This window comes from Salarias fasciatus, chromosome 20 (genome assembly GCF_902148845.1).
Source record: "Salarias fasciatus chromosome 20, fSalaFa1.1, whole genome shotgun sequence".
NCBI lineage: Eukaryota > Metazoa > Chordata > Actinopteri > Blenniiformes > Blenniidae > Salarias > Salarias fasciatus.
The window spans coordinates 28,533,503-28,660,300 of NC_043764.1; the positions used below are offsets into that span (position 1 = coordinate 28,533,503).

At 42.8% G+C, this 126,798-nt stretch overlaps 4 protein-coding genes and 1 pseudogene across 8 annotated transcripts; 1 reads left to right on the plus strand and 4 right to left on the minus strand.

Annotated features, from left to right (window-relative positions):
- Positions 1 to 24,714: 24,714 nt before the first annotated feature.
- On the minus strand, positions 24,715 to 26,578 carry LOC115408274 (zinc finger protein 568-like). The gene is made up of 2 exons (XM_030118927.1): positions 26,018 to 26,578; positions 24,715 to 25,933 (listed from the first exon to the last, which is right to left on the minus strand). Exons 1-2 carry the CDS (start codon positions 26,043 to 26,045, stop codon positions 25,068 to 25,070), a joined length of 894 nt encoding a protein of 297 aa, XP_029974787.1. The 5' UTR covers positions 26,046 to 26,578; the 3' UTR covers positions 24,715 to 25,067.
- Positions 26,579 to 38,691: 12,113 nt separating this feature from the next.
- LOC115408245 (zinc finger protein 2-like) lies at positions 38,692 to 42,173 on the plus strand. 3 transcript variants are annotated; one of them, XM_030118886.1, is made up of 4 exons: positions 38,692 to 38,869; positions 39,446 to 39,742; positions 39,960 to 41,105; positions 41,190 to 42,173. In XM_030118886.1, exons 1-4 carry the CDS (start codon positions 38,698 to 38,700, stop codon positions 41,696 to 41,698), a joined length of 2,124 nt encoding a protein of 707 aa, XP_029974746.1. In that variant the 5' UTR covers positions 38,692 to 38,697; the 3' UTR covers positions 41,699 to 42,173. The 3 variants fall into 3 exon arrangements, with proteins under 3 accessions (XP_029974746.1, XP_029974747.1, XP_029974744.1); XM_030118887.1 differs by having other exon boundaries at positions 39,960 to 40,663; positions 41,000 to 42,173; XM_030118884.1 differs by having other exon boundaries at positions 39,960 to 42,173.
- Positions 42,174 to 61,309: 19,136 nt separating this feature from the next.
- Positions 61,310 to 63,181, minus strand: LOC115407462 (zinc finger protein OZF-like; annotated as a pseudogene).
- An 18,152-nt stretch (positions 63,182 to 81,333) lies between these two features.
- LOC115408246 (uncharacterized) lies at positions 81,334 to 92,250 on the minus strand. Of its 3 annotated transcripts, none has more exons than XM_030118890.1 (3): positions 91,774 to 92,250; positions 82,203 to 83,793; positions 81,334 to 81,924 (listed from the first exon to the last, which is right to left on the minus strand). In XM_030118890.1, exons 2-3 carry the CDS (start codon positions 83,557 to 83,559, stop codon positions 81,839 to 81,841), a joined length of 1,443 nt encoding a protein of 480 aa, XP_029974750.1. In that variant the 5' UTR covers positions 83,560 to 83,793; positions 91,774 to 92,250; the 3' UTR covers positions 81,334 to 81,838. The 3 variants fall into 3 exon arrangements, with proteins under 3 accessions (XP_029974750.1, XP_029974749.1, XP_029974748.1); XM_030118889.1 differs by having other exon boundaries at positions 82,018 to 83,793; XM_030118888.1 differs by having other exon boundaries at positions 81,334 to 83,793.
- A 13,321-nt stretch (positions 92,251 to 105,571) lies between these two features.
- On the minus strand, positions 105,572 to 118,519 carry LOC115407463 (5-hydroxytryptamine receptor 3E-like). The gene is given in 16 exon segments (XM_030117809.1): positions 105,572 to 106,221; positions 106,357 to 106,566; positions 107,186 to 107,396; positions 108,221 to 108,296; positions 112,431 to 112,668; positions 112,874 to 112,993; positions 112,996 to 113,043; positions 113,197 to 113,407; positions 113,539 to 113,696; positions 113,811 to 113,975; positions 114,658 to 114,763; positions 117,198 to 117,242; positions 117,815 to 117,977; positions 118,158 to 118,212; positions 118,301 to 118,394; positions 118,508 to 118,519. Coding segments are annotated over 11 exon segments (1,737 nt in total). The 5' UTR covers positions 114,665 to 114,763; positions 117,198 to 117,242; positions 117,815 to 117,977; positions 118,158 to 118,212; positions 118,301 to 118,394; positions 118,508 to 118,519; the 3' UTR covers positions 105,572 to 105,928.
- Positions 118,520 to 126,798: the final 8,279 nt, after the last annotated feature.

Here is a 126,798-nt window from a genome sequence, read left to right on the forward strand (position 1 = left end):
CTGGTTTTCTGTGCTGTCTTCCCCCCTTCCCTTCTGTTTGCAGGTGAAAGACAAAGGTGAAAGACAAAGAAAAGGCAGACGGAGACGCAGCTCTTGTGTCTGCAGTATTTAGTCGAAGAAGAGGAAAAAACAAGCGTCAATACAGTTTCGGTGGCGGTACTTGGTAAACACTGTGGCTGGCCCGCATGAGGAACGTGCAACCACAGCTTATCAGCTGATTGAAGCCGCTTCCGCCTACATGCACTGAGACACGCCCACCCGAGGACAACAGAAAGGGAGCGGGGAAATAAACTGAACTGGGACGCAGGAGAAGACAGGCTAATAATAATTCGGAGCAGCCCTACTGGTCACACAGTCAATTGTTCATGAAGCCGCCTAGGATAATGTTGCAAAGAGCCAACAGGAAGTGGCAAAACTAGTCCAGGGAGGGTGATGACCACTTTGAAGTTGGGGACCTTGTTCTGAAGAAAAATGTCAAGGAGCAGGAACGTAAGGGTGGAAAATTACAAATTACACACGATATACTTGGACCTTTCACAATAACGGAGATTATACATAATAACGGAAATTCTTTCAAGAATTTTTCGTGACAATTTCCATGTTTTGTCACAGCTACCAGCTGTGGCTTGAGCGAAACCGCAACACCGCCATTTTTAAGACAACGCCGGCTACCTCTGGAGACTACAGAAAGAAAGAACAGAAGATACCAAAATGACAACCACAGGCCGAAAAGCCACGCCGTGGTCCATCAGCGAGATCCAGACTTTCCTATGTTTGGTCGGAGACGAAAGGATCCAGCGGGAGCTAGACAGGGCTACGAGGAATGAAAAGATTTTTCAAGAGCTTTCGCAAACAATGGCGGAGCACGGACACAACCGGACCTCTACTCAGTGCAGAGAAACGCTGAAAAATGTTGAGAAGTGACTCAAAAGAAAATAAAGACTAAAATTCAAAGAGCGGTGCGAACAAAAAACCTTGAAGTGGTGCAATGATTGGACTTTTCTACAAGTCTGAGGTCGTCATCAATATGAGATTCAGGTGCGCTGTAGCAGGGAGAGAGCAAAAACTTGCAGGGTGCCTTTTAAAACCTCCAACTTTGTGCACCCTCCACACTCGTCTGTGCAGAAAATGCCACCCAAGATGCACTCTTCATCAATAACTAGTAGTGGCCATGGAAATGCAATGGACCACAGTGAAGAGAGTGTGGAAGGAGACAATGTGGAACCAATGCCGCGCTTCCAAGTCCCAGCCGTTGTTGAGGAGTCATCCATCATGGATCTGTCATGATGCTGTCAAAACTTTGGCTACCATATCAAGACTTGTACAATAATTTGGTTGCATGTGTGTGTTTTGGTGACATAAAATAGTTCAATGGCGTGTCAAATCTTGCATGTGTGTGTTTTGGTGACATAAAATAGTTCAATGGTGTGTCAAATCTGTGTCGTGGATTTGTTGTGTGTTGAGCCCTTTCCTGTATGTACTTCACACCAACGACTGAAGCAGCATCTCACCCACCACAACATACCTAAAATACTCAGACGATACAGCCATCCTTGCACTTCTCTCTGATAATCAATCTACTTTGGACTACCACAACTCAGTCACCCACTTCACCAAGCTATGCACAGACAGCTATCTGGAGATTAATGTCAACAAAACTAAGGAACTACGGTTGAACCCCCCCTCACCCCAGGATCCCATTATCATAAACACCCAAACAGTTGAGTCAGTTGACACCTTCAAATATCTAGGAATAACTCTGGACAATAAACTCACTTTCGATCAGCACACCACGGACATTCAAAAAAGAAGCCAACAAAGACTGTCAGCCAGCCGCAAACTTAAAGGATTACAAATTGCACCCCACCTCCTGTTGTTACTCTATAAGAGTATCATCCAACCCATCCTCCTGTACAACCCATCCTCCTCCACATGTTTCTACACCATGCTCTCTGTCACTAACCGGGCCAAATTTACACGCATCACAAATACAGCGGCTAAAATCATTGGCCTCCCCACACCCAACCTTACAGAGCTAAATAACAGATCCATCACCCGAATGGCAAATACAATAGTCCAGGACATCACACACCCATTACACCGCTACTTCATCCGACTACCTTGAGGGCGCAGGTACAGAACACTAAAATTCAGGAGGGCCCGCCTTGGGAAAAGCCAGATTCCTGCAGCTATGGGGATGGCTAGTAGCTACATCATCGAAGCTGAATACGTCACTTCCGTGTCCAAAGGTGCGATGGTGCAGTGCTGTGTCCCGTGTTGTAACAACAGGAACGATGTCAACAAAACCATATCCTACTACTGCTTTCCTCTGATATTACATCATTATATTATTTTTACTGATATTACAAATAATGAGGCAGACTCACGTTATATAGATCAGATTTTTATTGTTTCATTTAATTATGTCTCAGAGCCAGACAGCAGCGGCACCGCAGCCTGGTCTCCTCCCCACAGCGGGACGGTCCCACCGAGACACACACACCCAGCACCGGACCCGGTCCTGAGCAGGACCCCGGACCGAGCAGGACACAGGACGGAGCGGACCGGGACTCAGTCCACGAGGGCGGCGCGTGCCCCCCGCTCCCGGTGCTGCTTAAATTAATTAAAGACAATTTATAGAAGTCTAAATAAAAATTTTGGCTAAACGTCCTCTGTCTGTATTTAATCTCCCTTTAGCTAATATTATTTTCTAGGCTGCTGGCATCACATCACTGATTAAATAAATAATTTGCTAAACTTTAGAGTTTATTTACATGTCAGTCGCGGTTCTTCAGGTCCGTGCTGGTTCCCACATCAGCTCCTCTCACGGTGCTGGCGCATCAAAACTAACTCTATCGGCCAGAACAATATGGTGTAAAACAGCACAGGACAAAATAAAGTCCCACATCTTTTCAGGGCTGAACAGCAGCGTTTCCCCCGCTGGATCTGAAGCTGCTCTGCAGCAGCTGTGTGTCTTCTCTCACTGTTAAAACTGCGCTCCTCTCCGGCAGGATGGACCAGCGGAGTTATCCAAAGTTAATAATCCTTTATTAATCCCACAAGGGGGGATATTATTAGATATTCTGTAAGGGCTTTTTTATATTATTATTATTGTTATTATTTTACTTTTTAACCTGTACTGAATGTGTGCTGCTTCTGCTTTATGGCGTGTTTGAGGTTTGGGTTAAAATTATTTCCCTGGATGAATAAACTGTAAGTTGTCCACAAACCGCAGACAGACAGTACCCGATTCTAACATAGATAATTAATAGTTAAGTTACACAGCATGATGCGACGACTGACACCCTCGTGTTAATGCTAGCAAGCCCCTTAATCACTCACCTCAACCTCGTAAATGTTTTTCATTGAAGCCTGTACTTTCCATTTCAGACTTCCACCTGTCCCCACAGAAACAATTACAACTCGGTTTGAGTTGTAAGGATTTAAACCCCTCTTCACTGACTTTGGAAAGTCAGCAAAATTCACTGTTACCATGAAAAAAGTGACCGGTTCTTTGGCAACAGCCATTGTGTTTACATTGCGCGCTAGAAGCCTTGGACCCGGAAGTGACTTGTGACGTCACACTAGCCATTCCCATAGCCGCCCTAAACACCAGGCCCCGCTGACAGGCTGACCAGCTCGTTAACATTGTCTGTTGTCATCAATGTCCCCATACTGTTATGTCTGCCCCCACTGTAGTTGCTCTTGTCTGATGTATAATGTGTGTTGTTGTCTCGGTCGGTGAAGACAAATTTCCCCACAGGGACGAATAAATTAATCTGAATCTGTTTTAAATTCTTCTTTTTTTTTGGCCGTTTTTACTTCTTCTGGTCGAATACAGAACAAACAACGTGATGTAGTCATTATACGCATTAGGAGAATGAACGGTTTTGTACTTTGTCGCTGCAGGAAAGTCAAACAACACCAAAATGACACAAAACAGCCAAAACCACCGTGTGACTGAACTGACCTACAAGCTTCCATCACACAAGTATCCAGTGAGAGAAGTTTCTCAACAGCAAAAATCTTTAAAAACAGACTCAGGAGCCCTTTGACCCAGAAACAACTTGAGGCATCTGTGTTCATGTGCACTGAGAATGAGATGCTTTGTCTTTGGACGATAATCTTCTCATAAACAAAGGGGCAGAGGCCAGAGCACGGCTCAGGTGCTTATGTTTAAGGGTTGGCCATGTTTGTTGAAAAACAGATGACAGTGTTATGAGAAAACACATTCTCTTAATTTATTTCGTAAATCTAATATTTTATGTTTTTATTTCATTTTTAAGGTTTGGACATCTGTTAACATATTTGATATATAGATTCTGAAATGATTAAAAAAAGATACGTAGCATAATATGCTGATGCACTTGTGTTGAAATAAATTAGCATTATAAAGCAACCTTTACTTGCAATGAATTTGAAATGTTTTAGAAAAGCTTTACAGAACATTGGTATTGTAGATTTCATTTGTAAGAATATATTTACATGATTTCAGTAGGTGGGGATCTAAATTGGGCCGGTCTGAGGTCTGAAACTCCAGTCTCTAATGCTATTACCCGCCAAGCGCTGCGCACTCGGTTCAGACGGAACGTCAAACATGAAGCTCCAGGTACATTATCCACCATCGTGATTAAAGAAAAAAAAAAAAAAAAAAAAAAAAAAAAAAAAAAAAAAAAAGAGGCTTTTGGCCGAGTTGGTAAGCAGCTTACAGTCAAGTCGGCACCGACCAACTCGGCCACTCGAGAGCCCCCCCGCGAGGCTGACTTGATGACAAGAGTCAGCTTGATGCCGACTTGACTGTATCCCGGGGCGGTGCCGAGTTGGCCAGGGCCGACTTGGACTGGTGCCGACCTGACTGTAATCCGGCCCACTGGCGGGTGTATAACTCGGTACAACACCGGGATGCCAGGAGGCAGAGCGGTGCCCGGAAGGCCAGGTAACAACACACTGCTAGGTGCTGAGGACTGCTGACAGTAAAGCTAAAGATCAGAACCTGAAAATTTAGTGAGAGACCTTATGCGAATGTCACAGGTAGGTCATCCATTTTGGAGGATGCAAAATAATCCACTTCAGCCAGTGGCCTTGTGTACGAGGATTGAACGTGGATCACTACTGCGTTTAACCTGATTGTTCTCAATCTGACAGCAAAAAAAAAAAAAGAACTTGGAAACTGTGCCGCTGAGGCCCGACAAAGCAACTCCATGCAGCAGCTGTGCACCAGTTCCAGCTCTGCAAGACATCCTCTGCTCTGGACGGTCCAACACATCTGGAATCGCGGATCACGTTCAGTGTCTTTCTTCCTCTACAACAAAACTTGCAACTCCAGCCTGACTGTTTCCTGAAGCAGAGGTACAGATACTAGTGTGATGACAATTCACTGTTCAATCATCAAAAGTGCATTTGAATTTTCATCTTTCATTTGCACATTTATCACAACTAAAACAAAAAAGCAAAAGAGGGATTGTTTTTTTTCTCTTTTCATGTACGCCCGCAAAAAGTAATAAAATTCAATCTGACTTCAAAAACGAGCAGCACAGGAGAGAGACGTCACGTCGACCCATATTTGCTTCCAATTTTTAGTTAACAGTTATGTAAATGCATTTATTTTGAAGAGCTCCAATTTCTTCTGCTGAGGTTTTTCTGTTTGTGTGTGTCAAACGTCTTGTTGCGGCGTCTTCTCAAACGTGCCCGATGTCAACCAGGAATGGTTGCCAGAGAGCTCCGTGAAGCACCCGAGGGGATTCTTTTACAGAAACAAGGCATTGTTTTGGACAGCATGAGGGCCATATAACCGACTCCATGAAAGATGCCATCAAGAGGACAAACTCAATCCCAGCTGTGATTCCCAGAGAAACAACCAAGTATTTGCAGCCAGTCTACATCAGAGCAAATCGTGCATTTCAAGTGGCGCTCCGTGTTAAGTGGGAGGCTTGGATGACAAGTGGCGAGAAATCATTCGCCAAAACTGGCCACAAGCGAAAGTCAAACCAGCCAGTGGACGCTGAGAGTGTGGAGCAGTGTCAAGAAATCCACCATCACCAACTGGTTTCCAAAGGCTGGACTGCTGCATGCCGAAGAGGAAAGTGAGATTGACAGCGACGAAGAAAAAGACGCTGAGATGAAACACTTCAGAGTTCGTTTGACTCCAACACCGAAATGGACTTCCGTGGTTTCAGTGTGCAGGAGCAGGATGACCACAACGATTAACGCCTTTTCTTGTAGGCTGCAGTTTTTTGCAATTATTTTTCTACTGGCACAGTCTTGTTTAAAGGGACTGTATCTTGCTTTTTTAGCTAGTCCAAGCCCTAGAAATGGCATTAACATGGTAATAGTTTATTTTTGGCGCAAAGGAAAAGTCATTTTGTGTGAAATAAAAGATTTTCTGGGGCTAATTCTGAAACCCGGAAGAGAAAACGCTCTGTTCCACTGAAAATCCCGCCTCTCCCCCTGTGGACTTTGACTGACAGCTACTTCAACCAATCAGCGCTTCAAAACAAATATGCTGGCTAGCTTTAGCTCTTTAGCTCTAGCTTCTCTACACACAAAGACACGCGAAAACATCTTTTCCTGTGAGAAACTCACCATCGCAGACCCTTCAGACTCCTGCTCCTGCTTGATTGTTGCTTTCAGAGGATGGTTAAAGTTTATCTCCGTAATCGGAGTTACAAAAAGCAGCAACGCTGATTGCCGAGGGCCTGTGGGAGGGGGGCTCAGGGGAGCCATCTTCTCCGTGTGACGTCAACATGGGAAACAGAGCGTTTTCACAGGTGCGGGAGGGGCTGCCTCTCTGAGCAGCAGAAACACGAGGAAAGCTCAAACGCACACGCATGAAGGAAAAAAAACGCTTTGGGGGTGTTTTTGGCGAGTACATAACTATATAACAAGGTTTAAATGTATAAAAAGTGAATTTTGCATGATACAGCCCCTTTAAGTCCTGAAATTCCACAAGGGCCTGGACACCTGCACCTTACACACACGTGTGGCCAACTTTTTTTTTTTTTTTTTTTCCCATTAGAGAGAATGTCTTCCATCCCGGTGCTAAAGAAGCACTTTGTTTTTCTTTTGTTCAAGTGTGTAGTTTTGAACAGCGTTCAGAGAAATAAATCCACACCCATTTGAAACTCAGTCTTGATTACTAAACATCCGCTACAGTTAAACAGCGATTTTAGACAATGTGATCTCAAAATCCGCAGCTTTTTCACAGCAAGCTGAAGAAACCATTGTTCAGGGAACAGCAGTAACAACAAACTAGTCTGGTGTCTAATAAAAAAATGGCCTCAGCAGAACCAGAGTTAAAGGGTTTTATCCCAGAGAAATGCAGCACGGCCAGAAACAGGTGTTACGCAGAAGCCTGTCAAGCAAAAGTTGCATCAACCGGTGGCAACGCCACCATTTATACTCGAACTCAAAAACAAATCACCACAAGCATTTCCATGACGAGTGCATAAAAGAAAAGTCCAGCGAATGTGATTCTTCTCAACATGTTCTGAAAGTCCTCGACTAAACCCCACATGGCCCCGAGGTAACCTCCCCTAATCACACATACTGAAGACAGACTGAAGAAAGACGAGTTGTTAAACATGTCGGTATCCGATGTTCTCCTAAAATACTGTTCAGGGGACTCACGCTCCAGGTACTGCAGAGAAACGGGGCGTTTCGCAGGACCCATGGTGCTGATCACAATCCCACTGAAAATAAAAAACAGCGGTGTCCACTGAACAAAGCTGATTGTAAAGCAGTTTAATCATAACATATTGCTAAAGCCATTAAAAATAAATAGTAAATCAGGTTCATAAAATTCACCTTTGTCGTGAATCTTTTTTTTTCTTCCAGCAAAAGCATCAGCCGTCTTTCCATCTTGGACCGTTTCAGAAAGAGAGAATAAACTGGAATAAAGGAAAGAATAAAACAAAGATATTGATTTTATTCACAGGTAATGCAACAATTTCAAAGGGTTTGTAAACACTGGCGGCTGAACAAATTTTAAAGAGGTTGCTTCCCAATCATGAAGCTAAAAATGACAACAGTGATTCATCTGACCATTGAATACAGCAAAGACTATTTCAAAATAATTTTTTTCTCCCCCAATTGGTTCAATACTAACTATAAATATGAATCATATTTTCAAGTAATTTTCAGTGGAAATGTCCATTCTTTAGTTGTCTGGGATTTCTTTGTTTCTTTATTTAGTAATTCTTTAGAGCCTGAAGTTTCTTTAGGTTCCCTTAATTTTCTTTCAGCTTTCTTTAGAATTCTTTAGTCAGTTTCTTTCTTCGGGGAAAAACCTTTCAGAAAACACTAAATATAGCCAATTACCTATTAGTACTTTTTTACTTTTTATTTATTTTTTTTTTTTTAACAATGGTTGCACTAAAAGTAATATGACAACTGATGATCTGGCCACAGAGCATCAAGTATTTTTAACAAAGATAGAATTTAAATAATTAACTTATTTTACACATAGGTAGCAAACAAATGCAGTAATAAATCGAATGCTTTCCCACATAACATGTTCCAAAAGTTCCTTTTCAGTGAATTTTTAACTTAAACTTCATCAGCATCCTAAATAATTATTAATTCGTGTTTCAATCTAGTGATCAACAAACTTTGCACTTTAATTGAAAAAAAAAAAAACACATTAAACTTTGAAGGTTCGCATTTGAAACTGGAACGTTTCTCCCTGCGAACTGGAGGAAATATTAACACAACCATCGATATCTCAGCGCTTACCAGCTGTCCGTCCGCAGTTGTGAAGAGTTCTTCGCTCAGGTTAACCCCAGAGAGGAAAATGTTTCTGTTCCATCACCAGTTTGTGTGAGCTCTGTCCTGCTCCACGCGCATCAGGGCTGCAACACAGGTGTCTCCTGCACACCCAGCCGGCCGGGGACATCAATCAGGTGATCAGTTCCACCTGGTTTTTCTCCTCCGTGGCGGGGGATGGGAGGCGGAGCAGCTCACAGGCAGATCTGGCAGAACAGTCACAGCAACAGCCAGCGAAGAAGCCTTTAACGGAAAATAATTTCCATGTTTCAACTCTGTGCGTTTCACAATTAGGGTTCAATGTAGGGATGCAACTAGGCCACTGCTGGACCCATACAAACTATCTCTCTCCAAGTGATATTTTGGCAAAACATAATTTACATACAGTTTACATAATTTACAGTCTGCCTTTTTTCTGTCATTGTCATTATTAAAAAAAAATCACCATCGTTTGATACTTACCAGGCAGTAGTTGGGATGCTGTGGGACTGCCTTTGCAGTACCAACATCCAAGACAGGTATCGGTGGATCCCTGTTCCGATCACCTTTTCCCTACAGTTAAAATTGTGGCATAAATAATGCAATCCTTTATTTGGCGAAAATAAATATACAATTACAGAAACACTGTTTTCAAAAGCTTGCATGCCTTTTCTGATTATTTATCTATACCTACTGATTAAATGGAGGTTTTACTTTGAATAAAGACTTGTTACCATAGAGCACTGCAGTAGAGACAGAGGCTCATGTAAATGAGGATACCAGTAAAACAAATATAAAACCCATTTGTATGTACATTTCATCCTACTAACAGTTTAAGCGTTAAAAAAATCATAATAATTAAGAGAGAATGACTGTGTTGATAAATGGGCTGGACTTTACACATTGTGGTGGCTTCAAAATAGTTGTTATACTTAAATATAATTGTTAATTGACATGGTGAAAACTGTCTGGAACTAGACCTTTCCGAATATTTGGGGAATTCCGAGGTTACCAACAACGCAACGCGCTTTCCTCGGTGTAAACAAGCCTTAGCAGTAGCTTTGTGACAGCTGTAAACGTTTTCTAGAAATCATGCCAAAAAGTTGAGCGGTTAGATGTTCCAACCACAACATGAAGGAGAAGACATTGTCTTTCCACATCTTTCCCATGGACCCTGATCGTCGGAGAAAGTGTGTAAACACCGTGAAGAGAATGGAAAATGATAAAACATTTCTGAGAATGATAAAACCTCTTATTTTGTTCCCAACATGTTTTTGACTTAGCACCAGCGCTCTGTTGTCGGTTTACAAAGTTATTTATACCGTAACGTCGTCAAAGTTTGCCAGTTTAGAGAAATGCCAGTGGTGTTGGAGGACTGAAAACTGGCGAACAAGTGGTGTGTTTTTTTTTTTTTTCAAACGAATAACTAGGTGGGTGTATTTTTTTATCTGCGTTTTACAACACACATTCTATTATGGCATTGATATTGGGAACCCCCTTCATAAGGGGTAAACTAAACGGCGAGTACGAGACACATCACTCTGATCTTCAAATTCTCAGATGCAAATTACGTCGAAACTGCACACATAGATACACATAGTTTGTGTGATCCACCATATTTAAATACAGCTCCCAACAGATTTTCACCTTCTTTTCTTCGTTGTGCTGCTGTAACCCTGCAATTTCCCCCTGCGGGACAAATAAAGGACTTTCAATTTCACTTCAATTCAATTCAATTCAATGTCAAGGTATGAATAACACAATAGTCTGACTGTAGGAACTATGTATTATTATCTAGCCTTCATTATTCATTTTCTTTCTGTTTTCAGGGAGACCCAGCAAAGATCGTACACATCACTTCATTCCCTCCATCTTCAAGCATACCCAAAGTGACCCCATCAGAGTCAAAATTCCAGAGATTTGCTGCTGCCAAAAAGAGAAAACATCTCATCCCAACACAAAGTCTGTCCAAAGAGAGGGTACTCCAAGACGAGCTTCATTTACCACCATGGCAGCACGGTGGATGAGTGAAGCTAACATTTTCATTAGCGGATTAGCTGTTCAGCTAACTTTGAAAAACATTAGCGGACTAATTAGCTTCTGCTAAATTTACATGTTAGCAACTCTGGTTTCCGAGGGTACTTGAACGCCTCTCGTACGTGCTTCCGTTACTGTGCAAAGTAATGAAAAGTCTCTTCTCAGCGGTTAAAAACCGCTGAAAATTGTTTAGAAAAAACATGGATTTTGTAATGCATATTACTCCCGATCCGTTTGTCCGATTGAAACGATTCAAAAACTGTTAGAAAGCCCCGGAACTCAAGAGTTCATGGATATTTGAATGACTCGCGTACGTGCTTGCGTCATGGCGCGACGTCAACAAATAATCCCCTATGCGCTCTCGGCGCTCGGGGCTCGTGGAGAAAATAGAGAGGAGCTGAGCGGGCACGCTGCAGAGCGCGAGCTGCTGCGCTCATGGCGCTACCCCGCGCCTATCAACCGTCAGATAGGAGCTTGATCCGAAACTCGTCGTGCGGCGCTACTGCTTCCGCGCTCGGCGCGTCCAATGTGAACCAGGCGTTAGTGGTTAGCGGTTATTGTTAGCTTCAGCTAAATCTTTTAGCAGTTTATTGGTTTAGCCTTATCGAAGCTAACTTTTCAGTTAGCGGAAGAACGGTTATCGAAGCTAACTTTTTGGTTAGCTGTGCCCACCACTGCATAACAGTGGTTTTATTCAACTAAATATTTATTGTAGCAAATAAGAGATAGCAAATAACCTAACATCAACTTACATAGTCAAAATTATATAGTGGAACCTCGAGATCCAGGTTCACAAAGTTTACTATATGCATAGATGCATGTGTACATATTAACATACATGTAATTAGCATCTGTGATCTCTCTTGTCCCAACACATGGTTCTACTATATACACTCCCCACCACATAGAGCTGTGCACTGGAGTGCAGCCTTGGCACACTTGCACTGTTCTCTATATCCCTTTTTGCAGCCACACCTTAGTAGTTGCCGATGCGCCTCAGTTGCCTCTGGGAGGGTTGTCCAGTGTATGTCCCAGCCATTATCAGTGTGAACCCACCCCAATCACTGGGCAATGGGAGCTCTGGTGTGGACACCATCATCTGGCCCCAACAGTAGCCGGCTTGGTAAGCAGGTCTCTTGATGTGCTGTTTCAGGGCTTCTCGAGTCGGTGGGAGAGCATCTATTAATTTGCCAGTCTGGGTGAACAGGTATTTGCCACACTCATTGACATGTTCCTGACTGCTGGTGTGATCATAGAGCAAAACAACAAAACGTTCCTGTGCATCCATGTGGTCATCTATGGCTGAAGGAGTTGGTGAGGCAGCCAAGGCCCAGAATGCTGCAGGGACATCAGTGGCCTCATCACAGGCTTTCCAGGTTTCCCATGCTTTTTTCTTCACCCTGCCTCCGAAGCTTGAAATGGTGTCACATTTATTTATTTATTTATTTAGAGATTAGATCCCCATTAGTTGTCACCTAGGTGACAACTAGTCTTCCTGGGGTCCATAACAAAAGCAAACATCACATATCAAAGTACACAAGATTAAAACACAGAAATAGTGAACAGAATACACAAGATAAAATAATCATAAGAAGCAGTGCAGAAACCCGTTATTAATATAGAAAAGGGTGAAAAGAATGTATATTCACAAATGATATAGAGTGAAACAAGACCCTAATACAATTAAAACATAACCAACATTAAAAATGCACCAACAATTAAATCAAGATTTAAAAATTTCCGCGATCACAGATTTAAACCTTTTTATGTTGTTCTCTTTCCTTACTGCTGCAGGTAAATTATTCCACCGATTAGCTGCCCTGTACATCACTGTACTCTGCATAGCACCTGTCCGAGCCTTAGGGAGAGAAATGTAATCCTCTGCATGACACCTGGTGAAATGGTTATGGCGTTGATGAATGTACATGATTCTCTCAAAAAGAGGCCTAGGTTTCATTTTTATCTGTATATTCTGAAGGAAAATGACGAGATTCTTCTGTAGCCTCCGCTCTACAGGTAGCCATGAGAGACAGCGATGCATATATCCAATGTGTGTTCGGAGTGGGCAACGAAGAACCAGCCGTGCAGCTTTATTCTGTAGCACTTGTAGCTTTTCAATATCTTTTTTAGTGGTTCCCGACCATAAGACTGAGCAGTAATCTAAATGAGATAAAACTAATGACTGGGTGACATATTTGACAGATGAGTCTGTCATGAAATAGGCGCATCGTCTGATAGCCGAAAGAGCTCTTCCCATTTTTGTCGCAATTTTATTAACATGACTAGTCCAGCTCAAATTGTCATCTATGGTTAAGCCCAAGAGATCAACCTTATGCACCTGCTCCAGGTGTATATTATTTAAGGTGAGGGACAAAAGATTACTATTCATTGATTGCCTTCTATAATTTAGAGTCATGCACTTTGTTTTACTTATATTTAATGCTAACTTGTTAGATACCACCCATTCAAATACCTGGTCTAGCTCACTTTGAAGCGTATTATTTAGGATCCGCATGTTCTCCGACCCGTAATATATAGTAGAATCATCAGCATACATGGCAACAGAGGATTTCTTTAAGATAAAGGAAGATCATTTGTAAATATCGAGAAACACAGAGGACCAAGGCAGCTACCCTGTGGAACTCCACAGTCTAGCCCCAGTACAGAAGAAAAGCTACCATTGAAGTATACTGACTGAGATCGATTTGATAAATAACTCTTAAACCACTTAAGAGAGCAACCAGAAAAACCATATGCGGATAGTTTGTCCAACAACAAGTTGTGATCGATCATATCAAAGGCTGCACTAAAATCTAAGAAGACCGCCCCAACATAATTTCTTGCATCAAGTTTACACAGCCAGTCATCAGTCATATGAACAAGTGCAGTGGAAGTAGAGTGACAATCTTTAAAAGCATGCTGAGAATCAGAGGCAAGATTAAAATTCATAAAATATTGTGAAATCTGTGCAAATATAAGCTTTTCCATAATCTTACTCAGAACAGGCAATATACTAATGGGTCTGCTGTTAGTGCCATTGAGAGCAAGCTTATTATCTTTTCGTAGAGGGATGACTTTAGCCAGTTTCCAAGTATTAGGGAAGAGACATTCTTTTAAACTCAGATTAAATATATGACAAACCGGCTTGGCAATATATTCTGCCATTATTGAAATCATTTTTCCATCTAAATAATCCAGCCCAAATTGTTTGCTATTTTTGACAGTTTTCAACAGTATTTCCACCTCATCCTGATCTATAGGATCAAAAGAAAATGTACAATTTTTGCCTTTCATGATTACATTTTTGATTACTTCAACAGATATGCCACCACATAGATTACTGGATATGTTTAGGTTCTGAGTCCGTATTTGCTTTACTTTATTAATAAAATAATTATTAAAATAATTTGCAATCTCAGTTGGTTTAGTTATATACTTTCCTTCCGTTTCAATAATAGCAGAGTCAACATTTTTTGGTCTACCCGGTAAGTTGTTAAGAACATTCCAAAGTTGCTTGCCATCATGTTTTGCATTATTAATTTTGGTAATATAATATGCCTTTTTCAATTGTTTGTTCATTTTAGTTACAGAGTTTCTGATTTTGCGATATTTATTCCATATGCTAGGATCATTACTTTCAACAGCCGCACGTTTTAACTCATCCCTATGGGCCATGCAGGTTTTTAAATCTTTATTTAGCCATGGTGCCGGTGTCTTTTTAATATTTATTTTCCTAAGAGGTGCATGTTTATCAGCAACTTCCTGGATCAAATCATTAAAAATTTCAAGTGCAGCATTAGTATTATTTTCAGAGTATATAGCCTGCCAATTTAGTTCCTTTATATCTGAAATGAAATTTTCTGGAATCCAAGATTTATATGACCTTTGTAACAAAACCCGGGGGCCACTCTTTGGTACCTTAACTTTCCTACAAAAGGCAATAATGTTGTGATCACTGAAACCAATCGGGAGGGAAGCGAAATCGGTACAAAGTTCACCAACATTAGTATAGATATGATCAATGCATGAATTGGATTTCTCACCGGAAGATCTAGTAAAAATTCTGGTTGGCACATTGACAATTTGAGACAGGTTACAGGTTATATGGGTGGTCATTAATCTGTCTTTCAGAGCAGATGGAGTAAACCAGTCAATGTTGAAATCACCAAGCAAATTTCACCTGGTTTGTCAGTAACATCCATAAGCTCTTGACATATATCATCGGTATACTGAACAACAGCACTCGGAGGTCGATAACAACAGCCAATCAGCATAGGTTTATGATAAGGAAGTTGAACCTGTAACCACAGTATTTCAAGAGAAGAAGGCATCAAATCGTGTCGAAGTTTAGCAGCGATGTTATTTTGGACATAGATGGCAACACCACCTCCTCTTCTATTTCTATCTTTCCTAAAGATGCTATACCCAGATATATCTATTTCAGAATCATCAATTGTACCATCCAAATGTGTCTCAGATAGTGCAATAATATTAAAATGGTGTAAATAGATCAATCTGGTCAACTCAGAAACCTTAGAAGTTAAACTACAAATGTTTAAATGAGCGATTAATAAACCTTTTTTAGGTAAAACCATGAGGTGTTAAAAGATAATAATAATAATAAGCAATACAATGATAAAACCAAGGATAAAAACTTAATATCAGCCATTAAAAGAAGATATTCACATAGATCCACATATCAGGTGTCACTGGGGAACTTCGGAGTGCTGGTTCGAGGATGGATGATTAGTTGATCATGTTTCAGGAAGGCAATGTCACCACGCTCACGTGCAGCACGCATTTTTGGCAGCAACTCTTTCCTTCTCTGACGGACAGCCTCCGTAAAGTCCTCGTTGATAAATATTTTAGTTCCTTTAAGGCACTTGGCTTTCAGTAGGACATCTACTTTGTCTTTGTATTTCTGGAACTTCACCAAGATAGATCTTGGTCTGTCCTTCGCATCCCTCAGTTTCCCAGTTCTGAACACACGTTCGATCTCAGGGTTCCCCTGGATATTGAGCTTTTCAGCTATGATATTCTTAACTTTCCTTTCAGAGTCAGCCCCTGATTCACCAGGTGTTTCCTCAATCCCATCAAACAATAAGTTGTTTTGTTTAGACAGGCCCTCCAGATATTCCATCTTGTCAGTTAACGTTAGTAGGCTATCACATACTTTCATAAAGTCACTCTGCAAGGAGTTATGATTTTCAGATGTCTTAGCTACGGCAACTTTAATATCATCAACTTCTTTCTGGGTGAACTGGAGACTCGTTTTAATCTCTTGTAGCTCTCTGGACAAACCATCCAATCTTGTGTTGGAGGTTTCCAGTATTAATTTCACAAAGCCTTTGAAATTCTCCTGTTGTTGCTGCAGTAATGAAGTGAACATGTCTCTTTGTTGTTGGAGAAGGTCCGTTACCTGGGTAAGTGACACATAGTCATCCTCCTGTTTAGTATCATGTTTAGACTTAGGAGGCATCCTGGCGCTGCCACTTAATCACAGTGGTTAAAATAGTTTAGGACTCAAGTTGCTAGCCTCTGAGCCGCAGGCACGTCCCCGTGTCGTTAGCTTCCCCCACATTAGCTTACCCGACGCCAGCAGATGGTTACAGGGACATTTGCAGTCGTCAGTCACCGCTAGCTTCTCCACCGCCAGCAGGTGGAATCGGGGCCAGCAGATCTTGCCGTTAGCAGCCGCTAGCTTCGTCTTCGCTGGCGGGGGGTAGCGGGGACCCGCCGATCTCGCTATTAGCCGCCGCTAGCTTCGTCTTCGCTAGCGGGGGGTAGCTCAGGTCTTGTCATCCACCGCCGGGCACGCCGGTCTACTGTCAACCGCCGCTGGCTTCGCCTTCGCAAGCAATCAATAGCGGGGCCCGCCGATCTTGCTATTAGCCGCCGCTAGCTTCGTCTTCGTGAGCGTGGGGTAGCGGGGACCCGCCGATCTCGCTGTTAGCCGCCGCTAGCTTCGTCTTCGCGAGCGTGGGGTAGCGGGGACCCGCCGATCTCGCTGTTAGCCCCCGCTGTTTCACCTGGTTCAGTCTGCTGTCAGGACGCTCACATGTTGAGGAAGTCCAGCGGAGACGAAGTGGGTCATCAAGGTGGAGGTTTGAACACAGCAGACTGCTGCTCACTCTGGTTTCTTTCAGCCACTGTCCACCACTTCACTCAGGACATGCTGGTATTTGGCAGGCCTGATTGAACTTTTGAAGTCACTTCAGATGAGATTACAGGCGCAGACCCTTCAGACTCTTGCTCTTGCTTGACTGTTGCTTTCAGACGATGGTTAAAGTTTATATCCGTAATCGGAGTTACAAAAAGCAGCAACGCTGATCGCCGAGGGCCTGCAGGAGGGGGGCTCAGGGGAGCCGTCTTCTCCGTGCGAGGGCATGGAAGAATGGCAACCCTCGATACTTGTTAGGTCCCAGTGCCACAGCCATCTCGTGAGCGGCCAAGAACCTGCAGTTCTTTCCTATGCCAAAGGCAACCCAGAGCTCATTATCAATCAATCAATCAATCAATTTATTTTTGTATAGCCCAGTATCACAACAACAGTTGCCTCAGAGGGCTTCAAGATGTTACATTGGTCGGTAAAAGTAAAAACAGTGAATAAGCATAATGGTAATCTGTCAATATTTACAGTAACGAGACAGAACGAAGCAACCACCGCCTTCGACCCTCACATCCGGCAAGAAAAAACTCCAAAAACCCAGTGGGAAAAGAAGAAATCTTGGGGAGAACCACAGTATGGAGGGATCCCTCTCCCAGGAACGGACAGCTTTGGCAACAGTTAGCATGAGACAATAAGAAGTAAAGCCTAGGACAATGTTGAGGACAGTCCGTTGGACGGTCCAGCACAAGAACCACGGATCCCAGCAGTAGAACCGAAGCCAGTCCACGGGCAGGACCGACAGGAGTGACCTCCCGGTCCGGACGGAGCTTGTTCATAGGTCCTCGTAATAGTGGAGTCAGCAACTGAAACTGGAGAAGACTCCCCCTCGAAGGGGGGGACAACAGGTGAAAAGCAATGAACGGACTAAAGGGAAGAACATTCAGACATTAGAGGACAGGGCTCAGTGCACCGTACTTCCCACAGCATTCTAGCTCCTGGGGCAGCTTTGTGGATACTTAACTGTTTAAACTAGTATTTAGTTAGTATAGTTTAGTTTAGTTTAATTTAGTTTGGCTTAGTTTAATTTTGTTTAGTGTAATTTGGTTTGGTTTAGTTTAGTTTAGTTTGGTTTAGTTTGGTTTAGTTTGGTTTACTGTAGTTTGGTTTGGTTTACTTTAGTTTGGTTTGTTTTAGTTTAGTTTAGTTTAGTTTAGTTTAGTTTAGTTTAGTTTAGTTTAGTTTAGTTTAGTTTAGTTTAATTTAGTTTAGTTTAGTTTGGTTTACTGTAGTTTGGTTTGTTTTAGTTTGGTTTAGTTTAGTTTAGTTTAGTTTGGTTTAGAGTCCCTAGCTGACCTGATCATAGGCTGCATCGAAGAGAAACGTCTTGAGCCTCACCTTAAATGTGGAGACTGTGTCTGCCTCTTTGACACCACTTGGAAGCTGGTTCCATAAAAATGGTGCCTGATAGCTAAAGGCTCTTCCACCTAGTGTCCATTTAGAGACTCTAGGAGTCACCAGTAACCCTGCATTTTGAGAGCGAAGTGCTCTGATTGGTTGATAAGGCGTTAAAGCATCTTGGAGATAGGTTGGAGCCATCCCATTTAGGATTTTGTAAGTGAGGAGAAGGATTTTAAATCTAACTCTAAACTCGACTGGAAGCCAGTGAAGAGATTTTAGAACGGGAGTAATGTGTTCACGTCTTCTAGTTCCAGTTAATAATCTGGCGGCCACATTTTGAACCAACTGAAAGTTTTTTAATACACTTTTTGGGCAGGCTGCGAGAAGGGAGTTGCAGTAGTCCAATCTCGCAGAAACAAATGCATGGATGAGTTTTTCTGCATCGCTTCTAGGTAGAATGTTTCTTATTTTAGCTATGTTGCGCAGGTGGAAATATGCTGTTTTACAAGCCAGGTTGATGTGTGCTTTAAATGAGATATCCTGATCAAATAAGACCCCGAGGTTCCTCACAGTAGAGGAGGAGGATACACTGACGTTATCTAAGGTGATAATCTGTTTGGATAGACACTCTCTCAGTTCATTAATATCCAGACATCCAGCTGCTGTCACTGCTGTCACTGCAAGAACCACGACAGTCAGTGTCTACTGTGTAGATCGACACTTTGCTGTATCCCTGCCTCACAGCGTCTTCAACATGGAGTAGCATTCTTGTATCAGCCTCCTCATGGCTACAAGAGGCAAGGCCAGCAACATCTCGGGCCTGTGTACAAACCACATCTTTGTAGTGGGATGCCGATGACTTGTTTATCTGTGTGTGTTGTTGCTATCATGGTAGCTAGGAAGTCAAACAGCTCCATCTTGTGCTCATCTGTGCGAAGAAAGGTCTGCCAGTTTCCAGGAATCCAATCCAATCCACTTTATTTATAAAGCACATTTTAAAACAGACAAAAGTTTCCAAAGTGCTGCACAAGAACAACAAAATAAAAACAAATACAAACAATAGGACCATAAAATGAATAAAACATAAAATAAAAGACTTGAAATAAAATAATAAATAAGATAAAAATAAATTAAAAGACACAGAGGACCACACAACTCACGCGGCGTTAAAAGCCAAAGAATAAAAGTGTGCCTTAAGACGAGACTTAAAACAGTCCACAGTGGGGGCTGTTCGGACATGGACGGGCAAAGCATTCCAGAGTTTAGGGCCAACCACAGCAAAGGCCCTGTCCCCTCTAGTTTTAAGTCTCGTCTTAGGCAGCACGAGCTGGGACTGGCCCTCGGACCTCAGAGCGCGTGCTGGAGTGTAAATTTGGAGTCAGTCAGTGATGTGTTGAGGGGCCGGTCCATTCAAAGCTTTTCAAAACAAACAAAAGGATTTAAAAATCAATCCTAAAATGAACAGGGAGCCGGTGCAAAGAAGCTAAAATTGGGGTAATATGTTTGTGCTTTCTGGCCCCTGTTAAAAGTCGTGCCGCAGAGTTCTGGACTAACTGCAACCATGACAGTGCGTTTTTGCCTATACCCGTGTAAAGCGCGTTGCAGTAGTCCAGATGAGAAGAAATAAACACATGGACGACCTGTTCAAAGATATTAAAAGATAAAAAAAAGGTTTTACCTTAGATAAAAGACGAAGGTGATAAAAGCTCGATTTTAAAACCGCACTGACTTGTTTATCAAGTTTAAAATCGCTGTCAATGGTGACACCAAGGCTGGTGACTATGGGATACAAATGATTTTGGAGAGGTCCCAAGTCAATGAGGGAGTCGCCGAATAAAATGATCTCAGTTTTTCCCTTGTTCAGTTGTAAAAAATTTTGGGCTAACCAAGCCTTGACGTCACCAAGACAGTCGAGGAGGGGTGTCAGGGGGCAGTGGCAGGTTTTGGTGATGGGCATATAAATTTGGCAGTCATCGGCGTAAAAATGGTAGGCCATGCCATGCTTTCTGAAGATCTCCCTGAGTGGGAGGAGGTACAGGGCAAAAAGAATTGGGCCTAAAATAGAACCTTGGGGGACTCCACAGTGCAGAAGAGCAGAAGAAGAGCTGGAGTCCCCAAGCCTGACAGAGAAGGACCTCCCACTCAGGTAAGATTCAAACCACTTTAAAGCAGTCCCCCTGACACCCACACAGTTTTCCAAGCGAAATGAAAGAGTTGCATGGTGTACTGTGTCAAAACCAGCAGTCAGGTCTAAAAGCACTAAAATGGCAGAGTTGCCAGCATCAGTCATTAAAAACCTTAAGAAGTGCAACTCTGTACAATGAAATGCTTTGTATCCTGACTGGAAAGGGTCTAAAATGTCACTTGCATCTAAAAACGGTTGCAGTTGGGCAAGCGCACATTTCTCCAATATCTTTGAAACCAGAGGGAGTTTGGAAATTGGATGATAATTTGCTAAAACCAAAGGGTCTAGGCCAGGCTTTTTAAGCAGTGGTTCAACAACAGCACTCTTGCAAAAGGTGGGGACAGTACCAGAAACCAAACTGCTATTAATTATCTTCCGAACAAAGGAGCCAATGGTGTCCCATACCTCTTTAAAAAAGCGAGGTGGGACAGGGTCTGTAGGGCTAGAAGAGGCTTTAAGTTTGTTTACTATCCCTGAAAGAACCGACAGTGGGCTTAAAATGGCTGAACACAGCAGGGCACTCAGAGGCCTCAGAAACACAAAATGACGGAGGAGATATATTGGCCCTTATAGCAGCAACCTCCTCAATAAAGAAGGAAAGGAACTCTTCACATGTTGCTTTCGTCATTTCCAATACAGTGGAGCGATTCGGATTGACAACTGACTTAATGGTATTAAAAAGCACACGAGGTTTGCTGACACTGTTGGCGATCAACTCTGAAAAGTATTTAGTTTTCTCAGTTTTAACCACAAGGTGGTACTTTCTCCAGCTTTCTTTGGAGGTTTCAAACCAAATTCTTAAATGGTCTTTTTTCCACCTACGCTCCGCCCTTCAACATTCACGTCGCACAGCGCGCGTTGTGTCATTGAGCCAAGGCTCCTTTTTAGACTGCGAGCGCAAGATTTTAAGTGGAGCTACACTGTTCAGCACATTGCAACAAATGAAAAGAAAAGATATCATGAGTTCATCCGTATTCATGGTTGGATTGGAGGCCAAACGGCTGTGCGCAGCAGAAGTAAAGCGAGGGTTAAAATCAGTTGCAGTGCCAGACTTTTATAATGCGGCCATGACGCACTACCGGCAGCCTCGTGTCAGCACTTAGGCATATAACAAGCATGACAGGACAGTGGTCAGAAAACAAGGCATCTTCAACATTAATATTATCCACCGAGAAACGATAAGACAACACAATGTCTAAAGTGTGTCCATGTACTTGTGTCAGGCCAGTGACATGTTGTGTCAGATTAAAAGCTTCAATCAAGTCCAAAAAATCTTTGGCCATTGGTTTAGACGGACAACATACATGCACGTTAAAACCACCTACAATTAAAATCCTGTCATAACATGTAAGAACAAAAGCAACTAATTCATAAAAGTCATTCAGAAAATCCTTATCGTGTTTCGGTGGTCTGTAAATGACAGCGCACAGCACTGGATCAGTCTGTCGCCCTTTTAACTCGAAGCAACTCAGTTCAAAGGAGGCGAAGGTCCACTCCGATGTCACTTTGTGATAAATGCAGTTTTATATAACAGTAGCTAATCCTCCACCACGACCAGTGGCTCTTGGTGCGTTGATGAAAGTACAATCAGGAGGTAAAAGCTCTGAAAAAGGAGAGGACTCACCAATGTTGACTCACGTCTCAGTTAAAAACAATATATCCAGTGATCGTGATGAGAAGAAATCTTGCAAGATGAATGTCTTATTCAGTATGGATCTTGCAATCACGAGCGCGCACCTCGTAGCATATGCTGACACGTTAGCCGCTAGAGCTACCCGGCCCAGCAGCCTGAGGTTACCCAAGGACACACCACTCCAACCCGGAAGATGAGGGCGGCGAGGGCGCAGCGCGCAGAGATCCTCCCGCTGTCCGATAATGGGCACCAGCTGAGCGCCAACTGGAGCGATTGTGCGCTGCAAAACATACCGGTGAAAACAGTCTCTGAGATCCGGTGGAAGTGAGGAGAAGTGCACCACACCCGGAGAAAGAGCCAGGAGGGCTTTCAGTTTCACAAGCCGGCCGGATCGTTTCCCACGGCATTTACGCTTCCTGGCCAGTGACGCATTCACCTGGAGGAGCTGCTCCGGGAGGTCAGCCAGGTAACAAGAACCCGCCTTGCTTGCATTGAAGATCACACATGATTGCACTGCTTCCTTGATTTTTAGTAATTCATGGCGGTTATACACCAGCAGAGAGATCACGGTCCAAGTGACAGACGTTAAAATCAACATAAAACAGAGAAGACTCAGCAGAGCAAAGCGGCGACACAGACACCCCGGCGCCGACCCCTCTTGCTCGGTTTGAGAGCCCAGTTTGAGAGCAGGAATGGAACGAGATGGCTCGACTTGTCTCCTGATGCCTTTGCCTTGTTTCTTCCTAGTGCCTGCCTTCAAACTGTCTGTGAGGTATTCATCCCAGACAATGTCCACCCTGCTCGTATGCTGCAGCTGAGATGTGATGTATGGCAAGAATATTTGTGATGCATAGTTGTTTAAGGTCTTTGCTGGGCCAGGTGGCAGCATATTGATGATCACTGCACCGTCAAGTATGATGACTTCAGCTGCTGGATAAGCAGCAGCAGCGGCAGCAGCAGCTGTAGCAGCATTCACCTGTGGACTGACCAGATGTTCTAAGCAGCCAACCAGATCAGATTTTGTTCCAAGTCTCATCTTGCCCATGTTTGACAGTGCAGGGGGACATGCTTGGTTCTCGTGTGCGAAGAACTCATCGAGATCTCCATCAGGTATCTGGGACGCAATGAACAACCTAGAGAGCAGGGAGCAGTCGTTCTTCAGAGATGACACCTGCAGCTGTGTTCTTGACTTATCTCTGACTTATGAGGCAGCACGGTGGCTGAGTGGTTAGCGCTCTTGCCTCACAGCAAGAAGGTCCCGGGTTCATTCCCCGGACCGTGCGGGCCTTTCTGTGTGGAGTTTGCATGTTCCTCCCCGTGTCTGGATGGGTTTCCTCCGGGATCTCCGGTTTCCCCCGTCAACCAATAACATGCACCATAGGTCAATCCTCCAGTCAGGTGATTCTGACCATTAACCTGACCCCACATCTGGAGATGGGTCCCCGGGCGCTCCCCGCAGCTGCCCACTGCTCCATACGGAATGCCTCAGTGGCATCGATGGATGGGTTAAATGCAGAGAAACAAATTTCGTTGTACATTCACTGTATAATGACCAATAAAGTACCTTACCTTACCTTTGACTGGACGTCAAAATATTGAACCCCAGCCCAGAGGAGATGCATTGTATACACAATCGAGATTTGGGTGACTGGCACTTGGTGTCCCCAATAGGCCACCATACATTATTTCTTTGCACTGTTCAGGACCATATTAAAACCAAATCAATAGGAACACACCATTGTAATAGTACAGCAATATCGATTTTGCAAATTTGTGCATTTAATCACGACATTGCTAGCTACTGGTTTGTAATTATTAATGGAGATATTCATGGGGTCTAAGTTCCTTTCACCAAGTTTGATTTTTTTTGATCCATTTATATTTCCAGGGACAATATTCAGGTGTCATTCAGATGTATGATTTTGTTTCAGAGCTCTTTTTCCAGCCATGCATTATTGCGATGGTAAACTGTTATCTATGCCTTTCATAGGCCACCATATATGCATATTTTTAGTCAAATATGAAATAGATAATAAAGCATGTGCATACTAGTTGATAAAAATCATATTATACTCAATACATTGTGTTTTGCACCAAGCACATATGACTTTGCTGATCTTTTAGGCAGAGTTTAGTTATTCATGGCAGCCATTTTGTAAAATGGCCACCATTTTGACCCTTGGGGTGCTCTGGAATGTCCCTATATCCAAAATGATTCCAAAGGGTATTCTATAACTGTGTACCAAATTTCATGCTTGTATCATCAAAGCCACAAAACTACCAGAATATTTCTGGACTACAACAAAAATGTGGCTTTCAAACATTCTCTTCTCAGTGTATTCATTTGATGAATCAGGCACTACAATTCTATCACGTCCCTAAATTCGAATTCTTCACTTGGGGACCGAAAGCAGATATGAGATTAAAATGCAATTAATTAGATTAATTACAAATCCTGTAATTAATTACATTAATTGTTTTGATCACATGAATGCACTAGTTAAAATACAACTCTGTCATGTCAATTAGAAAAGAAACAGGAAAGAATAAAACCCACTGGATTCACAACAGCATTTTAATATTTCTTGAAAGTTCATATTTATTGTGACAGACCACAAACTGATATTTTCCTGAAGTACAGTCCAAACAGTGTCTGAATCAGTAATATTTCCTTCAAACTGGATGATTTCTTGTGATTTTGGGTTCAAGCTGGACTTCCTGAATGACATCTCTCATAATCTTTCATGATTTCATCCATTTGTGAGTATTCCGGTGGTGAAGCAATGAATTACAATTAAGAAATCTTTTCACAAGAATATGGCTTCTCACCTGTGTGAGTTTCAATGTGGGCCAAGAAATCACTTTGTTGACTGAAACTTTCCTACATGTTTCAAAAGAATACCGTTTCTCATCTGTATGAATCTTTACGTGGCGCAACAAACTACTTGTGTCGACTGAAACTTTTTTCACGTTTCACAAGAATGAGGCTTCTCACCTGTGTGAGTCCTCATGTGAGACAACAAAGTACTCTGTTGACTGAAACTTTTGCAACACGTTTCACAAGAATGAGGCTTCTCACCTGTGTGAATTCTCATGTGAACTTTTAAATTATTCTGTCGACGGAAACTTTTGCCACATGTTTCACAAGGATATGGCTTCTCCCCTGTGTGAATTCTGATGTGAACCTTCAAATGACTCTGTCGACTGAAACTTTTGCCACATGTTTCACAAGAATGAGGCTTCTCAACTGTGTGAGTTATCATGTGGACCTTCATCTTACTCTCTTGGCTGAAACGTTTGCCACATGTTTCACAAGAAAACTCCTCACCTGTATGAGTTCCCATGTGAATCTTCAAATAACTCTGTCGATTATAACTTTTGCCACAAGTTTCACAAGAATAAGGCTTCTCACCTGTGTGAATTCTCATGTGGCGCAACAAATTACTCCGGTGCCTGAAACTGTTTCCACATGTTACACAAGAATGAGGCTTCTCACCTCGGTGAGTTCTCATGTGGCGCAACAAATTCTTCTGGTGCCCGAAACTGTTTCCACATGTTTCACAAGAATATGGGTTCACACCTGTGTGAATTCTCATGTGGCGGAACAAATGACTCCGTTGCCTGAAACTGTTTCCACATGTTTCACAAGAATGAGGCTTCTCACCTGTGTGAGTTCCCAAGTGGCGCAACAAATTACTCCGTTTACTGAAACCATTTCCACATGTTTCACAAGAATATGGCTTCTCACCAGTGTGAAATCTCATGTGAACCTTCAAATAACTTTGTCGAGCAAAACTTTTGCCACATATTTTACAAGAATATGGCTTCTCGCCTGTGTGGGTTTTCTTGTGGGCCAGCAAATTACCTGATTTCCTGAAACGTTTCCCACATGTTTCACAAGAATGAGGCTTCTCACCTGTGTGAGTTCCCATGTGGATCAACATATGAGTCTGCTGATTAACACTTTTACCACGTGTTCGGCAAATCGTCTTCTTATCAGTGACCTTTTTGGCTTTCTGACGTAATTGATGTTTTTTATGGTCAGTTTTCTCACACGTTTCTTCACAAAGAAGCTTTTCACATTCAGCCTGCTTCTCTGAAACATGAAAGTTGTTCACACTGTTTCTATGAAACACGTTGAATTTTTTCAGCTTTGCATTTCCAGTTGATTCTGAGTCGGTGTGTCTTTTCACATGGTGGACTTCAGAGTCCTGAGAGAGGAACTGCTCAGTCTCTGGTACTCCTGGTTCACTCAGGTCACTTTGATCCTCAACAGAAGGAACCTTAAAGGTTTCACTTTCAACCTTCAGAATAAATGGTTCTCCCTTCTGGCTGGTACTGAGTTCCTTGTGTTCCTCAATCTGTGAAGATTCTGGTTCCTCCTGCTCCTCCTTAAACTGATGAAGTCCTGGTTCTTCCACTTTAATGTGTGGAGGTTCTTCTTCTTCTTTGATGTGTGGATGTTCTAGTTCTTCTTCTCTGATCTGTGGAGGTTCTGGTTCTTCTTCTTTGATTTGTGGAGGTTCTGGTTCGTCCTGTTCTAGATACCAGTTTTTTTCCTGTTTAAAGAGCTGCTCCTCTCTGCAGTCATGGTCCTGTTGGAGCTCTGCAAGGAAACAAAACCACAAGATAAAAGATTATCTTACTTTCACAAGAATTTGGCTTCTCAAACAAGTAAATGACAAGAGTCCTGCTTTTAAATGTCAGGAAATGCCTCTTTAAACAACATCAACCTGCACAACTTCACTGGGCAGACCAGTGAGGGGGAAAGTCGTCATATTTCCATCAACCACATCCGATCACAGCGCCATAATGATCCAGAACCTTCAGCAGTCACATTCATGTGTTCATTCACACGTTTCTATACCTGTTCTGTGTAACTTGATTTGAGGATTCCAGTTGATTTCCAGCATTCTGCGTTGACGACCAATCTCCTCCTCGTACTGAACCACAGTTTGTTGAAACAGGGTGAATATCTCCTCAGCAGCAGCAGTTAGTCTCTGGGTGGTCAAGTCTCTCACAGAGTGGTGGGAATCGTCTCCTTCACCATCAGTAACAGTCACCTCAACAACATCCTCCTCCTCTTTAATGTGTGGAGCTTCATGTTCCTCCTGCTCCAGACTGGAGCTCGTCTTCTGGTTACCAATGTGTTGCTGTGGACTCTCTGGAGGGAAACAAGACACAAGTCACTGATGTGATGGATGTGAAGGTTTTACAGTGATGGATGGAAGAAACAGGACAGGATACACTGAAATCAGAAAGAAAGAAAACAAAAACAAAAAATAATCTGCTCATTTCAGTAAAACTGACAATACCTGTGGGGTTTAAAGGATAAATGAAAAGAAATGTCTGGACTAAGGGTGGGACTCGATTAAAAAAATTAATCTAATTAATTAGGGCCTTTGTAATTAATTAATCTCAATTAATCGCATATCGATATTTGACCCGAGATCAGTGAGAACCTTTCTTTTTCAAATGGATTTTGGTATAGTGAATCAATATAGTGATACATGAGCTTAAGCAACAAAACACTGTTCATTTTTTCAGCAAGGAAGGAGGAATTTAACCAAGACAAATAAACCAATACACACTGATTAGTGCAACTTTTGTTGGGCTGGGCGAGGGTCCTTGAAGTAGTCGGAGTGACGTCCTCTTCAACTCTAGCTGTATGCCAGGCTTGCGTGTTGGTCGCTGCTGCGACATGCTTAGCATTCAGATGATATAGCAGGCTCGATGTGCTGCGATGGTATGCAAATTCTTTGCTGCACAATGTGCATACAGCTTTGGTTTTATCCACGCTGCCATCCGCTGGCTTTTTAAATCTAAATTTTCTGTGCATGAGACCAAGTAGTGCGCTGTCGTCAGGAGCAGTGTTGCCAACTCCCCAGTAAGGAAAGTCACTATTGGCTGTCCTAAAAGTCGCCAGAAGTCGCTAGATGAGGTTCGTTACCTAATTTGCAATTTGCATGTAATTGTAATGGACGCTGTAGGAGAGGAATAACGTTATGGGAGAAGCAAAATGTGAGTTTAAAAAAAACCCTAAATATGTTTAGAACTGCAAATGAATTTTCTTCTGTTTATTCTTGGTTTGTCAGCAAGTGAGCAGTGGCGTATTTGTGCACACGCGATTCATTTGAAGTGTGGAAGAGTGGTGTGGGTCTCCTCTCTGCTCTGACTGCAGCAGGGAGCGCTGTGTGAGACTGGCCGCCTGTGAGTGCTTTGGGACGGGGGAGGGGCTCACGCAGCACCCGCAGCTCATTAAGGACAGCAGCTGCAGAACGAGACGTCCTGTCACGTCTCCAGAGCACCAGAAAAAGTCGCTAAATTTGTTGCTAGTCGCTTTTGACAAAAAAAGTCGCCAGGAGGCTTTGGAAAGTCGCCAGATTTAAGGAGAAACTCACCAAGTCGGGAGCTGTTCCGTTGTTGTGTCACAGCGAAATATGTCCGGGTGAAACTCGTCCGGTGACAAACGTTCCGCGACAATTTGCGATAATTTTTTTATCGCGTTAAAATTTCTGTAATTAATTAATCGTAACTAACGCGTTAAAGTCACAGCCTTAGTCTGGACATAACATTACTTCATCTGAGCTCTGAAACCTTTGTGGGAAGTTTCCAATATGGTTCTAAACGTTTTTTTCCGAGCAACACTTGAACGCATCATTACTCTAAACCAGGGGTGGGGAATCCGGGTCCTGGAGGGCCGCAGCCCTGCATGTTTTCCATGTCTCCCTGCTTCAACACAGCTGATTGCAATGGGGCTCGTTATCTGGCTTTCTGCTGGACTTGGTCATGAATCTTGATTTGATTCAGGTGTGTTTAAGCAGGGAAACATGGAAAACATGCAGGTCTGCGGCCCTCTAGGACCAGGATTCCCCACCCCTGCTCTAAACAATTTTCTGAAACGTCTGTATTATAAAGGTGAACCGTAAAATCTGCACAAACACGTGTTTGCTCAGATTGAGTGTAAATAAATCACTTCCTCAGTTTGCAAACAGCTCAAACACCGTTTCCTCTGTTTCTGATACCGATGCTGTTTAATACTGAAGGTTTCTGTTTCTTCACTGTGAACAAGAACTGCAGCTGCAGCCTCGTTTCTGTCTGCCAGCTTGGAAATAAATGTAACGATCCTCCAGGAGTCACATTCATGTGTTCATTCTGGGAGCGTACCTATGTTCCCCGGGTCCTATGTTCCCCGCTTTGTATGGACCGGGGAACATAGGACCTTGTTCCACATAAGGGTCCTATGTTCCCCGCTTTTCTCCAAAAGGGTCCTGTGTTCCCCGCTTTGTATGGGACCGGGGAACATAGGACCCTTTTTCTAAATAAGGGTCCTGTGCTCCACTGCGGTCAAGTGAGCCTACACTTCTTAGCCCGCAGTCAAATGAGCCGCACGTTCACTAGCTGTGCGCAAATACACCGAGCATTACGGTAACACCGTTCCGAAACCCATTTCAAAATAAAAGTGGAGCAGTATGGAACACAGCTCACTGCATGTATTACATTATATATTACTGCACTTCACAAATTATATATTACTTTCATAAATACTATAAAGTATGATTACAGTGTACTTTTCCCCGAATTTGTTGCCAAAGTTCATTAGACATAGTAACACAAGCCATTGTTATCTGACTTTGAAGTCTAGTAAAATACTTTTTTCAATAAGTAGTCCACAATATTAGTACTGCTGTTCTTAATACATTACAAATTACTCCCACAAGTACTATGGAGTTTTTTTACTGCGTACTTTTCCTGTAATTCATCGACAAAGTTCCCATTTGATGTGAATAAAAGCCATTGTCGCCTGAATTTGAAGTGCAATAAAATCCTTTTTTTCAATAAGTAGTTCACAAAATCAGTACTGCTGGACTTAACACATTACATATTACTTGCACAAGTACTATGATTGCGTTGTGCAATGATGGACCTCAAAATTGAGGCATGTTCAACTTCTCGCGTTTTTTCCATTTTTTGATGCAAAATCGCGTTCGGTCTGAACGCGGCTGATCAGCGCTATTTTAAACACGGTGATATTTTGGTTTTAGCTCAAGCCACGGCTCAAAATAACTTACCAATCAGCGACCAGTGTATGTTTGACGTCACATTCCAAGCCCGACTCAGCCCGACTCACCGGCATGGTGGAGCAGGGCCGAAAAACCTACCGGAGATGGGCTAAACTGGGCTGATGTAAACGCCCAGAAGTGGGGTAGAGCGGAGTCGAGTCGAGTTGGTGTTGGGGAGGTGGAAATACGCCAAAAAACGTTACAGTACTTCATAGCATTTTGGCAAGAAATATATGACATGAGTCCAGCAGTACTGATTTCGTGGACTACTGATTGAAAAACAGGATTTCATTGCATTTCAGTCAGGCGAAATTGGCTTTCATTTACAACAACAGGGAAATTTGGCGACAAATTACAGGAAAAGTACACAGTAAAAGTACTTCATAGTACTTGTTCAAGTAATATGTAATGTACTAAGTCCAGCAGTACTGATTTCGTGGACTACTTATTGAAAAAAAGGATTTTATTGCACTTCAAAGTCAGGCAAAATTAGCTTTTATTCACAACAACAGGGAACTTTGGCAATGAATTACAGGAAAAGTACACAGTAATAGTACTTCATAGTACTTGTGCAAGTAATATGTAATGTATTAAGTCCAGCAGTACTGATTTTGTGAACTACATATTGAAAAAAAGGATTTTAATGCACTTCAAAGTCAGGCGAAATTGGCTTTTATTTACAACAACAGGGAACTTTGGCAACAAATTGCAGGAAAAGTACACAGTAGAAGTACTTCACAGTACTTCTGGAAGTAATTTGTAATGTATTAAGTCCAGCAGTACTGATTTTGTGGACTACTTATAGAAAAAATGGATTTTATTGCACTTCAAAGTCAGGCGAAAACGGCTTTTATTCACACCAACAGGGAACTTTGGTGACAAATTACAGGAAATGTACACAGTAAAAGTACTTCATAGTCCTTTTGCAAGTAATATGTAATGTGTTAAGTCCAGCAGTACTGATTTTGTGAACTACTTATTGAAAAAAAGGATTTTATTGCACTTCAAAGTCAGGCAAAATTAGCTTTTAATCACAACAACAGGGAACTTTGGCAATGAATTACAGTAAAAGTACACAGTAATAGTACTTCATAGTACTTGTGCAAGTAATATGTAATGTATTAAGTCCAGCAGTACTGATTTTGTGAACTACTTATTGAAAAAAAGGATTTTAATGCACTTCAAAGTCAGGCGAAATTGGCTTTTATTTACAACAACAGGGAACTTTGGCAATGAATTACAGGAAAAGTACACAGTAAAAGTACTTCATAGTCATTGCACAAGTAATATGTAATGTATTGAGTGCAATAGTATTAATATTTTTGACTACTTATTGAAAAAAAGGATTTTATTGCACTTCAAATTCAGGCGTCAATGGCTTTTATTCACATCAAATGGGGACTTCGGCTATGAATTACAGGAAAAGTACACAGTAAAAGTACTTCATAGTCATTGCACAAGTAATATGTAATGTATTGAGTGCAATACTATTAATATTTTTGAACTACTTATTGAAAAAAAGGATTTTATTGCACTTCAAATTCAGGCAACAATGGCTTTTATTCACATCAAATGGGAACTTTGTCGATGAATTACAGGAAAAGTACACAGTAAAAGTACTTCATAGTACTTGTGGAAGTAATTTGTAATGTGTTAAGTACAGCAGTGCTGATTTCGTGAACTACTTATTGAAAGAAAGGATTTTATGGCAATTCAAAATCAGCTGAAATTGACTTTAATTTACATCAACAGGAAACTTTGGCAATGAATTCAAGGAAAACTACACAGTAATAGTACTCCATAGTACTTGTGCAAGTAATTTGTAATGTATTAAGTACAGCAGTACTAATATAGTGGACTACTTATTGAAAAAAAATATTTTACTAGACTTCAAAGTCAGATAACAATGGCTTGTGTTACTATGTCTAATGAACTTTGGCAACAAATTAGAGGAAAAGTACACATTAATCATACTTCATAGTATTTATGAAAGTAATATATAATTTGTGAAGTGCAGTAATATATAATGTAATACATGCAGTGAGCTGTGTTCCATACTGCTCCACTTTTATTTTGAAATGGGTTTCGGAACGGCGTTACCATAATGCTCGGTGTATTTGCGCACAGCTAGTGAACGTGCGGCTCATTTGACTGCGGGCTAAGAAGTGTAGGCTCACTTGACCGCAGTTATGCTCCCCGCCGTGCACTGAATGTGTGCTTAAAGCGTGTGTGTGTGCGTGCCCGTGTACATGCTTCCCGTGAGTGGTGGTCAGCAAACGCGTAAATGTATTCATAATTATCATAAAAATATGTAGATTATTTTGATGCTTAAAAAGCTATTATTATAAAGTTATTTTTTTCATTTTGAGAAATTAATATAATGGGTTAGAACCAGGAAAAGTGCTTGCGAATTAAAAGTCACATCCATAACACCGGACATCCGAAAACTGGTAACGGAGGGTGTGGTGTTATTGTTGTGAACTACGTTACCCAGCATGCCATGGGGTACAGGAATCAGAGCCGCATAGCAGGGCCAGTGTGGAGGCGTTTCTCATGTAAACAATACATGCAGATAGCGTTCACGCCTCGTCTGATTATTATAAGAATAAATGAAGACAAAACAGAGGGGAGATACCAGTTTTCCCATTAAGTGAGTACTGTCTGTCATGCATTAACTAGCCATATTGTGTTTTCAGTTTAATTTTATCTATTAGGAAAAGTTTCATTATACATCCGCTCTGCCCGCTCTGAAGGCACAGACTCCTCGATTTTTTTTATTTTTTCTTCCGAGATGGTTAATAATGGAGATGAATTAATACATTTGGATCTCTCACAGTTACTTGCGGAGATGCAGAGGAATACAAAGATTTGGCTGTTCTGGCGGTATCTCTGCGCTCTCGCCGCAGCAAAAAACAAACGACAACAAAAAAAATCGACATCGGAGTGCGCTATGACACCTTCTTACCAGACAGCGGGGAACATAGGACCCGGGGAACATAGGGATGACCCTCACGTTTCAATACCTGTTCTGTGAAACTTGACTTGATGTTTCCACTTGATTTCCAGACGTTTTCTCTGTCGATAAATCTCCTCCTCGAACTGGACGATAGTTTGTTGAAACACGGTGAATATTTCTCCAGCAGCAGCAGTTAGTCGCTGGTTGATAAACTCTCTCAAAGCCTGAACTGAACTCATTGTTGCTGCAGGAGATGAAATATTTCCTCTGAGAGACACAGCAACACAACCGCCACGACTTCTTCTTCTCTCACTAACTTGGAGGATCACAAACAACGTTCATCTTCATACTGACTCCTGCTGGACACAGAGGGAACTGCAGGTTATCAGCTGTCCTGAAATCATTGGAGCTCTTCATGAATTGAACAAGTCATTCATTTTCTCTTTTTAATATTTTTAACAGCTGTCAATTTAATGATCATAATCTGTCAGACATCAACAAGTGATTAAAATGACAGACAAAGCCCAGAATTTATCATCGGTTGTACATTTTACAGACACTCAGAATAATTTTAGGAATCATTACCACTTGTTTACAGAGTTTTAAATAGATAAAGAATGTAAAGCTTATCCCCCCCAAAAAAACGTTGATCTTATGGCTATGCTTGCACTTGCCGAGCGCCAGCGTGTGGCTCTGCCAGTTTGAGCCTGTGGAGCCACAGTGGCGCAAGAGGTGCCAAAATAAGTGAAAGGCCGCCGGTGCGGAATCTATTATGGCGGCGTTACAGAAGCCTGTCAGTAGCCGATCCGTACACAGAACACGATCCGTCCGAGACGCTTCTGCACAGTAAAAAATGTAGTGTCAATATTTCAGAGTCAACCTATTTTAACCTAGATAGAGTAATTACAACTCTATGGAGAGTAAACCAGGTCCATCACCAGAGTTAAAAGTCAGTGTAAAGTTCTGTGCAGTGAAAATTCAACTCTACACAGTGTTGATTAGTGTCAGTGAGTCTGCACAAGGTCGTGGAAGCTCTTCTACATATGGAAACATTCCATTGCTGGTAAGATTGTTTTTAAAAAAAAGTTCAACTCAACACAACTTTATAGTTTCACTGATGTCGACTGAGTACATGTTGGCAACATGCACTCACTGGTTAGACGACATCAAATTGCTGACTTTCTCAGAATCACGCCGGGAACGCACTGGACGTGCTACAGCGCAGCGCACGGCGCTTCTGATCGCCTTCCATGTTAACCACACAACGTGCAGGGGAGCGCACGCTTCGTTCTATTTTTCACGCCAGCCGCGAGCGGCGAGAGCGGCAGTTGTCAAGCTGGATCAAGCAGATCGGACCAGACAGGAAGTCATAAACAGAAAAGGCAAGAGAATCTGGTCAATTTTCAAAATAAAATAAATTAAAGGACAATTAGTTACGGACGGTGTTGCTCGTCCGTCTATAATTTGTCACTTGGGTCTAATCACAAGAGAGATGGACACACAAACAGACATACGCACGTACGCAACCCAATCAAACACAGACACACACACACACACACACACACACACACACACACACACACACACACACACACACAACACAGTGACAGAGATTCACGTGATGCAGAAAAAAAGAGGACAGGAGGAGAAAAAGTCTCTCCACAGGTCACCAAAACACACACATCCATCCTGGCAGAGCGAGACAGAGGGAACAAACGTGAAAACCGAGAGCAGACAGATCCAGCCGAGTGCAGTCGATGTGTGACCAGCACTGAGAGCGCAGGCAGCAGATACGCCTCCAGTGCGAACAGCCAAGCGCCGGCGCGGAGACGTTTGCGGCGGCTCCGCTACGCTTCCGCGTCCAGTGCGTTCCCGGCGTAGAAATGGGGAATATTCTTCGCTAGCAGCTAATATGTTACTGTCTTCATACTGGAGCAGCTCAGTAATAATAACTTTGAAATGATGTTTCTGTTTCATATAAAAAACACCAATTCTAAAGCACATTAATAGATAAGTCTCTTTAACGTTTACTTGATTATCTTGTTTTTTTCTCTCTGTTTATTTGAACAGAATATGCTGCTACTTGTTGTGTTTGGTGGGGAGCAAAAGTATGTTTGGCTGTCCGGCCCTAAAATTTGATGCCTTTTTGAAAGAAGGTTAGTTAGAACATCAGGATGAAACAATATTCAAATTTTTACTTGGTCAGTGCACCTAATTCATCATAAAAACACTCCGTCTGAACTACCTAAGTCAATAACTGTTTCTGCTGTGCCTTCCAATGAATGAGCTTCATCTCTTGACTTCAGCTTTGTCTCAACATTTTGTGAAGATATAGTCTGACTCTAATGAGTTGACTCTATGATTTTCATTCAGAGGAAATGCGTGCCTTCAATTTTTTTTCTTTTTTTTACAATGTCTGTCATTTTTTTTTTTTGTTTCCTTCCTGTTGGGTCACTGTGTCTGAAATTTAACATACCTGAAGGCAGAGAGCTAGATATGAAGGTGTATGACCAGTCTGACACAGAAGTTGACGCTGAGGTTATTGAAGAAATAGTGAAGGAGTCACCTGCTGGAACCAAGGGCGTCACTTTGTTTTGAAAAGTGTGTGTGTGTGTGTGTGTGTGTGTGGGGGGGGGGGGGGGGGGGGGGGGGGGGGGCAACTCCTGGCAAAAAGTGAGGTGAGAGGTGGCCCACCAATCTCAAAGCAAAAGTTTTAAAGAAAAGCTATGGACTGGTACTTCTCACAGAGCTCCTGGAGTAAATGTGTTTATGTGGGGGATAACATTTGCATTTTTAAATCTGTTTAAACTCTGTAAACAAAATAATACATTTTATTTTTAATGCACTTTCCATTTCAAAAAGAGATCTCAAAGTGGCACATACAGATAAATCAATAATAAAAACATGACACAATTAGCACAGCATAATAAAACAATAGTATTAACAGGTAAAAAATGAGAAATTTAAGTGGTCAATTAAAGAGTTTAGGCAAGTGGTGATGATTCTCAAAATTATTCCAAGCATCTGGAAAATACGGAGCCCCAGATATGACATGGTGAAAAAAAATTTAATTGTGGCCATGTGTAGAAATATGTTGCCAACTTTACTGGACTGTTTAGTGTATGAATGATATACCTACTTCGTGGCCACGATTTAGTACTTTAATACTAATTTGTGGCCACAAATTAGTATTTTGTGCACATGATTTAGTATTCCTTAAATTTGTGCGAACGTTATAGCTATATTGTGGCCACAATTTAATTTATTTTTTTTCCCCATGTCATGTCTGGAGCACCATAGGTAAATGTACAACCGATGACAAATTCTGGGCTTTCAGATTCAGAAACGGATTTATTGCCAAGTACAGCTGTAAGCGCCATTTCTTATGTATAAGATTAAGAAGATTTAAGTTCATCCACTTGTGGATCTTAAGTTAAAAAGGAGAGTCTCATACGTTAAAAGGTTTACACATTGTGCAATTAAGTTTGTTTGGACCATTGCAGTGTGTGTGTGTGTGTGTGTGTGTGTGTGTGTGTGTGTGTGTGTTCTGTTAGAGGGTGCACCTTTTGTGTGAACCCACAAGGAGGAAGCTTTTTTTGCTCAGCTGTTTGAGATGAGTAAATGAAATGATCGCGGACGGAGCACACGGCTTTTTTCACCATGCTGCGACAGAGACGTTGTCACACGCGTGAAAAAGGCTCTTTGTCTGTTATTGTGCAGAAGACGATCAAAGAAACCACCGATGCAAAAGATTAACCTCTACAGTAGCCTGTATGAGGAATTTGTTTTGGTGGAGGTGCAAACATAGACAAAGAAAGGAAACAGATTTATTGAGGCACAGGTAGAAAATATAAATAGGTGAGACGAACAGCCTGTGCACTGCACTTTGCACAGAGACACTTTTTCTCTCACTCACGTAGCACTTAAATGCACGCAGCACTTTTAAGAAGGCTAATTTGCACACAAAAATAATTTGCACAACGATTGTCATTTTAAATTATTTATTTATTGGAGGCTGTTGGTCTGTGGCTCCGGTTGTGTGCGGTGATGGCGGCGGACCTGCAAGACAAACATGACAAATCACATTGGGAACGTGCAATATATGTGCCTGTTTTTAATTGGCCTTTCTTTTCGGTGTTGGTGTGCATGCAGTGAGTGTGAGAAGGTTTCGGGTGTGTGAGTGGGGCAAGTGTGTGTGATTTGTACTCACCTGTTGCTCTTGTGTCCAGGAGTGGTGTGCAGCCAAAAGATTCCTCAGGGGACAGGAGTCACTAAAGAAGGCTCTGGGCTGGACCAAGAGTGGAAATGGGTGGGGGGTGGTTTCACGGATTTTAGATATGGTTTAGGATTTCATGTATTTATTTGGGTAGTTTGGTTTATTCTTAAGTATTGGTTTTGTTTTCTTTAGATTAATATTATGAGTTTTGTAGTGGAGGATTTTAACATAGTTTCAGTGACCTAATATACACCTCTTGGAGTTCTATGGTTTTACCCTGTTAAGCTGAATGTATTTAAGGGCCCAAAGACAGTCAGTCACTCAGTACTGGTTGTTATGGTGGTGGCAGCTGACAGCAATGCTGCTGCTGGGGAAGTCTAGCTCCTTCAAAAATCCTCCTATGCACTTTTTTTTGGCACTTTATCTTTGTTTTTGCACAAGAAAATAAAAAGTGGAACACTCAACCTTCAACTCATCTCCTCTTAGTGCTTTTCCGCTGCTCATGTCACACTGCTTACAGGAGGAATTAAGACATCAACAATAACACAAGAGCAATAACAACAACAATAAATATGGCGACGATTAACAGAATTAACATAATTTACAAAAACTATCAAATTACAAAGATCAGAGGTATTTACAGTGATGTTTATGGGGACTGAAGATTGTCCGTAGTGCATAGTCGCCTAACTGTGCATGCGTGCATGCATTTGTGTGTGTGGGGAGAGCTTGGAAGAGAGGGTGACCTTGGTGCAAGGGGCCGGCCACCATCTTGCCTGCACGCCTCAGGGTCCTGGAGGTGTACAGGTCATGTAGGGCAGGCAGACTGCAGCCAATGATCTTTTCTCTAAAGCAGATGACTCTGCAGTCTGTCCTTGTCTCTGGCCGTGGCTGCAGCGAACCAGACGGTGATGGAAGGAGTGAGGCTGGACTCCATGATGCAGAAACAGAACTGCACCATCATCGTCGTTGGCAGGCTGAACTTCTTGAGGAAGTACATCCTCCACTGGGCTTTTTTGATGAGGGAGCTGATGTTCAGCTCCCACATGAGGTCCAGGGTGATGATTTCTCTATCATTTGAATTATTTGATGATGTCTGAAAGATGATGATCATTAAATTGACAGTTGTTTAAAAATTAAAAAACAAAAAAAAGAGGGAAAAAGAATAACTTGTTTAATCCGTAAAGAGCTCCAATGATTACAGGGAACAGCTGATAACCTGCAGTTCCCCCTGTGTCCAGCAGGAGTCAGTGTGAAGATGAACGTTGTTTGTGATCCTCCAAGTTAGTGAGAGAAGAAGAAGTCATGGCGGCTGTGTTGCTGTGTCTCTCAGAGGAAATCTTTCATCTCCTGCAGCAACAATGAGTTCAGTTCAGGCTTTGAGAGAGTTTATCAACCAGCGACTAACTGCTGCTGCTGGAGAAATATTCACCGTGTTTCAACAAACTATCGTCCAGTTCGAGGAGGAGATTTATCGACAGAGAAAACGTCTGGAAATCAAGTGGAAACATCAAGTCAGGTTACACAGAGCAGGTATTGAAACGTGAGAATGAACACATGAATGTGGCTCCTGGAGGATCGTTACATTTATTTTAAAGCTGGCAGACAGAAACGAGGCTGCAGCTGCAGTTCTTGTTCACAGTGAAGAAACAGAAACCTTCAGTATTAAACAGCATCTGGATCAGAAACAGAGGAAACGGTGTTTGAGCTGTTTGCAAACTGAGGAGGTGATTTATGAACACTCTAGTCTGAGCTAACACACGTTTGTGCAGATTTTACGGTTCACGTTTATAATACAGACATTTCAGTAAATCGTTTAGAGTAATGATGCGTTCAAGTGTTGCTCGGAAAAAAATATTTTGAACCACATCATATTGGAAACTTCCCACAAAGGTTTCAGAGCTCAGAGAAAGTAATGTTATGTCCAGACATTTTTGCCATTTATACTTTAAACCCACCAGGTATTGTCAGTTTTACTGAAATGAGAAGATTCTTTTTTGTTTTCTTTCTTTCTGATTTCAGTGCATTCTGTCCTGTTTCATCCATCCATTCAACCTTCAGAACCTTCAGATCCGTCACCTCAGTGACTTTTGTCTTGATTCCCTCCAGAGAGTCCACAGCAACACATTGGTAACCAGAAGACGAGCTCCAGTCTGGAGCAGGAGGAACATGAAGCTCCACACATTAAAGAGGAGGAGGATGTTGTTGAGGTGACTGTTACTGATGGTGAAGGAGACGATTCCCACCACTCTGTGAGAGACTTGACCACCCAGAGACTAACTGCTGCTGCTGAGGAGATATTCACCCTGTTTCAACAAGCTGTGGTTCAGTACGAGGAGGAGATTGGTCGTCAACGCAGAATGCTGGAAATCAACTGGAATCCTCAAATCAAATTAACCGGAACAGGTATGGAAACGCTGTGAGCAGACGTGCTTGATGGAACTATGACTAGTTTTCCCCTCACTGGTTTGCCCAGTAAAGTTGTGGAGGTTGATGTTGTTTGAAGAGGCATTTCCTAACAACATTTAAAAGCAGGATGTCTTATTATCCCTTACTTGCATGAGAAGCCAAATTCTTGTGAAAATAAGATAATCTTTTATCTTCTGCTTTTGTTTCCTTGCAGAGCTCCAACAGGACCTTGACTGCAGAGAGGAGCAGCTCTTTAAACAGGAAACAAACCACTGTCTGGAAGAGGACGAATCAGAACCTCCACAGATCAAAGAAGAAAATGAACCAGAACCTTCACAGATCAGAGACGACAAAGAAGAACCAGGACTTCATCAGTTTAAGGAGGAGCAGGAGGAGCCAAAATCCTCACAGTTTGAGGAACACGAGGAACTCAGTACCAGCCAGAAGGGAGAATCATTTATTGTGAAGGTTGAAAGTGAAACCTTTAAGGTTCCTTCTGTTGAGGATCAAAGTGACCTGAGTGAACCAGGAGTACCAGAGACTGAGCAGTTCCTCTCTCAGGACTCTGAAGTCCACCATGTGAAAAGACACATTGACTCAGAATCAACTCAAAATGCAAAGCTGAAAAAACTCAACGTGTTTCATAGAAACAGCGTGAACAACTTTCGTGTTTCAGAGAAGCAGGCTGAATGTGAAAAGCTTCTTTGTGAAGAAACGTGTGAGAAAACTGACCATAAAAAACATCAGTTATGTGAGAAAGACAAAAAGGTCACTGATAAGAAGACACTTTGTCAAACATGTGGGAAAAGTTTCAGAAAATGGTATGAGTTGAAGGTTCACATCAGAATGCACACAGGTGAGAAGCCGTATTCATGTGAAACATGTGGCAAAAGTTTCAGTCGACAGAGTCATTTGAAGGTTCACATGAGAATACATACAGGTGAGAAGCCTCTTTCTTGTGAAACATGTGGCAAAAGGTTCAATCAATGGCGTGATTTGAAGGTCCACTTGAGACATCACACAGGTGAGAAGCCGTATTCTTGTGAAACATGTGGCAAAAGTTTCAGTCGACAGAGTAGTTTGTTGCACCACATAAACATTCAGACAGGTGAGAAGCCGTATTCTTGTGAAACATGTCGGAAAAGTTTCAGAAAACGGTGTGAGTTGAAGGTTCACATGAGAATTCACACAGGTGAGAAGCCGTATTCTTGTGAAACATGTCGGAAAAGTTTCAGAAAACGGTGTGAGTTGAAGGTTCACATGAGAATTCACACAGGTGAGAAGCCGTATTCTTGTGAAACATGTAGCAAAAGGTTCAGTCGACAGAGTCATTTGAAGATTCACATGAGAATTCACACAGGTGAGAAGCCGTATTCTTGTGAAACTTGTGGCAAAAGGTTCAGCCAACACAGTAAGATGATGATCCACATGAGAACTCACACAGGTGAGAAGCCTCATTCTTGTGAAATATGTGGCAAAAGGTTCAGTCAACTGCGTGATTTGAAGTTCCACTTGAGAACTCACACAGGTGAGAAGCCTGAGAAGCGTTATTCTTGTGAAACATGTGGCAAAAGTTTCAGTCGACAGAGTTCTTTGAGGGTTCACATGAGATTTCACACAGGTGAGAAGCCTCATTCGTGTGAAACATGTGGCAGAAGTTTCAGTCGACAGAGTCATTTGAAGGTTCATATGAGAATTCATACAGGCGAAAAGCCGTTTCCTTGTGAAACATGTGGCAAAAGTTTCAGTAGTCACAGTTCTTGGTTGCGCCACATGAGAATTCACACAGGTGAGAAGCTTCATTCTTGTGAATTATGTGGCAGAAGTTTCAGTCAAAGGCGTGATTTGAAGGTTCACATGAGAAGTCACACAGGTGAGATCAGTCAGCAGAGTGATTTGTTGGACCACACGGGAACTCAAAAAGATGAGAAGCCTCATCCTTGTGAAAGGTGACAAAAGTTTCAGTTGACAGAGTAGTTTGTCACACCACATAAACATTCTGACAGGTGAGAAACCGTATTCTTGTGAAACATGTAGGAAACGTTTCAGTCAACAGAGTCATTTGAAGGTTCACATGGGAGCTCACAAAGGTGAGAAGCCCAATTCTTGTGAAACGTGGGAGAAGTTTCATTCAACAGAGTGATTTGTTGTTCCACATTGAAAGTCACACAGGTGAGAAACGATATTCATGTGAAATATGTGGGGAAAGATTAATTTATTGTAATTCATTGCTGCACCACCGGAATACTCACGAATGGATGAAATCGTGAAAGTGAGAGGTGTCATTCAGGAAGTCCAGCTTGAACCCAAAATCACAAGAAATCCAGTTTGAAGGAAATACTGCTGATTCAGATACTGTTTACACTGTGCTTCAGGAAAGTTTGTGGTCTGTCACAATAACTGAACTTTCAAGAAATGGAAATAAAATGTTGACGTGAATCCAGCGGGTTTTTGCTGTTTCTTTTCTAGTTGACATGACTGAGTTGCAATGTAACTTTTCACTCTAAAAAACTGCTGATATATGAAGTATGCGTATATGTGATAATTAGAAAAAAATATCTCAACTCGATTTTTGATTTTCATGACTTTCAAAAATTACAACAGAATTACTGAAAAGCAGTGTTGGGCAAGCTACTTGGAAAGTGTCGTGAGCTGAGTTATAAACTCTAACAAGTTGGCATTACTAAAAAACATCGTGGAAACCGATTGCCTCAACAAAGGTAAATAGATATGATTAATAGTCTTAGATTACTATAAAATTTAAATTCACTTGTTCTGTGTACTCAGAACCTTGTTGTATGTGCTTAATTCTTTTTATTTTAATTTGAATTAAGACATTTCTTTTAACTTAGAAATATCAAGTCAAAGCGACTCAGCTACACCAAGTCTTTCTCACTTACACGAACAGTACTATTTAATTAGTGGAATCTAGGAAACCGATTGCCTTAGATAAATAAAGTAAGCCCAACAAAGGATAGTTCGTGAACAAGGAACGATCCTTTATTTTTTACCAAATCAAATGAAAGCCTTAGTATGGTATGGTAAAAACATTGTTTTATAGGCTTCACCAGTTACAGTTTGTCAAAACAAATACACAAATGAGGAAGATGCTGTATGGCACAGATGTAAATAACACATAAACCTTGATTCTGATTCAACTCAAAGACATTGAGTTCATATGACTTAAATGTGTCAAAACTGTGACACCATGCAAAAACCCGCCAGAAATCTAGTTTGTACCAGTTCTCAGAACACTGTGAGCCAGAAAGAGAAGCCACAGCAGACCCATCTTTCACCAGTGAAGTTGTCTGAAGCAAGTGGACACAAGTTTGAAGCCTTCAGCGGACCTGAGGTTAGCTAGTTGTGAACAAGCTATAGCATGTTGGCTACGCCAGCTATCATAGGGCGTATGGCTGGGTTTATGTACAACACAGGAGTCCCCGCCAGTGCAGCTTGCGAGAGACTCTTTAGGCAAAGATATTTTCCGACCTGATGAAATTTTGAAAAATTTCTCTTGTGTCTTGTGAACAAACATCTCATGTGAGAAAGATCCGTGTCCAGCTTGGTTTTCTCTCTCTCAGAGAGGGAGGGAGGGAGGGAGAGAGAGAGAGAGAGAGAGAGAGAGAGAGAGAGAGAGAGAGAGAGAGAGAGAGAGACTTAAAATACACTTTTATTCACACAATTTTCAGTGTTAGAGAATGTCAGACTTTTAAAAAAAACATTCATCTTTTCAGATGTTGTTTTCCATACAGCACAGAATGTTCTTAAAACACCAGACCTTTTAAAAAGCATTTAAATCATGTTTTGTTAAAAAAAAAAAAAAAAAAAAAAAAAAAAAAAAAGGTACTCGAGCCAGAGTCTGGACTTAACATTGACCTACCACACTTCTCTGATGTCCTGTCCTTCTCTGCCCTCCACCTTGTTCCTCCTGCTGACATACAGTAAATTGCCATCTTTGCTTCCCCAGAGATAAAATTTAGGAGCTGCCACTTATTTTATTCTTTTTGCTGGTAGCCAGCTCCCATGATAAAATCTCTCTCAGTAAAAGGAACACTAAAAAGACTAAAAACTGTTAAAAGAGTGAAGAAGCCTGTGAGCCTCTTGCACTCAGTAAAAATGTGATAGATAGTCTCTCTGTGTTGACAGAAGGGGCATGTACTTAAAACAGCAGGATTGAGGACAGAGATACAAGCATTAGAGGTGATGACACCGTAAAAGTCTCCAGTCCGCTTTCTCAAGGGGGGGTGGGGGTGTGTGTGGGGGGGGGGGGGGGGTGGAGGAGCCATTTATCATTTCTATAGTTTAACCACCAGGGGGAGCAGGATGGTGAAGATATAGGAGCACACAGGTGATTAGGGGCAGGTGTGCAGAGAGGGACAGCAAACAGTCTTTTTTTACGGTGTTCATGTGGCGTGTTGGATGGTGCTGGGCAGATAGAACTGTGTGGTGAGCTTTTTGGCTCTAGCTTGATGTAAAGTGGTTTCATGCACAGGAAAATAAATGGGTTGCTGCACTCAAAGACATCGAAAGAGTGTGGAATTTATTGAATGATTCGCCGTGGACACGCGTCCAAAACCATTGTCCCTCTCCACCCTGAAAGGAACTCAAAGTGTATCAGCCCTATTGGGAATGGGCTGTACAGGGGGGCTTGTATAAAATCTTCCACTGTTGGCCGGGTCCAGGTCCACCCTGTCCCACCCAGTCTCTGTGACCACACAGTGGGGGGCCTGTTGCTCAGTCCACCCTTGTGGATGCTCTTCACACAGTTCCTGTATAAAATCTTCTTGTCTGCCTTGTGCAAAGACAGTTTCTCAGGATGTGTGATTTTCAGGAGGAGGCCAGGCAGTTCTCCCAGCTCCAGGCTCAGCAGGACCTCAGGGAAGGGGTCCTCAGCGTCTGGGCAGAGATCTCCTCAGCTGTACCTGGGCGTCAGTGCTCTCCTCCACTTCTCCAGGAGCCCCTGGGACACCTGGATGTATTGCATCCCCAGCAAAGATCCCAGGGCCTGGGCGTCGTTCAGGTCCAGCCCCACAGCATCCACCAGCTGACCCACGGTGAGGGTCCCAGACTGGATCAGCATTCCGGTCCTGCCGGGGGTCTTAAAACTGGCGGTCTGGTAGGCCAAGTGGACCGGGCCCTGGAGCCCCCTCCTCTCTCTCTAATAAGAGCACCCCCTGTGGCACCCAGTGCACACCATCCCAGAAAATATCAACCTTTTTTTTTTTTTTTTTTAAATTTCAGCCAGGAGACCTGGAGGAGGGTCTGCACTGGTGAGCCGATGCCACAGCCAGGATGCAACCGAGTTATTTAAAACTAGGACTCTGCCTCTCAAGTCCCTTTTTGACCAAACTGGTTCCTGGGCCAAATCGAGGCTGGCCCCCAACTTTGAACCGGTTTTTGTATTCGCACCAACCACGGCCCCGACTCCAGCTCCCAAAACGCGGGGCTTTTGGGGCACCACTTCTGTGCTGGGCCAGATCAGCCCCAGATCAGAGCCCCGGCCACGTATCGGCTATGTCAGGCCCTGGGGGTGGGGTTATCGTGACATGCGATCAACGAACACATTGAAGAAGCCGCCTTTATATTGTCAACGCTAGTGCCACAAGCATCACCATCGCTGTTAATATCATCTTTTATTTTGGGAAAATGGAAACCAAGAATAAGCAGTGAACCGAGGAGGAGACGCAGTGCTTTTTGGCACTGTGGTCATCAGCTGAAGACCAGGAGAACTTGGATGGGGCAACAAGCACCAAGCCCATCTTCCTGCAGCTCCAGCAGGCTACACCAGGACCATCGCTAAGCTCCTCAACAAACTCAAGAAGCTGATAAAGGACTACAGGGACCAGCAACAGGAGCTGGGACACAACGGCAGCGGTCATCCTCGGAGGAATCCCCACTTTGACCTGCTGCACTCCGTCCTTGGCGATCGGGCGGCCAACCTTGCGACGGGCGCCCTCAACTCCGGCACAGCAACAACGTTGCTTGAGTCCATAGTGGACAAAAACGGCGTGCAGACTCCAGACCGCTATCCTGGTAATTATATTCAGAGTGTTGCTGTAAAGCTACAATGGATATTTTGAAAGCTAAATGATGCAGGAGATTACGTGTTTATCGAGTTGTTTGCTCCCGGCGATGAACAAGGACCGCTCCTATGCAGCTCACCAGTCCCGACAGCCATTTTCCCGCTGAGCAGCTCACTGGTCCCATCGACAGCCCTTTTCCCACCGGGCTGCTCACCGGTCCCATCCACGTCCTTTTTCCCACCAAGCAGCTCACCGTCTGCAGCCAGCAGCTCACCTTCGCCAGCCATTAGCTTACCGGTCCCGTCCAGCAGCATGTCGTCCTCACGGAGCTGACCCAGTGAGGTTTGTGTGTGAACACCAAATCATGTCTGCACACAATACTCAGGGCCCATCCACACGAAGCCAAAACGCTCACAGTTCCAAAAACATTTGCCCGTAAAGATGATGAGTTGATTTAATATTTATGACCGTCCACATGACTGTTTTCAAAACGGCTGAAACGTTGCAATAACATGCCAAGTCGTTAGGTGGCGCTTCATTGACAACCGCCAGAAATACATGGCAATATCATAGCGCCTCAGCCTAGTAGCCCTTCGTGATCGATCCAACATTACATGAAGCATCCTGCTAACCACCTCATGACAAAATATAAAAGGGGCATTGATGTGAACTGTTCTTTCTGCGGAAATCACCCTGAAACAACTCAACACCTCTTTTGGAAATGTAATGACTCCAAGATCTTTTTGAAGAATTCCTGTTGCTTTGTAATCAATAATGTATACAGGGACTTTACTTTGAGGTGGGCAAATGTGTTTTTTTTTCTTTAAAGTCCGAGTTAGAGCTTACATGAATTGTATTATCACAGGTACATCATTATGCTTACATAATTATAGTATAATTAGGCCTTCCAGAAAACCACAAGCAAAAATTCTTGATTATGCATACTTAAATCCCAGATGATGCGAGCTAAAATGCTTGATTATGCAAATAAATATGCAGGGTTTTATGCCATTTTATGCTGTAAAATTGCGGACAGTTGTGAAGTACGCTAATAGTTGTGAAATATGCAAAAAGATACCAGATATGTAGGTTACACACACACACACACACACACACACACACACACACACACACACACACACACACACCTCCGTGACATTCATTTTTATATTAGTTCGTTATTTATCTGAAATTGTTACTCACCAATGCTCACCAATGGAACAGTGTGTGTGTGTGTGTGTGTGTGTGTGTGTGTGTGTGTGTTTGTGTGTGTGTGTGTGTGTGTGTGTGTGTGTTCCATTACTAAAACCTGTGATAAAGCGGTCAACACGGAGTTTCAAATGAACTGGTTTCCTTGCGAACTGGTGACCGACTTCCTTTAGTACTTCCTGCTGCTGCTGCTAGTAGCAGCAGATGTTGAAATCAGACTCATTAAAGGTCGGACACGGCTTTTTGTCTGGTTTTTAACATCTATCAGCAACAAGGGACGTGAAGGAAACTCAGTCGCCAGTTAATAGGGAAACCAGTTATTCAAAAACACCGTCTCCTCTCCGGTTTCTGGACACTTCTCCTCCGCTAGTTAGCTGCTGCGTTCATGTGACTGGAGCGTGCTGCGGAAAACTGAAACTCGGTCGTTCACATGAGGGCAGCAGAGACAGCTGGACTCAGGAGACACTCAGGAGACACGTGAAGGAAGCGTGGACAATTTGCGCAAAGGTACGGCTCTCAGACAGTTGTGAACCGGCTCTCATCATTCACTTATAAGAGCCGTTCAAACGAAAGACTCGTTCCTTGAACGTCACAGCACTACAAGCAAGACCATTTCTCATTTTTTTCATGGTAAATGTGAGATTATTGCGGGGATTATGTGCCCTTTTGGAAAATATGTGACCCCCGCATAATCAGCGGCAAAAGGGTGATTTATGCGTGAATTCATGCAATTGCATAATCGCGTTTTTCTGGAGGGTCTGTATAATATTATACTTTAGTTTATGGGTGATGTGAAGGTTTAATGCAGGGGTGGGGAATCCTGGTTCCTGGAGGGCCGCAGACCTGCATGTTTTCCATGGCTGTGTTCGAAACCGCATACTGTCTACTACATCCTTACATACTCATACTATCCATCCTGCATCCTGCTTACTCAGTCCATCAAACAGTATGCGAAGCGTTTACACTACAGCATACTACATAATAACCCACAATGCATTGCACTTCTTCCATGAGCAGAAATCGATCTGCTAAAGCTGATTTCACTTTAGCTCTAAACTCGTCAAATGTATAACTTCATCAAGATTTTTTTTTAAATTAGGCGACAAAGTGGTGGTTTAGAGCCCGAGTGTGTCGTTTATTTGTCCGAATACCAGCCGTTTAGGATTTTGTTCGGACAAATTCGGCGAAATTCAAGCCAGCCGCAGTGAGCAACGCACTTCCGGTTATTTTCACCAAAATAAACCACCCCTTTCCCTTTCTCATGCAAAACAACCTCAGTGATAAATCTGTGCTTTTACTTTGAAAACAAGAAGGCAATCTTTCAGAAATATATCTCGCTTAACGTCGCCGTTTGGACCGGTGTCCCGTTAACGGACCACTTATTATGCCAATTATGATGCTTTACCGACGGAGAGTTTTTTCGGCTCTTCAACAAAGATCGGCTCGCTGTCTTCGGTACATCATGGTTGCTTTCAGCATGGACTTGTTCTCAGATGTAAGGGTTTTTTTTTGTTTTTTTGTTTTTACTATTTTTAATCATTGTCAATCCAATCAAAAATCTCGTAACATAACATACCTACGAGCACAAACAATGGAGGGAAGATTAAATCTAGAACCATACTCAGCTTGCTAAATGTACATCATGAAGAAACAGTCATTGTGAACTAAACAAAGTTTATTCAAATGTTCGTCGCGTTGCATCTTGGGCAATTTCAGTATGAGTAGTGAACACACGATGTATACTCAACATTTCTGGCGAATGCAGTATGCATCCGGGAACTTCTCGCATACTCAAAATCGCATACTGCCAGTGTAAACACACTGCATACTCAATAAGTTAGTATGAGTAGTGCGTAAGTATGCGGTTTCGAACACAGCCCATGTCTCCCTGCTTCAACACACCTGAATCGAATTAAGATTCATGGCCAAGTCCAGCAGAAAGCCAGATAACGAGCCTCATTGCAATCAGCTGTGTGGAAGACGGTGGAACTCACCGAGCTCAGACCGCCTCCGTAGGGGCAGTATGCATCCAGCAGCGATGGTGGCAGGCAGAGCCATTCCATCTCAATCTTTATTTGTAAAAGCACTTCTCATATTCATGAAAACAACGCAAAGTGCTGAACAGTAAAAACAGTGATAAAAACAAAAAAGAACAAAAACCGCACCATTGATCAGTATGTGCGCGCGCGCGCGCGCGCACACACACACACACACACACACACACACACACACACACACACACACACACACACACACACACACACACACACACACACACACACACACACACACACACACACACACACACACACACACACAGTCGGGTGCACACAGGACTGTGGGAAAAACATCAGAAGAATCCTGCCCACTGCTGCTGTGCAGGAGACGGTGATGAGGAGGGCTGTGATGTTTCTGCAGGATGTTTTGTGTCGCATATGTGTACCAGCGTGACACGTCCCGCAAATGAATTCACACACCAGTAATAAAACTCATGCGTCTAGCGCGGCGGGTGTCATTTGTCACGCGAATGCAGTCACGTTAAACGGTTGCCCCCCCAGTCTGCAGGTGCATGCACCCCCCCCCCCCCCCCCCCCCCCCCCCCCGCTCTCCAGTTCACGGATGGACGCGCGCGCAAGCCGGAGACCCCTCGGCCCGCGAGGTGCCCCAAAAAAAGTGGCCCGCTGCCAAATCTAGTCCCTGATCCCTGGCCTAGTTATTACAGGACCAGTACGAGGTGGATGGTGGAGTAACTGGGAGTTCTGCTGCTGAGCAATGCTACCCATGAGCTGATCAAGTTGCTCCTGCTGAGTCTTTAAGATCTCCCTCAATTCACTCATCTCAGACACTGATGAGGTTGGGGCAGTAGCCAAAGGGCCACCGTGAACACCATACTGGACACTGTACACTGAGGGGACTGACTGACTGCGATCACCACCAGGCTCCCAACGGATCGCCTCTGCTCTAACTTCAAGCAAGGTGTAACCCGGCTGCCGGCACATCAACTGCTTCAACTCAAGGTGCAGGGAACTATTCAACAGGTTCTCAACAAACTGGTCTCTCAACAGTGCCTCAGCATTGCACCTTGTTTTACCTTCTCCATAAGGCCCACCAAAGCAAAGGAGAACTCGTGAAGAGTCTCTCCCTCTCGCTGCCTACTGGAGAAGGCGGCCTCCTGTAGTGCGACATAAGAGTCCAAGCACGCATACAGCTCCTGCAAGATGGCAAATATTCTAGCAGGGTCCCCTCTCTCCACTACGGAGTGATACTGTCGTGGATTTTTATTTAAAAAGTATCCTAGGCCAGTCACGGTGCAAAAAAACCCCCACAAACATATATTCCAGAAAAAACGTAAATTCCTCAAGTATATCCATTCTTGGTTCTTGAAGTCTTCAATCGTAGTTCTCCTAGGAAAAATCAGGCAGAGTCAGAGTCAGAATGCAAAAGGAGGACTTTATTCCCAAAAACCTCCGGCACCCAGGCCAACCAACAGAACTGACGCCCCGATCGCTCTCCGCTCCATCTATTTATACAATTTTTTGGGAGTTTGTTGCTTCTCAATTGATTCTTCGTCAAGACACAATTGTTCAGAACCATTCGTTGCTTCTCAATTGACTCTTTTCCCCCCTCCCTACAAAGGTCAATGTCCGTGACCCCTTGGGAGGCCCTATCTGCCTCCATCAAGTCTCCATCAAGTCTTCCCAAATGCCAGGTGTTGTGCAACAACTCATAGTGTTACATTTCTTGTCCAGTGAGCCTCATTTGCGCAAGAGGGAGACAGAGAGACAATTGACCTGTAGTCTTAGCTTTTAAAAACAAAACTGTCCAGCTGCCAAGAGGCTGCCGTAAAAATGAAAAATGGCAGGCTGGCGAACAGAAAAAGGATACATGTCTTTTCCACACCTGCGTACACTAGCACACTATAGCTAACAGAGACATGCATTACATGAACAATAGTAAATAACATAATATAATAAGCGTGATGTAAAGAATATTATAAAATTATTCAACAATACTCAATCTCATCCCTGGCCTCTCACTCTAGATGGTCAAACAGGAAAGTGCCTGGTCCGCCTGGGATAAGTACCGAGCTCTCCTGCACCGCCTCCATCCAGTCACTCAACCCTATGCCTGCTCTTCCCTGAAAGATGCAACACTTTCTAGCTCTGGGCACAAAGATCACTCTGTATGGAAGGGGCAATGGGGGGTTGTTGAAGAGGTAGACAGATTTACGCCTAGGCCAGATTGTCCCTGTCTTAACTGCTCATTGTCTGCTTTTAACTGTACAATCAGTTCTCTAAGTACCTGTTTCTCTTCCTCCATGGTTATCACAGGTTCACCAAACTATAAGTCAATCTTATGGTGCAACAGCACTACTAAGTCAAACCTGGAGCAAACACCTCACCAAACGCTGTGCAGATTCACCAGAAGGCACTGCTGCTTTGTCTCCAAAGCCCTCCCATCTGCATATGAATAAAAACAACAAAATCAGGGTGCACAATAAAACATAATCTCCACAAAGCAAAATCACCAGGAAATTAAAGAAACACGTGTCTCAGTCGTTCCAGAGAGTCCGCTCCGACGACCGCGATTCTGTTTCCTCTCGCACCGCCTCCGGCGTCTCCGAGAGGAAGAGGATTTTTGTTTGTTTAACTCCGAGGCGGAATGAGCGCAGCAGCTGCTTCTCTCCAGCCAGAGGCACCGCTACTGGCTAGGGCCCCGAGCTGAAGGGGGTCCCGAGGAACGGCTGACATCAGTCAATTTCAATGACAAATTTAAGGCGCTACACTCGACGCTGCAACGACAACGTGTCAAAAATCCCCCGCATGGGGCCCTTTTCCGAGTACTCCCTGGTTAGTTGCTAGAAGGGGGCCGGCGGAGAAGACGGCGGATATCAGCGACACAACTTGAAACCCCCCGGACACATTACAATGACACGTCTGGAACCTACCTAATGGGGCCCCACTACTACCCAGCTTGCATCAACGTGCAGTCAGTGTTGCTAAACACACTTTTTTCGGGTTAGGATGGAGCGTCTCGCTGTCGTTGTCGGCCACCGCCGACATGTTTAGTTCACTCGGGACGCTCGTTAACTGGGAGCCACGCTAGCTAGGAGCCATGCCGCTACCGCTGCTTCTGCTGTGTTTATATGTGAGGGGAGGGGGAGGGGGAGAGGCTGGGGGGCTGCAGGAGGGAGACGAAGCAGGGCGGAAGAACAGGAGTGGATTTTGAAAATACACTTCAACACGTTTCAAGCGGGACTAGATCCTCTTTACGATATTATCATGTGCGCATTTTGAACACGATATTGAAATTTCATTTTTTTAATACCACGATTATCGTCAATACCGGTTTACCGTGACAGCCCTACACTGAATAACAACACACATTGGAGTCATATCAACATTTTAATTCTATTTCATCAAAGTTCACATCTACTCATGCAAAATTTTCATGCTACATGTTTTATTTAATTACAAATCATAAAAAAAAAAAATAAATGGTATTGCTACAAAAATATAAAAAATGAAATGTGGTACTCTGGTCGTGATCCAGGGGATTGTTTGTCAGCCTGTGTGTAGGTCAACATAACTGGACATTAAATTGATTCAAATCTTCTCATTTTTGTCACAAACCATATAAATAGAAAATTATCACATATTCACATAATGCCGAGTGCGAGACCTTGTTTCTGATTATTACAAAAACTTCAGAATAAGAGTCTCAGCAGGAGTGATTATCCAGCTGGCACAAGGTGGAACTTGGCATCATAACAGGATGCTCCATTTCTGCCGTATTGTTCTCTCTGCCCATGAATATGCAGGTGAAATCTGCTGAACCCAAGTGCAGGGGCCCCAAGTCTAAGTCAGCTCAACGGCAACCTCCCATTCGAGTGTATATGGATGGTCTTACGGTGACCACAGAGTCAGTCCCAGGCTGTAGGTGGATCTTACAAGGTCTCAGAACCTCGTGGAATGGGTGCGCAAGCTGCTCTCCTCAGAGTCCTTAATGACCTGCTCCTAGCTGCAGACTCAGGTAGCCCTGTGGTCCTGGTGCTCCTAGATCTCACTTCCGCCTTCGATACAATGGACCACAGGGTCTTACTGTCTTGCCTTGAACACCTAGGCATCAAACATACAGTTCTGGATTTTTTCCATTCCTACCTGACTGACAGGAGCTTTTCTGTACAGCTGGGAGACTTCACCTCTTCTGCCGCCCCCCTTTCCTGTGGTGTGCCACAAGGCTCCAGCTTAGGCCCCATTTTGTTTATTTTGTACATAATGTCGTTAGGAGATATTATAAATAAATAAATCTCCTTCCACTGCTATGCAGACGACGTCCAGCTGTACCTCCCCTTCAAGGCTGATGACCCTGCTGCTCTCCAGCTTCTGCTTGACTGCTTGTCAGACATCAAGGCATGGATGACAACCAACTTCCTCAACCTCAACGAGGATAAGACAGAGGTTATTGTATTCGGCAAAACCGCCCCAGCACTTTACTCCAACGCCCTAGGTCCTCTTACCATAAAGTCCAAGCCAGCTGTCAGGAATCTGGGTGTGATCCTTGACAGTTCCTTTAAGTTCGAGCAGCAGATCAGCGCAGTCGTCAAAAGAAGTTTTTTCAACCTGAGGACCTTGACCAAAATTAAAGCTTACCTTCCCCAGGCAGGGTTAGAGCACGCCTTTGTCACCTCTCACTTGGATTATTGCAATAGTCTTTACACCGGTATTGATAAAACCCAACTTCACCGACTGCAGCTCGTCCAGAACTCTGCCGCTCGACTCCTCACCTCCACCAAAAAACACTCATATCACCCCGGTTCTCGCTTCCCTTCACTGGTTCCCCATCCGCTACCACATTGATTTCAAATCCTTTTAAAGGGGCTGTATCATGCTTTTTTAGCTAGTCCAAACCCTAGAAATTGCAATTACATGGTAATATTAAATTTGTGGCGCTAAGGAAAAGTCATTTTGTGTGAAATAAAAGATTTTCTGGGGTTAATTCTGAAACCCGGAAGAGAAAACGCTCTATTTCACTGAAAATGCCACCTCTCCCGCTGTGGACTTTGACTGACAGCGTACTTCAACCAATCGGAGCTTCAAAACAAATACGCTGGCTAGCTTTAGCTCTTTAGCTCTAGCTTCTCTACACGCAAAAACGTCTTTTCCTGTTAGTAACTCAACAAGCGCAGACCCTTCAGACTCTCGCTCCTGCTTGATTGTTGCTTTCAGACGATGGTTAAAGTTTATCTCCGTAATCGGAGATACAAAAAGCAGCAACGCTGATTGCCGAGAGCCTGCGGGTGCGGGGCTCAGGGGAGCCATCTTCACCGTGTGATGTGAACATGGGAAACAGAGCGTTTTCACGGTGTGGGAGGGGCTGCCTCTCTGAGCAGCTGAAACATGAGGAAAGCTCAAACACTCAGGGACAAAGGAAAAAAAACGCTTTGGGGGTGTTTTTGGTGAGTACATAGCTATATAACAAGGTTAAAACATACTAAAAGTGAAATTTTGCATGATACAGCCCCTTTAACAGTTTTCAAATCACTTCACCATCTTGCTCCACCGTACCTGGCCGATCTGCTCCACTCCTTCAATTCTTCCAGAGCGTTATGGTCGGCTGACAAACGCCTTCTCTCCATTCCCAGGACCAGGTTAAAAACCAGGGGGGACAGAGCCTTTTCTGTGGCTACCCCTAGGCTGTGGAACTCCCTTCCCCCCCACATTCGAGCAGCCGAGTCCGTGGGAATTTTTAAATCGCTGCTGAAGACCCACCTTTTTGCTTTGGCCTTCAGCTGGGTCTTACTTGTGTTCGAGTTTGAGATGTGTTTTAATGATTGTGTATTCATTTTTTGTCTTTTCACCCTTTATGATTGCTTTTATTTCTGCACTTGTGTGAAGCACTTTGGCTATGCCGTTTGTAAATGTGTTATATAAAGAAATTTGACTTGACTTGACTTGACTTTAAACCTTCTAAGTCAAGGTCAATGGTGCTCAGAAGAGGGAGAGTGTTCCGCTTGTTTCCGCAAGTTCCGCTTTAATATTGCTGAAATAACAATTCCGTCCATCACTGAGAAGCCAGTTAAGAGCTTAGGTGAGATGTTTGATAGCACAGTAAAGGATATGACATCCATTAAAATATCTTGCGCTGAGCTGGATGGTTGCCTGAAAGCAGTTGAGCGATCAGGGCTGCCAGGCAAATTTAAGGCCTGGCTGTACCAACATGGGATTCTCCCGAGAATTCTCTGGCCTCTCCTGGTCTATGAAGTGCCTCTGTCAGCAGTGGAGACTTCGGAGCGAAAAGTGAGAAGCCGTCTCAGAAGATGGCTGGGACTCCCCAAGAGCCTCAGCAGTATTGTACTCTATGGCGACAACAACAAACTACAGCTGCCACTGAAATCTCTGGGGAGGAATTCAAGGTGACTAAGACCATAGCTGTGCTGCAGTATAGAGACTCTAGGGACCCAAAGGTTTGCTGGTGTGGAGGTGAAGACCGGGAGAAAGTGGAGTGCAGAGAAGTCGGTCCAACAAGCGGAGTCCAGATTGCAGATTTCAATAGGCTGGTGGGAGCAGTTGGCTCGGAGCTTTTACCTTAAGCTGGGCCACCAGCAGACGATGGTGCCAGCACAAGACTCCGCTTCGCCCCAACTCCTCCAGACTTAACGGCCCCAACACCGCCACAGACTTCAGTGCCTCCTTCCACCGCACTCTTGATGCCTTGGCTCCCGACAAAGTGGCAGATTGGGCGAACTTCAAGAAAAGTGTCCTCAAGTCTCCTCACAATGTCCTCGAATGCTCATGATCGTCCCCGAGAAAGCCCTGGATATCAGAGAGGACACTAAACATCATTGACCAGTGACATGAGGCCCGGCTCCGAGACGACCACACGGAGTATCGGCGACTGAACCGCCTGCGCAATGTGGCTATTGCTGAGGATAGGGAAAGCTTCTGGGAAACAGAAGCCCGACAGCTTGAGTCCACAGCCAACAACAATAATTTGAGCCATGTATTCAGTCTACTGCGCCAAGCCCGTAGCAGTCCACAGATAAAGACAGCCTTGGTAAAAGATTCTGACAGTGATCTCATCACAACTGAAGCCAACTGCCTCAAACGCGGGAAAGAACACTTTAGCCTCCTCCTGCAGCACAGCACCATCCGGGCTGATTCCACTCTCCTAGAGGCTGCAAACGCTGCACCCAGTAGCGACGCTTGCTGCACAGATCCTATAACACGGGTCTTGGGTCTCAAGATGATGCGGTACTTTTTGTTTGGAGACACTGTCAACACGTCATCACGTATGGAGTCCACTGGAGAAGCCTTGAAGATCCATATATCAGGGGGGACTTCCGGTTCCGGGTCATGGCGGCAGCCTAGACGACCACGTCCACGTCACCCTTCGCAAATTAACTCAAACTATTGCTTCATGGTGTGATTTACTTGAATTTTTTTTTCTCTCTTTTTGTAACTTCATCAGTGTGCTTCTCAGCCCAACAATCCTGACCTTTTTCATATGCGCAGTACGAGAAAAGCGACCGCTGCCAAGCAAGCCGCCATGAGTGAGGTGAACAGAGAGCTTGGCATGGAGAACGCGGCCCTGGCCAAAACCATCGAGATGATCATGGCAAAACATTTTAAAGAGGCCGATGAGAAATCTGAAGCCAGGAACAACAGACTCGAAAAGCGGCTTGATAACATGCACGCCACGCTAACCCGACACACGGATGAATTGAAAGCTCTGCGCACAGACACCTCGCAACTTCAGGAGCGCGTCGCGCACACCGAGACACAATTGAAGTCTCTGGAGGATAAACTTGTGGACATGGAGGACAGAGCCAGAAGGAACAACCTGCTCATCTTCAATCTGAAAGAGGGGGCTGAGGGCCCTAACCTGCTGTCCTACCTGACGGAGCACATCCCGCACTGGTTCCTGGCTTTTACGCACGGCCATGCCCCGGAGATCATGAGGGCGCACAGGCTTGGCCCGGCACCAAGATCCGCTCCTGCTCCAGGTAGAGCTCAACGCCCGCGCCTCGTCATCATGAAGCTCCTCCGCTACACAGACCGAGATCTTCTGCTCAAGGAGGCTCGTAAAAGTGCTCCCAAAGTGGCAGGGGAACTCCTGAAGTGGGCCGCGGACTACAGCGAGGCGACATCCAAACGGCGGAGACCGTGCTACAGGATAATGCACGAGGCTCGCACTCAGGGATTTACGGCTTTCCTCATGTACCCCGCCACCATCAAACTCCAGCGGGGCAGCGAGAGCCACGTCTTCAGAGAGCCAGGTGAGGCGGAAAGATTCTTGGCTTGTTAAAAATGAGACGCTGACAAAACTTAACTGAACATGGAACTTGTTTTGAGGACAGTCTTGCAGTGCCTCTCGACTCGACTCATATTAGTTTACACAAGGACTCCAAGGACTGACATCCTATTTTTTTTTTCTTCTCCCTTTTTTTTTTTTTCTAGGAAGTCGGCAGCTCCTCTTATTTCAAAAGGCAATAATAAAATATATTTGCTGCTATTATGAGTTACCTATTATCACCTAGAGGCCTCAACATGAAACATGGTGATCAAGAATATAAGACTCACTTTCACACCTTGGTTTATTAATGCAATGAGAGGGTGGAGGATTTGGTTGTGCCCATGGTTACCGGTACAATTTTGTTGGGAAAGGGTTCAATGGGACGCTTGTTTTCTTTTTTTTTTTTTTTCTTTCTCCTCTTTTCTTTTTTTTTGGGGGGGGGGGGGGGGGGGGCTGTCCAGGCATGTGTATGTCATATGTATTTCTCATTGCACTTATTATCTGCAAAGGTCTTGTTATTAAATGGATAAATTCAATGTACTATCATTAAATGCGCGCGGGTTAAACTCTCCGCAAAAACGTTTCAGTGTTTTAGATCTATTACAAAGGAAAAATATACACTTTGCCTTCATTCAAGAGACTCATCTTCTAGAAACTGATACACACAGATTCTCTAACAAACATTACAATGTGGTGGCTTCTTCCTGTTATACCAAAAAGAGCAAGGGAGTTCTCATTGCGATTAAACGAAATCTATCTTTTATCAATTTGGGTTCAGGTGGAAGTGACGATGGCCGCATCACTTACTGTAAAATTTCTTATAATGGAATGAAAATTGCAGTAGTCTGTGTGTATGCTCCTAACAATTTTGACGAAAATTTCTTTACCAGTTTAAACTGTATGCTTTTTGATTTATCTGATTTTCAGCTTCTGATAGGTGGAGATTTTAACGCTGCATGGCTTCATGAAATGGACAGGACAGGGGGTCGAGAGGGCAGTGACCAAAAACTAGCTTCCACTGCACTGAAGAAAATGGCAAACGAATTTGGTTTAATTGATTTATGGCGACTTATGAACCCTTCTGTTAAAGATTTCTCTTACTTTTCCGCACGACACAAAACTTTCTCGAGAATTGACTATATTTTCATTTCAAAACCCTTATTTGAGGAAATCTGCTGCTCAGAGATGATACCTTTTCCACTATCTGATCACAGGGCTGTTTTTTGCTCTCTTCAAATCAAAACTGGGCATCCGAGGGCTTCACGCTGGCGCTTTAATACATCACTGCTCCAGAATGAAGCCTTTAAACAGAAACTCAAACAAAAAGTAGATTTTTTTAACAATATAAATAATCATTCAGTGAAGGACCCAAGGATCCTATGGGATGCAATAAAAGGCTGCATTAGAAACACTACTATATCGTTCGCTTCAAGATTAAACAAAGAAAAGAATCGTGAAATTAACCAATTAGAATCAGAGCTAGTCATCATTGAAAGGGATTTGTCAAATAGAATCACACCCGAAATGACTACAAAACACCAGAAAATTTCAGAACAATTAAGTGAACTACTGAGGCAGAAGACCGAATTTCAGATATACAGGACACGTCAGGAACACTACATAAATGATGCTCGCCCAAGCCGTCTTCTAGCCCTCAAAATTAAGAACAGTGAACAACTCGCAAGTATACCTGCAATCAGGACAGAAGAAGGCGTTATAACTTCTGATCCCACCTGTATTAACAATACCTTCAAAAAATTCTATCAACAGCTATATACTTCAGAAGTCATGCACAACCAAGAAACTTGCAGCTCTTTCTTAAAATCACTTCATTTGCCCCAAATTCCCTCTGATGCAGCAAGCACATTAGAAAAAGAATTTACATTAGAAGAATTAACCAAAGCAATAAACAATATGAATAAAGGCCGATCGCCTGGCTTAGACGGGATCCCTCCTGAATTATATATTGCATTTTGGCCGCAGCTTGGTCCACTCCTCCTGGAAATGTTAAACTTTTCTATCTCTCAAGGTTCTTTTGATGACAACTGCAATGTAGCTATTATTTCTTTACTCCTTAAAAAAGATAAACCACCTACTGAGTGTGCTTCCTACAGACCCCTTAGCCTTTTAAATACTGAAATAAAAATTTACGCCAAAGTTTTAGCTATGAGGCTGGAGGAACACATGCTGCACCTTGTTCATCATGATCAGACAGGGTTCATGAAGTCACGCCACGCTTCTGATAATATATGTTGCTTACTTTATGTCCTAGACACGTCATCCAGCATCTGCTTTGCAGTCCGTGTGGAAACCACTTTGGCGTCACCAGACCATCTCATGCAAGACGAAGCTCCGGATTTACGAATTAGCCGTACTCTACATCCTGCTTTATGGCTCAGAAATGTAGCCTCTGAACGACACTCTGGCCGCAAGAATTGATGGCTTTGATAGTAGGGCTCTTAGAACCATCGAGAACATCAGGCGGCCCCAGCGAGTTTCCAATGAAGTGGTTAGAGCCCGCACAGGCCAGCCCCGAGCATATTCCTTGGTCGCACAATGCCGCACCCGCTGGCTCGGCCATGTCCTTTGTCTACTCCCAGAACATCCGATATGAGCCATTCTCCAGTTTGACCCAAAGGCTGCAGGCTGGAGATGACCACGAGGGAAACCCCGGGCCCAATGGCTCGACGTCATTGTGGGTGACCTCCAACAATACAGAGTTGCTGTGGAGGATGCAGAGCAGCTGGCACAAGATCGCCAGCACTAGAAAAACCTGGTTCATCTTGTAGGCTCAACGCACTGGGATGAGATACCCTGACCCTCGCTGGAGCACTAAGAAAGTAAGTAAGGTGGGAGCAGTGACAAAGGAAGGGCTGGCTTGGGCTCTCTCCCAACAAGGAACGGGGCATCAAAAGGGAAACAGGAGCGGCAGCAAGTCCAGCAGGAAGTAAGAGCAGGGCCAGAGGAGGAGAGGTTCTGTCGAGCAGTGGGGATAGGCAAGCAAGGTGCGACAGGAGAGTGCAAACCAAATGTGAGTGACTTTGGCAGAGCTGTGGAGAGCGGAGCCCCAGAGGATCAAGTTCCTTATCCAGGCTGTGCACGATGTGCTTCCGAGCCCTGCCGATTTACACACTTGGGGCTTGACCAGGTCTTCAAAAGCATCACAGAGGCCATTGGGGGTGGAGTTGAGAAAATTTGATGCTTCCAGCATCTCAAGAAGATCATTACCTTTGCAAAAGCTGGAGAAAAGAAGGCGCTCAAGACAAGAACTTCAACAGGTGTTCTGACCACTGCAAATGACTGGCAGATGTTGGTGGACCTGCAGAAACAACTGAAGTTCCCAAGTCACATTTTGAGCACCAGCCTGAGGCCTGACATCATCCTCTTCTCCGAGTTTACAAAACAGGTCATTATGCTGGAGCTCTGGACGAGGCCTTTGAAAGAAACCTCGCCACATATGAGGGTCTGGTAAGCAGCTGTCAGCAGGCAGGACGGAGAGCGAGATGTTTCCCTATTGAGGTGGGATGCAGGGGCTTTACTGCCAGATCTCTGTCCAAGGCCTTCAGCATTCTGGGCATTGTGGGAAGGTGGAAAGAAGTTGCCCTCCGAAAAACCACAGAGGCAGCAGAAAAAGCCTCAAAATGGCTGTGGTTAAGAAGAGGGGAACCATGGGAGGCAGAGGAGTAAGGTATCCTTCTGGTCACAAGCTGGGGCGCCTGGAGGAGGGTGTATGATGTTGAAAGACCCGAAATGCTAGTTGAATCCAGGAACATCAGTGAAGATGAGACCAGAAGCATCACTAGATGTATGAATTCACAGATTTTACATATGAGAATTTCTTGACAATATTGTATGTCAGCAGGTGTTGCATGGAAGAATGACGTTTTATGAAGTGAAAAGTTAAATTACAACTCAGTCATGTCAATGACAAAAGAAACAGCAAAGAATAAAACCCATTGGATTCACATAAACAATTTATTTTCAGTTCTATGAAGCTCACATTTAATGTGACAGACCATTAACTGACATTTCCTGAAGCACAGTCTCAACAGTGTCTGAATCAGTGATGTTTCCTTCAAACTGGATGAATTCTTGTGATTTTGGGTTCAAGCTGGACTTAACGAATGACAATCCTCACAGTCTTTCATGATTTCATCTATTTGTAAGTAGTCCAGTGGTGCAGCAATAAATTGCAATAAAGAAATCTTGTCCCACATATTTAACAAAAATATGGCTTCTCATCTGTGTGAGTTTCAATGTGGAGCAACAAATCACTCTGTTGACTGAAACTTTTCCAACGTTTCACAAGAATGTGGCTTCTCACCAGTGTGATTTGCCATGTGTTACAACAAACTACTCTGTCGGCCGAAAATTTTGCCACATGTTCCACAAGACTAAGGCTTCTCACCTGTGTGAGTCTCCATGTGGACCAACAAATGACTCGGTTGACCAAACCTTTTGCCACATGTTTCACAAGAATGAGGCTTCTCACATGTGAGATTTGTCATGTGTCGAAACAAACTACCCGGTTGGCCGAAACGTTTGCCACATGTTTTACAAGAATGAGGCTTCTCACCTGTGTGAGTCCCCATGTGGTACAACAAATAACTCCGTTGACTGAAGCTTTTGCCACATGTTTCACAAGAATGAGGCGTCTCACCTGTATGAATTCTCATGTGGACCTTCAAATCACACCGCTGAATGAACCTTTTGCCACATGATTCACAAGAATGAGGCTTCTCATCTGTGTGACTTCTCACGTGGCGCAACAAATTACTCCGATACCTGAAACTTTTGCCACATATTTCACAAGAAAGAGGCTTCTCGCCTGTGTGATGTCTCATGTGGACCAACAAATAACTCTGTTGACTGAAACTTTTGCCACATGTTTCACAAGAATATGGCTTCTCACCTGTGTGAAATCTCATGTGAATGTTCAACTCACACCGTTGACTGAAACTTTTGCCACGTTTCACAGGAATGAGGCTTCTCATCTGTGTGAATGCTCATGTGAACCTTCAAATGACTCTGTCGAGTGAAACTTTTGCCACATGTTTCACAGGAATGAGGCTTCTCACCTGTATGTATTCTCATGTGAACCTGCAAATGACTCTGTCGACTGAAACTACCGCCACATGTTTCACAAGAATACGGCTTCTCACCTGTGTGAGTTCCTGTGAGGATCAACATATGAGTCTGCTGACTAAGACTGTTGCCACGTGTTCGGCAAATAGTCTTCTTATCAGTGACCTTTTTGACTTTCTGACATAACTGATGTTTTTTATGGTCAGTTTTCTCACACGATTCTTCACAAAGAAGCTTTTCACATTCAGCCCGCTTCTCTGAAACATGAAAGTTGTTCACACTGTTGCTATCCTTTGCATTTCGAGTTGATTCTGAGTCAATGTGTCTTTTCACATGGTGGACTTCAGAGTCCTGAGAGAGGAACTGCTCAGTCTCTGGCACTCCTGGGTCACTCAGGTCACTTTGATCCTCAACAGAAGGAACCTTAAAGGTTTCACTTTTAACCTTCAGAATAAATGGTTCGTCCTTCTGGCTGGTACTGAGTTCCTCGTGTTCCTCAATCTGTGAGGATTTTGGTTCCTCTTGGTCCTCCTTAAACTGATGAAGTCCTGGTTCTTCTTTTTCTTCTTTGATGTGTGGAGGTTCTGATTCGTCGTCTTCTTTGATCTGTGGAGGTTCTGATTCGTCCTGTTCTAGACAGTAGTTTGTTTCCTGTTTGAAGAGCTGCTCCTCTCTGCAGTCAAGATCCTGTTGGAGCTCTGCAAGGAAACAAAAGCAGAAGATAAAATACTCCCATCAAAGCATACATTCTGGTTGTGTACCGCCCACCAGGGGGTAATCTTGATGGCTTTATCTCTGAAATGGACATGTTACTCTCTGACATCCCTGATGATGGCACACCACTGATTGTCATGGGAGACATGAACATCCACATTGACAAACCTCAGGCACAGGACTTTTTGGCACTGATCTCTTCTTTTGCACTTGTACTGGCTCCATCTCCTCCCACCTACAAAGCTGGTAAAGTCGTTGATTTGGTGCTGACTCGTAACTGCTCCATAGCTGAGGAGACAGTTACTCCACAGCTATCATACCATTTCTTGGTAAAATTTACAGCTGCCTTTCTGCCACTGCAGACGCCAACAAAGATGGTCTCCTTCCACAGAAACCTGAAGTTCCTCACAGCAGCTCAATTGTCTGAGGAGATGAGCTCTGTCATGCCTGACCACACACACCTATCACTTCCTGTTAGTGAGGCTACAGAAACACTTTGTTCCTCTCTGGCATCCTCTTTGGGTAAACTCTGCCCCCTGGTGTCCAAACCAGCCAAGAAAAAACAACCAAGTCCATGGCTCTCTGATGTTCTGAGAGAACAGAGAGCTGGACTCAGGGCAGCAGAAAGAAAGTGGCGTAAATCCCAAGAACCCGCTGATTGGTCCTCATACAAACAGAAACTTACTTCCTTTACCTCCTGCTTGCAGTCCGCAAAGAAAACTTTTTATCAGCGCAAGATCTGTGCAGCTTCTGATTCCAGAGAACTGTTTATGGTGTTCAACTCCCTGCTTTCTCCTCCAGCTGCTCAGCCATCCACTGAGCTGACTCCTGACATGTTTGCCTCCTTTTTCCCTGAAAAGGTGGCTGCAATCAGCAACAAGTTTTCTGAGCCTGACCAGTCCAGTCAGCTCAAACCCACTGCTGCTCCTTCACTCTGCTCTTTTGCTCCTCTGAGCGAGGATGAGGTCTCCAGCCTTCTTCTGAGCTTAAAACCTACAACATATCCTCTCGATCCAATACCCACCAGCATCCTGCAGACCATCTTGCCCACAATCAAACCTACAGTCACACACGGTCAATTCCTCCCAGGAAACCGGCTTTTTTTCCTGCTACTTTCAAACAACCCGCGTCACCCCACTGCTCAAAAAGCCTCATCTCAACTGGGGCTGAACGATATATTGCATTTGCGATAATCTCGCTATATTACAAAACACGATTTGCGCATCACAAGGTACGCGATGGGACAGTCACGTGACGCGAATTTACATCAGAGGGGCGCCATGCAGACTGCTGGTTTAACAAGGTGCCTGACTGGAGCAGCGTGATCACCGAGCCTAGTTTTGCACAATGGCAGCAGATTTAAAAAAAGAAGATGTGGAACAGCAACACGTCCTCTGCAAGGAATGCCGTGCTCCGTGTGCGCTTGCGCATGTGTGAGAGAGAGAGGGAGGGAGAAAGAGAGGAATATCCTGGTCGAAAGGGACATTAAATACTGCTCTGCGCATGTTCTATCCGAAAGGAATCCTGGTCTTTTGAGTACAGGAACTGCTCTAGATACAGTTTAGCTGCTACTAGGTAAATAAAATGTGCGGAAAAGATCATTCAGTTCTTCTCTTTTACTGAAAAAACAGTGCATCACACCACATCTTGTCGGCTTGCTTATTTTTCTAACAATATGCAGAGAGAGCCTGCAGCGCCCTTCTTCTTCTGTGGTGTATGTATAAAATAAGGTTGAACATGCAAACAGCACCCCTAGTGGCATGAAGTGCAAATGCAGTCATGGCGTGGTCTGTGCGCCGCGGTTTGAATGGGGAGATCCTGATCATGTAAACAGGAATAACTGTTTCAGCAGGTAAACGGGTTATTCCAAATGTTTCATTAGTCGGAATATTGACCTTAAAGGAATACTCCAAAGATTTTGGCCCCACGCCCTATCCTGATCATTTACACAGTGAGATAAGCTCATAAATACCTTTATTGTGTCCGTTTGTCAAGCCGCGGGCTCCCAGCTGTTAGCATCGTAGTTAGCTTTGCTCAACTGCTGGAGGTGAAGAGGAAACGGAGCCGGACTGACGAAATGGACAAAATACTGCTTCTAGTGGTCCAGGGGACGGCGTATTAGCACGTGAAGTAAATCCGAATGGTTATAAAATATTTTAAAAGACGTTTTTTTCCTTTTCAATCCATTAAAATAATGTGTTGATACACACAGACCTGCGCATGCGCAGTGCTCCGCGGAAGGATATACCGGAGCACAGCAGTAGAAGCATAGACTCAGCCGCTGTGCGCCGGTATATCCTTCTGCGGAGCACTATGCTTGTGCAGATCTGTGTGCATCAAAACGTTATTTTAACGGATTGAAAAGGAAAACACGTCTTTTGAAATGTTTTATAACCATTTGGATTTACTTCACGTGCTAATACGGCGTCCCCTGGACCACTGGAAGGAGTATTTTGCCCACTTTCGTCAGTCCGGCTCTGTTTCCTCTTCACCTCCAGCAATTGAGCTAAGCTAACTACGATGCTAACAGCTGGGAGCCCGCGGCTGGAAGAACGGACACAATAAAGGTATTTATGAGCTTATCTCACTGTGTAAATGAACGGGATAGGGCGTGGGTCCAAAATCTTCGGAGTATTCCTTTAACCCCAATATTGACTGCATGTTAACGCAGTCAGTGTGGTCAGGACAAAATGTGACTGTTTTATGTTGATGTAGCCTATGACAAAATGTGATTATTCAGATTTATATTTTAGAAAATGTACTTAAAGATGAAAGAGTCTCAGGGGCAACAGGATGTGCAGGAAGCTGGTGGGACACTTTTCCCACAGTTGCAAAAAGAAGACAGCTCTGACTGAGGCGAAGAGGGACCAGCATCCCTTAGCAGAACCTCATTACAGAGAGCCCAACAAGATGGGGATCAAAAGAGAAAATGGTCTCTAGAGTGCTGAAACAGGCCAAAGCCATTTCACAGGTGCTTAATTCCACGTGTCTTAAGTTGTTTTTTTAGGGACTTTTGAATTTTGAATTGACAGATTTTGTTCTATTTTTTTAAAGAGTGTTCTAATAAAGTTCAGTTTGTTACAAGTCACACATCCTTCTATTTAATTCTAACAAATAGAACTAACCTATGGGAAAGAAATGTTTAAACGTTGAAGCAAATAACAAAAAAAATAGACTACATTAAATATCGCATTCTATATCGCAATATTAAGGGGAAATATCGCAATTCAATATTTCCCCCATATCGTTCAGCCCTAACCTCAACCCAGCCCAGGTTGAAAACTACAGGCCAGTCTCACTTCTACCATTCCTGTTGAAAATACGGGAGCACTCAGTATTGAACCAAATCTCTGAACATCTGCGGAACAACAACCTACTTGACCCTTTTCAGTCAGGCTTCAGGTGCAACCATTCCACCGAGACTGCACTCCTATCAGTCACAGAATCTCTGGTCAATCCTCTGTCCTACTGCTGCTGGACTTGTCTGCTGCCTTTGACACCTTGAACCATCAAATCCTCCTCTCGACATTCTCCGATCTAAGCATCTTGGGTTCTCTGTCCTGTTGTGGTTCAAGTCCTACCTCACAGGCAGATCCTTCAGAGTGTCATGTCGAGGGGAGGTGTCAAGATTACATGGCCTATCAACAGGGGTCCCTCAGGGGTCTGTGCTTGGTCCCTTACTCTTCTCTCTGTACACCACCTCACTTGGTGCAGTGATTCGCTCCCATGGCTTCTTCTACCACTGTTATGCTGACAACACTCAGCTTTTCCTCTCTTTTCCACCCGACGACACCACAGTCTCAGCTCGGATATCAGCATGTCGGGCTGATATTTCCACATGGATGAAGGAACGCCACCTTCAGCTAAATCTGTCTAAGACTGAACTCATGGTCTTTCCAGCTTGTCCATCTGTCCAGCTTCAGGCCAGTGTCCAACTTCACTCGAGCCTACTTGTGCCCACAAACTCAGCCAGAAACCTGGGTGTCATGACTGATGACCAGCTGACCTTTAAGGTTCACGTGGCCTCAGTTTCTCGATCTTGTTGTTATGCCCTCTACAAAATCAGGAAGATCAGACCCTTCCTGACCCAACAGCCCACACAGCTTCTGGTTCAGGCTCTCGTGATGTCACGCATTGACGACTGCAACTCTCTTCTGGCGGGTCTCCCTGCATGTAGTCAAACCTCTACAGACGATCCAGAATGCAGCAGCACGTCTGGTCTTCAACCAGCCCAAAAGAGCTCATGTCACTCCCCTGTTCATCTCCTTTCATTGGCTTCCAGTTGCAGCCAGAATCAAATTCAAAACTCTCCTACCGGCTTACAAAACATTCACAAGAACGCCTCCAGCTCACCTGGATTCGGAACCGGTTCCAAATGGTCTAATCCATCGACATCGTTTTCATTTTATGTTAGCAATTCCCTTAACGATTCCTGTCTTCCAGGTGCCTTGAAAAAATGGTCTTGCGAGAGCCGGAAAATGCGAATGAGAACTGATACTCGGGGGAATAATGGCGGATGCTACAAAGAGTAGGCAAACGCGGTCCAAAGTGTGGCTTAATTTTAAGAAGAAAGATGCCAATAGCGCGACATGCAACATCTGTAAAGCAGTGATAACATGCAAGGGAGGAAATACAAGCAACATGCTAAAGCATTTATCGTTGGGGCACGGCATCAGACACAAAGAGTCGCATGTGTTTGATGCTTTCCGCCGGTCGTCAGCCGCCGCTGCTCCGTCTCAGCACGGCGTGGAAGGTACGTACGTTCTGTTTTAATCATGTCATGTTTTGACTTAATACCGACCAAAATAAAAGCTGTACCAATAGTTTGTTGTTGTATTTTTTTTAGGAGATAGCGACGGTGGCCCGAGCACCTCTGCTGCTAGTGCTAGTAGCGTTAGCTCTCCGGCTAATGTCGCTAGCCCCACTGTTGACTTGCAGGAAAACCCTTTCACACTCACTGCAAAAGGCAAAATTACCCCAGAGAAAGTGGACAAATGTCATCGTGCAGTTACAAAATTTGTAGTCAAAGGTTTGCACCCTTTCGCCACAGTTGAGGAGCCAGCATTCCGGTAGGTTAGGGTTAGGGATTTTGAGGGCAGATGTCATGGGTTTTAAAAAACAGTAGGTCTGTTTTCAAGTCGCATCTTAATCACAATTATTAAATGGCTGTTGGGGCTCTCCGGAGCATGTAGTCCTGTTTTCTTGGCAAAAATGTTTGGATTTATAAAGAAGCTGTATGTAATGAGTTCTCCACACTTTCTGTTGGGGGGTGGGGGGGTGGGGGGGGGGGGGGTGGCACTGCTTCTGCAACTTGATGGCAACTCCTTTGACCAATCGCACTTGAAGCAATTGAAGCACTGACTAAAGGTTTCTTTCTTATGTCTGAATAGGGCTGGACAAAATTTCGATATCAATATATACCGCGGTATATTTTTATTCAATAACGGTGATATGAGTTTTAAACACATTTTCGATATAGTGCATTACAGTATGCGTTTCACAATCACTAATTGCTGTTCATGGCGCCGCTGATTCAAGCCGAACAGAAAGCACGAAGAGTGATCAGTGCTCCGCACGCACACCACAGCTGGCCGTCCTCAGCTCAGGCTACAAGCTAAGCTCCACCTTGGTGAGTTTAAGCTCCAAAATGAGAACTTGTGATGTAAACGTGACTGAACAAGCTTCCACAAGCTAATTTGTGGCCGCGAAATAATAAATCGCGCACACGAAATACTAATTCGTGGCCACGAATTAGGTATATCATTCACTGAACAGTCTATTAAAGTTAGCAGCGTATTGACAAATGCGGACTTTCGGTCTCAATAACTCTTTAACTAAACGTCAGTAACATACCAAGGGCACCTCCATCCCATCGTTGTGAGGTGGACTACATGCTACAAGCTCATTTTCATTAGAAGTGTCTGTCTATCAAGCATCAGAAGCAATATTGTTTTCGATTAGCAGCCAGTGGTGCTGCGGGGTTAAGGGACCGTCTACAATTTACAAGACACTGTAACAGTGAAGACAAATACCACAAAAAAAGAAAACCAAAAAAAAAAAAAAAAAAAAAAAACAGTACAGGGATTCGCTGCAATGTCACCATAATCACTGCAAGCTTAAGTAATTCTGTTCTTAACCTTAGTAATTCTGAGCACTTTTATTTTTCTTTCTGGTTGAAGCACCTTTGTTTAAATCTATAAGAAAAACTGTGTTGTAGTTTAAAAGTTAAAGCTATTAATATTGAAAAGGTGAGTGTATAACATAACAGTAAAGGAATGGGACAGAATCTGCAGACAGCAACGGTTAACAACAAGCTGTCCTTCCTGGCGGGAATACAGTTGGAAGAACTTGATTCGTTTCTTTTGTACTCCAGCACAGAAAATTAAGTACTGCAATCAAACTGCTTGTTGGAGGTCCTGTGGAAATACGATGGCAAACCATTTTCACATCTTTTGGGATTGTCCCTCTGTGGCTCCATTTTGGAAACATGTACATGGCGTAATGGAGGCAGTTTTTAAGTTTAAAATAAGTTTCACCTTCAAAATCATGTACCTTAACGACTTAGAAGATCTTGTATGTAGAAAGGGAGACAAATCTTTATTACGACTTTTATTAGTAGCAAGCAAGAAAGCCCTGACAAGGAAATGGTTGAAAAAAGACATACCTACTATAAATGACTGGACTGATGTTGCCTACACTTTATGCATTATGGAGAGAATCACATTTAACCCTTTAAGCTCGGGGCCATTTTCACCTAAAAGTTCAACTAAAGACGTACCCAAAGTAAACTGAATGCTGTTCTTGAACTGTTTGTTTGGAGTACATGCATGGTTGGGGTCTCATTTGAAAGCTGACAACCTGTATTTTCACCCAGTGCAGTCAGAATTACTCTAGGTGCTACTGGCACAGAGTTATTTATGTTGCAGCACACTGAATTAGGATGAATTTCATTCTCGCCTGAATTTTTTCCCTCATAAAACACCTGGAAATAAGTGTGGAAGCACTGAAAGAGCTTGAAAACACAATTTTGCTAAAACCTGGGGTCTTACATAGTTCAGGTCAAAATGTCAGAGCAGTACTACAAGAAATGAGTGCTTCACACATGTATTTGTACTGCTATGCCCCGGCGGGGTCAGTTTTGGACATCCTCTGTATACCCTCTGTATGCCCTCTGTACAATGGTATATGTTGGTTTTTGGCCCGTTTTTACATTATTTTCACTCCAAAAACTCATAAAGTACTCAAAAAATCACTTCAGATAGGCTTCAGTGTGGGATAAGGCACTCAGACTGAGAGGAGCAGGGACAGACAGCAGGTGCATCCCTCAGCAGATGTCTGAGAAGTCACAAAACCCCGCTGGCGGGCCAGCCAGCCATTCAGCAAGCTCATTGGCTACCAGCCCTGTCAGTCAAACGTTTCTACCGACGTGATTGGCTCAGAATTCATTGATGACGAGTGATGACGACCAATGACGTGGTCCATCAGTTTCGGCAGCGGTTGGCTGGTTCGCCATCGGAGGGAGGGATAAGTCACTTGATTGGTTGAAATATGACGAATAAGCAATGGAAACCGATCAGTCGCCATACTGGATATCCCCAGAGCGAGGGAGAGACGTCTGGATGTTTTTATCTGATAAAAAAATGGATTATTATCGGACGCGCACGCGGAGAGACGCGCCACGTGCGCGCGCGGTGGCGCGTCTAATTCTGGATTATTTGCTTATTTCAAGACATGTTTTGGACAAAAGGCGATAGTTTCTAGCTTTGCCTGGATGCATACGTTTGTACTGTGGCAGTTTTTGCTGGATTATCTGGATTATGGATCGTCTGTGATCAGTTATGAGCCTCCAAAGGTGAGTTGCGCTGTTTACTTAATTTGCTGTATGTTGGACAAATGTGTTTATATTACCCGCTGTGGTAATCACATCTGAAAGTGGTTTATACCAGCGGATTCATGAGAATATCAGCTTTCTAACGGTACATAGTACGTCTGTGGAATATGCAAAATGCGTCTGGATAATTGATAAATGCATCGGGAGAAGTTGACCGGCCCGTCTGAGCTTAAGGGGTTAAACTGAGATGTAAAACTGATATTTTTGCTGACATTTGCTCAAAGTGGCTCAAGTACGCTTGCACAGTAAGGCCTGATTTTGTATAGTAACAACTGGTGTAAAGGTTGCTGAAGTAATGAAACTTCCCCCTGCTGTTTGTTCTATTATTGTTTTGTAATTGTGTTGTCTTTTTTTTCCCCCTGAAACACCAATAAAAAGTAAATAAAAAAAAAAAAGAAAAGGTGTGTATGGCAGTTATTTCAATTCCCTGTCCCAGAAATATTTATGTTTATAGTTGCTCACTCTTTTTTCTGTTTATTGCAGTAATTCTGAGCACTTCTTTTTTTCTTTGTGGTTGAAGCACCTTTGTTTGAATCTATAACAATAACATAACTGTATTCAAGTGTAAAGTTAAAGGTGAAACTTACGTTTATTTGACAGTGATTTCATATTTCTTAAATAAAAGGTAAACATTTAATTTATTGTAGTTTTTATTTCTAAAATTTTATACTGGAGGAGCTTCCTGGATAAATAATTTCTAGTTTTACAGGTAGTACATTATGTGCATGATTCTTAACAGTTTTTCTGAGGCTTTTGTGTTATTTATATCAATATCGGAATTATATCGTCCATCCATCCATCCATCCATCCATCTTCAACCGCTTATCCGGGGCCGGGTCGCGGGGGCAGCAGTCTCAGCAGAGATGCCCAGACTTCCCTGTCCCCAGACACTTCCTCCAGCTCTTCCGGGAGGATCCCAAGGCGTTCCCAGGCCAGCCGAGAGACATAGTCTCTCCAGCGTGTCCTGGGTCTTCCCCGGGGTCTCCTCCCGGTGGGACATGCCCGGAAAACCTCCCCAGGGAGGCGTCCAGGAGGCATCCTGAACAGATGCCCGAGCCATCTCAGTTGGCCCCTCTCGATGTGGAGGAGAAGCGGCTCTACTCCGAGCTCCTCCCTGGTGACTGAGCTCCTCACCCTATCTCTAAGGGAGCGCCCAGCCACCCTACGGAGGAAGTTTATTTCGGCCGCTTGTATCCGGGATCTTGTCCTTTCGGTCATGACCCAAAGCTCATGACCATAGGTGAGGGTGGGAACGTAGATTGACCGGTAAATCGAGAGCTTCGCCTTTCGGCTCAGCTCCCTCTTCACCACAACGGACCGATACAACGACCGCATCACTGCAGACGCTGCACCGATCCGCCTGTCAATCTCACACTCCATCCGTCCCCCACTCGTGAACAAGACCCCAAGATACTTAAACTCCTCCACCTGGGCTAGGGTCTCTCCACCAACCTGGAGAGGGCAAGCCACCTTGTTCCGGTCGAGGACCATGGCCTCGGATTTGGAGGTGCTGATCCTCATTCCTGTCGCTTCACACTCGGCTGCGAACCGCCCCAGTGCATGCTGTAGGTCCGGGTTCGATGAAGCCAACAGGACAACGTCATCTGCAAAAAGCAGAGATGAAATCCTGTGGTCCCCGAACCGGACCCCCTCCGGCCCCTGGCTGCACCTAGAAATTCTGTCCATAAAAATGATGAACAGAACCGGTGACAAAGGGCAGCCTTGCCGGAGTCCAACATGCACTGGGAACAGGTCCGACTTCCTGCCGGCAATGCGGACCATTATATCGGAATTATATCGTATCGACCGAAATTAAGACCTATATCGTGATAACATTTTTGGCCATATCGTCCAGCCCTATGTCTGAATTGTTGCTTGTGTTGTACGTCCCTTTGGACAAAAGCGTCTGCTAAATGAAACTGTAGAATTGTAGAAAAGATTAGCTACATTATCTTTAGAGTTCACCTAAAAATAACTGTTACTCCAGCAGTCAATGTGAAAACTTTCATTCAAAATTCAAAAACACAGTACAGTCCCAATGTTACTTATTGATCATCTTCAGCTGCTGATTGATTACTTATTTGGATTAACTTTTTTGAGGCGGCATATTCACTCACCTGCAACTTTCTGTTCATTGTTTACCACACTACCTGACGTGGAGGGATAATAAGGACATCCTGCTTTTTAATGTCAGGAAATGCCTCTTTAAACAACATCAACCTCAACAACTTTACTGGGCAGACCAGTGAGGGGAAAAGTAGTCGTAGTTCCATCAAGCACGTCTGCTCACAGCGTTTCCATGAAGGCTGTCGCGGTAAACCGGTATTGACCATAATCGTGGTATTAAAAAAATGAAATTTCAATATCGTGTTCAAAATGCGCACAATAATATCGCATAGAGGATCTAGTGCCACTTGAAACGTGTTGAAGTGTATTTTCAAAATCCGCTCCTGTTCTTCCGCCCTGCTTCGTCTCCTTCCTGCAGCCCCCCAGCCTCCCCCCCTCCCCTCACACATAAACACAGCAGAAGCAGCGGTAGCAGCACGGCTCCTAGCTAGCGCGGCTCCTCGTTAGCGGGCGTCACGAGTGAACTAAACATGTCGGCGGTGGCCGACAACGACAGCGAGACGCTCTATCCTAACCCGAAAAAAGTGTGTTTAGCAACACTGACTGCACGTTGATGCAAGCCGGGTAGTAGTGAGGCCCCATTAGGTAGGTTCCACACGTGTCATTGTAATGTGTCCGGGGGGTTTGAAGTTGTGTCGCTGATATCCGCCGTCTTCTCCGCCGGCCCCCTTCTAGCAACTAACCGGTGAGTACTCGGAAAAGGGCCCCATGCGAGGGATTTTCGACACGTTGTCGTTGCAGCGTCCAGTGTCGCGCCTTAAGTTTGTCATTGAAATTGACTGATGTCAGCCGTTCCTCGGGGCCCCCTTCAGCTCGGGGCCCTAGCCAGTAGCGGCACCTCTGGCTGGAGAGAAGCAGCTGCTGCTCATTCCGCCTCGGATTTAAACAAACAAAGATTCTCGGCAGAGTGGTGGTGGTGCAGGATTTCACCCCAACAGGGCCCGTGGGTTTTCAGAACCCACCAACCCACGTAAATTACACATCCGCTGTGGATCCTCTGTTAATCAGTTAATCACATTTTAATTAGTTGAGTGTAACTGCACTTCTTATATGCAGTTGAACAGTTACTGTTCTCATATTATTTCAACACCTCATTTGACAGGTATTCTGAATGTAATTCATCTGGGAAAAGAGAGAAAACAAACAAAAATAAAATTAAAGATGAATCTGAACGTTTGTACCATTATTAGTTAAATTTTTGCTGATATCGTAATAATATCATTATCGTGATATTTTTTGCCCATGATAATCGTGAAGAGAAAGTTTGATATCATGACAGTCCTAGTTTCCATACCTGTTCTGTGTAACTTGATTTGAGGATTCCAGTTGATTTCCAGCATTCTGCATTGACGACCAATCTCCTCCTCGTACTGAACCACAGTTTGTTGAAACAGGGTGAATATCTCCTCAGCAGCAGCAGCTAGTCTCTGGGTGGTCAAGTCTCTCACAGAGTGGTGGGAATCGTCTCCTTCACCATCAGTAACAGTCACCTCAACAACATCCTCCTCCTCTTTATTGTGTGGAGCTTCATGTTCCTCCTGCTCCAGACTGGAGCTCGTCTTCTGGTTACCAATGTGTTGCTGTGGACTCTCTGTAGGGAAACAAGACAAAAGTCACTGATGTGATAGATGGATGAAACAGGACAGGATGCACAGAAAAACGAAAAAAAAGTTTACTAATATCAGTAAAACTGACAATACCTGTGGGGTTTAAAGGATAAAAGGCAAAAATGTCTGGACACAACATTACTTTCTCTGAGCTCTGAAACCTTTGTGGGAAGTTTCCAATATAACATGGTTCTGAATGTTCTTTTTTCGCGAGCAACACTTGAACGCATCATTACTCTAAAAGATTTACTGAAATGTCTGTATTAAAAACGTGAACCGTAAAATCTGCACAAACGCGTGTTAACTCAGATTGAGTGTAAATAAATCACTTCCTCAGTTTGCAAACAGCTCAAACACCGTTTCCTCTGTTTCTGATCCAGATGCTGTTTCATACTGAAGGTTTCTGTTTCTTCACTGTGAACAAGAACTGCAGCTGCAGCCTCGTTTCTGTCTGCCAGCTTTAAAATAAATGTAACGATCCTCCAGGAGCCACATTCATGTGTTCATTCTCATGTTTCAATACCTGTTCTGTGTAACCTGACTTGATGTTTCCACTTGATTTCCAGAAGTTTTCTCTGTCGATAAATCTCCTCCTCGAACTGGACGATAGTTTGTTGAAACACGGTGAATATTTCTCCAGCAGCAGCAGTTAGTCGCTGGTTGATAAACTCTCTCAAAGCCTGAACTGAACTCATTGTTGCTGCAGGAGATGAAAGATTTCCTCTGAGAGACACAGCAACACAGCCGCCATGACTTCTTCTTCTCTCACTAACTTGGAGGATCACAAACAACGAACAACGTTCATCTTCATACTGACTCCTGCTGGACACAGGGGGAACTGCAGGTTATCAGCTGTCCTGAAATCATGAATTGAACAAATGATTCTTTTTGTCTTTTTTTTTTTTTTTTTTTTTTTTTTAGGCCCCAAGCCAAGTCGGCCCCACGCGTCTTTTGCCACGCACTCACGCCACACATTGAAAATTGAAAAAAAAAAAAAAAAAAAATACCGGTAATTTGTCTGGTGAGCCGCCGCTGTGGAACCGGGAGGAATCACACACAAGCCTGTCAATCAAAAAAGGGAAGGGGCGGGCTAAAACAGCACAACAACCAACGAAAACAAGCATTGTTGTCACGTGAGTCTGCTAGAGGGTGAGCAGACGTCATATACGTAGACGCCCCATTCAGCTGCTGGCATCTAAGCAGTGGTGGGCCGTCAGGGCCTGCAAAGCCTTCTCTGCTGGCCTAAAAAGTATCTGAATTACAGACTGATGTAAATTATATTTTGTCCATAAATAATTAATAAATGATTCCAAACGGTATGTTCCAGTTCCTTTCATAGTTTTCCGTGGTTGCGCTGCTTCCAGACATGTTTTTTTCACATTAAATCATTTAACCAATCAGATTTCAGGCATCATCTGTTGCTAGGGTCAAAGAAATCTGCCTGAAGCCTTCGCTATCCGTTCCTGATGGCGCAGTAAAGTAAAGTGAAGCGTCAATCAGACAGTTGCTTCAACCAATCAGATTTCGAGTTGGCGACTCAGCGCCTTCTAGCTTCTAACAACAGCATATCCAGGCCCTCTGATTTACATTCACCAAGAGATACAGTAGGTGGCAGTATGCACCTAAGTTGTTGGTCGCCTACCGCAATTATTCCAAAGAAGAAGAAGAAGAAGACCTGAAGAGAAATAAAACTTACGCCAGAAATACCACAGGGCAAGCTTGACTTTCAGCCCTGGCTTTATGGAACTGAAACGCACGGATAATCTATATGACAGAGCAGTTGAACTCTTTTTGAGGAAGGAAAGGAGGATGTATTTTGTTTACATATAATCGGGATTTTGGTGAGTAAAATGTTCCTCTTTTCCTAAATAATATTGCTGTTTTATTAAGTTGTTAATGCTTATTGTCTGTGCACAGATGTAGTAGGAGAATTGTGCACTTCAGCAAAGGCATTTATTCTGGCTGCACAAGTATCTATCTGCTGTGCAACAACTCTTTATATGCATATCTGCATAAAAAGTTTTTTTTATAGACATAAAATAGTCATTGAGAGGTGGATTGGTTCAGGCGGATCTGTTCTGAAGGCCTTAATGTGAAATGCACGGTCCGCCACTGCATCTAAGTGATCATAAATCGATCAGTTTTCAACATCTGATCGAGTTTATTATAAACATCATACATGGAGGACACACAGGCATAAACAGAATGAAATTAAGTCATAAACTCTTCAGGCATATAGAGATTTTTTTATTGAGAGAATTGGTTTAAGGATGTATATTGTAGTTGATTGTTATTGATATTATGGTTGCATGATTCTGATCAGCATTATTATGATATTGTATTGTTATAACTATTATTATCACATGGCATTATCACAATTATTATAATTAATTTTTTTATATTTAAATTTTACAATCGCTATTATGACTATTATTGCCATTATCTTTTAATCGTCACAATAATGTTGTTTCCATATTAATTATTGTATTGTATTTTATTTTGATTCATACTAAGTTTCAACAGGATAAATACCATAAACGGTAAAGCCTCGGTTCCAACATCTGTGTCATTAACAAAACATCATGTTTATTGATGTTTTGTTCGGGCCATGGTGTCCAGCGTCAGTATCTCTCATCCAGATTTAGTCTGATCTTCCTCCAGTCTTCTTCCCACAAATAAAATTCAGACAACATCGAATGGTATCTTTCTGCAAGAGTACCACAAATTTCATAATTTTCCCCATAAATGCATCGAAATTAAAAACAACATTGCCACATAAGCATTGTTCATGAAAATACCTGTATTGCTGTTTGTGCTATGTACCTGGTCTACTTTTTCTTGATGTATTTTCCAAGAGCAGAAACAAACTAATAAAAACAAATTGTTGTTTTCTATTGTCATTACAAAGTGGGATATTTGGAAACTGAAATCACTGTAATGAGCCGTGCTCCTTTATTTATTGAGCACTGGGGTGGTCTCCAGGAGAATTTGATTCTCATCTGACGGTTCCACCTTAAAGCTATACTGCGTAACTTCGGTCGCCCTCTAGTGGAATTCTGCGTTCTTACAACAATAACGCCGGCGCTTCCACATGACATACGCCCAGGTGTCCCCCCTCCCTCCCCCTCTCCCTCCCCCCTCCCCCCTCCCCCCAACTTGCCACACGACAATCTGGCTGCATTTGCGTTTCCACAGCTAGAATCACTGTTGGAAACGGTTTTTATTCTGTGTGAATAAGGACAGCTGGTGAAAAAAAGATGGACTCTTCCGAAGAGGTAATTATTGTTTTCTTTTTTTTTTTTTTTTTTGCCACAGAAACGCAAATAGCTTATTAAAACGGGAGACAAGGTGCCTGCTGATTTTTAACTGACAGGTTAGTGGATGAAAAGACCCAGTAGTCGTCAGCGGAAATCATTTGTTGTCCGTTGGTCTGTAGGTGCTGCTTCTTGATGAAAAATGGAGTGTTACACACAAAGTACAGTGTTTTCCCCACATGGGTATCCAGCACTCCAGAGCAATCAATCAGACATACTAAACTTGTGCTTCACATGTTTTATATATAGAAGGGGGTACCCAAAAGTTCCCGGAATTAGGTCATAAAATACTAATAATAATGAGTTTCGACTTCTGGCCGTCAGATGTGCTACAGGTAAGCCTTATGCATATCTGTGAAAAAGCTGAGCTCCCAGAGTGACACTGACACCTGTCAGGCGCTATTTATAGCAACAGAGTGCAGCGGTGGTCTGCGATTTTTTCCAAAATGGTGACATTAACAGGAAAGCCTGAGCAGCACGCAAACATGAAATTCTGCTTTTTGCTGGGAAAAAACAGCAGCAGAAACACTCACTTTGTTGCAGCAAGCCTACAAGGATGATGCTCTGGGGAAGACTCAGGTCCATGAGTGGTTTGGGTGGTTTAAAAAGGGCCAGACGTCAGGTCCGCTCAGCCATGAAAACAATGCTGAGCTGCTTTTTCGCTGTCCAGGGTATTGTCCACAGCGAGTTTGTCCCTCCAGGTCAGGCTGTAAATCAGGACTACTACATCGAAGTCCTGAGACGGCTCCGTGAGGATGTGAGGAGGAAGCAGAGCGTAGTGGCGGAGTGGAGCCCGGTTGATCCACCACGACAGTGCGCCAGTGGACACGGCGCTGTGCGTCACACAGTTTCTGGCGAAGAATGAGATGATTCTCCTCCCCCATCCGCCTTATTCGCCAGATCCAGCCTCGAGTGACTTTTTCTTGTTCCCCAAGTTGAAGAAGGAGCTGAAGGGACAGCGGTTTGCAGATGTGGAGGAGGTGACAGAAAAATCGCAGCCGGCCCAGAATGCCACAATTACGCACGGGTGTCACGACACATTCGTCAAGTGGGAGACACAGCTGGAGCGCTGCATTAATGCGGACGGAGATTATTTTGAAAGCGAAAGTGTTTTTTTTATTTTGAAATGTAATAAATAAAAAGTTACAACCAAATTCTGGGAACTTTTGGGTACCCCCTCGTATTACTGAAATTTTGTTAACATTAGGAGGACCAAGATTTTTCATAGTGTGTATCAGAACACAGAGGAGTCATGTGACCGCTCTCATTGATGTTCCGAGACGTTGTTCTGTGTTGTCCGTGTCTGCAGCTGTGGTTGCCTCGTTTACATGACAGGAGAGACTTGAAATGTTCCACTCGCATACCTTTTCACATAACAAAATCTTGCTTATCATCATCTGAGTCAAATGACTCATCTCCTGTCTGCCACATGGAAAGGGGCAAATGACCCCTCTCTCATCCTCTTAGGATCAATTGCAGTTGTCCTGCTGCAGAAGCTCCGTTTTTGGTTATCAAATTGAAGTCCGAATCTAAATATTAATTACAGACATGACGACCATACTTCAAGTTTTTTTTTAATCACAGTTTTTTTTTTTTTCCGCTTGGTTTTTGTTGGAGTAACTAATTGTATTCATGTTTGAGCGTGATGTCATGCCGCTTGGGTGACCTCCTATTGTGTGAGTCCAGCAAGGACACAATATGGGGTGTAGGGCTGCCACAAACGATTATTTTGGTAGTCGACTAATCACCGATTATTTTTTCAATTAGTCGACTAATCGCATCATATATAAATTAAATGTAGAACATAGTTTATCGCACCACTATGAAGCTGCTCTTATATAACCATAATTAGATTTCAGCTTTAAGTGTTTAAGGTATATTGCTAACTAAAAATAAAGACAATTGAGATGATAGTTCATAAAACCTTTATTGAAATATGCAACAAACACTGTGTACCATAAAGTGCAAATACTTGAGTAAAATAAGGAAAAGGCACTTGCCTAAACAACACAAAAATAAATCCTTCATGTTAATTTTTTATTCCTTAATTTGTGTTTGGCATCAAGCATAGCAACAATGAGGCAGGCACCTGTAACTACGGAATTATTGAAGTTTTCGTCTCACTGACTCAAATAAAACAAAAGTGCATTTTGTGTTCAGTTCTCAACTGTATGGAACTTTATTACACTCTGACTCTACATAATCCCAAACTACACAGGGCTCTGGTTCACAGCCAGGAAAGTCAGCATTTCTACATGTGTTGGAGACAGGCTTGCTCTCTTTTGAGAGCAGATGTTCTGCTGCGGAGAAAATCCGCTCCGATGGGGTGGAGGCTCTGAAAAATAACGCTAGAAAACATTAGCGCGAAATCACTTCTTATTAAAACACATCACTGTTATAACGTTACAGAAAACATGAAATGTGTGTGCTAAAGGCAGCTAATGAATCAAATCGTCACCGCTAATGTTAACATTGACAGCTATGAGTAAATAGCAAGTTAGCCCTCTATGCTAATATTATTAGCTTACCGAGATGATGGTCAATCTTCATCTTTGGCACAAGCCACGACGTGCTTCCATTTCGGGTGCTCATGCATCGCAGTTGTGCTGCCGTGGAAGGCAGGTTCTGTCCTGCAGATACTGCATTGAACTTTTCTCTGACGTTTTCTTGTACTGCTCCCACACTTTTGAGCTCCGCTGCTGCCGGGTAGCCATGACACCTGTCTGGTGTCGTCGCAGCTGACACGACTGCGCATGTGTGTTAAATACAGAAAGGCAGACGCGGCAGTGGAAGGTCCCACAGCAGTTTTGAGACAAAGATTAAAAAAAAAAAAAAAAAGACTAGTCGACTATTAAATTAGTCCAAAAAGGTTCATTGGTCTTCTAAGTTATAATCCAAAACAAAGGTTCACCTCCCTGGTCTTTGGAAATGAACCTTTGTTTTGTATTAAATTAGTCGTCGATTATTTTAATAGTCGAAATAATGGTGATTAATCGACTAATCGTGGCAGCCCTAATGGGGTGAAAAGTGACCAATGGAGCCTGCTAATCATCTGGATGTAGGATTCCCGTCATGGCAAAGGGAGAAAAATAGCAAAATGTGACAGGTACAGTGTATTGAAATTTCCAGGCAGAGTAGTTTGAGTGAATTAATGACTACACAGGTTGGGTGAAAAGAGCTTATGCCCAATTAGTTGAGTTCAACCCTTATGAGTCCACCCCCACTCCCTGTGTGTTCCCCTGCATGAAAATCTGAAAGGTTCCTAAAACTGATGAATGAATACACAGCAACATATATTTTGGTATAACCATTGAACCGTTTTATTTCACCCAAACACATGTAACAAAGTTACTGTTCAAGACTTCAAAGTTATTGTTCAAGACTTGACATGGTACCCATAGTTTTGACAGCATCATGTCCACTTTCTGTTCATTTAAATTTCCCTCTGTTTACATTTCAGCCCACGGATCCTCACAACCACTTATACAGTTGGGCTGTAGATGTGTGCACAGGCCCTGAGAAGTTGTGTCGGCGAGATGTTTCCAGCCAGGTAATCTTCCCACATAGGGAAGACAAGCGCCTGCACCTGACGGCACTTCTTCATTTGGTGTCGCTTTAGTTTTCTTTCTGACACCAGCCGAACTTCATTGGCCACCAAGCGTGCCTCCTGGTGGAGAAGGGTCACTAGGAGGTAAAATGGGACTTGGCCTCTCCGAGCTCGGAAATTCAGGCGATGGTGCCATCCTTCAACGTCGTCGTTGGTTCGAATGCTCTGCATAAACACGCTCCATGCGGATGGTGCCCAGACGTCATTATTAATCCAGGTGTCACTTACATAGGCCGTAAGTTCCACAAGGGCAACATTTCTTCTGGCTTTTTCCTCCAGCTTGGCAAATGCGGCTGGGATGTGTTCCTGTGGCAGGAAGGGAAGGGCCATCAGTCGGCGACAAAACGTGTAGACAGATTCACTCAGCAGATATTGTTGCTGCAGGCCAAGCTCCTGCACCTTGCGCCATATGGACTGGGTCCAGTGGAAAGTGCAGCCCATCAGCTTTACTGTGGGAAGCACAATGGCCATCGCTCTCCACACGGACATCTCAAAGTCCAGGACCATCTCTTGGACTGCAGGTTGTCCTGGTAGGCAGTTCAGCACAGCACACAACACAGCACAGTAGTCTTTTTTGTGTTTACCTGACATAAGGCAGAACACCAATGGCACTTGGTTCGTGTCACCATCCTGCTTTGCAAAAGCATGAATGCTCCACAGTTGTGTGAACGGAGCTTTCACCACCTTGAAAGTCGTGTCCACATACCACCTCTTAGCTGCAACAAGAAGCTCCAGCATAGCATCAGTGGCAAGGATTAGATGTCTCCTTCCTTCCACTGTGACGTCCTCCCTCATGAAACCCTCTGGAACATGCCCATAGTCAATCTCGAAAGTCAGGTCCTTGGGTTCCGGAGGGCACATTTTCTGCATCTGCCCGTTAGCCATGCCTGCCAAGTTGACTGGCTTCGGCAGGGTAGGACACCGGCCATCATTCAGTTCTTCCAGCACAGCATCAGTGGCAAGGATTAGTTCTCTCCTTCCTGCCACTGTGACGTCCTCCCTCAAGAAACCCTCTGGAACATGCCCATATTCAATCTTTAAAGTCAGGTCCTTGGGTTCCGGAGGGCGCATTTTCTGCATCTGCCCGTTAGCCATGCGTGCAAAGTTGACTGGCTTCGGCAGGGTAGGGCACGGGCCATCATTCAGTTCTTCCAGCACAGCATCAGTGGCAAGGATTAGTTCTCTCCTTCCTGCCACTGTGACGTCCTCCCTCAAGAAACCCTCTGGAACATGCCCATAGTCAATCTCGAAAGACAGGTCCTCGGGTTTCAGAGGGCGCATCTTCTGCCTCTGCCTCTGCCTGTTAGCCATGCGTGCCAAGTTGACTGGCGTTAGCATGGTAGGGCACGGGCCATTATTCAGTTCTTCCAACAGAACTTCCTTCACTACAGCACCGGCTGGCCTGAATATATCCTGCACAGCCTTCTGCCTCACATTAGCTCTCACTTGTGCTGCAGTCTTGAGTCCAGGCACAGCTCCATGCACGTGTGCATGTGGGCCTTCAGCAAAAGTGTCTCCCCGTTGCACTACAGTGGCTCTACATACCACAGTCTTGTTCCTGACGCAGCAACGCCAGTCAGTCGCTGTGCCCCGAGCACGCTTGACGGTGTACTGGTAGCCACGGTTGTCCACCAGTTTTCTTTTTCCCCTTTGACTGGAGCTGTCTATTATGCAGTACTCCACTTCTTCCACTTCTTCTCTGTCCTCCAGTACTGCTGGGACCTCAGGATCCCTGATGGATGACTCCTCAATAATGGCTGAGACTTGAAAGCTTTGCATTGGTTCCACATTGCTGCCTTCTTCCACAATCTCTTCACTGTGGTCAGTTGCATTCCCATGGCCGCCATCAGTTAAAGATGGAGAGTGCATTCCGGGTAGCACTTGCTGCACAGGCGAGTGTGGAGCCACAAGATCACATGTGCTGCTGGCGTTGCTGGTCATTCTGGTGCTCTCAGCTGCAGGTTGATAAGCACCCCTTTCAGGACTGCACCGGTAGCAGTGCCAGTCTGTGTCTTGCTCTTGACTTACTGCACTCCTGTATGTATCACGGGTGACTCCGGTCTGACAGGTGCGGTGTTGCCATATGTTGCAGGCTCCTCAGCATAATGCTTAATGGCGTGGTTTCACAGGGCGCTGACATGAAATGCACGGATGTGCAGTATGCAGTATGACTCTCTGGAGGGAAACAAGACAAAAGTCACCGATGTGATGGATGTGAAAGTTTTAAAGTGATAGATGGATGAAACAGGACGACACATGCCAAGAAACACTACAAAAACAACACAAAAATAATTTGCTAATTTCAGTAAAACTTACAGTACTTGTGAGGTTTAAACGATAAATGGCAAAACTGTCTGGACACGGATTACAGTCAAGTCGGCTCCAAGCCAAGGCGGCCCCCAATCAACTCGGCCCCGACTCCCGACCACGTGTCTTTTCTCACGCACTCATGCCACACATTGAAAACTGAAAAAAAAATACCAGTACATTTGTCTGGTGCACCGCTGCTGTGGAACCGGGAGGAATCAAACACAAGCCTGTCACATACCTATCAATCAAAAAAGGGAAGGGGCGGGCTAGAATAGCACAACAACCAACGAAAATCAAGCATTGTTGTCACGTGAGTCTGCTAGAGGGTGAGCAGACATCATTCACGCTGCTGTGTGCCGCATTGAAGTGATCATAAATCAATCAGTTCACAAATTCTGATCGAGTTTATTATAAACATCATACATGGAGGACACACAGACATAAACAGAATGAAATTAAGTCATAAACTCTTCAGACATAGAGATTTTTATTGAGAGAATTGGTTTAAGGATATATATTGTACTTGATTGCTATTGATATTATGGTTGCATGATTCTGATCAGCATTGTTATGATATTGTATTGTTATATCTATTATCATAATTAATATTTTTTGTTATATTTAAATCTTATAATTGCTGTTATGACTATTATTGCCATTGTTATCTTTTAATCATCACAGTATTGCTGTTTCCATATTATTTATCTTGTATTTTATTTTGATTCATACTAAGTTTCAACATGATAAATACCATAAACCAGGGGTCGGCAATTAGCGGCCCACGGGCCAAATGTGGCCCGCCGAACCGTCCAATCTGGCCCGCGAGAGAATCCCAACACGCGCGCGCACAAACGCATTAACGCACGCATTACCCCGGGCCGTCGAGCGGACGCACGCACCCCTGTGAGAGTGCGATATCTGTCATTGTGTTGCAATAGACAATCTTCGAGGAATGTGTTGTTTAGTTGTGGTTGCCAGTTCGTCACTGAAAAATAAAGAGGAGTGGCACCTCGTCTGGTGAACAGAGAGCGCAAGTGAGTGCGCTGCACTGAGCTCACTGTGTGTATTTATTCTCCAGTAAGTTTGAGTGTGTGTTTCACAAAGTCAATGTAATGACGCGATTGTCGCTCAACCTTTAGCGGCGGACGGTGAGCGATGATGCGGTGAGCGGCCAGCGGCGAGCATTTCCAGGGAAAAATCCGCGGGCCCGTCGACTTGCATTGCCACTCACTGCCGCCCACCGCCCGCCGCTCCATTGCTCGTCGCTCGAGTTGAAATAATTGAACCTTTCAAGCGAATTTGCGCCAGGACAGCCTATCAGCGTGGAGGTCTTCACAGACATGCTGATGGAGGGCAGCAGAGCTCCGACCACGCAGAACAGTTGGCATGATGCCAAGGCGAGCGGCGTGCGTGATCTCACTTGTTCACCGCTTCTGGTGGAAACACAGCGTCAGCCTGAAGCAGCGCTGGAACCGGCCGTCCAAACGCAGCTCCTGCAGAAGACGGTGGAACTCACCGAGCTCTGAGTGCCTCCGGAGGGCAGCAGGCAGCCAGAAGCGATGCCGGCGCCTCGCTGCAGCCGGAGGTGAATTCCTCATGCCAGATACAGAGCAGCGACGGTGGCAGGCGGAGCATCTCAATCTCTATTTGTAAAAGTACTACTCGTTTTCATAAAAGTGCTGAACAGTAAAAACAGTAATAAAAACCAAAAAAGAACAAAACCCGCACCATCGATCAGTATGCCCGCGCACACACACACACACACAGACAGCCGGATGCACACAGGACTGTGGGACAAACATCAGAAGAATCCTGACCACTGCTGCTGTGCAGGAGACGGTGATGAGGAGGGCTGTGATGTTTCAGCAGGATGTTCTGTGTTGCATATTTGTACCAGCGTGACGCGTCCCGCGAATGAATTCACACACCAGCGACAAGTTTTGCATGTAGCGCGGCGCGGTGTTACTTGTTGCGCAAATAGCAGTCGCCCTGCATCTTGACTGCTAAGGAGAAGGGCTTTTTGCACCCCTCCATAGCTTCCAAAAGCCGCCACAGCCAGTGTTGCATTCAAGTTGACTCGGGGATGCGAGTGCAGCTGACAACGAGCAGGGCACAGTGTGGCAGCTTTTCAAAATGGTACCTACTGTTGGGTGTAGGCTGTGTCAGACAAAGCTGGTTACAACAGCAGTATGGGATCTACGAGAGACCAGCCGCCATGGAAACACCCCAACAAGCTGGAGGAAGAGACGCTGCAGCTAGCATCAATGCTAACGCTAGCTAGCAAGCTAACACAAGCTAGTGAGCTATCACTAGCATTTCACAAGCTAGCACGAGGGAATTTATATACAACAAATTAACGAAATGTGACAAGACACTTAGTGAACATATCATCAAGTAAACAGCTGAAATGGCCCTTTTGTCTGATAACTAGTGGAATGTCTTTGACTTAATGGAATTATGAGGTAGTGTATTTCAAAGGAGACAGAGCCATCTTATGGTCATTTAGCACAACTGCAATAGAAAAAGATAAAGCTGATGTCACTTGCAGAAAAAAAATGTAAACGTTGACAACCCTAGTTTTTAGATTTGAGGTTGACATGTTAATGCATTTAATTTATTTCATAGTTGCAAAATATTTCACTTCATTTTTTTTTTGGCAGACAAACAAGTCACAGTTCTGTGAAACCCTTTTCTTAAAAGATGCAGTTTTTGCTTAAAGCTGCTGTAGGCAGGATTTTGCTAGTCAATGCGAATTTTTCTGTTTTCTTTGGATTAAATGTTAGAGTACCCATTGATAATCCTTTAGGAGTGTAGCATAATTGCACTACCACGAGGGCGCAGCATTTCCATCTGTCTCTGTTCTGAGCTGAAAAGGAATCTCGACAGCTCCAGGTATCTTTGACCAATCAGAAGAGCCCCAAGTCTCAAACCGTGATTGGTCGAGGGGCGTTCGTCGGACGTTCTTGTGGGAGGGGCTTAACTTGCGTAAGGGCGTGATGTCAGAGAAAACAGGACAGGATTGGCTGTGCTGGGTTTCAAATCGCCATCTTACTTAGGTAACCCTAAGCGAGACGGCGAAGATGCGGAATCCTGCCAACAGCACCTTTAAGTTGGGATTTAATGTCATATTTGATACACTGAGTTTTGAGAAGTTTGACAGTCTGTGTTAAAAATTACAGGAGATTTTGATTTTTTTTTTTTTTTTTTGGAAAAACTGACTGTTACTCATTGTGACTGATATTTTCGCAAAAAATAAATGAACATGTGAAGAGTCTGTACTGTTGTTTGCTGTTATACTCAGGCCAGAGCTACTAAAGTATTACTTTTTTCATCACTGCATCTTCAATGTTTTAATTCTCCTTGGTACACAAACTTCAGATTATTTTAAGATTATATTGAATATAAAAATCTGAACTTATCGGTCATCGGTATCGGTCATGAGAAGTAGTTAATTATCGGTTATCGGTATAGAGGGTCTTCACCGACGTCACAACTTGGGCGGTATCCTCGCTGCGCCGCCATATTGGAGATACTCAGTGTAAACAATCATACTGACAGTAGTCGCGATTGTGTTATGGAACAATTTGAGTGCGTTCAGCCATGTCAAAAGCACAAGAAAGCTCGTCAAAACGGACTGTAGAAGCAAAGGAATATCGGGAAGGCCTTGGGTTACAAGAAAAAGCCCGATATTTCGAGAAGCTACAGTTTATTGGTGGTAAAGATCCGTACGAGTTGGTTCCCACCTCCTGGACCCTCAATGGGGACCAGCACTTTCGTTGGGGTTGGGGTTCTAAATAATTGATTAAAACGCAAATATTACCAAGGTGATGGCTACAACAGGGTTTCCCTCAGTGCTTTATAGGCCTGGCGGGCCGCCAGGCTTTACTTTTTTTTTATATTGTAAATATGTTTTTTTATGAGCCAAAACAGCGATACCAAAGACGGTCTCCAGAGCTTTTAATGGCATCTGGTGATACGGTTGCAATGGCGACACCTTATGGTCGATACGTGAACACATAGGGGTCAGAGGTGACGTGTATTTTCATCAGAGAGCCGCAGCTAGTTGATGACGCAGAGCCGGTGCGAGTTAGCATGGATGTTAGCACGTCGCCACAGCAGCCTTCTGTGAGCCGCGATGGTAAACATCGAACTAGCGGATTTAATCCAAAATGGTTCGTGTTCTATCCTCAAAATGATTCAATGTCGAAACGGTGGAACTGCGGTGCTTCCGTTTAATGAACCAGCCACGAAACAACATGCTTCCTTCCATTCATACACATTCTTCTTCTAGTGCTTCACACTGCACTATACATCTAACAGTAACACTGCGCCCTCTGCTGGACTGAAGGAGGTACTGCTGGACTTATGCACTGCTGTAAACTCCATATAAACAACAAATACTTAAAGAACATAAGAATATTATTAACTGTAAGCAATCTAATAATTTTTCTTCAGTTTTTCATTCAAAAAGTAGACGAGGTCAGACAGTCCAGCAGAGACCTCTTCAGCCTCTGAGTGCCCTGTTTTTACACCTTGATCATGTTTGCACTTTATTTTTGTTAATTTATTTTACCTTTAAATAGTTAAACCTTTAAACAGCAAAGGCTTGTTTTAAGATTCATTAGGATTTAACTTAATTGAAAACAATTGATATTTATTTTAATTGTATTTTTTGTTTGTTAAAACTTTATTTAAGATTATGCCTTTTTGTAAGACTGCATTTAAGTAATGTTAATAAATGCTGACAATAACACAAAATTGTCATAATTTATAAATTTCTGTCACCTTTTTTAACTTTTTTTTTTTTACATAAACACGGTGGGCTTCTCTAGCAGTCCAACCACCGGGCTTAGCAAGTTTTCTGGGGGAAACCCTGTACAAATAGTGTGATAGCTGAAATGTTTTTTTTTTTTTTTTTTTTTTTTTTTTTTTTTGTCACATAAAATACTTTAACAATCTAGCACAAACTGTTTTCTTCAGGAGTAATACATCTCTTAAGGCTAGGGACAGAAAAATTCAAGTTTCTGTAGAAGCTAAACGTTTATGAATGATCAAAGCAAAGCAAATCAAAAACATATGAAGTCATTAATGAGCTTAAACTGTTGCCCTCTGTTTCACTTACCTGACGAGAAATGTGCTGAACAAATTCGGATGTTGTCCAGATTTTTCCCTCGTAGATCTTGGTTAAGCTTTGCTAACCACAAGCGCCTCCGTTCCTCTGATAGTTTTTGGCATTCCTCACCCTGGTTTTTTTATAACTTTTGGAAGTCTATTCATTCATTCACTCATTCATTCATTATATACCGCTTATCCCTTTCGGGCTGGAGCCGATCCCAGCTGCTGTGGTCAAAGGCGGGGTATGCTCTGGACAGGTCGCCAGTCTGTCCGACGTCTTTATAATTCCAAATGTTTTTCTCGGTCTGACCTATTGGTACAACCAATGACACGGCAATAATTTACCATTTTTCTTGATAACGCTCTGGATCTTCCTTAGGATTCGTGCTTTGTTGTGATGGCGACTTCCGGGTCGATGACGTGCCTGATGACGCATCGGGAAAACCCTCTATTGGTTAAAATTTTCCATATTGTGCATCCCTAACAATATCGCAATAATGATGATCAGAATCATACAACCATAATATCGATAACAATCAAGTACAATATACATCCTTAAACCAATTCTCTCAATAAAAATCTCTAATTTGTCTGAAGAGTTTGTCTTCATTTCTTTCTGTTTATGTCTGTGTCCTCCATGTATGATTTTTACAATAAACTCTATCAGAAGTTGATAACCGATCGATTTATGATCACTTCGAAGCGGCACACAGCAGCGTGAATGGGATGTCTACGTATAGAGTATTTGCAGTCACGTGACCCGGGAGTTGGCAACTGGAGGACCGCCGCCATATTGGAGTGAAAACAAACAGGGATACGCGGTTTCATTACATACAGTAGTGCGTGCTCGTGTTATTCAACGTTGAAAATGCCGACTGATAAGGAGAGTAGGGATATTGTTGTGTTGTCGGATCAAGAGGACAATCTTGACGTAACACACAAGGACCGATACCGGAAGAAAATACGGATTTAAGGTTGCAGCATGACCCGTACTTAATGCACGGCTGACACTCAAGAACCCCGCGATCTGGAGTACGCGGATATTTACTGTTATCTAATCGACAGTTCTTCGGCGTACACAAAAGCAGCGATGAAGGCATACAGGAGCCTGGATTCATACAAGTATTTTGTTTCCGTCTTTGTGGGAGCACTGAGACAACATGGACAACTTTCTTGTCAAGTCTAAGGTGCGTAGATCTGCTAACTTATATGTCAATGTTGAACAAAATGGACTTGTTCATCACGGAAGTCATTTAACCCGGACCCCGTACCGGGTCCGGGTTAAACGAGCGTTTGTTTGACAACAACTTTAAAATCCAGATGCAACAATTCGACACGCCCCCCCTCACCTGCAGCTCCAGGCACAAAACGCTACACAACGTAAGATCTATTTGCTCCACCACAACATATTGAATATCATATGAAACTAGAAAATCTACACTTTACGATGACACCAGGCAGAATATTCTCTGAGCTGGCCAGTGCCCGTCAGCGGCAAAACAAACTGAAAACCGATCTTCACATTTTACAGCAAACACCTCAGATCACGTTTCTCACACTTCTTCACCAAATGTCAAAGCTATTCACACCAAACACAACATATTTTATGTCCTTACCGTTTTGTCGTCATTTTCCATCTATTCACGCTCTCCTCTGACCAAAATTAGCCGCATAATCCTCTAGAATAGTGAAAGAGCGTCATACGCCTGAATGTTTGTTTTCACTCCAACGTGGCAGCGACTACCAGACGTGCACTGTGAGGCCGGGTGTGTGACGTCAGCTGCAAATACTATATGACGTCTGCTCACCCTCCAGCAGACTCACATGACAACAATGCTTGTTTTCGTTGGTTGTTGCGCTATTTTAGCCCACTCCTTCCCTTTTTGATTGACAGGCTTGTGTGTGATTCGTCCCGGTTCCACAGCGGCGGCACACCAGACAAATTACCGTAATTTTTTTTCAGTTACTCGGACCGAGTTGGTCGGGGGCCGAGTTGATCGGGAGTCGGGCTGAGTTGATGGGCTGGGGTCGAGTTGGTTGGCGATTTACTTGGCTTGGGGCCGGCGAGGTCAGGGATGACTTGGATTGGGGCTGTGGCGACTATAAACCCTGGAGGATCGTTACATTTATTTTAAACCTGGCAGACAGAACTGCAGCTGCAGCCTTTCTGTGTCTTCCAGCTTTAAAATAAATGTAACGATCCTCCAGGAGTGGATGTGAAGGTTTTACAGTGACGGATGGATGAAACAGGACAGGATACATTTAAAACTGAAACAGTAATATATATATATATATATATATATATATATATATATATATATATATATATATATATATATATATATATAAACTGTCTGGATACAATATTACTTTATCTGGGGGAAGTTTCCAATATAATGTGTTTCAAACGTGTTTTCCGAGCAACACTTGAACGCATCATTACTCTGAACGATTTACTGAAATGTCTGTATTATAAACGTGAACCGTAAAATCTGCACAAACGCGTGTTTGCTCAGATTGGGTGTAAATAAATCACTTCCTCAGTTTGCAAACAGCTCAAACACCGTTTCCTCTGTTTCTGATACAGATGCTGTTTAATACTGAAGGTTTCTGTTTCTTCACTGTGAACAAGAACTGCAGCTGCAGCCTCGTTTCTGTCTGCCAGCTTTAAAATAAATGTAACGATCCTCCAGGAGTCACATTCATGTGTTCATTCTCACGTTTCAATACCTGTTCTCTGGAACCTGACTTGAGATTTCCACTTGATTTCCAGACGTCTTCTCTGTCGATAAATCTCCTCCTCCAATTGGACGATAGTTTGTTGAAACACGGTGAATATTTCTCAAGCAGCAGCAGTTAGTCGCTGGTTGATAAACTCTCTCAAAGCCTGAACTGAACTCATTGTTGCTGCAGGAGATGAAAGAAACAAAGCAACACATCCGCCACGACTTCTTCTTCTCTCACTAACTTGGAGGATCACAAACAACGTTCACCTTCACACTGACTCCTGCTGGACACAGAGGGAACTGCAGATTATCAGCTGTCCTGAAATCATTGGAGTTCTTTATGATGAGCAAGTCATTCTTGTTCTCTTGTTCTCTGTCGATTTATAATCATGATCTGTCTGAAATCATCAAGCAATTAAAATGAAAGACAAAGCCTGGAATTTCTCATTGGTTGTACTGATGCTTGGAATAATTTTGGGACTCATCACCACTTGATTACAGAGTTTAAAATTGATGTAGAATGTGAAGCTTATCCCCCCCCCCCCCCCCCCCCCCCCCCACCCCCCCCCCCCCCAACAAAAAAAAAGTTGTTCTTATTGCTATGCTTGCACTCGACGAGCGCCAGCGTGCGTCTCTGCCAGGTTGAGCCTGTGGAGCCACAGTGGCACAAAGGCTGAAAAGATAAGTGAGAGGCCGCCGGTGCAGAATACAATATGGCAGTGTTACGAGAGCCTGCCAGTAGCTGATCCGTATACAAAACACGATCCATAACAGACATGTGCAGAAGCGGACATATTTTACAACACCCTGTGGCTCCACAGGCTCAAACTGGCAGAGCTGCATGCTGTGGAGCTGGGCGAGTGCAAGCATAGCCATAAGAAAAATAATTTTACATCCATGAAACAAACATCAAAAAAATTACAAGACAACAAAGAGGCCTCCCTTACGACCCACCATTGAATTTGGAAAGTTTTTCCAGCTTCAACCCTCTTTCCCAAAAGAACTTCCCCCAAAAAATGAAAAAAAAAAGCATCCTCCCATTCCTCCCAACCCATGACCAATATACAGTAGCTTCACCCAACATTATAAACTACACATCATATTTCATCAAATTCTCAAATCCAACTTATTCTGAAACTGATACAATCAAAATCAACTTTCATATCTGACGGTGAAAAGAGCTGCTGTGTGTTGAATGTGTGGTGAAGCAGGAAACTAATTTTAATGAGAAAATCAGAGACACAAAACTTTCCAGATCATTCAGTTTGTTTTCTTTCTTTATTTCTCTTTTTGGAGGGGGCGTAAGGTAGAGCTTTGCATTTTTCATCGGTTTTAAACTCAATAATCAAGTGGTGACGGTCCCAAAAAATATACCAAGCATCTGAAAAATGTACAACCGTTGATATATTACAAGGATTTGTCAATCATTTTAAATACTTGCTGATGTCTGACAGACAATAATTAATAAATCGACAGTTGTTGAAAAAAAGAGAGAAAAAGAATACCTTGTTCAATTCATAAAGAGCTCCAATGATTTCAGGAACAGCTGATAACCTGCAGTTCCCCCTGTGTCCAGCAGGAGTCAGTGTGAAGCTGAACGTTGTTTGTGATCCTCCAAGTTAGTGAGAGAAGAAGAAGTCATGGCGGCTGTGTTGCTGTGTCTCTCAGAGGAAATCTTTCATCTCCTGCAGCAACAATGAGTTCAGTTCAGGCTTTGAGAGAGTTTATCAACCAGCGACTAACTGCTGCTGCTGGAGAAATATTCACCGTGTTTCAACAAACTATCGTCCAGTTCGAGGAGGAGATTTATCGACAGAGAAAACTTCTGGAAATCAAGTGGAAACATCAAGTCAGGTTACACAGAGCAGGTATTGAAACGTGAGAATGAACACATGAATGTGGCTCCTGGAGGATCGTTACATTTATTTTAAAGCTGGCAGACAGAAACGAGGCTGCAGCTGCAGTTCTTGTTCACAGTGAAGAAACAGAAACCTTCAGTATTAAACAGCATCTGGATCAGAAACAGAGGAAACGGTGTTTGAGCTGTTTGCAAACTGAAGAAGTGATTTATTTGCACTCAATCTGAACTAACACGCGTTTGTGCAGATTTTACGGTTCACGTTTATCATACAGACATTTCAGTAAATCGTTTAGAGTAATGATGCGTTCTTGTGTTGCTCGGAAAATACGTTTCAAACACATTATATTGGAAACTTCCCACAAAGGTTTCAGAGCTCAGAGAAAGTAATATTGTGTATAGACAATTTTCCCATTTATCCTTTAAACCCCACAGGTATTGTCAGTTTTATTGACTAACTTGGTGACTAACTTGTTGTTTTTTTACTGTTTTTTTTATTTCAGTGTATCCTGTCCTGTTTCATCCATCCATCACTGTAAAACCTTCACATCCATCACATCAGTGACTTTTGTCTTGTTTCCCTCCAGAGAGTCCACAGCAACACATTGGTAACCAGAAGACGAGCTCCAGTCTGGAGCAGGAGGAACATGAAGCTCCACACATTAAAGAGGAGGAGGATGTTGTTGAGGTGACTGTTACTGATGGTGAAGGAGACGATTCCCACCACTCTGTGAGAGACTTGACCACCCAGAGACTAACTGCTGCTGCTGAGGAGATATTCACCCTGTTTCAACAAACTGTGGTTCAGTACGAGGAGGAGATTGGTCGTCAACGCAGAATGCTGGAAATCAACTGGAACCCTCAAATCAAGTTACACAGAACAGGTATGGAAACGTGTGAATGAACACATGAATGTGACTGCTGAAGGTTCTGCATCATTATGGCACTGTGAGCAGATGTGGTTGATTCAACTATGACTACTTTTCCCCTCACTGGTCTGCCCAGTAAAGTTGTGGAGGATGATGTTGTTTGAAGAGGCATTTCCTGACAACATTTAAAAGCAGGATGTCTCATTGTCATTCCACCTCAGATGTTAATCCAAATAAGTAATCAATCGGCAGCTAAAAATGATCATTAAATAACAATGAGACTGAACTGTGTTTTTGATTTTTGAATGAAAGTTTTCAGTTTGACTGCTGGAGTAACAGTTTTTTTTTAAGGTGGAACTGTAGAGATAATGTTGCTCATCATTTATCTACTGCTTTTGTTTCCTTGCAGAGCTCCAACAGGACCATGACTGCAGAGAGGAGCAGCTCTTTAAACAGGAAAAAAACTGGTGTCTCGAACAGGACGAACCAGAACCTCCACAGATCAAAGAAGAAGAACCAGGACTTCATCAGTTTAAGGAGGAGCAGGAGGAACCAGAATCTTCACAGATTGAGGAACACGAGGAACTCAGTTCCAGCCAGAAGGGAGAACCATTTATTCTGAAGGTTGAAAGTGAAACCTTTAAGGTTCCTTCTGTTGAGGATCAAAGTGACCTGAGTGAACCAGGAGTACCAGAGACTGAGCAGTTCCTCTCTCAGGACTCTGAAGTCCACCATGTGAAAAGACACATTGACTCAGAATCAACTCGAAAAGCAAAGCTGAAAAAACTCATTGTTTTTCACAGAAACAGTGTGAAGAACTTTCATGTTTCAGAGAAGCAGGCTGAATGTGAAAAGCTTCTTTGTGAAGAAACGTGTGAGAAAACCGACCATAAAAAACATCAATTGTGTCAGAAAGCCAAAAAGGTCACTGATAAGACGATTTGTGAAACATGTGGCAAAAGTTTCAGTCAACCGAGTAGTTTGTTGGTCCATATGAGAAGTCACACTGGTGAGAAGCCATATCTTTGTGAAATATGTCGCAAAAGTTTCCGTCGACAGAGTCATTTGAAGGCCCACAAGATAACTCACACAGGTGAGAAGCCTCATTCTTGTGAAACATGTGGCAGAAGTTTCAGTCGACAGAGTTATTTGTTGGACCACATGAGAACTCACACAGGTGAGAAGCCATATTGTTGTGAAACATGTGGGAAAAGATTCTTTTGTTGTAATTCATTGCTGCACCACCGGAATACTCATAAATGGATGAAATCATGAAAGACTGTGAGAGATGCCATTCAGGTAGTCCAGCTTGAACCCAAAATCACAAGAAATCTTCCATTTTGAAGGAAACGTCATGGTTCAGACACTGTTTCGACTGTTCTTCAGGAAAATTTCAGTTTGTGGTCTGTCACAATAAATGTGAGCTTTCAGGACTTCTGGCTATGGCACACTTTGGGCCCCATTTTATTTATTCTTTATATAAATGATGTATGTAAAGTGTCAGATGTTCATAAGTTAGTTTTATTTGCAGATGATACAACTGTTTTTTGTACTGGAAATGATCTCCAGGCATTAGAGCAGGAAATGAATACAGAATTGAACAAAATTAAATTGTGGCTAGATAGAAGCAAATTGTTATTAAACTTGGAGAAATCCAAGTTAATGGTGTTTGGAAACATTGGAACAAATGATGTTGAAATTAAGTTGGATGATAAAATTATTGAAAGTACATGACGTAAAATTTTTAGGAGAATTAATAGATGATAAAATTAATTGGAAATCACATATAAACCATGTTCAGAGAAAAGTTTCACAAAGTATTTCAGTAATAAATATGGCAAAACATGACAACTAAAAATTCAGTACGTATACTGTATTGTTCATTAGTTTTACCATGTTTTACTTACTGTGCAGAAGTATGGGGAAATAACTATAAAATAGCATTACACCCTCTTGTCATGTTACAGAAGAAAACAATAAGAATAATACATGGTGTCGGTTACAGAGAACATACAAGCATACTTTTTGCAAACTAAATTGCAAAAATTACAAAAAACTTTTATTTTCTAAAAGAGTCGGAGTAGGGTATAATTTACGACATACACATAATTTCAAAGTTAGATGGGCAAATAATAAATGGATAAGATTTTGTCCTTCAGTTCAAGGGATGAAATTGTGGAACAAACTGGGAAGACACCTCAAGGAATCTCCAAATATGAAATTATTTAAAAAGCAGCTTAAAGAAATGACTTTTGAAAAATACATTGAAGGTGCTGTTGGCAGGATTCGGCATCTCCGCAAGATGTCTTGCTTAGGTTTACCTAAGCAAGATGGCGATTTGACCCATCTAAGATGGTGATTTGAAACCCAGCACAGCCAATCCTGTCCTGTTTTCTCTGACATTACGACCTTATGCAAGTTCAGCCCCTCCCACAAGAACGTGTGACGAACGCCCCTCGACCAGTCACGGTTAGAGCCTTAGGAGCTCTTCTGATTGGTCAAAGATACCTGGAGCTGTCGAGATTCCTTTTCAGCTCAGAACAGAGACAGATGGAAACGCTGCGCCCTCGCGGTAGTGCAATTATGCTACACTCCTAAAGGATTATCAATGGATACTCTAACATTTAATCGAAAGAAAACACAGAAAAATTAGCACTGACTAGCAAAATCCTGCCTACAGCACCTTTAAGGAGAATGATTTTTGTTTATATAGAAAAAGTCAGAGTCAGAGTCAGAGTCAGCTTTATTGTCAATTTCTTCACATGTACTTGACATACAAAGGAATCGAAATTACGTTTCTCACTATCCCTATGCGTTTAACATGGACACCAGTAAAAAGTGCAAGTGCACAACAAGACAAATCCTAAGTTAATAAATAAATAAATAAAATGCAGTAGCTAAAATTCAAATATAAATGTAAATATAACAGTAGCAGCAGATGTGTGCAATTTGCATATTTGTGCAGAGTCTCAGCTTGGAAGGGGGGAGGGAGAGTCAATATTCCTAGACTCCTCCTGCCAGCCTGATGTTCCTTCTGGCTGGGGCTGAGAGTCGGGAGGGAAGAGAGTTCAACAGCCTCACAGCCTGGTGGATGAAGCTATTTGTGAGTCTGGTGGTACGGGATCGGAGACTCCTGTACCTCCTTCCAGAGGGCAGGAGGGTGAACAGGCTGTGTGCAGGGTGATTTGCATCACTGACGATTGTGATGGCTTTGCGGGTGAGGCGGGTGGTGTATAAGTCTTGCAGGGAGGAGAGTGGTGCACCAATTATCCTCTCAGCTGTTCTCACAATGCGTTGTAGGGCCTTCCTGTTGTAGTCAGTACAGCTCCCGCCCCACACGGTGATGCAGCTGGTAAGGATGCTCTCAATCGTTCCTCTATAGAACGTGATCATGATGGGTGGTGGTACGCTTACCCGCTTCAGTTTGCGCAGGAAGTAGAGGCGCTGCTGTGCTTTCTTGGCCAGTGCTGTTGTGTTGGTGGTCCAGGAGAGGTCGTCACTGATGTACACACCCAGGAACTTGGTGCTGCTCACCCTTTCCACTGCAACACCGTTGATGGTCAGTGGGGGGTATTGGGTGTGGCTTCTCCGGAAGCTGACGACAATCTCCTTGGTCTTGCTGACGTTTAGCAGGAGGTTGTTGTCTGTGCACCATCTGGTCAGTAACTCCACCTCTTTCCTGTAGTGGGTCTCATCGCTGTTGGTGATGAGGCCCACCAGTGTTGTGTCATCCGCAAACTTGACAAGATGGTTGGAGCTGTGGATTGATATGCAGTCATGTGTCAGCAAGGTGAAGAGGAGGGGACTGAGCACACAGCCTTGTGGGGCCCCTGTGCTCAGGGTGATGCTGCTTGAGATGTTGTTGCCGACACGCACCACTTGAGGCCTCTGGCTGAGGAAATCCAGCAGCCAGTTGCAGAGGGAGGTGCTGAGGCCCAGTTTGTCCAGTTTGCAGATGAGTTGTTGTGGTATTATGGTGTTGAACGCTGAGCTAAAATCTATGAACAGCATTCTCACATATGAGTCCTTCTTTTCCAGGTGGGTGAGCGCTGGGTGGAGGGCAGAGCAAATTGCATCGTCTGTGGATCGTTTTGCTCTGTATGCGAACTGGTACGGGTCCAGGCTGGGGGGCAGGGTGGATTTGATGTGTGACAAGACTAGTCGTTCAAAGCACTTCATGATAATGGATGTCAGTGCCACAGGACGGTAGTCGTTGAAGCAGGATGGAGATGATTTCTTGGGCACAGGTATGATGGTGGTAGCTTTGAAGCCTGATGGCACAATAGCTTGCCTCAGGGAGGTGTTAAAGATGTCTGTGAAGACATCTTTCAGCTCCTCTGCACAGTCTTTCAGCACACTGCCAGGAATGTTGTCTGGACCCGCTGCTTTCCGGGTGTTGATTGCGGACAGTGTCCTCTTCACGCTGGCGGCAGACAGGCACAGAGGCTGGTCGTGCGAAGGTGGTGGTGTTTTCTGTGGGCGAGTGGTGTTTTGTTCCTCAAAGCGTGCAAAAAAACTGTTCAGGTTATTGAGCAGAGTGATGTCGCTCTCACAGCTTCGTGGTGCAGGTTTGTAATCTGTGATGGCTTGAATGCCCTGCCATAGGCTCTGTGCATTCTTGCTGTCCTTGAAGTAGGAGGTTATCTTGTTTGTATGATCTTGTTTTGCTTTTCTGATGCCACGGGACAGGTTGGCTCTCGCTGTTCTCAGAGCTGATTCATCCCCAGCTTTGAAGGCTATATCTCTGGCCTTCAGCAGCCTGTGGACGTCTCCTGTTAGCCATGGTTTCCGGTTAGCTCGAATGGTGATATTCTTGATATGGGTCACGTCATCGATGCATTTGGTGATGTAGGAGGTCACAGTGTCTGTGTACTCTTCAACATCAATGAGGTTATTGCAGGTAGCCGCTTCCTTGAACATTTCCCAGTCTGTTGTTCCAAAGCAGTCCTGTAGAGCAGAAGTTGCCCCCTGTGGCCACACCCTTACTTCTTTCAGAGCAGGTTTGATGACCTTCACTCTCTGTCTGTATGCAGGCAATAGCATAATGGTAAGGTGATCAGAGGCGCCGATGTGGGGGAGGGGGGTGGCTTTGTATGCTCCTTTGTGCTGCGTATAAACAAAGTCCAAAATGCTGTCCCCCCTCGTCGGAAAATGGATGTGTTGATGGAACTTAGGAAGAACAGTTTTGAGATCAGCATGGTTGAAGTCTCCAGCAAGGATGATGAAGCCGTCTGGTTGTGCTGTTTGCTGTTCACTGATAGCCTGGTACAGTTCAGTCAGTGCCGCACTTCTGTTGCTGTTGTTCGTTGGGGGAATATAAGTAGCGACCAGCAGGATCGAACTCATCTCCCTCGGCAGGTAAAAAGGGCGACACTTCACGATCATGAACTCCGCCAGAGGTGAGCAGTGTTTGTATACGACAGTGGCATCCTGGCACCACGCTTCGCGGATGTAAACACAGACGCCGCCACCACGTATCTTCCCTCCTTCTACGAGAGCCCTGTCGGATCTGTAGCATGTTAGCTGTTCCAATTGTATCGCCGAATCCGGGATGTTGTCATTTAGCCAGGTTTCAGTGAAAACAAGCACACAACAGTCACTCACTTTGCGGTTCGCTGATCTCAGAAGTCGGATGTCATCCATTTTGCTGTCCAGTGATCGTACGTTCGCCAGAAGGATAGATGGTATGGCTGGGCGAGTTGGCTTAGCCTCTAGCCTAGCTCGGACACCTCCGCGCTTGCCCCGCTTCCTCGTCCGAGCACACCGCTTCCGACGCCTCCTTACCGGGGGAGGGGTAGCAGGCGAGTCCGGCGAGTTAGCAGGGCAGCGTAGCAGTCCCAGTTCCTTTAGCAGGTACTCCAATTCCGTGGTCAAAACTCGGCAAATCTTGCTTCTCCGGATGTGGAAAAAAGCTTGTCGACTGTACTCATATTCCGATTTAGACTGACAAGAAAAACTTTCAGACAAACACTTAAACAACGCATTATCGGGAGAGCGTGAGGTCGCTGCGTCTACACGCGCCGCCATCTTGGAAGAGTTTCTTTAGACTTTAAGGAGAATGATTTTTGTTTATATAGAAAAAGGAAGTGTGTTATTAACTGTACTGTGAGTATAATTGTGTTATAATGAAGGCTGTAATATCTTTAGTTAAAGACTAAGTGAGTAGGGGTGGGAGATATTAAAGCGATACTTCAACATTTTGGCAAATTGGCCCATTTAGTGCAATTCCTTAGTCATTTCGAACAGCATACTTACTTTTTTTTGTGAGGGCGAGCTGCTGTTTATTCAGAGGTGAGTCGGGGAAGGTTTTCGGGACGGACACAATGGAGGTGAACGGTATTTTTGTTCCCCCTCGTCAAACTCATCAAATACACAATCCAACAACCCCAAAACACTTTGGTGGACACGTTATAATCCGCACATTCACTACGCTGTGAAATATTAATGCAAAATTACCAGATTGAGTTGTTTATGCAAAGATTGCTAAGATGGATGGATTATTATTATTTTTTTTTTCATCTTATTTTTTGTAAGCCCTTCTCCTGTGGGACATGAAATCTGTTCCACTCTTCAGTCCTGCGCTCCACTGGTCTTCCCCCTGACCTTATTTCATTTTCATTCTGGTTCATAAACCTGTGATCCTATGGATAGCTACTTAATGGATCTGTAAGGATTTTCCTTAATACCCACTTCACAAGACTTTGTGTGTCTGTGTGTGAAATTTGTTGCTTCAAGATGTTCAGTCTATTGAGATACTTAACCTTGGTCAGGAATTGTACGATTTAATCATTGTGAGGCCCAAATACATGCCATCCTCTTCTGCTATAGGGTTGTATCTGAATTATTGCTAATGCTGAAAAGTTGAGTGCAACAAGGTCAAAGCCGTGAATCAGCACTGACAAGGAAGGTTTGCAACATGGCAGGTTATGATTGAAAGGAACACCATATGGGATAAGATAAGTGGATGCTGTATCTTTGCCACGGCAGGGAAAGCGACCCCCGGTATGTGAGACCACCCCAAACACCCACTGGCCCTTAGTGGTCCTACCCTGTCATGATAACATGCAGCAGGGTCCAGTCCACAATGTGCTTCATTGTTGAGATTGGATTTGATCTCACATTTTAACTTTTTATGGTAAAGAAGATAATATGAAACAATCGGGAGCCTATTGCTAAAATTGCTTCCGTCTTTTATTTATTTATTTATTTTTTTTTAACGGCAGGGTTCAAGTTATTTTAGTGCGATTTATTTCAGACTTAACAATGCTTCTAATTGATACCACACGGTCTGACTTATTAAGTGTGAGAGGATTTAATCTGAATAAGGCTAGTAACAAAATACTATGATTTTTTTTCCCCCAAAATTCTCAGTGTCTGGTGACCAAGGAGAAGCATTTTAATGTGAGGCCAGGACTACAACAACCCATGTGTCTGTGCAAATGAAAAAGGGGAGCAAATGTTAGAAGTGAGAGAATATTGCACCTAATGTCATGACAGTCACAGGGATTGAGTTTGAGAAAATCTGCAAAAAAGACTCTGGAAAAAAAGAGTTGTGAATGACTTCCTGCCATACATATTAACTCTTCTACTCAGCCTTCATGGCTGAGTCCAGTTGACACCAATGCTCAGGTGTGGTGTGTGTGTGTGTGTGTGTGTGTGTGTGTGTGTGTGTGTGTGTGTGTGTGTGTGTGTGTTTGTGTGTGGCACGTTGCTGTCAGTCTGCCACAATTGAATCTAGCTGTGTGAGACTAACATGCCCCTAATACGAGTACAAGGGTTGCAGACATGTCAGTAGTGGAAAAGGAATCGGCTGCCCTCATGTCTATCATGCCTGAAGCATCTTCTGCTGTCCTACAATAATTTTGTGGCAAAGAGTATTATTATGCCACCACATGAACGCTGTGAGGCATTTCTCCTGCTTTTTGGTCGGCAGCTATGAGGGCGACGACCTGTCAGGAAGTATTTTAAAACATGCCACACATCACTCCAGTGCCTTGCGGCGTGTCGCACATCATATGGCTTGAAAAACCAAGCAAGGATTTCAGCATTTCAAAATTCTTGCTAATGCTGCAGAAATTGTGGAAAGGTTTGGGATTGGCTTGAAGTATCAGAATCAGAAACAGAAACGGGTTTATTGATAAGTACTGTAGCCTATCCGAGGAATTTCATTTGGTGGAGGTGCAAACAGACAAAAGAAGGGACAGACTTAAAAAGGCACAAGTATAAAATATAAATAGGAGGCATTAAGACACAAACAAATCACCAATTAATAGGGAAACCAGTTATTCCAAAACACCGCCTCCACTCCAGTTTCTAGACACTTCTCCGCTAGCTAGCTGCTTCCTTCAGGTGACTGGAGCTTGATGCGGAAAACTGAAACTCAGAGGCGTCGTCAGTCGTTTACATGAAGGCAGCGGAGACAGCTCGGACTCATAAGACACACAGGAGACACGTGAAGGAAACGTGGATAATTTGCACATGAGAACGGCCCTCAGACAGCTGTGAACCAGCTCTCGTCGGTGGTTGTTTAACTGAAATGGCAACAGTAAATGTATTTATCTGTTCACACAGGTCAGCTGCAGTGGATGAACTGGACGCTGCAGCTGAGCTACTTCACACACCAGGTACAAACTGTGGCTTCTAAAGCAAGACACTGGTGTCATAAGTCGAAGCCTCTGTTCAACCTGTAGCACTGATTAGTGCAGTCAATCAATGAAAATGTTTTAACTAATTAATTGCAACTCTGACCACAGTTAATAACAATTAATGACATCATTTGTGAGTTTGAAACAAAATCACCAATTTGATGCACAAAAATGACTTTATAACTTAAGTGGAGCAGATTCACATCAGAAAACAGAGACCGATATGGAATTTCAACCATCCAACATTTTAAAGTTGAGATGCTCAAGGGCAGGCCCGTCTTATTTTGTCTTTCGGTGTTGAACAGACGAAAACATAGACGGCCACATAACATTTTCAAGCTTCAAATGAGGAATATGCTCCTCGTAATTCACCTGTGCTGCACAGAGATGAAAACAATAACAGTATATAATAACAGTAAAATTATTTTTCTCTCCTTTTTCTTTTCTTTGAGCCAGTTGCTTTTCTAACACTAATTCTGTGATGAATCACAATGAAAAAAAATTATCATAGACAGCCCTCTATTAATTAATAGTGATTAATACCCAAGCACATTTTTGCAGTTGCACTTGTTATTTATGTGAGTAACAACCTCTCTCTATCTTCTTTGTTCATTACAAATGGTTCACCTTGAGCAAGAAGTCCACCCGTCCACTCCGCAGATAGACCTTCTTCTAAATGCTGCAATGTTGATTTCATGATTAATGGTCACGACCTGGATATTGAAGTGTTGTTCCTGTGTTGTGGAAATTTCTGTGAACAAAGAAGTTTGAGAAACAGATCTGTCTTTGTGGAAGTTTTATTTTCGCCTTTGCAGGAGAAGAGGTTACTGGAGGATTCCTCGTTAAGTCTTAAAAAGAACAGAGTACTGCAATCAACCTCTGCAGATAGCCAAACTTAGCAAGCACAAGGCGGCTAGTTTGGCACACAGAAGTTAAATGGGAGAGAAAAGCTGAAATATACTGAGTGAGGCATGATTATGCAAATGGTTTATTCTTAAAAAAAAAGAAAAGAAAAAATCCAGTTACAACTCTCCGTCCTGTCAGATGCACTGTTTAAGGTCAAATGTTTCCAATATACTTGTATAGATGAGCATGAAGCTGGAGGAAGGCAGAGTAAAGGAGACAATATGCCAGAGGCCACTTATTTCTTCTTTCTTAACACGACGAGAGCTTTAGATGCCGTCCATCATCCTGCTGTTGTCTTACTATGACCCACTTCCATGAGCGCAGTCTGACAGTCACCACCAATAAGCAGCCACCCTGTTTGTAAGCAGTCGGTTGGCCTTTCTGGTCACTGAGCCCAATTGTTTGTAGACTTTGTTACCGCACTTGATAATTAGCCAGGCCAAGGTAGCTCTCATTTAGCTCCCACAGACCCATTTGTGAGGTCATTAGCATTCCAAGCCTTTTGCAGGGGGTTAGAGTTAGAAGGAAGCGTCTCCCTACCAAAAATGGCTTCAAATTAGTCTGTATTCTGTGCATGGCTTAAGCTCATGTGCCTGTCAGTGTGACTCTTCATATAAGAAGCTCTATTGTAATGTTGCTCATGCGGTCTTTTTTTTTTTTTTTTTTGTCCCTTGTGTGGCATATCCCTTCACCTCCACTTCTTTATTTTGCATATCTCTCGCATGTTTCCCATTTCACAGCAACACTGTGTAAATATAATCCTGGAAAGTCATTGGGTTCATTTACTGTGAATGAAAACCGGTTCATTTTTCCCCAAACTGAAAAAAAAAAAAAACTTTACAGTCCAAGCTACTTACTAACTGGATATGACTCATATGCAAAATAATCAATTTTATTAACATTTGCTGTTTCATATATTGAAGGTAATAAAGATTATTGAGTGGAGCTGACTGGATTTTGTGCATGTATCTGTATAGGTCATAATGGCTCAGAAAGGCTGCGTGGTCTTCCACTATTTAAATTTACTGCTGTTAGTTGCTCATCACATTCAGGCGTTTTATCATTTTCAATTAGTGCAACCAGGTTGCAGCAGCAGTGGAGGACACCCAAAGACCAACACATTATTTTGACTGATCATGTTAAAGAAAAACAATTATAGGAACCTTTTAATAACTTGAATAGTCAAATGTGCAATCACTATCCAAAGGGTCTGAAGATCGGCAAGGTAGACAATCCATCAGCACATGATACCCCCGTCTTGTGTGATGAAGGTTGATGAGTGTTTGCATGCTTCCCTTCACAAATCAAACCATTTTTGTTAACTCTTGGGACAATTATAAATGAATTAACATGCGCGAGCGCACACACACACACACACACACACACACACACACACACATAGAGAAAGCAAAACCAATATGCCAAGAAGATGGTGTTGAATAATTTAATCATTAAAGCTTGAAAATGATACATGAAACCATGAAACACTCTCCAGACCTCATTCAGATAGTACTCTAGACACTTATTGACTCCTACTGGTGTGTGTGTGTGTGTGTGTGTGTGTGTGTGTGTGTGTGTGTGTGTGTAGCATTCAAATAAAAACTGAACACTAGAAAAGCAACTGAACTGTAACATGCCTTTTCCTGTGCTGCAGGTTCACACTATTGTCATGTTGGCTATGAATAAACAGAATCATGAAAAACCTCTGACAGTATTTGGATGAGTTATTTAAGACATTATTTCAAAGGCTTCAAATATGACTGTAAGCATTCTGTGTATAAAGCAGACTTCACGTGATAAGCAATGAAAAAAACAAGAAAAACTCTTTGATAAAGTTTAGTGATGAAACATGGAGAGGACAAGGAACAAGCAGAAATCACATCAATGGTCATGTGTTGTGCTGTAGGATTTCCCCCACAGGATGATGATGGTAACAAAGCTGATTGATATGAAGAGGATATAAAGGATGAACATCAGGCGGTCAATGACAAAACCCACCTGGATCCAGTCCTCTGCGTTCTGGTTTCCACGCAGTTCCTTTTCCAACTGTTGGCGGATGGCCTGGAGGTCCATATTAACACTCCTCAGCTCTTGCACAGCCTTGTCCCCACTCAGCGAGGACTCCTGCTCTTTAGTTTCACTTTCCTGAGTTGCTGTAGAGGAAAGTTTAATTTCTAATGCAGAGGAAAGAAGTGATGACAATGCTGACATGTTATGCTGACGTGCAAAAATGTTTTCAGCTCTTAATGGACACAGCTGTACAAATAGGTCTGGTCGCATAAAATCACATTTCTACCATGGTGTCTTACCTTGTGCCGAGGGATTGGAGATCACAGTGTCTTCCTGATCTTTAGACTTCGGAGGAAGACATACGAGTCGCCCCAGAATGTGAAGAAAGATCACTCTGATCCAGCGAGGAACTGCAGGGTACCGCGCAGAGCCGCAGATGAGGTTGGTAATGATGATAGTTTCCAACAGACTGGCCACCATCAGAGAAAGGCAGAGGGTCAGGAACACATCTGTCAAAATGAAAATAAAATGAGCAATAAAATAAAAACGACAAAACTAAAATGAGAAGACAGAGCACTGAAAATAACCAAAGGAACTTGACGAACAACTGAAAGAAATAGTGATAACCTTAAAACCTAATTTATTTTCCCATCGACTTGATTTTTCTTGACTTCAACTAACTATGAGGAATACTAAAAAGAAGTTAACTCCATACTGAAGAATCAAGAAATCAAGGACGCTTGATGCTAGTTTCCTAGATCCTAGTCTTCTTCACTTTTAAGTCATTCTATAGAATTGAGTGAGACACGAAACTTTTTGAAGTATTAGGATTATTATTATTATTATTATTTCATGTATTATTATGATAACAGTGTTCACTTGGGTTTTTACAACGTGTATATCGTCATATCAGACTTTACACATATATCACTGTGTGTTTATTGCATATGTTCCTTTATTGGTGTCATTATTCACTACGTTTTTCATTATATATATTTGATGAATGATAATGTGAGTTTTGAAGTTGCAAAGGCATTTTTATATTATCATTAAGTTGATTTCCGACATTCAAACCCCTGTCTTAAAAGCAACAACAAACAAATATCCTGAAAGGCACTATGATCTGACTTATGAGAGGTATGGTGTTTCCAGAGACGGGCAGCATGTTGTTCATGCTCAGCAGGAAGACGGTGTAGCCCAGGATGAGAGTCATTTTGAACAAAGATCGGTCAACACTTTTGGGAGGCAAAATGAAGCTGAAGAGGTCCACCGTGATGAGGAAGCAGGTGGGGATTAGAAGGTTGACCACGTACAGAGTGGCCCGCCGCCGCACTCCGACCTGCAGAAGAGTGATATTAGATATGGAGAGAATAGTCAGTCCTACACCTTTCTCTGGTTCTCACGGTTATCTTATGCAACACGCAAAGCTTTTCTCTTACTTTATTAGATTTTTATGCATCTAAATCCAAAGTTTGTTGATGGATACACATGAGTATCACCAGAAAAAAAGTTTAGAAGTATGGTGCTCTGAGCTATTTAGTTATACTCAGTTTTAAAATCTACCTTCACTGTAAATGTTAAAGGTACGATCTTATCGGTGTATTTCATCAACATTTATTACTGAAAATAAGTGTCTTTGCGTAACTAATAACCCCTGTTTTGGGGTCTCGTTTCGAAACACAATTTTGTTACTGTTGAGTTACTTTCTTGTTTACTGTATCTCTTTCGTATGAGCAAACTGAATGACACAATAACAATAAACGTCAAATTGTGCAATTTCTCACAAAAAAGCGAAGCTCCTCATAAGTTGTCCACTCTGAGATATAAGCTCATAGATCCTTGAGTTGATTGAAACTAATTCCCATTCACCCATGGTTGTCATCACGTCTTTAGAGCGGTGAAATATTTCGTCGGTTGGGCCTTGTAATTCAATCTCTATCTCAGACCCTGAAGAGAAGAAGAAACCTTTAGCAGATGATTCTATGATATAAATCTCATTTTGATGGCAGGACCATAAAAAAAAACTGCTACTTTGTATGGAATGCTCTAAATTACAATTTCCTACTCACTGTGGTGTACGAAGGGGTTGAAACTGAAAGTGCAGTTCTGAATGTCGAATGGAAAAGCGTAAGTGTCAATTCTGCAGGAGCTGACGACTCTAACAGGCTGTTTATCGATCACCCAGCCGTCATGAAACAGGTAGGTGTAAGGGACAAATGGAGCAGTGTTTTTCTCCATGCTGCAAAAAAAAAAAACAAACAGAACACGGTCAACGTGGCCATTTTATGGACTGTTTGTGTGAAAACTCAACATATTAACCAAAGTCATCCAACAAAAGAAATACATATTGCAAGACTGTTCAAGGGCTCAGTGAGACTGCAAGCTGTTAAATACTGGCCAGGCATGTTTGATAATCATGTACAAGTGAATCACAGATTTAATTTATTGCTCCTACTCACTGTGATTAAGTGAACACTAAGCAGATCAATTTCTCCTTTTTAACAGTTTTGTTAGTAATGATTTATAGTAGCGTGTAACTATGATACTGCTTCTCTTTGTGGTGATGGGCAGATTGCTTGCAGTTGACAAAATGGAACTGAAAAGGAGTCTGATCAACAGACCTAAATAATGTGCGAATGGTATGATTTGAGAGAACGGATGTAAATTCAGCTGAAATGAGGAGTTAATCAATCTTTAGACGAACCACAGTGTTGACAGTCCGGCCTATGTGTCTGCAAATAACACAAATGACATGACTATCTACAGAATTGGAAAATGTACATTTCTGTTAACAATATTAGACATATGATTGTACTTTTCATCGGATTTGTTTAATATTATCAAACTAAAGATGACTACAAAAGCCCGTTTTTCAAATTAACGTGATGCAATTGGCTCACAATATAATGAAAAAGAAATCAGCAGACTGTTTGTCAGTTGGTTTGTTGGTTCGTTTAATAGATTTTCTTCCTGATAATTTTGATATTTAGATCAGTTGGACACCAGCCAGTATCAAGTCAGTGCTGTCTACGCTGCAAAAATGATGTGTTTTGCTTCTAACGAAACATTTGTCACTACCACTAATAACATTCCGTCACTTATCTTCTGCAAATGAAACACATACTTACAATTCATTGATGACAACATCTGGGACCCAGAGCAGTTTTCTCGGAACTGTAATGCGCTCGGTCCCACAACTTTCTGAATCCCAGCTTAGAAATTCATTTTTCCATTTCTGCAACACAAGTCACATAGATACATATCCTGTATTTGTCAAGTTACTTTTTTTTTCCAGAGGTTTTCCCTATCCATGGCAAGTTTCTCGGGGGGTTTTTGTAACTCTAAAATGTCGTTTACATCATCTTGTTTCTGGCTCCAAATAAATGGCTCGCGCAGTTTCAAACTTTTTTCAGACTCTCAAGTCAGGATAGATGAATAATTCCATTGTCATGAAGGTAAATTGCAAAATTGATTGCACTTACCAAAGTTTGCCAGATGTATGTTGTCAGGACTTGGGCCTTCTCATCCTAAAAGAAGATTGTGTCTCCTAAATTAATATTTCATTCATATGTCACCTTTCAAACAATGTATTGTCACTGTAAGTTCTTCACAAAAACATCAAAAGAACATATTTTCACATATTTCTGTACCAAACAAAAAAGCACACTTATGCAGGAATGTACAGAAATACATGGAGCGAAACTGGAATATTTCATTCGTATCATATTTATGCAGTGTCACTTACAACTCCTAAGATGCCAAATAGGGTGAAATCGAGGGTGACAATGGTTCCAGTTGAAAAATATACGACAGGTCTGATAGCGCTCAAGTTGAACACTGGTCTGAGGGCCTCCAATAATGAAGGTGTATCCGGCTCAGAGCAATTCAGCATCATGGAACTGGATGGAGCTAGACAAAAAATGATTATGAAGTTATTAGGTCTATACTGCAAACACCATTCATTTTCTAAATGAAAACATGCAAATAGATGCGTGACAGGACACTCTTAGGATGATTTAAGCCTTGTACCATCTGCAAACTAAATTCCACAGTCCCCTTTGCTTTGTGTGCACAGTAGTCACTGTCTGCTAAACAGTTTTTCAACCAATACAAAATCGTAGTCATCCTCATGTTTATATGGTCAGTATTTTCCAGACTGGCTTCACTCGAACAAAAATGACACCTTTTGAAATGTTTGATAAGTGTATGTTCCATATATGTTTTGTTACATAGCAGGAAATGTACTTACCACACATGAGCACAGAGATGAAGAGGAATAGAAGCTTAGAAGACTTGACTTTCTGCAGCAAGCACTAAAAACATTAACATCGAGTCAAACGTGATTAATTTTAAAGGTGCTGTGCTGATAGTGAGGGCTGTCCTTTACACAACTTCAGTGATCTAGATATTAGAATTTTTATTTATTTTTCAATTTTTCTTATTTAGTAAAAGATTAAAAAAATGTGTACATTTCATATTTGGAGGGAAATCAGTTTAAAATATCACTTGGAAAGCTCTGAATAGCTCATATTCTAGCTGTTAGTGGAAAACTATTATATGACGTCGAGATGGAAATGTAAGACCAAGAAGGTTATGTTTTCAAGAGTTGCTTTGAAATAAGATCGTGATTATGCAGTTAACATGTAAAAATCATTTAATCTTAACCTGATGTTCTCTCTGGGACACTCTGTCTCTGTTTTAATTCAATGTCTTAAAGGTGGGAATAATTCCAGCTTAGCTCTTCAAATTCAACTTTGAATTTGTACTTATTGGCCCTGATTGACAGGTGAATTTAGCTCAAAGGATACTCCGAAGATTTTGGACCCACGCCCTATCCCGATCATTTACACAGTGAGACAAGCTCATAAATACCTTTTTTGTGTCCGTTTGTCCAGCATCGTAGTTAGCTTAGCTCAGCTGCTGGAGGAGAAGAGGAAACAGAGCCGGACTGACAAAAGTGGACAAAATACTCCTTCCAGTGGTCCAGGGGATGGGTATTAGCACGTGAAGTAAATCCAAATGGTTATAAAACATTTTAAAAGATGTGTTTTCTTTTCAATCCGTTAAAATAATGTTTTGATACACACAGACCTGCACAAGCATAGTGCTCCGCGGAAGGATATACCGGCGCACAACGGCTGAGTCTGTGGCTTCTACTGCTGTGCTCCGGTATATCCTCGCGGAGCACTACGCTTGTGCAGGTCTGTGTGTATCAAAACGTTATTTTAATGGATTGAAAAGAAAAACACATCTTTTAAAATGTTTTATAACCATTCGGATTTACTTTTCTAATACGCCGTCCCCTGGACCACTGGAAGGAGTATTTTGTCCGCTTTCGTCAGTCCGGCTCTGTTTCCTCTTCACCTCCAGCAGCTGAGTTAAGCTAACTACGATGCTAACAGCTGGGAGCCAGGCACCGGACGCACAGACACAAAAAGGTATTTATGAGCTTATCTCACTTTGTAAATCATAGAGATAGGGCGTGAGTCCAAAATCTTCGGAGTATTCCTTTAAGATCTCAACTCACCACATGATTTTGAAAAGGACGGCTCAGTATGACGTCGGTGTCATTGCCTTGCCTGCCAATACCTCGCTGGTTTATTTGTGACTAAAAGGAGAAAAAAAGCATGTTCATGCCCACTTGCACTATTACTGAATTACAAAAAAAGCCTTTTTGTGACCTTTTGTTTTGTTTAAAATCCTACTTTTTTGTTAATCTTTTGATAGCAGATTAGAAATGGACATGGACTTTTTAAGCTGACCGGCCCTTATTTGAGTAGAATGTTTTCATTGCAGGACTTACAGTTACTTATGAAATGAAACTGTTAGAATAATGCTGCTATCACTTTACACAGGGATAACAGGCTTTATTTGAGAGGCTTTTTTTTTTTTTTAGCGAAGCATCATAAAGCATAGCTGCAGAATTTGACCTTTTCATAACACAACCTTAAAACCTTCAGAAGATCAAAAGACAAACATCTGTGCTTGAAATGAATGTCAATCGAAAACTTAATGGAATTTTCCAAGTAATTTTATTTTTTTTAAGATTACACAATAAAACACAAACATGTTACAACTATTTCTGTTTGGTTAGTAGAGATATTATAAAGGCCAATATATTTATTGTAAAATCTAATGATTATAAGTCTTCTCATTATTCAAACTGCTATTGCTGCCATTACAATAACTCAGCACAAGATCAGTATATCAGACATGTTTAGACTCCAGGGAACTAGTTTTTCAAATTCAACAAACATTAATAAATGTCATAAATAAATAAAATTAATTAAAGTGGAGCTGCTTGACAACAACTAGCAAATGCCTGTTAACCATATGAGTTAACCCAGATAACGATGATGGTAATGAAGCTGACTGTATGAAGAGGATGTAGAGGCCAAACAGCAGGCGGTCTATGATGAAACCCACCTGGATCCACTCCTCCTCACTGTCGCTCTGCTTCAGCTGCTTCTCCACCAGAAGGCGGATGCTCTGCACGTCTTTTCCCAGGCTCCTCAGCTCCTGCACGGCTTTGCCCTCATCCGCTGGGCTCCCGACTTCTGTAGGGGCCTTGATATTTTCGTTCTTTCCCACCACCGTCTGAGTCTTCATTTCTATATTTAGGTAATAAAAAGGTGAAATTAAAAATAAATCTGACTAAAAACACTTTCAGTTGATATTTTTTTAAGGTGGTTAGATTTTGATACAATCTGAACAACTCTGCTCCATCTCTCAGTGTATATGATCACTGTGTGATTTTCCCTTTCAAAGGCAATCTGTGTAAAATGATCTATAAACTACTCACCAAAATGTTTTGACCTCTTGTTTTTTGTCGCAGACAAACAAGGGGGCCCAGAATTTGAAGGAGGAGCACTCGGATCCAGCTTGGGACGGGACCGAAGTCAGCGGCACCAGACAACAGGTTGGTAATGACGATGTCTCCAGGAGACTCGCTACCATCAGAGCCAGGCAGAGCGAGAAAAACACATCTGATGCAGAAGAAGGGAAGAAGAAGAAGAAGAAGAGAACCACTGAAACAACTGAGACAGAATAAACTTGTTTCTGATCAACTACATATAAACATGGACACCTGTATTTTCATGTGCGTCACTACAGCTAATATTACTGGATGAAATACTGACTTATGAGAGGTATAGCATTCCCGGTGACCGGCAGCAGGTCATTCATGATGAGCAGGAAGACGGTGTAGCCCAGGATAAGGGTCATCTTGAAGGAAGACCGGTCGACACTCTGTGGAGGCAACAGGAAGCTAAACAGGTCCACCGTGATGAGGAAGCAGCTGGGGATCAGCAGGTTCACCACATACATAGTTGCACGACGCTTCAGCCTGATCTGTAACCAGAAAATCACACAAATCAAAGGTGATCCCAAAATATCTGTGACCAAACTCCTGTAAACATGGGTTTGATGTCAAGTGTTTTTGTTTCAGTTACTGAAAAGTAAAGGTAAAACAGACAACCTACGTGACATGCCAAGGTGTCTACATATGTCCCATAAGTGTTATTACTGGTATGAGCAGTGATAGTGAGCAGCTCCCATTCCCCCAGCGTGGTCATCACACGCTTGGAGCGCTCTGTGATGTAGCCTACAGTGTTTCCGAGAAATAGTCTGATGTCTGATGCTGGAGAGAGCAAAACAATGGAGAGAAATTTAAAGTTAAACTCAGTGAAACCCAACACATTTGAATAAACATCATCATGAGTTGAAATAACAATATTAAATGACGATTCTATACCATAATGGAGGTAGGAGTCGAAAGTCAAAGTACAGTTTTGAATGTCAAAGGGAAAGGTGTAGATATCCAGGTTACAGGAGCTGACAATTCTCACAGGGTGGGAATCAGCATGCCATCGTTGTACAGGAAGACGTAGGGACTGATGGGGCTGTGTCTTCATCCATACTGCAAGACAAAGTGAAGCATACACATTGTGAAATAGCACTTTTATCAAAGTAACATTAGAGAAGAGTCTTGATAATTGTTTGAATTTCTGAGTTGACAAAAATGGCTATAAAATATAGTGTACTTATCATTGAAGAAATAAAAACCATTAAAAAACACTTTTTCTTTATCATTGTTAAACTGATTTCTTCATATGTGCTTTTGGAATCAGTGGAAGGCACTGGGATTTCTTTCTACAAATCAAAAAAACAACACACCAGCCACATGTCCCTCATGCACTCCGTTAGTCTGGTGTATTCTGATATTTTTCTCATTTTCTTTTAATTTAAAGAGACATGGATGGATCATGAAATGATCTATCATTGAGATATTATAAGTGACTTTAAGCCTTACATGGCCTAGCAGCTTAAGTGACAAGCTACTGAAGCTGCTTTATTCTAAAATAAATAATTAAAATGACACAGTTTGTCAGGAATTCTATCAAAAAGTAGATGATTAGTCATGGTTTTGATCATCACAGGTAATTTAAGTTACAAAGCACAAAGAGAGTTGAATGCTAGTTTTGATATTTCTTTTTCTCTTTTTCTTTCTTTCTACAATTATGAATATAATCATAAGAATGCCATTTGCTTTAGAACATTGCTTCACAGAGAGAATTTGTAGTACAGGTTTGGCAACTCACAATTCATTGATTACAATATCTGGAATCCAAAATTTCTCTTGGGTAGAGAAATCTTTTCAGTGCCACACTGGTCTGCATCCCAAGTGACAAACTCATTTGACCACCACTGGAACAAAGAAAGAGACGTGAGCTTACAGAGCTGGAGTCTAACCAAACGAAATCAAATATACTGTCGTCATTCTGCATCGGTGGTGAACTACAAAATGCTTGTAAGAAAAAAAAAAAAAACTTATATAAACAGTTCTTGAAAGTAAGATCAGAGGAAGCTGAAAGGAAATATAAAACATACAAAAATAAATTAACTAACATTTGAAGGAGTAGGAAAAAATTGTATTATGAACAGATTCTAAATGGAAATGAAAACAACATCAAAGGAATCTGGAACATAATAAATGGATTACTCAAGGAAAATAGGACTAAAGGTGATACATACCCCAAATATTTTATTGAAGATAGTAATGAAAATTATAATATGCAAAGTTTGTAAATAAATTCAATGAGTTCTTTGTAAATGTTGGGCCTGACCGAGCAGCCAGAATCCAGGATAGGAAGGAATTCACTCACTCATTAATTGAAAGAAATCCTAACAGTATTTTTTGTCTGGCGTTAACGAAGAGGAGATCAAAGCAATAGTCAGTAAGTGTAATAATAAATGCTCTACCGATTGTTTTGATGTAGACATGAGAGTTGTTAAAAAAGTCATGGACAGTATCTTAAAACCATTTACTCATATATGTAATATATCTCTGCAAAGTGGGAAATTCCCTGACAAAATGAAAACTGCAAAGGTAATTCCAATTTTTAAAACGGGTCACAAACACATCTTTACAAACTATCGTCCTGTCCTGTCTCCCTCCTCTCCCAATTTTCTAAGGTGCTTGAGAAGCTTTATCGAAAAATACAGATTGTTGAATGAAGGCCAGTATGGTTTTAGACCTGGTAGGTCTACATCTGTGGCCATTATTGATGCAGTAGAGGAGATTTCAAATTCATTAGATAAGAAGAAAATCACAATTGGAACATTCATTGACCTCAAGAAGGCATTTGCCACGATTAATCACTCTATTTTACTTGAAAATTGGACAGGTATGGTGTTCGAGGAGTGGCTTGGGAGCGGATAAAGAGTTACTTAATAGAGAGACAACAGTTTGTAAAGATGGGTAAGTACAAATCAACACACAAATACATTACATGTGGAGTACCGCAGGGTTCCATATTGGGTCCAAAAATTATTCAGTCTGTATAAATGACTTATTTAAGGTATCTACACTACTGAAACTGATTTTATTTGCAGATGATACAAACATGTTCTATTCAAATGGAAGGTATGATGAAGCTATAAATTGTGTTAACAAGGAATTAGCAAAAATAAAAATATGGATGGATAATAACAAGCTAGCACTGAATCTGGAAAAAACAAAAGTTATGATGTTTGGTAACTTTAAGGAAAGCATAAATATGAATATATCCATTGATAATACAATTATAGAAAAGTAACTGAAATCAAATTTTTAGGAGTATAATAGATAAGAACTTAAATTGGAAAGGTCATATTAATTACACTCAAAAGAAAGTGTCAAAAAACATAGCAATAATCAACAAAGCAAAGTGGGTACTGAACTATAACGCTCTCTGTATTCTTTACTTTAGTCTTGTTTCTCCATATTTAACTTATGTAATAGAAGTATGGGGCAACAATTATAAGAGTGCACTACACCCACTGGTAATACTTCAAAAGCGTGCACTACGAATCATCCATAAGACGGATTATTTGGAACACACAAATACACTCTTCTTGTAGTCCAAAATTCTAAAATTTTCAGATTTGGTGAATTTCCACACAGATCAATTGTTATTCAAAGCCAGTAAAAATGTTCTTCCAGCCAATATTCAAGGCTTATTTATGGAGAGGGAAGGTGATGGCTACAGTCTGAGGGGAAGTGGTAAACTAGTACCACCAGCTATAAGAACTACAAGAAGAAGTATGTGTGTGTCAGTTTGTGGGGTTCGTCTGTGGAACAGCTTAGGATGGAGTTTAAAACAAAGTTTGAATATTCATCAATTTAAGGCTAAGTATAAGGAAAGTGTATTATTGCAGTACAGTGCAAGATGAAAAGACTTTTTATAACAATCTTTGTTAGAGAATAAAGACTACATTATATTTATTACATCTGGGATATTCATTACTAACATAGTTAGCACCATTATTGGTATTAAGCAACCACCGATCAGAGATGGTATGCACTGGGGGTGGGATTGAATAAGTATCTACTTCCCACTCCCTTTCAAACGGTTGTCACTACTGTGTACATATGTACTACGTTTTTTATTCTTTTCTTTTTAATTATTATTATTATTGTTATTATTATTATTATTATTATTATTATTATTATATTTTATTATCGTTTTCTATGCAAAATTGTACTTCAAGTTCACTTGTTTCTTGTGGAATTTTCAATTGACAACAGAGTTCGAAATAAAAAGATTGATTGATTGATTGATTGATTGAAGTAAAGGATCTCGATGTATGTGTTACTTACATAATTTAACCAAATGTAGGTCGTCAGGAGTTGGGCTTTTTCATCCTTAAATGACAAAAAAAAAAAAAAAAAAAGAAGACGAAAAAGAAACATGAATCATCTCATTATTCTTGTGTTTTTCTGAATTTTTTTTTTTCCTGAATTTCGAGGAGCTTTGTTCCACTGTCAGACAACTAAAAAAAAAAACCTCAATCTATGTTATTAAAAGTATATACGTGGAATATTCTACAATTTTATGAGCAGATGCTTTTGTCCAAAGCGACATACAACACTGGGGGCAATTCAGGGTTCAGCGTCTTGCACAAGGACACCTCGACGTGCAGAGAGACAGGAATCCAACTCACAACATCCTGATTGTGAGACGGCCACTCTCCCCACTGAACCACAGCCTCCAATATAACTAAAGGTTATTAAAATGTCGAAAAAAATAGCTCAAGACAATGCTCTGGATGCACTTGGACTTGACGAAGAACACAGAAATACAAAGTGCTGTATTTATGAAAGTTCCTCTGACTGCTTATCAGTGTTACATTTAGATTACTCAATAATCTTTTTTTATGTCTCATAATGATTGCAAAGCATTTGCTTCATAAATATATCCTCAAAGCTGAACATACCACTCCAAGTATCCCATATATAGTGAAGATGATGCTGACGTTGGTGCAGGTTTTCAAGTTCACGACAGGCCGTATGGCCGTCATGTTGAAGAGTGGAGTCAGAGCCTTCAGCAGAGCGGTTGGGTCGGCTCAGAACAGTTCACACTGATGACACTAAACTCAGCTAATGGGAGGACACAATAGTAGACACTTTGTGAGAAACCTCTGACTTGGAAATAATCAAGGTTTTATTAACAGCGACAAGAGAACACACAGTATGCATTGGATTGTATACACAGACACTGGTTCCTCGCCTGTTACTCATGCTGGCCTTTTAGAGATTTTCCTTCACAAATAAGTTTACCTGGCATAAAAAATGTGAACATGAACAGGGTGAAGACGACTGATGGAAGGAGCCCCTACGGACAAAACACAAATCAATCAGTCAGACTGATGAGAAACACTTTAGAGATTATTTGTAATAACTGCTCAAGGAATTTAGCATACCTTCTGCGACATTTCCCTGAATGCCATGACATTCAAACATACTTATTCGTCTTCAGTAGTTCTCCAACAGAAACAATTTCTTCAATTCTTCTGTCTGTGGATGAAATTTGAGGAAATTTTGCACAATATGAAATCAATAGTATTAAGAAAAGTATTTTTCTGAAGATACAATCAGTTCAGGACAGCGCAAACACGCTCAGCACTCACCGGAGAGACGAGTCGTGTAAACTCAACGCAGTCTTGGTGCCACAGACATATAGCGCCACTCTAAACCATCCCGTGATGTGGGCAAAGCCCTGGCAAATGATGTATGACGGGGGGATCTCAAGGACAGCAGCTGGTTTCCCTGTGGGTGTCTCCATGCAAAGCAAACTCAAACCATAGCTGCTGCAGTGCACCACAGTGTGTGACTTACCGGTGGTGAAGAACGACCGCAGTGGCGTCAGTGTAGCACCTGTCGGTTGGAGTCAAATGAAGCGTGTGGAAAGTGTGCACTCTGGCTTTGGTCCACAGTTCGTGTATCAGTAGTAGAGAATGATTCTCTCACTGAAGCGCCTATTATCAAAATATTATTTGTGTCATTGCTTTGTTGTTGTAATACAATAGCCCCAAAACTGTGCAGTAAAAGTTTATTTGTGCACTTTGTCTATTGCATGGGAATTTTCTAAATTAGTTTGATGCAGGGTAGATCAATTATTGTTTCTGCTTCAGATTGTTTTCAGCTTGAATTTGAGGATATGGTGACATTGAATGTGTATTCCGGGGAACTCTTAATTCTGTTTTTGATGGTGGTGTGTTGAAGCGTGTTGGCACGTTGGCATTCATCAGCACATTTTGCAAGCCTGGTAAGAACATTACAATAACAACACTGTGTGTTGTGTGTGGTTGATAAGGTTATTCACTTTACTCATGATAGGAATAGTGATAATAAAACTCTACCCCTGTCACTGTGATGATCAGTTGTGCTCCCTGCACTCCAGGCCTCATTTATTAAGCTGACCCAGAGTGTTGCGCAAACATGCAACTCCATATTACCTTACCGCCAAATTTCACTGGGATTTGTGAATCAGTTTTGCATCTTTCTTCTATGTATCAAACAAAAACCACATAATCAGCATCAGCATTGCTCTGAGTGAGCCAATAGTTCCTCTAAATTTCTATATATATACTTTACCTATCATGCTGATTTGTCAGAAGTATAGCTCATGAGAGGGGCACAAGCCTTGTCTGCAACAGGTTTAACACAAACTGACATATTTCATTTTCGCTTCTCCTAAAATTAACTCTACCAGGTAATATTCTTGGTGAAAACTGAAAACATGGCTTTTAAGTGAACTTATCTGTATGATTTTATATGACAAAAGACAAAAGTGTGAGAGGATCAGTAAGATTTTCGGTGACAACTGTTGATAGGAAGACCCACAACACAGCTTGAAATCATTTCCAAAAGGAAAAATCAAACTTTATTCATTCAACAACAGAGCAAAGTAAACTTGCTCTGCTCATTCTCACTCCTTTTATATACAGTTCCCAGTCAAGATTCATTAAAACAAAACGCTCAATATCAAAATTAAATTGAAAGGTTGAATTCAAATGCAGTCTTCACATGCTTGATAATGCTTCATAAATGACAAATATATAAATGCCTCTGTTTCATTCAAAGCACCACCAAATCATTAAAGTAACCAGCCTGACACCGAAATGACTAAACATTGTATGAACAGCTAATATTTGGAGAGTCGAAAGCATCACAGACGTGGGGAAAACTGCTTACTTGTTACAGATGCCCCTGATACAACCCTCACAATGGCTGGGCTCATGGGGACTTTCAACATCATACCTCTCAAAATAACGACGTTTCTGGCCTGTCTTTTCGTGGTAACATTTGATTTTGATTTTCTTCTCCAGGTTTTCCATCAGGATCTTGATGTTGTTTTGCTCGATGTTTGGGTTCACCATTGGGGCATCTGAGCAGATCTTGCAGTTCTGGCAGTAGGGTCGAATCTGATAGTGCCTGTGGTCCCAGACAAGCGCGTATGGAAAATAACCTTCACTTGGTTGGAAGGCCAGATTCTTCCACATTCAGTGCATCGAAACCTTTAAAGAGATGGTAAAGATTTTTCTAAATTATATCATGAAATAGTGTAACTGTGTCTAAGCACTTATCTATTTATCAGTCCAGTAAGAACATAAAGGGAAGCTATCTTTTATTGATGGATTTCTAAATTAATAAAAGATAGCTTATCTAAATTAATATTTCATTTCTAAGACTGTCACTGTTATGTTTGTATATTAATTGTCAAAGACATTATAAAGCAGGCTGAAGTCTATCTTTGATTGAACGGACATAGTTTGCTTGGCAATGTTACATAACTTCATTTCCCAACTAGGCATAGGTGGTTGAATTTGAGTTAAAACACACACACACACACTGGGGCGACAGTAGCTCAGATGGTAGAGCAGGTCGTCTCATAACCGAAAGGTTGGGTGGTTCGATCCCCGCTCCCGCAGACGTAAAACTGTTGTTGTGTCCTTGGGCAAGACACTTCACCCACCTTGCCTAAGTATGAAAGTTTTGTGAGAGTGAATGGTTGGTGGTGGTCGGAGGGGCCGATGGCGCAGGTTGGCAGCCTCGCTTCCGTCAGTCTGCCCCAGGACAGCTGTGGCTACAATAGTAGCTTACCACCACCCAGTATGAATGAATGATATGCAATTGTAAAGCGTCTTTGATTGTCCAGAAAGCGCTGTATAAAACCAATGCATTATTATTATTATTATATATACACACACACACACACACACCACACACACACACACACACACACACACACACACACAAAATAGATGTTGAGATGTTTTCTTACTGTTGTGTAATAATCTGAATCTGCTGCTGGAAACAGAACTTACTGAACCCACCGTCAAGGATCAAGATTCAAAAGCAGCTTCACAAGATTTATGACATACCATTGCAACCCATGACATTCCAAGTCTGTGTCTGAAAATTGATACCACACTGTCCGGTGTTCCGACGGAAAACCATACAGGTCAGGAGGGGGTGTGCTGATCCAACAGACACAGTTGTCAGTGTATGCGAATTCCACATACGGTGTATGCGAATTCGCAATGCATGGTTTTCCGTCGGAACACCTGCAACATCTTGGCTCATTTGCATACCAACAGTGATTGGATGTTGACTGAGGGCTGCAGGGAGGTGTGTGTGTGTGTGTGTGTGTGTGTGTGTGTGTGTGTGTGTGTGTGTGTGTGTGTGTGTGTGTTCTCGTATTTCTATTCTTGTTGGGGCCAAATGTCCCCACAAGGATAGCAAAACGTGGAACGACGTGCCTTGTGGGGACCTTTTTCCGGTCCTAAGTAGGAGAAACAGTGTTTTCTTGACCATGTTGTTGTTACTGAAAAAAGTAAAAGTGCAAAAACATTTCTTTAGGGTTAGGCGTTATTGTGGTGTGGGTTAGGGTTAGGGTAAGGGTCAGGGTTAGGGGCTAGACATGAATGGGAGTCAATGGAAGGTCCCCACAAGGATAGAAATACGAGACTGGGTGTGTGTGTGTGTGTGTGTGTGTGTGTCCGTGTGCGTGCGTGCGCGTGTGTGTGCATTTTTCATCAGTTTCAAACTCTGTAATCAAGTGGTGATGATTCCCAAAATTATTACAAACATCCGGAAAATGTACAACCAATGGCAAAATTCCAATATTTGTCTATCATTTTAATTACTTGCGGATGTATGGTCATTAAATCGACAGTTATTTAAAGAAAAAATCAAAAGGAGAGAAAGAATGACTAGTTCGTTTCATAAAGAGCTCCGATGATTTCAAACAGCTGATAACCTGCAGTTCCCCCTGTGTCCAGCAGGAGTCAGTGTGAAGATGAACGTTGTTTGTGATCCTCCAAATTAGTGAGAGAAGAAGAAGTCATGGCGGCTGTGTTGCTGTGTCTCTGAGAGGAAACCTTTCATCTCCTGCAGCAACAATGAGTTCAGTTCAGGCTTTGAGAGAGTTTATCAGCCAGCGACTAACTGCTGCTGCTGGAGAAATATTCACCGTGTTTCAACAAACTATCGTCCAGTTCGAGGAGGAGATTTATCGACAGAGAAAACTTCTGGAAATCAAGTGGAAACATCAAGTCAAGTTTCACAGAGCAGGTATTGAAACGTGAGAATGAACACATGAATGTGGCTCCTGGAGGATCGTTACATTTATTTTCAAGCTGGCAGACAGAAACGAGGCTGCAGCTGCAGTTCTTGTTCACAGTGAAGAAACAGAAACCTTCAGTATTAAACAGCATCTGTATCAGAAACAGAGGAAACGGTGTTTGAGCTGTTTGCAAACTGAGGAAGTGATTTATTTACACCCAATCTGAGCAAACGCGTTTGTGCAGATTTTACGTTTCAATTTAATACAGACATTTCAGTAAATCGTTCAGAGTAATGATGCGTTCAAGTGTTGCTCGGAAAAAAATTTTTTTAGAACGATATTAAATTAGAAACTCCCACAAAGGTTTCAGAGCTCAGAAAGTAATGTTGCATCCAGACAGTTTTCCTATTCATCCTTTAAGTTCCACAGGTACTGTCGGTTTTAGAAATGAGCAGATTTTTTTTTTTTTACTGTTTCTGATTTCAGTGTATCCTGTCCTGTTTCATCCATCCATCACTGTAAAACCTTCACATCCATCACATCAGTGACTTTTGTCTTGTTTCCCTCCAGAGTCCACAGCAACACATTGGTCACCAGAAGACGAGCTCCAGTCTGGAGCAGGAGGAACATGAAGCTCCACACATTAAAGAGGAGGATGTTGTGTGAGGTGACTGTTACTGATGGTGAAGGAGACGATTCCCACCTCTGTGAGAGACTTGACCACCCAGAGACTAACTGCTGCTGCTGAGGAGATATTCACCCTGTTTCAACAAACTATGGTTCAGTACGAGGAGGAGATTGGTCGTCAACGCAGAATGCTGGAAATCAACTGGAATCCTCAAATCAAGTTAACCAGAACAGGTATGGAAATGTGTGAATGAACACATGAATGTGACTGCTGAAGGTTCTGGATCATTATGCTGAGCAGATGTGCTTGATGGAACTATTACTAACTTTTCCCTCACTGGTCTGCCCAGTAAAGTTGTGGAGGTTGATGTTGTTTGAAGAGGCATTTCCTAACAACATTTACAATGCTATGAAAAAGTTTGGACACCCCTGATCATTTTCAAAATTTTCCTTTTTAAATCATTGGTTGTTCGGATCAGCAATTTCAGTTAAATACATCATATAACAGAAAAACACAGTGATGTTTGAGAAGTGAAATGAAGTTTATAGGATTAACAGAAAATGTGCAATAATTACTTAAACAAAAATAGGTAGGTGCATATGTTTGGGCACCCTCGATGTTTTATTGATTTGAGTGCCTGTAGCACTAACTATTGGAACACAAAGTTTGTTTGGTAAGCTCACTGACCCTTGACCTACATACACAGGTGAAGCCAATCATGAGAAAGGGAATTTCAGGTGCCCAGTTGGAAGTTGTTCTATTTCATCCCTACTCACCACCAGAAGCGGTGCTGAAAGCACTGGAATGTTCTCTTCGCACATGCGCAGTTCGAGTATGTATACCAACAACTTCATTTGTGACCCCTGGGTGACCCAGGAAGTTAAGTTCGTACTTATAAGTACTATAAGTTCGGGTCTTACCCAGGCTCGGCTTTTTTTTTCTCGGGTTCAGTTCATACACCTTACGGGACGTGCCTGTGTGGCATCATGACGCACCGTCGCTGGGAGCTTTGTGACTGTGTAGGTCGGAGCTGATGCCCTCCAAAGGCTGTGACGTGTTGCGGTCCCGTTCACCTACTCAGCGACGCTGAGAGATTCATTCATAACCTCCAGGCAGACGGTGAGGTTGCTGAATGTACTACTCTTCATGAGTGATGGGGGTAGCGGCTCGCTCCCCCCGGGTGTGTTGCATGACTACCGCAGCCGTTGTGGCATGGTCAGGGTTACTTGGGGCACGGGGACGCCGCTGGCGTCCCTCACCCAGCTTCAGGAAGTGAAGCAGCGATTTGGCTGGTGTGATACTGTGCTTCTGACTGTTGTGTGCATTTGAGCTCCCCGCCGTGCGGGGCGCCATGGCCACGGCTCGGGCTTCCTATTGCGCTGACGAGCATGCGGGCGATGGTGCGGCCGGCAGTCCTCGGCGCCGCAGTGTACGGGGGCTGGCGAGGAGCACGGCAGGTGGTAGCATACAGCCGCTAGCTCGGCCGAGCAGCTAGTCAGTGATGTATTTGTGGTGAAGGAGGCTCAGCCTCCTCTTCGCCCGGCCGCTGCGTGTCTTCTGATCTGTTGCTCGTACAGCCGCAGCGGGTGACGCTGCAGCTAGTAGGCGAACGAGGGGGCCGGGACTAAGCATATCTCATTTTAGTGTTTTCAGCACCGCCTCTGGCGGTCAGTAGGGATGAAGTTTCGAATGTATCTACAGTTCTAAGAACCCTGAATGGCCGCCAGAGCACTCTGTCACTCGGAATCCTCGTGGTCACACGAGAAGATTCGGTAGGAGCCGAGCCTGGGTACGAGCCGAACTTATAAATGGTAAATGGTCTACACTTATTAGCACTTTCCCTCTGCGTTAACAGGCCCCAAAGCACTTTACACTGCATTAACACATCTACCCATTCACACTCACATTCACACACCAGTGGAGGCGGCCGCCATGCAAGGCGCTCAGTCCATCCACTGGGGGCAATTCAGGGTGAAGTGTCTTGCCCAAGGACACTTCGACATGCAGACAGGGGAGACAGGAATTGAACTGTGCATGCGTGAAGGGAACATTCCAGCGCTTTCAGCACCGCCTCTGGCGTTCGTAACTTTCGTTCTCCTTTTTGTATCTTCTCTGAAGAGTAGCAACAAGGGAGCCTCAAAACAACCCTCAGATGGCCTGAAAACAAAGATTGTTCAACATCATGGTTTAGGGAAAGGATAAAAAAAGCTGGCTCAGAGATTTAAACTGTCAGTTTCCACTGTGAGGAACATAAAACTTTTACATGGGCCCCGTAAAATCGGCTTGTAGGGTGGAGCGGATTTTAAATGTGTCATGTAAACGCCCGAGTGGATCCGCTTCACTCAGAGCGGATTGTATTTCGGAGCTGATTGTATGAGGTAGGGCTGGGCGATGGCAAAAAAAATTATCACGATTTTTTTTTTCATATCATTCAATCTCGATTAAAATCACGATATGCTATATGTTTTTAAACCAGTTTTAAAGCATCTGCACTGAAAACTAGAACTATAGAATAGTTTAACATTTTATTAACAAACCAAGCAAATAGCAATGCAAATTAAATAATATAAACATAAAAAAATATAAGCACAATCTCACTTAACAGTGCAGTAAATGGGAAAAAAAATCTAGCACCAAGACAATAAAATCCTGCGATGCACCGTTTTTTCAGTAAAAGAGAAAAACTGAACGATCGTTAGTTAAAGTGTGACAGTTTACAGCCCTGAGGATTTTTGTTGCTATAAAAGATTAAAAAACTAAAGAAACCGCCTGGGGATAATGAAGGTGCTTTAGAATGTAAACATTATTTTCAAGTTATGATGCTAAATATGCTGCTGCCATCATTAATGCTTGCATCAAATGTAGGCTGTAGCGATACACCCACTTGACGATACGATACGATACACGATATTCAGCTCACGATATGATATATATCACGATTTTCGGCCAACGATATGATCCGATACGATTCGATGCAACTCGATACGATTTGTTAAACTAACATCATTTTCTGCAAGATTTTCAGGGGAAAGTGTGATTTTGGTGACATCTTGTTACTGTTCCATTGACTTGGATTGATTTAACCGAACTGAAAAAAGAATGCATCAAATACACAATATATGGCTCTGACTATGCAGAGAGAGTCTACAGCTTGCAAATGCTGCACAAAGTGAATCAAAGACGTGGCGAGAAAATTTATTTTTAATTGAAACAGTGCAAACTGTGGCTTGCAAGCCTTTGTGAGGTGAATAAAGTGCAACAGCATTCCAGTGCACATTGAAAATTGCAGCAAGTGGCCTGTTCTGAACAGTTTCTTTTACAGTTTTTTTTAACTTCACATTTAACTTCTGAGGGTATCCCTCTAGCCACCCAGTTAGTAAACATACCTTGGTTACTCTAAAACAGCCAATAATTCAAGTAACAACGTGCCATTTGAACACATTTAACTCACTGGTGACGTTTGAGGTGCGCCCGTAGGTTCGTTGTATTTCCTGAGTATTTACGTTTGTGTGTTGCAAACCGCAAATTTTTGTCCAAATCAACACTTTCTTTCTTCTTTTTAAAACTTTTTAAAACATCTGATGTAACCCTTTAAGCCCTGGGCTATTTTTCAGAGCCTCTTCTCGAAAATGACATACCAAACTAAAAGAGTAACACTGTAATAACTAGGCCTATTTGAGTGGTTACTGTCTCCTCATAAAGTGAACACTTGTAAGATTTGT

Excerpts from the sequence above, each read along its gene's own strand:
- LOC115408274 (XM_030118927.1), bottom strand. The coding sequence starts at position 26,045 with ATGTTGATCCACATGGGAACTCACACAG. Across the intron at positions 25,934-26,017 it reads CCACATGGGAACTCACACAG|GCGAGAAGCCATATTCTTGT; the intron begins GTGAGAAGCCTC and ends AAACCCACACAG.
- LOC115408245 (XM_030118884.1), top strand. The coding sequence starts at position 38,698 with ATGAGTTCAGTTCAGGCTTTGAGAGAGTTTATCAACCAGCGACTAACT. Across the intron at positions 38,870-39,445 it reads AGTCAGGTTACACAGAGCAG|AGAGTCCACAGCAACACATT; the intron begins GTATTGAAACGT and ends GATTCCCTCCAG. Across the intron at positions 39,743-39,959 it reads AATCAAATTAACCGGAACAG|AGCTCCAACAGGACCTTGAC; the intron begins GTATGGAAACGC and ends GTTTCCTTGCAG.
- LOC115408246 (XM_030118888.1), bottom strand. The coding sequence starts at position 83,559 with ATGACCAGCAACGCCAGCAGCACATGTGATCTTGTGGCTCCACACTCG.